Genomic DNA, 144,179 nt, shown 5'->3' with positions numbered 1-144,179 from the left:
GGGTATATACCCAGTAATAGGATTGCTAGGTCAAATGATAGTTCTGTTTTTAGGTGTTTGAGAAATTGCCACACTGTTTTCCACAATGGTTGAACTAATTTACACTCCCATCAACAATGTATAAGCATTCCTTTTTCTCCTACAAAAAAATATAAAAATTGTCTGGGCATGGTGGTGCATGCCTGTAGTCCCACCTATTTGGGAGGTTGGGGTGGGAGGATAGCTTGAGCCTGGGAGGCAGAGGTTTCAATGAGCCAAAATGGAGCCACTGCACTCCAGCCTGAGAAATAAAATGAGACTCTGTGTTAAAAATATTTAAAAAACCCCACAACCTGGCCAGCATTTCTTATTTTTTGAGTTTTTAATAATAGCTATTCTGACTGGTGTGAGATGGTATCTCATTGTGGTTTTGATTTGCATTTCCCTAATTATCAGTGATGTTGAACTTTTTTTCATATGCTTGTTGACCGTGTGTGTCTTCTTTTGACAAGTGTCTGTTCATGTCCTTTGCCCACTTTTTAATGGGGTTGTTTTTTCTTGTAAATTTGTTTAAGTTCTTTATAGATGCTGGACATAAGACCTTGTCAGGTGCATAGTTTGCAAAAATTCTTTCCTGTTCAATAAGATGTCTGTTTACCCTGTTAGTTTATTTTGTTGTTCCGAAGCTCTCAACTACATCCCATTTGTCAATTTTTGCTTTTGTTGCAATCGCTCTTGGCATTTTTGCAATGAAATATTTGCCCAGGCCTGTGCCCTGAATGGTATTAACTAGGTCGTCTTCCAGGGTTTTCATAGTTTTGGGTTTTACATTTAAGTCTTTAATCCATTTTGAGTTAATTTTTGCATATGATGTAGGGAAAGGGTCAAGTTTCAATTTTACACATATGGTTAGCCACTTATCCCAGCACCATTTATAAACAGTGAATCCTTTCCCCGTTGCTTGTTTTTGTCAGGTTTGTCAAAGACCAGAGAGTTATAGGTGTGTGGTCTTATTTCTGATTTCTCTATTCGGTTCCATTGGTCTATGTGTCTGTTCTTGTATCAGTACCATGCTGTCTTGGTTACTGTACCCCTGTAGTATAGTTCAAATTTGGCTAGCATGATTCCTCCAGCTTTGTTTTTTTTTCCCCCTTAGGATTGCCTTGACTATTCAGGCTCCTTTTTGGTTCCACATGAATTTTTAAATACTTTTCTCTACTTCTGTGAAGAATGTGAATGATAGTTTAATGGGAATAGCACTGAATCTATAAATTGCTTTAGGTAGTATGACCATTTTAACAAAATTTATCCTTTCTATCCATGAGCATGGAATGCTTTTCCATTTCTTTGTGTCATCCTTGATTTATTTGAGCAGTGGTTTGTAGTTCTCCTTTTAGAGACATTTCACCTCCCATGTTAGCCTTATTCCAAGGTATTTTATTCCTTTTGTGGAAATTGTAAATGGGAGTTTGTGATTTGGCTCTCAGCTTGACTGTTGTTGGTGTGCAGGAATGCTATTGATTTTTGCACATTTATTTTGTATGCTGATAATTTGATGAAGTTGCTTATTAGCTTAAGAAGCTTTGGGGCTGAGACTATGGGGTTTTCTAGATATAAAATCATGTCATCTGCAAACAGGGATAGTTTGACTTCCTCTCTTCCTATTTGAATACGTTTTATTTCTTTATCTTGCTTGATTCTCATGGGCAGAACTTCCAATACTATGTTAAACGGGAGTGGTGAGAGAGGACATCCTCATCTTGTGCCAGTTTTCAAGGGGAATGCTTCCAGCTTTTGCCCATTCCATAGGACGTTGACTGTGGGTTTGTCATAGATGGCTCTTACTATTTTGAGGTATGTTCCTTCAATAACTAGTTTATCAAGAGTTTTTAACATGAAGGAATGTTGAATTTTATCAAAAGCCTTTTCTGCATCTACTGAGATAATCATGTGGTTTTTGTATTTAGTTCCGTTTATGTGATGAATCACATTTGTTCATTTGCATATGTTGAAACAAACTTGCATCCTGGGGATGAAACTGACTTGATCTTGATGGATAAGCTTCTTTACGTGCTGCTGGATTCTGTTTGCCAGTATTTTGTTGAGGATTTTTGCATCGATGATCATCAGGGATATTGGCCTGAAGTTTTCTGTTTTTCTTGTATCTCTGCCAGTCTTTGGTATCAGGATGATGCTGGCCTTGCGGAATGAGTTAGCAAGAGTCTCTCCTTTTCCATGTTTTAGAACAGTTTCAGTAGGAATGGTACCAGCTCTTCCTTGTACATCTGGTAGAATTCAGCTGTGAATTCCTCTGTAGACCTGGTGTTTTCTTTACGGAAAAGTTTTTAAGTGAAGTTCCCCTCTTTTACACACACATACACACACACACACACACCCCAGAGCTGACTTCATGAAGCTACCTTAAGGGTGAAAGACTTGATGCTTTCTACCTAAAATCAGGAACATCATAAGGATTCCTGTTCTTACCACATTTATTAATAGTTGAAGAGGAAGCTCTGGACAGGGCAACTAGCAAGAAAGATTTTTAAAAAGGCATTCAAATGGGAAAGAAAGAAGTAAAATAAATTATCATGATTTGTCTATATCATGATGATGTATATAGAAAATCAAAAGGAATCCACAAGAAGTCTACTAATAAACAATTTCACCAATGTTGCAGGTTACAAGATGAATATATAAATATGAACTGTAGTTCTATACTCCAGTAATGAACAATTCAAAAATGAAATTAAGAATACAGTTATATTTATAATAGCATTAAAAAGAATAAAATAATTAGGGAAAATTTAACAGAATTACTACAAAATTTTCACACTGAAAGCTACAAAACACTCTTGAAAGAACTTAAAGAAAACCTAAATAAATGAAAATACATGTCATGGTCATTAATCAGAATACTTAATATTGTTAAGATGGTAATACTCCTGTGTTAGTCTGTTCTCACATTGCTATAATGTGAGAACATTACCAGAGACTTGGTAATTTATAAAGAAAAGACATTTAATTTGCTCACAGTTCTGTGGGCTATACAGGAACCATGGCTGGGGAGGCCTGAAGAAACTTATAATCATGCGAGAAGGCAAAGGGGAAGCTGGCACATCCTACATGGCTGGATCAGGAGGAAGAGAGAGTGAAGGGGGTGGTTACTACAGTTTTAAACAACCAGATCTTGTGAGAACTCTATCTTTAGACAGCACTAGGGAGACAGTACTAAACCATTAGAAACCATCCCCATGATCCAATCACCTCCCACCAGACCCCACCTCAAACACTCGGGATCACAATTCAACATGAGATTTGAGTGGAAACACAAAGCCAAACCATATTATTCTACCCCTGGCCCCTCTCAAATCTCACATCCTTCTCCCATTTAAAAACACAATCATGCCTTCTCAACAGTCCTCTAAGTCTTAACTCATTTGCATTAACTCAAAAGTCCAAGTCCAAAATCTCATCTGAGACAAGGCAAGTCCCTTCCACCTATGAGCCTGTAAAATCAGAAAGAAGTTAGTTACTTCCAAGATACAATGGGGATACAAGGATTGAGTAAATGCTCCAGTTCCAAAAGAAAAAAAAATGCCCAAAACAAAGGGGCTACAGGCCTCATGCATGTCCAAAACCCAGCAGGGCAGTCAATAACTCTTAAAGCTCTAAAATAATTTCCTTTGATGCCATGTCTTATATCCAGGCCACACTGATGCAAGGGGTGGGATCCCAAGTCTTTGGGCAGCTCTGCCCCATGACTGTTTTCACAGACTGGCATTGAGTGTCTATGGCTTTTCCAGGCACACAGTGCAAGCTGTTTGTGGATCTACCATTCTGGGGTCTGAAGGACTGTGACTCTCTTCTCACAATTTCACTAGGCAGTGCCCCAGTGGGGACTCTGTGTGGGGGCTCCAACCATATATTTCCCCTCTACACTGCCCTATTAGAGGTTCTCCATGAGGGCTCTGCCCCGGCTGCACACTTCTGCCTGAATGTCTAGGCATTTACACACATCTTCTGAAATCTAGGTGGAGGCTCCCAAACCTCAGCTTTTGCTCTCTGTGTACCTGCAGGATTAATACCAGGTGGAGGCTGCCAAGGCTCCCATCCTCTGGGGCAGTGACCTGAGATATATCTGGGGACCTTTTAGCCATGGCTTCAGTTGGAGTGACTAGAACAAATGGTGCCATGTCCCAAAGATGCACAGAACAGCTGGGCCCTGGGCGTGGCACACAAAACCACTCTTTCATTCTAGACGCTCAGGCCTGTGATGGGAGGGGCTGCGCTGAAGGTCTCTGAAACACCTTGGAGGCATTTTCCCGTTGTCTTGGCTGTTACCATTTGGCTCCTCTTTAGTTATGCAAAATTTCTGCAGCTGGCTTGAATTTCTCCAGACAAAATGGATTTTTCTTTTCTTCTACATGGCCAGGCTACAAATTTTCCAAACTTTCATGTTCTGATTCTCTTTTAAATATAAGTTTCAGTTTCAAGTCATTTCTTTATTTATGCAAATGAGTGTAGGCTTTTAGAAGCAGCCAGGCCACATCTTGAATGCTTTGCTGCTTAGACATTTTCTTCTGCCAGATAACTGAAATCTTCTCTCTCAAGTTCAAAGTTCCTCAGATCTCTACAGAATGCCTCCAGTCTCTTTGCTAAGCCATAGTAAGAGTGACCTTTAGTCCAGTTCCCAATAAATTCTTCACCTCCATCTGAGACCTCATCAGCCTGGACTTCACTATCCATATCACTACCAGGATTTTGGTCAAAACCCATTCAACAAGTCTCTAAGGAGTTCCAAACTTTCCCTCATCGTCCTATCTTCTTCTAAACCCTCCCTCACATTTCTGTCTTCTTTTGAACCCCCCAAACTGTTCCAACCTCTTCCTGTTACCCAGTTCCAAAGTCACTTCCACATTTTCAGGTATCTTTATCGCAATGCCCCACTCCCAGTACCAAATTTCTGTATTAGTCCATTCTTAGATTGCTATTAATAACTACCTGAGACTGGGTAATTTATAAAGAAGTTTAATTGGCTCACAGTTCCACAGGCCATACAGGAAGCATGGCTAGGGAGGCCTCAGAAAATTTACAATCATGATAGAAGCCTAAGAGGAAGCCAGCACATCCTACATGGCCAGAGCAGGAGAAAGAGTGTGGTGGGTGGGGGTGAGAGGTGCTACATACTTTTAAACAAGTAGATATCATCAGAATTCTACCGCAAGAGAGCACTAGGGGGATAATGCTAAACCATTAGAACCACCCCCATAATCCAATCACCTCCCACCAGGCCCCACCTCCAAAATCTGGGATCACAATTCAACACGAGATTTGGGTGGGGACACAGAGTCAGAACTCCCTAAATTGATCTTCAAATTCAATGCATTCCCTAACAAAATTTGTGGTTTTTTTTGTTTTGTTTTTTTAATTTGACAAGTTGAATCTAGAACTTGTATGGAAAAGCAAGTGTCATATTGTTTTTTCTTTCTAATTTGGTTTTGAAGTGGGCTCCAGGGGTTTCTAATTTGGTTTTGATGGGGCTCCAGGGGATCTGGTCATGGATACTTACAGTGTGCCTTTTATGTGATGCTTCTTCATCCTGGCAGATGGCCTGTGCCTAAGTGGCTGACCCATGACCAGGTGTCCCTCTCACAGGAAACTTGCTCACATTGGCAGGCACACTGTGTCTCTTGTCCGACCTGTGTTCAGTTTATTCCTACTCTTTAGGAGAACCCTTACCAGAGAAAAATCTATGTTTCAGTATGCCTGTCAGGTGAAACAAAGAGGAGGCAAAGCAACAAAACACATGAAATAACAGAAACAGATTATTACCTACCGATCATAGAGAGAAGAGAGCAGCATGCCTCACGGGGCCAATGGGAAGGGGAGAGCTATCTGGGATACACACTCAACCAGAGGATGAGGAGCAAGAAAGAGAGAGGCAGGTACCTCTGGACCATTGCCTTAATTGCAGTGCAAGGTGTTACATAGGCAGATTTCCCACAAGGATTTCTAACTGGTGGGTTTACAGCAAGCAGGCACAAGTTATGTGGAATCATACTGTGACTGAGAGGTGATCACTGCAGCATATCTATGCAGTTCATACAGGGGTGGGGGCCAGTGCAGTGAGTAAGTAAGTAGTACCTAGCTGTTTCCTCCCCTGTAAGACAGATATTTAGATTGGCCACATTGAGGAAGTGAGAGGAGGTGGAGAAGGAAAACTGTGTCAGAGATGACTATGGTCTGCTTCTGGTATGGGAGTCTAATTTATATTCAAAATGAATGCTGAGGCAAGATAAAATTATAGAAATTCAGCAAAGGACCAAGAATTGTCAAAATAATCTTTAAAAAAAAGCAAATTTAGATGACTCACACTTTCCAGTTTTAAAACTTATAAAGCTACAATAGTCAGTACAGTGTACAGTGTGGTATAGGGATAGAGGTGAACACAAAGATCAATGGAATATGATAAAGCGTCCACTAAAAAACCCTCATATTTATGGTCAATTAATTTTTTTTTTTTTGCAGGGGATGCAGAATCTAGCTCTATTCCCCAGGCTGGAGTGCAGTGGTGCCATCTCAGCTCACTGCAACCTCCACCCCCCTCCCAGGTTCAAGCAATTCTACTGCCTCAGCCTCCTGAGTAGCTGGGATTACAGGCATCTGCCACCACACCCAGAAAATTTTTGTATTTTTAGTAGAGACTGGGTTTTGCCATGTTGGCCAAGCTGGTCTCAAACTCCTGACCTCAGGTGATCCGTCTGCCTCAGCCTCCCAAAGTGCTGGGATTACAGGTGTGAAGTTGTGAGCCACCACGCCCAGCCTGGTCAATTAATTGTGGACAAGTGTGCCAAAAATGATTTAATGATCAGGAATGGTCTCAACAAATGATGCTGGGACAACTGGGTATTCATACGCAAAATAAAAACGAAGTTGGACCCCCACCTCACAACATATGTAAAACAACTCAAAATTCATAATAGACCTAAATGTAAAAGCTAAAACTATAAAATTCTTAGGAAAAAATACAGAAGTAAATCTTTGTGGCCTGGGACTAGGTAATGGCTTCTTTGATGGGAATACAAAAGAAAAATTGTCAACATGATAAAAAATAGATACATTGGACTGCATTAAAATTTAAAAAATTTATGATTCAAAGAACACCATCAAGAAAGTGAAGAGACAATCATAAAATGGGATAAAATATTTTCAAATCATATATCTGATAATAGACTTTTATTCAAGATATATAAAGAACTCTCAGGACTCAATAATTAAAAGATAATTTATTTTAAAATGAGGAAAGAATCTGAATAAACATTGTTTTCAAATAAGATATAAAAATGGCCAATAAGCATAAGTAAAGTTGTTCGATGTTTTATCCATTAGGGAATTGCAATCAAAATTGCAATATGATACCACTTCACACTTAGGGTGGCCAAAATAAAAAAAGGCAGAAAAGAACAAGTTTTGACAAGGATGTGAAGAAACTAGAACCATCATGAATTGCTAGTGGGAATTTAAAATAGTAGCTACTTTGGAAAACAGCATGAAATGTCCTCAAACTGTTAAACATAGAGTTACCATATGACCTAGCAATTCTATTCCTAAGAATATACTCCAGAAAAATAAAAAATATGTAAAAATAAGTGTCCATATCAAACCTTGTACATGAATATTTATAGCTGTATTATTCATAATAGCCAAAAAGTAGAAACAAACCAAATTTCCATCAACAAGAGCCACCTAAGACCATATTTTATAATTCCTTATAGAAAAAAGTCCAGAATAAGAAAATCTGTAGAAAAAAGAAGAGTAGATTTGCAGTTGCTTCAGTCTAGGAGTTGGGAGGGAAATGGAAAATGACTGCTAATGAGGTTGGGGTTTATTTCTGAAGTGACAAAAATGTTTTAAAATTAATTATGATTATGCAACTCTATGAATATTCTGGAAAACCTTGATTTTTATACTTAAGCAAATTACATCGAATATAAATTATATCTCAAGCTATTTAAAAATGACTTTTAAAATACAGGGCAATTCAGTTTATCTATTTTCACTTTAGTGAGCTTTGGTAGTTTGTCTCTTGCAAAAAAAAAATTGTCCATCCATTTAATCTAAACATTTAAATTAACTGGCAAAATATTGTTTCTTATATTCTTTTATTTTCCTGTAAGTACCTGTAGAATCTGTAGTGAGATAAGCACTCTTTTTCCTGATACTGACAATTTGTACCTTCTCTCTCTTTTTTCTCTTTTTATTGTGATAAATCTGACTGTTAGTTTTTTCATTGCATTGGTCTTCACAAAAGATGAGTTTTTAAGTTTCATTGATTTATTGTTGCTTGTTTACTATTTAGTTAATTTCACTCATTTTTTAATTTCCTTTGTTCTTCATTGTTTGGGATTCCTATCATCTACTTTTTCTAGTATCTTAAGGTGATAACTTTAGCCATTTAGCAGACCTATCATAAGGTCTTCTTTTCCAACATAGTATTTCAGTACTATGAAAAGTACTGTATGCCCTTTTTGAACCATTTCACAAAATTTTATACTCTATGTTTTCACTTTCATTTGGTTCAAAACAGATTTTTAAGTATCCTTTTGATTTCTTTTCTGATCCATTGATTATTTATGTTAATGATTTACTTTCAAAATATTTAGGAATTTTCTAGAGGTCTTTGTTGTTGATTTCTAATTTAATTCTATTACATGGTCAGAGAATATATTCTGTTTAAAAATAATTATTTAAAAGTTGTCCAAACTTATTTTGTGACCCAGAATATAGTTCATCTGGTAAATATTTCCTGTTCCTTTGTATATACTGTATATTCTGCTGTTATTATATAACATAGTCTATAAATGCTAATAGGTCAAATTTGTTTATAGTGTTTTTATGTTTCCGCTAATTTCTCTTCAATTCTCATATCCATTTTTAGAGAGGGCTATTAAAATACTCAATTATAGTTGTGGATTTTTCTATTTCTGTTGGCAGTTCTATCAATTTTTAGCCTTATGGGTTTGCACTGTATGCATACAAAGATTCATATTCAGTCAAAGACTAATAGGGACCCTACACAGATTTCTCAGATGCCTTTCTTCTTCTCTCAGCTGGTCTCCTCATATGTTCTACCTGTCTTAGCCTCTTCCAACTCCTCATTCTGTCTCCTGTACTCCAGACATCACTGGGCACTCTGGGATGCCCTTCTCAGGGCTGCAGTCTGAAAATTGCTTCCAGGCAGAAAGCTTGGCAAATTTTAAATTCCTCCCTTATTTGATGTTCTCCTCAGGGGTCATAGTTCTACACTGGCTGTAGACTGATGCCTGAAAATAGTTTTTTTATTCCTATACTTCATGCAGTTTTCTCATTTTCTTGCTTGTCATAGCAGGAGTTTAGCTACAAGTGGTTGTTACTCTCAATGATCTGAAAATATTGGTCTTTACTGTTCTGTGTAATGCCCATCTCTCTCTCTCTCTCTCTGTCTCTCTCTCTCTCTCTTTATTTGAGATTGAGTCTGGCTGTGTCACCCAGGCTGAAGTGCAGTGGCACAATCTAAGCTCACTGCAACCTCCACCTCCCAAGTTCAAGTGATTCTCCTGTCTCAGTCTCCTGAGTAGCTGGGATTACAGGCATGTGCCACCACGCTTCGCTAATTTTTTATAATTTTAGTAGAGACAGGATTTCACCATGTTGGCCAGGCTGGTCTCGCACTCTTGACCTCAGGTGATGCGCCCACCTCAGCCTCCCAAAATGTATCTCTCTCTTTCAACAATGGTGGCTACTTTGAGGTCACCTTAAGGTTGGGACAACCTTCTTAGTATGATCTATGCTAGTGCACTGGTTCCCATTGTTTGGCAAGGAGGCCTCAATATGATGCCCTTGAGAAGAGCCCAGAGCTCAGGGCCAAAATCTTACCTATTGTAAGGAGGCCTTATTACAAAAAGTCAACACCCTGAGCTAATTTCTCGCAGGGACCTTTGCTAAAAATTTTAAGTAGCCACTTATATCTACCAACATACTTTGATTTTCCAACCAGTTACATGAAATTGAAAGGTATTCTCAACACATTTCGTCTCCCCTTCAAGGCGCAATTCTCACCAAATATTTTGCCACAGTAACGTGTTTTCTCTGCCTGTACCCAACCATTGAGTTAATCGGTTAGCTGTTAAGGCAATATTCCTCTTCCGTTACCAAATGTTGATCAAGTTACTATGACAAAGTCCAAGGTAATAAAAGCTTCAAAAACACAGACACTCCTCCCTCATATAAAGACCAGGATTGATATTGCAGTTCCACACTATTGGCATTATAGGCTCTACCTTGTTGCTCTGGTTTCTGCGATTTAGGATTTCGTCTTGTAGTATAAAATTGCTGCTCCACTTGTGACAACTGTGTCCGCATCCTCGCAATTGAGTACAAGATATGGAAGAAAAGAAGAGCACATTCCCTTACATTTAAAAACACATGCTAAAAGTTCTACATATTATAGTAACTCACATCCCATTCACCAGAATCTATTACATAGTACACCTAGCTGAAATAATATCTGGGAATTTTCATTTTTAGTTGAGCAACTCTGTAACCAGATAAAATTTCTACAAATGAAGACATCAGAAATAACAGATTCTTGGTGTGGGAGAAAGAGTAGTCAGCTAGCTGTCTCGGCCATCATATCTTACTTTCTTGTTTTGTTCTCTCTAATCGTTGAAGGTATGATAAAAACACCTCAAAGATGGTGTCTAGGGCATGGTGTCTTTTGGAGTGGAGACTTTGATAATTGATTCAATGTTTTAATCGTTATTGATTTTGTAAGGCTTTGTATTTCTTAAGTTAATGTTAGTAAAAATGGTTTTCTGGGAAAATTTTCCACTTTCATTCTTTAATTATTATTGCTAAAAGAGTGCTTATATTTTTTTCTTCAAAGCACAGATTTTTGCTGCTTTTCTTTATTGCTTTTAACTATGGTTTGTAAAATTTTTATTACCTGTGTCTTTTAATCTCTCCTTCACCTTGATCATCATTATTGTTTTGCCTTCTCCAGATTTACTCTATTCTCTTTATATTCTTGAGTTCAAAATTTAACTCATTATGTTCATCCTGATATGTAAAATCAATTAACTTCAAGTTACAACTTTTCTTCTAAAGAGCACTTGATACCTTTCCTTCCTTTGGCTTACAGCCTGCAGATTGATCTGAACAAACGACTTCAAACAACCCTTTGCTTTAAGGATTCCAGTTGAGCTGGCCAATGTCAGGCTTTGGAAGAGACCAGAGGCAGGGCAGGAAGGAGAGTAAGTTCAGGGGATTTACACCACTGGTTTCTTTCTTGCAAGATCCCGTTAGGCTAGTGTGTCTCCCCGCTGAACGTATGGACTTCCCAAGGCAGGCTTTTCAATGATTTCTTCTCAACAGAATCTGGAAATTGCTCTCTCTCCTGCTCCCTTCTGTTCTAGGCATGGTGACAAGTTTACTGATCTTAGCTTGGGGTATGTCCAAGGATTCCTGAAGATTTCACCTAAACCCACCCCTTTCTAAATAGTGCCTTTGTAAATTACCATCCTCAAATCATCCAATTGTATTGACATTTGTTTTCTGTGAGAACTCGAAGCTGTATCCCACAATTTTTAAAATTTTTTGTTCAAACTAAACATATAGAAATAGTCATTGTGATTTCTCCATTAAGCATTAGTTACACATATTAGTTTTCTGATAGACATGCAATGTGTAGATCTGTCAGTTTCTCCTTGTAATACTGCCAACTTTGTGTACTAGATGCTTTCTACCAGAATGTAAGATCCACAAGGGCAGGGAGTTGTCTCTCTTTTGATTATTTCTATATTCCCAGCCCGGCACATAGCAGCATATAAATATTTGTTAAACAAGTAATTTTTATAACTTATCAGTGATTTGGGCTTTTCTATAATTAGATATTTTACCTTCCCTTTATTTTCAATCTTCCTGGGTAGTTTTTTTTTCTTTATTGTAAGACTGTCTCTTGTAAACAGCATATACCTGTATTTTATTTTCTCCAATCGCATAATCTAAATCATTTTACTCATATTGGTGTTTTTGATATAATTTATACTTTCTTTGTCAGTTTATAGTCGTCTTCTTCTATTTTTCTCCTTTACTGCTTTTATATTCCATTATAATTTCTTATCAGATTATGAATTTTGCCCTTTAAAAAATCACAGTAAATAACATATCTTATAGAAAATAGTCAACTATAATCTCTTGTTTACCACAGGTTTCATTTGGACCTTCTTCCTCCTGAACTAATCCTTCATATCTTAAAATAGAAAAGTTTTTCTCACTGTCAAATGAGTTGTTTTATTCCTTCTAATTTGCAGTTTAGCCTCTGTACTTTTCAATTTGATTTTTACTGAATCATCTGTTATTTACCTGATTATTTTTTCTTTATAAATAACGTTTATTTTCTGATAACTATTAAGATTTTTCCAAGAACGTCAATATTCTAGGAGTTCACTGTGATGTAACTATGTATTGTGGTATCTTCATCCATTCTACTTGTGAATTGGGATGGGCTTTTGATCTGAGCATTCTTTCTTTCCTCATTTCTGCAAAATACTGAGTTGTTAATCCATTGAATTTTAAATATTTTTCAGTCTTCATTCACACTTTTTCATCACGTTGCTTATAGGGATTTTTCTGCGACGTTAACAATGTCTTCTTCATCATCACTATTATCATGATCACCTTGGATTCAGAATCATTTCAGCTATTTCACCATTAGTTCATGAGTCAACATACAGAATTTCTATTTGGTTATAAAATAATGTTTTAATCCATTCCCTTTGTCTACTATTGTTTCTTAAATAAAATATGCTTGTGTTGTTTTACTGTGCTGATTTCGAGTGCAATACTTCACAATCCCTTTCAGTTCATTAACTCTGTTTCCTAAGTATAGATTGAGTATCCCTATCCAAAAAGCTTGGGACCAGAAATGTCTCAGATTTTACATTTGTTTGGATTTTGGAATATTTGCATATACATAGTGAGATATCTTGACGATAGGACTCAAGTCTAAACATACAATTATTTATGTGCTGTATACATCTTTTCCATATAGCCTGAAGGAAATGTTGTCTGACATTTTTAATAATTTGGTTTATGAAATAAAGTTGGTACATACTGAACCATCAGAAAGCAAAGATGCCACTATCATACCCAACCATGTGGACAATCTGTGGTTGTTTGGCATCACCATCATTCCTGACTCTGAATGTATATACTACTGATAAGCAGTCATTTTCTTACATTTATTCATATGTAAGTACTCAACAGTAAAAAATACAACATACTATTAACTGAGTGAAAATATAAGGTGTTCAGAATAACTCAACAGCACAGTGGCATCATCAGAATGCCTGTATCAGCTGTTTAACGGCAGCAACAACACACAACAGCAGACTTTTAGTCTCCACCTGCCATGCTGTGTTTTGACAAAAAGATTACTATACACTACATTTTATTTTTTTTAGGTGAAAAGAAACATCAGAAGCAGTTTAGAGGCTAGGAAGTAGATCTTCTAGGGATGAAGAGACATTCTGCTGGATGACTTTTTTTTTTCTTTTATTATTATACTTTAACTTTTAGGGTACATGTGCACATTGTGCAGGTTAGTTACATATGTATACATGTGCCATGCTGGTGCGCTGCACCCACTAACTCGTCATCTAGCATTAGGTATATCTCCCAGTGCTATCCCTCCCCCCTCCCCCCACCCCACAACAGTCCCCAGAGTGTGATGTTCCCCTTCCTGTGTCCATGTGATCTCATTGTTCAACTCCCACCTATGAGTGAGAATATGCGTTTGGTTTTTTGTTCTTGGCGATAGTTTACTGAGAATGATTTCCAATTTCATCCATGCCCATCATCACTGGCCATCAGAGAAATGAAAATCAAAACCACAATGAGATACCATCTCACACCAGTTAGAATGGCAATCACTAAAAAGTCAGGAAACAACAGGTGCTGGAGAGGATGTGGAGAAATAGGAACAGTTTTACACTGTTGGTGGGACTGTAAACTAGTTCAACCATTGTGGAAGTCAGTGTGGCGATTCCTCAGGGATCTAGAACTAGAAATACCATTTGACCCAGCCATCCCATTACTGGGTATATACCCAAAGGACTATAAATCATGCTGGATGACTTTTTAAAAATGTTTTCTCCAGAGTCATCTGTCTTATTAACAATGGTTTTTTGCATTCAACTCCCTTTGGTTTTTAAACTGACATGATTTCTTATTCTGTTATGAATAAATGCTGCTCTAGTCTTCCAATAAGCCCATCACACTTTTTCATCACATGGCTTATAGGGATTTTTCTGCGGCGTTAACCATGTCTTCTTCATCATCACTATTATCATGATCACCTTGGATTCAGAATCATTTCAGCTATTTCACCATTAATTCATGAGTGAACAACTGGAGCCTCATTATTGATGTTAAAAACTGCTTTGATATCCACTTATTCCAGCTTACTCATGAACTCTGAAAGTATATTTTTTGCATATGTAAGGTTGGGCATCATGTTTTTCTCATTTGACATATGAATTCCTTGAAGATCACTGCTTTATTCATTATCACCACTGAACATAGTCACAGGCCAGAGGTTGTGCCAGATGTGCACAGCTGTATCTTTAGTCACTATATTCCAGACATTGGCAACAGCACATATCATGCTAAACTCCTTTCGTAAACTTTGAACACCCATGCTTCTGTTCACTGCTGACAGCATGCTGTTCAAGAAAGTGTTTTTATATTCAGTCTGCATTGACTAATTATAGGTCAAATGACTGAATTAATACACTGACATTTGAGAGAAAGTTCATGGCATAAAGATGATTTTTGATGAACACTTCAGGATGAGCAGAATTGTTGTCAAAAAATAACAAAATCTTGCAGTCTTCATCCAGTCCAGTTTCTCTGCAGAAAGTGTGAGCCACTGGTACAAAATGTTTGCAAAAACAATCAGAAAACATGTCCCTGGTGATCCATGCCTTTTTGTTAGCATAATAATGAACTGGTCATAAATTCACTCCTTGAAAGTAGCAAGAACAAAAGCTTTTGCCTATCATAGCAGAAATAGTCATTGTTAATTTGCCTGGTGCATTAGCACAAACCAACACAGTTATCATATCCTGGCATTCTTAATTTTTGTACAGGCAGTCTCATCAGCTATAGCCAGTGTCTTTCTAGTACAACAATGTCAAAATGGTCATGTGCCATCAGTATTATAGACTTCTTCTGGCCTCAGATTTTTATCAGTGATGACCCTGGCAAAATCGACAATGAATTTCTCCACTGCTTCATGATCAGCAGATGCTTTATCACTACAAATCTTTAAAAATTTAATGTTGAACCTCTTCTTAAATTTCTGCAACCAGCCTGTTAAATATTCATGGTTCTCTTCAATTTTCAACTCACACTGACATATCTTTACTTGTTTCATGATTAGCATACCATTAATTGGCATGTGTTCACTGCCACTCTGATGGATGCACTCTTTAAATACATAATTAATATCTTCATTTTTAGCTTTTGGGAGTATTTTTCATAAATTTCTATTCATAACTTTTATCATAGAGTTTCAACAGTTTACTTTTATATTTCTTCAGGTCATATATGGTGGTCATTCCAACATCATACTTTTCTGTTAGACATTGCACACGTAATACCACTGTCTAATTTCTCCTACAGTTTAAGTTTCTGTGCTATAGATAAACATAAATACTTTATATTTTTATTATCACCATTGACAATATCGGCATCTGCAGGCCTTTTGATATTTTTAATAATATCTTTATACTCCAGAGTAGAGAATAAGCTAAAAAAAAAAAAGAAAGAATAAGTCATGCATGCAGGTCTTGACCCCACGTGGGGCATCCTGGGGAACCTGCCATTGCTGTTACCAGCCTACAAATGTGCCATCATATTACCTTTGTGAAGTGGTTGTGTCGGGAAACCTGGGAATGCATTAAAATGCTGCAGCTGACCCACTGAGAGGGTCTTTTTTCTCATAGGGATGCTGAATAAGCTTGTGTTGTGTGCCTGCATTTTGACTGTGACACATCACATCAGGTCATGTGTGGAATTTTCTACTTGTGGCACTCAAAATAATATGTTGGCACCAAAAAGTTTCATATTTTGGAGCACTTTGAATTTTGGATTTTCAAATTAGGGGTGCTCAGCCTGTACATAAAAATATTTTTATTTAAATCTTAAATTTTCCATTTCTAAGGTTTATGATCAGCTTTTTCTCTTAACCAGTTTTTCATGTTTGCCTATATATTTTTGGTCTATTGTTCATCTTGCTGGCATGTCTTCATGTCTTCATTTTTAACATTCCTAAATGTGTCGAATGTAAAGTCTTTATCAGACTCTTCTATAAAATTAATTTCATCTGACATAAATTCCCATTGCAGTTGTTGAGTTTGTTGTATGACTGGTTTTGCATTACATCTATTGATGTATTCTGGAATTTGAATTTATAGGCTCATTTAGGTAGAAAGTTATTTTTATTTAGTTGCTTTGCTTCATCCTCCTGCCCCCACTCCCGTAGACCCCTACTACCATTTTATCAGTTCTGCTGTTTTATTTTGGCTTTAACCTGGCCCTCCAGAAGGAGTTCTGACCATGTTTATCTTGATCTATAATGACACGAGGTATTATTACCAGTTCAGCCTTGGAAGTAGCTGATGGTTTGTCTCAGTTCCTGGCTTAAGGCTAAATCATTATTCGTCTCCACAGCGATAGCTCCATATAAAGTGATAGCCCCAGAGGGCAAACTGATCCCAACCCCTGGCCTAAAGGAGTAAGCCTGGCTTCCCTCCTCTGCCTCTCATTGAGCACTACTGACTCCAGCAGCCCAGCCGTCACAGCCTACCTGACTGCTTCAGGCTTTGGAAGGAGGCAGGCCATGGCTGAGTTCTCACTCATCACTTTGCATTTCAATTGTTCCCTCCCCCTACACCACACAGCCCATGAAGATCATTTTCATGGAATGTGGCTCTATCTTAATAATCATTTTACTTTCATATGTTATATTTTGGCTCTATCTTATTTATACATGTTTTGAAATGGAAAAGACGTTTTGAAAGTCTATACATTTATTATACATTTAAAAAATCAATTGCTTTAGGTGAACCTTTATTTGATTTTCAGAAATCAATGTAAAATGGAGTAACTACAGACTGCCTCTTTGGTAGGACCCTGCATGACTCTGTCTACTTAATATCTCATATCCACACTTCTTGACTTTTGCCAATACGCTTTTGGGTTATAGACACAGATGATCATTTCTATTTTTTGCATTATATATTCCTTCAGAGATGTTGATATATAGATATAGATAAAGATATAGATATACACAAACACATTTATTTTTCTTGTTGGTTTGTACTTCTCCTGTTCTTTCAAGGTCCAACTCAAACCTCACCTTCTCCAGATGTTTTCTTTGACCCTCTAGACTGATAAAAATATTCTTGTCATACTTCCTTAAACATAATAACCACACTATGTACTATAAATTTTAATCTATGTAGACCCAAACTAGACAAAATTTCTTAAAGTCAAGACTTACTCATCTTCATGTTTTTTAGTGCCATACATAGTCTTGAGAATATAATCAAAATAAAATAACATATTTAAATAAATTAATATTATAAATAAAGCTAATTATTTGAGAAAGTGCAACCTCAGATATAGAGGTAAGATTCTCGATTTGCTTATTATTTACTTTATGACCTCATGCAAATAAATCTCCTGGAGACTGCGTTTGGTTTTGTTTGCTTTTAAATCTGTAAAAATGAGAAAGGCATACTCCATACTGCAGTAATGTCTCTGCCAGATCTAAAACCACATAGAAGTTGGACAGACTACTTTTAGTATCATTTCATTATATACAAATCTAAAAATATTTCAAATCACCACTGATAGCATATGAATACCTATCATTGGTTGTAAATGATATTGCCACAATATAGCTTTTAAAAGTTAAAAACATGATTCTTATGTAAATATAAAGTAAGTACTTGTCAAAAAAATATTTAACTCTCTAATAAAGGAATCGTCACAATGCTAAATCTGGTTCAATGGAGAATTAGAAACAATCTGTGTATCTGGAATAATATTGCAAAATTAGATATAAAACTGGTGAGTGTACTATAGGGCAACAGGATTATAGCATTTAACTTTATATTTCTTTTGACTAGATGGAAATTACTTACATCTTTATTTTTGAAATTTACAAGGTAACAACATGTAACTTCACAGAGTCTAGGGTCTAACCAGTAGCTAATAGTAATTCAAAGATGCATTCTCCTAGAGACTTAATTATTGGGTAGGCATGTTAAACAACGCTCCAGGACATGCTCTCAATCTTTTATCTTAAATTCAAGTTTTTTGTATTTTTAACTGTATTTTCCTTAGTTCTTTAAAAGGAAAACTCCATCTGAATCCCAGAATGTGTGCATGTATCAATTTCCTAGGAATTGAATCAAAAATCATAGATAAAACAATTGCCTTGATCCTTAGAAGTAATATATTTCCAAGATTTTTAAATGACATCAAAATATTGCTGTGTAACAAACTTGTAAGTTGTTTCACATATCTAGGTTTTATTTTAACTGCTATGATGTTTCAACATGGATCACTGGTGTGTTTGGCACTGTATATTTCATATTAAACCTTGAGTTAAAACTGGACAGCTCTGAACCCTCATTTAGATATTTTGTTTAAGTGGTTAAAGTTCCATAATATTTAAATGGCTGTTCAATTAACTACAATTTAAGCACTTATTGTTGAATATTTCTCATAACCACTTTGGCTCTTATAATGAACCATATAGTGAACCAAATTCATGTAGGTCAGTATTTGAAAAATGCATTTTAAAACAAATATACTGAAATCTGTGTTATCAGTATGTCTTGGAAAGATTCTCACAGAAATAGGTTTTCAGAGGTGACATCTGATTCCCTCCGAGATTCTATATTTAGGAAGGTCAATACAGGTAATGTCTTATGCTGGAATGTCATCATATCTCTCAAAATTTGTGACACTTGTTCTGGCCAACATACTAAAAGTTGACATGTTCACAAACTGAATGTTTTTTTTTTTGAGACGGAGTCTGGCTCTGTAAACTGATTTTTTAAAAAGGGAACAATTGGCTTTATACCAATCTAGTTAAAACTTGAAGTGAATCAATAGAATCAAAAAATATAGAGGAAACTAGATAGTCACACATCTATTTTTCTGAATGTGCATCTACTTACATTGCTGCAACAAATAGAGACATTCACTGTATTTGTATATTCAGGCATAAAGATTAAGAATGAGCAGTCCATATTAATTCAAAGGCATAACAGGAAATGCAATTGTTCATGGTGCATGCAAAAATAACAATTGTCCCAGGAGAGAATGTTGGGGACACTTTAACTTAAGAGAGAATCAGAAGAAACAAATCTGAGGATGGAAATCACAAAGGAGCTAGAGGAATGGGGAGAGAATTAAGTTGAGGCTTCAGTGTCAGAAACCATGTTAGAATTTTAGAGGAATGGCTTCTCAATGTGGTTATACTTATAGCATGATATCACATCTGATAGTAGGAGAGCTAATAGAAGACCACTGGAGACCTCTGATAAGCAGTGAAAGAAACCAGGGTTGTGGTTCAGTGATAAGCAAATGTGGAGAGCGGCACCGTGAAAATATGATTTCAAGAAATATGGCAGCCAGTGGGAAGGGGGCAATGGAGGAATGGCTTAAAGAGAAACATAAACAAGAAGACCCCACTTTAAATTTTTAATTGTTTTTCAGAAATAGGAAATATAAATATGTTTATTTACCAATGAAGCAATGAAGAAGCTGATGGAGAGAGAGAAGACATTTATCCAAAAAAATCAAGAGACATTTGAGAGAAGGCCATGGAAGATAGGGAAGGAAGAATCACTCTGTTTTGTGTCTATTATTAAATAATCATGTTTAATCTCTATTTCTATCCCAGGTGGACAAACGAAGGCTCAAAGAGACCAAGGAGCCAATCGAAGAGAAAGCAACAAGTAGTGGCTCCAGAGTCCACATGCAAGACTCTTCCACTACCAATTTCATAGTGGAAGGATTTCCAACGGAAAGGAATAGCACCACAGCTTCAATTTGAGAATTAGAAAGTAAATAGTTAACTATAAATAGAGATACGCATAAAATGCAAAATGAAAGGATGAGAATTTAGAGGGTTTTCACCTTTTGTTGAAGTCTGAAAATGAAGCATTATTGGAGAGTGTGTTGAGGAAAGTGTGGGTATGACAGACAGGAACTTCAGGGGAATAATGCAATCTTGGAATGGCCTTGAGAACCACTCAAATTTATCAGCAGTTCTGGAGGAAACCTATAACAACAGTTTACCATTTCATTGATTTTAATTGTACCACAGGCAAAATAAAGTCCCCTAAATATGGGCAACTTCTAGGAAAAACTTGTCCAATCTGCACCCTAGGATGGCTTTGAATGCGGCCCAACATAAATTCATAAACTTTCTGAAAACATTGTGAGTTTCTTTGTGATCTTTTTTTTAGCCCTTTGGCTATCATTACTGTTAGTGTATTTTATGTGTGGCCCAAGACAATTTTTTTTCTTCCAGTTTGGCCCAGGGAAGCCAAAGGATTTTACACCTCTGTCCTAAAACTCATGTTCAGTGATGAATTTTAAGAGTTTCACACGTTTTAAAAATTTTATTTTTGACAGAGTTTCGCTCTTGTTGCCTAGGTTGGAGTGCAATGGCACGATCTTGGCTCACTGCAACCTCCGCCTCCCGGTTTCAAGCAATTCTCCTGCCTCAGCCTCCCAAGTAGCTGGGATTACAAGTGCTCGCCACCACACCCAGCTAATTGTTTGTATTTTTAGTAGAGATGGGGTTTCACCATGTTGGCCAGGCTGGTCTTGAACTCCTGACCTCAGGTGATCCTCCTGCCTTGGCCTCCCAAAGTGCTGGGATTACAGGCGTGAGCCACCGTGCCTGGCCGAGTTTCACATTTCTTAATGAAACAATTATGAAATAAACATGGCAGGTCTCTCAAGCCTTATATTAAGGAATCATAATAACTTGCACTATAAAATGTTCATGTACAGGAAAGAAACAATTATTTTTGAAAGTTTTAATGACATTATGAGGAACATAATTCATATCAAATTACATTTTTCTGTAACACTCACCTTTCTAGAAAAAGACATGTTGGAAGGATATTTTAAGTATTATTGATTTAATCATTCTTAAAGCAGTTGAAGGTAGAGAATTTGTCACCAATTGGCTTCCAATTTTGGTTATAAAACGCCTCAGTGAATAGCTTCAATCTGAGGAGATCATCTACTAAACACTGGATAACATAGAGGAAAAGCAAAGCTGGTCTGATCTTCAATGAAGGCATCAAAAAAAGCCATCTTTGCTCTGCATCAAGGAGTCTGAGTGAGCAGACCTGCAGATGTTACTGATTTAGAGTCCACTGGTCTAGACCTCTGCTCCTCCGTTCTCACATGCTGGAGAAGGCCTGCCTTCCGGAGAGTCAGAGCCAGTCTTGCGTTTCTGACAAGGGCCACTCACATGTGAGAATGAGGAAGCAGAAGCCCTGCTTTACACAGCCTGGTGTGAAGCCATCTGGAACACTTTTGGCAGTTCTAATCCCCACTGGATAAAAAGGATATGGGAAAATCTAAAAAATATTCAAGTAGAATTTAAAAAAATGACATACAGCTTAGAATATTAGAGCTATAAGATGGTTAATATGGAAATTAATAGCATATTGGTAGGGGAACAAATTCTAAAAAATGTTTTCAGGCTCCTGTGCCCTCAAATGGAAAGCAAATGGTGCAAGAAAAGGCAAAGTACCTCCACAACAGCTGACCTTGAAAATGTCCCCCTTTTAGCCCTGAAGCAATAGCAGATGGTAGTATCTGCTTGTTGTTGCTGGTATTGTTTTTATTGTTATCATGCGTTAATAAATTAAATGCTGACAGCACACTTGGAGCTGCTCGAACTTCAAATGCAAAGCAGCTTCAAATCCCTTGGGCTTATCACCTAAATGAAACAAAACTTTAAAATAATCAAGGAAAAGGAAAGAAATCATGTAAATCAAAGATTATTGCCTATTCTGATTGCATATTTCCTTCAAGTTTTCTTCTCATCCTCATGACCAGGTGCCCTCAGACTGGGAAGTAAGCTGTCATAGCTAGTCTACTTGCTGAAGAAAGCTGCTAGAATAAAGCAATTAGAAAGACAGAAGAAGGCTAGTTTGGAGGCTTTCAAGGAGAAAAGTAACGTCAGAGCAAAATGGAAAAATAGTCACAAAGGAAGAGTTGAAGATTGGGGCAGATAAAGACCCTGAGGCTAGACCCATCACATCAAAGCATGGTTGTAGCTGCCTAGTAAGGGGAAGTAAAGGAAGAGCCAACCAGGTGAGGAGAAGACCTCTGTGAGTGTGAGTCAAATATAAGCAGAAGAATGTTTGTATTACTGTGACTAAAATAGCCATTGGATTGAGGCATAGTATTTGCAATTCTCTGGAAAGGCAGTATGACACACAGGTTATCAGGGTAAGGCGGGGATTATGCTACCAGGGTTCTAGATCTGGAACTCATGCAAAAATTGGATCTTTGACTAGGGACAGGTGAACCATGATATAATTGTTCCCTAATCTGGCTATCAAAGTATCACTGGGGTATGAATCATCCTTATTCCATAATTCTTCATGGAGTAGCAGAACAATTAAGGCTGGTTACTTCAGTCCGACCCAAGTCTGGCTCACTCAAAAGCTGACTGACTCAGATTGAGTAATTAGACTTATTGAACTACTTACCTCTTAAGAACTTCATTTTCCTCATCAACAAATATGGTGATACTACTTTGTAAGAGTAAATATTTAATGAAGACATGTGTTAGGCAACTGTGCTATGACTATATTCTCTCATTTATTCTTTCCAAATACACAATAAGGTAGGGAACTACTAAGGTAGATTGAGGCCAAGAAAATAGAAAGTTTTGCAAGCTAGTAGACTTTAGACTTTTTTTCAAGGAACAATAAAGAGCCATTGAAAGTTACTGGTGAGTAAGTTTTTCAAGGTAAGAAAATATAGCATTATTGTGCTAGATACATTAAGAAAGAAATATTAAAGCAGAAATAAGTAGTTAGGAGATTATAATAGCCCAGGCATCAGATAATAAAAGAGATACCACTTGACACTAGGATGGCTATAATTGAGAAAACAGAATAATAAATATTTGCAAGGATGTGAAGTTGGAACCCTGTACATTGCTGGTGGGAATGTAAAATGTTGCAGATGCTATGTTGCTTTTTTGCTTGTCAAAAATACTAAGTGAAGAATGTTACATTACCCAGCAATTCCACTCCTAGGTATATATCCGAAGGAACTGAAAGTAGGGACTTGAACAGATACTGGACACCATGTTCATTGGAGCATTATTCACAATCGCCAAGAGGTGGAAACAATCCAAGTTGTCCATCAACAGATAAAGGAATAGACAAAATGTGGTATATGCACACAATGGAATACTCAGCCAAAAAAAGGAATAACATTCTGATACATTCTACAATATGACTGAACCTTGAAAACATTATGCTACATGAAATAAAGCAGACAGCAAGGACAAACATTATATGATTCCATTTATATGGGGCACCTAGAATACGTAAGATCATAGAAAGTAGATTATAGGTCACCAGTGTCTGGTGAGACTGGGGAATGGGGGAGTTACTGCTTAATAGCCACAGAGTGTCTGTTTGGGATGGTAAAAAACCTGAAAATACATGGATATGATGGTTGCATGACATAATCAATGTAGCTAATGCCACTGAATTGTACACTTAAAGTGATCAAAATGGCACACTTTATGTTATATGTATTTTGCCACAATTTTGAAAATTAATGATGTGATATACCAAAAACCATTACACTGTAACACTTTAAATGGGTGAATTGTTAGGTATGTGAAGTATATCTCAATAAAGCTGTTTAGAAAATGAGATGGAAAGATGCAGGGTATGGGCAGTGGGAAAAGAAATACTAAATACTTTCCCAGACTATGAGTTGATGACTAATAAAATTTGGAATAAAATGAATTTATAGATGTTTCCACTCCATACTTCCAGAAACAGAACAGTTAGGAGAAGACACTGGCAGGTCTGGGGAAATAAAGGTGACAGTTTAGGACCCACTGCATTAAGCAGGATGCAGACTCTAGGGAGAGAGGAATGCATGTTTATATGAGAAGACGGGGAAGACAGGTGATAGAGAGCTGAGGTCATTTAGAGAGGTCCTTGCTAAAGAGAGGAGGATGCAAGTGTGGACACAAAGGGCCCAAATGCAAACCTGTAGTGAACTCATCTTAATTGGAAAGTGGGAGAGGAAAGAGGACTCAGAGATGAAGACAAATAATTGATGTCAGAGTCAGAGAGAGGAAAAGTGAGAGAGAGCTAGGAGTACGTCAAGAAGCGAATGCTTAATCATGTGGGTGCTGTGGTGACAGCACAGAAGAACTGAAAGGACCTGCCCAACAGTTCAAGAAGGAGGCCTTTTGTGACTTTTGTGGGGATGATTTCAATTGTTCCGTAGAGCAGAAGCTAAAATCAAAGAAAAAAAAAACAGAACAGTAAACTAATCGGAGTCAATAAGAGCCAATTGCTTTGAAAATGTTGGCTGTGCATTGAAAAGGTAAAATGTGACAATACTAGGGGGAAATGTTGCACAAAAAATGACCTTTCCTAACAGCCATTTTTTGTTTGATTTTGGAATTTATTTGCAAGTTTTGTTTCACAACTTGGAAAACCTTGACAAGCTTATAGTAAAAATCATTTGAAAGGAAGAATGGAAGATTTAATAGTGGTGATGGGGAAAAGATATTTTTTTCTGAAAAAAATTAGAAAAACCAAGATCGGTTTTCAAAATGGAAGTTAGGTATGGCAAAGACAACTGGTATTTCTCCAGAGCACGGCAAAAGGAGAGGTAGGAGGTGCTGTTTTCATGGAGTAGGCTAATGAAGGAGTTCCTTCCTAGGTGTGTGCTGAAATTCGAGAAGGAACTTGAGAGCAAAATATGTTTCTTGCCATGGAAAAGCCCACAAGAACTCAGGAGAAATAGATAAAAGTATTACTGAGCAATCCAGCTGTGACTAGATATTGCAATAGGATTCCAATCACGACAGAGTGCATATCTACATTGCAGAGAGCTATGGTGGTCACAAGCAATCCCAGAGCTCTAGCCACGTTTGCTCAAAGAACAGGACTCTTAGTCCACCCAGGATAGAGCCAGGGACAAAAAAGTGACAAAACTTCACCACCCTTTAAAAACTGACTTTTCCAAACTATTTCCTGCCATTGTCCACCATGAAGGCTGTGCCATGACCAAGCCAGAGTCCTCATTTTCCTCCAAATATGATATCCCTTGCATGCTGTATTCCCCAGGGCTGGTGTGTTCTTCATTCTCTTTTATAACTAACCATATTATACTCATATGCAAGATTCAGTTTCAGGAGCTCTTTGTGACACAAACAGACCTTTACTCAAGCTATTTGCTCCTCTCCCCTAAATTCTTTCCACATGCATTGTTTTATCATTTTTCCTCTGACAAATCTCCTTGTCTCCCCAACAGTACTGTAAGTATTTTGAAAGCCACCTTCTCTTTATTGCAGATCACGTGTCAGGAGGAATAATTCTGCATGCTCAGAAGAGGACACAGATGTTCACCCCTGGAGTGGCTGTCATGGTGCTGTCCACCGTACAGATCCCCAGGACACATCCTCATATTTGAACTGAACTGCCTTATTCCACACATAACAGTTTCCATTGCCTGCAGGAGAGGTAGAATCTCTTTTAATATTTTTTAAAAGAATATTAATCAGACAGCCGAATAGGAACAGCTCCAGTCTGCAGCTCCCAGCGAGAACAATGCAGAATGCGAGTGATTTCTGCATTTCCAACTGAGGCACATGGCTCATCTCACTGGGACTGGTTAGACAGTGGATGCAGCCCACGGAGAGCAAACTGAAGCAGGGTGGGGTGTTGCCTCACCCAGGAAGTGCAAGGGGTCAGGGAACTCCCTCCTCTAGCCAAAGGAAGCTGTGAGGGACTGTGGTGTGAGGAACGGTGCATTCTGGCTGAGACACTATGCTTTCCCCACAGTCTTCACAACCCTCAGACTAGGAGATTCCCTCAGGTGCCTACACCACTGCTGCCCTGGGTTTTAAGCACAAAACTGGGCGGTCATTTGGGCAGACACTGAGCTAGCTGCAGGAGTTTTTTTTAATACCCCAGTGGCGCCTGGAATGCCAGCGAAACAGAACCGTTGACTCCCCTAGAAAGCGGGCTGAAACGAGGGAGCCAAGTGGCCTAGCTCAGCAGATCCCACCCGCACACAGTCCAGCAAGCTAAGATCCACTGGCTTGAAATTCTCGCTGCCAGCACAGCAGGCTGAAGTCGACCTGGGACACTAGAGCTTAGTGGGGGGAGGGGCATCTGCCATTACTGAGGTTTGAGTAGGTGGTTTTCCCCTCACAGTGTAAACAAAGCCGCTGGAAAGTTCTAACTGAATGGAGCCACCTCAACTCTGACAAAGCTGCTGTAGCCAGACTGCCTCTCTAGATTCCTGCTCTCTTGGCAGGGCATCTCTGAAACAAAGGCAGCAGCCCCAGTTAGGGGTTTATAGATAGAATTCCCATCTCCCTGGGACACAGCACCGGGGGAAAGGGCGGCTGTGGGTGCAGCTACAGCAGGCTTAAACATTCCTGACTGCCAGCTCTGAAGACAGCAGCAGATCTCTCAACACAGTGCTCAAGCTCTGCTAAGAAACAGACTGCCTTGTTTGGGTTCCTGACACCTGTGCCTCTTGACTGTGAGACACCTCCCAGCAGGGCTCAACAGACACGTCATACCAGAGAGCTCTGGCTGGCATCTGGTGGGTGCCCCTCTGGGACGAGGCTTCCAGAGGAAGGAACAGGCAGCAATCTTTGCTGTTCTGCAGGCTCTGCTGGTGATACCCAGGTAAACAGGGTCTGGGGTGGACCTCCAGCAAACGCCAGCAGATCTGCAGCAGAGGGGCCTGACTGTTAGAAGGAAAACTAACAAACAGAAAGGAATAGCATCAATATTAACAAAAAGGACATCCACACAAAAACCCCATCTGAAGGTCACCAACATGAAAGACCAAAGGTAGATAAATCCACGAAGATGAGGAAAAATCAGAGCAAAAAGGTTGAAAATTCCAAAAACCAGAATGCTTCTTCTCCTCCAAAGGATCACAACTCCTCACCAGCAAGGAAACAAAACTGGATGGAGAATGAATTTGACAAATTGACAGAAGTAGGCTTCAGAAGGTGGGTAAAAACAAACACTTCTGAGCTAAAGTAGCATGTTCTAACCCAAAGCAAGGAAGCTAAGAACCTTGAAAAAAGGTTACACAAATTGCTAACTAAAATAACCAGTTTAGAGGAGACATAAATGACCTGATGGAGCTGAAAAACACAGTATGAAAACTTGGTGAAGCATACACAAGTATCAGTGGGGGAATTGATCAAGCGGAAAAGGAGGATTTCAGAGATTGAAGATCAACTTAATGAAATAAAGCATGAAGACAAGATTAGAGAAAAAAGAGTGAAAAGGAATGAATAAAACCTCCAAGAAATATGGGACTATGTGAAAAGACCAAACCTACATTTGATTGGTGTACCTGAAAGTGACGGGGACAATGGAACCAAGTTGGAAAACACTCTTCAGGAAATTATGCAGGAGAAGTTCACCAACCTAACAAGACAGGCCAATATTCAAATTCAGGAAATACAGAGACCACCACAAAGATACTTCTCGAGAAGAGCAACCTCAAGTCACACAATTGTCAGATTCACCAAGGTTGAAATGAAGAAAAAAAAAATGTTAACAGCAGCCAGAGAGAAAGGTCGGGTTACCCACAAAGGGAAGCCCATCAGACTAACAGTGGATCTCTCTGCATAAAACCTACAAGCCAGAAGAGAGCAGGGGACAATATTAACATTCTTAAAGGAAAGAATTTTCAACCCAGAATTACATATCCAGCCAAACTAAGCTTCATAAGCAAAGGAGATATAAAATCCTTTATGGACAAACAAACGGTGAGAGATTTTGTGACCACCAGGCCTGCCTTAGAAGAGCTCCTGAAGGAAGCACTAAATATGGAAAGAAAAATCCAGTACCAGCCACTGCAAAAACATAACAAATTGTAAAGACCATCAACACTATGAAGAAACTGCATCAACTAACAGGCACAATACCAGCTGGCATCATAATGACAGGATCAAATTCACACATAACATATTAATGTTAAATGCAGATGGGCTAAATGCCCCAATTAAAAGACATAGACTGGCAAATTCGATAAAGAGTCAAGACCCATCGGTGTGCTGTATTCAGGAGACCCATCTCATGTGCAAAGACGCACATAAGCTCAAAATAAAGGGATGGAGGAATTTTTACCAAACAAATGGAAAGCAAAAAAAAAAAAAAAAAAAAAAAGCAGTGGTTGCATCCTAGTCTCTGATAAAACAGACTTTAAACCAACAAAGATAAAAAAAAGACAAAGAAGGGTATTACAAAATGGTAAAGGGATGAACGCAACAAGAGCTAACAATCCTAAATATATATGTCCCCAATACAGAAGCATCCAGATTCATAAAGCAAGTTCTTAAGACACCTACGAAGAGATTTAGACTCCCACATGATAATAGCGGGAGACTTTAACATCCCACTGTCAATATTAGACAGATCAACGAGACTGAAAATTAACAAGGATATTCAGGACTTGAACTCAGCTCTGGACCAAGCAGACCTAATAGACATCTACAGAACTCTCCACCACAAATCAACAGAATATACATTCTTCTCAGCACCACATCACACTTATTCTAAAATTGACCACATAATTAGAAGTAAAACACTCCTCTGGGAGAAAATTTTTGCAATCTATCCATCTGACAAATGTCTAATGTCCAGAACCTATAAGGAACTTGAACAAATTTACAAGAAAAAAACAACCCCATCAAAAACCGGGGGAAGGATATGAACAGACACTTCTCAAAAGAAGACATTTATGTGGCCAACAAACATATGAAAAAAAGCTCATCATCACTGGTCATTAGAGAAATGCAAATCAAAACCACAATGAGATACCATCTCATGCCAATTAGAGTGGCGATCATTAAAAAGTCAGGAAACAACAGATGCTGGAGAGGATGTGGAGAAATAGGAACACTTTTACAATGTTAGTGGGAGTGTAAGTTAGTTCAACCATTGTGGAAGACAGTATGGCAATTCCTCAAGGATCTAGAACCAGAAATACTATTTGACCCAGCAATCTCATTATTGGGTATATACCCAAAGGATTATAAATCATTTTACTATAAAGACACATGCACATGTATGTTTATTGCAGCTCTATTCACAGTAGCAAAGACCTAGAAACAACCCAAATGCCCATCAATGATAGGCTGGACAAAGAAAATGCGGCACATATACACCATGGAATACTATGCAGCCATAAAAAGGATGAGTTCATGTCCTTTGCAGGGACATGGATGAAGCTGGAAACCATCAATCTCAAAAAACTAACACAGGAAGAGAAAACCAAACACCGCGTGTTCTCACTCGTAAGTGGGAGTTGAACAATGAGAACACCTAGACACAGGGAGGGGACCATCACATACCAGGGCCTGTCTGCCAGTGGGGGCCTAGGGGAGGGATAGCATTAGGAGAAATACCTAACATAGATGGCGGGCTGATGAGTGCAGCAAACCACCATGGCACGTGTATACCTATGTAACAAACCTGAACATTCTGCACATGTATCCCAGAACTTAAAGTATAATTTAAAAAAGCAAATGAACTCTTTAAAAAAGAATATTGATCTATGATGGTTTAAGAACCTCTTAACTCTATGTCCTCCCAATCTCTCTCCCCAAGCGCACTTCAGAGCCATCACTAACTGACTCATGGAAAAAGGAGGAGAAACAGAACATGGAGAAAACAGAAATAATGAGGAAGACAGGAAAGGAGGGAGGGAAGAAGAGAGGGAGGAAAGCAAGGAAACAGGAGAGGAAAGAAAAAGGGAAGGAAGAGAACAGAGGAAGAGGAGGAGAGAGGGAAAGAGAGAGGGAAGGAGAGGAAGAGAAAGGAAGAGAGAGAAAAGGGAGCAAGAGAAAGAAAGAGAAAGGGAGAGAGAAAAAAAGGAGAGAGAAAAAAGAGAAAGAAGAATCACGAAAGAAAGGAAAGAGAAAAACAGAGAGAGAAAGAAAAGAAAAGAAAGAGAGAGAGAAAAAAAGAAGTAAAAATATTGACTCACTTGGATAAAACACCAGAGGTTTGATGAGCAGCATGAGGCATCCCCAGAAACATCAATTACTCATGGAACCAAGACCAAAGAGCAAGGGTGGATTGGTTACACCCACCAACCTGTAACACACATGCAGGCCTCACAAACAGATGGAAAAATGATTTGTTCACACCGCAGTGAGCTGCACTATGCCAGTGCACGGCTTGTTCCAAAGCTGATGTTTTTCTCTGGTCTTCCTGCCAAGAAAGTGGAGCAGCATAAGACAGGCCTCTCCCAGTGCCAGCTGAGGCTCAGCCCCAGCCAGAAGCAGCTGGGGACACACATGGTTCCTGTCCTGCCATGCTCTGCAGGCTGCGAGGTGTGGAGGGGGATGTGCTGAGTCTCAGGCTGCCAACTCCAGTACTGTCTCCACCAGGTGAGGGCTCAACAAAGCCAAGAGACCTACAGATTTTCCTGCCTTATCTCCAGCTGTTTCTCATGTTTCTCATACTGGCTGGAGCTGAAGCACTGGCCTCATACTAACTTTAGTGTTCAGTCTGATAATGGGTCCATAACAAACCTCCTGGGTCCCATATTTCATCTTCTCCACCCGCGACAGAATTCACTTGAGCATAGGATTCCCCTGGCAACTTCAGTTCAATTTCAGTATCAGTCCAACGAATGACAGAGGAAAGTAACTGAGAAGTCTGGACATTTTTTGAAATTTTTAAATGAAAAAGAACTTTCTTTTTCTCACCATCTTCCAGGAGACTGTCTCTCCATATTGCTGTTGGGAAAGGCATTGTTTCCTGTAGCTGTAGCTGACCTGCGATGTGACAGACTGGCAAGGCCTGAATCCTTGCTCCTTTGGCTTTCTGGGATCTCCCTAGAATTTAACATGGGATGGACTAGAGTCTTGAAATAAAGCTGGGGTCTTAGATTTCCAAGTGTTTGTTTTCTAGGGTTTTTGTAACAAACTAGAACTAATTTGGCAGCCTAAAACAACAGAATTTTATTATCTCACAGTTCTAGAGGCCAAGTCCTAAATCCAGGTGCCAGCAGGGCCACGCTCCTTCTGCAGGCTAGGGAAGAATCCTGCCTTGTCTCTTCCAGCTTCTGGTGGCCCCAGGCCTTGCTTGGCTTGTAGACACATCACTCCAATCTCTGCCTCCATCGTCACATGGCTTTCTCCTCTGTGTCTTCTCCTTTTCTGTCTCTTAGAAGGACATTCACCATTGATTTTAGGGACCACCCTAATCCAGAATGATCTCATCTTAGGATATTTACCTTAATAAAATTTGCAAAGCATCTATTCCAAATAAGGCCATATTCCGAGGCTCTTGGTAGACTTTTTTTTTTTCAGGGGAGGGGGACACCACTCAAACTATTAAAACCTTTACAGCAACGTGACCGTGGATAAATTATACAACTATAAGTGCTGAGGAGTCTTAATAAAAAATATAAGGATTTGAAATTAAATATTTCAAACATCAAGAAAATAGACACATATGTAACAATAATCCAGACTAAAGAAATGTCCGCATTTGTCATACTTATTACATTTTTTTAACTTTTTTAAAAAATAAGATATTATAGATAAAACATCTCTCCATCTCATTCTCCTCCTACCCTCTCCAAATATAGTCACTATTCCTGAAGTATGTTTGCATTCATAGCAATTTGCTTTTATTAATTATTTTAGTATTGCATACTTGATGATGCAAGTAAAACTAACTTATTTTAATTGCTACATCAGAGACTTTAGAATTGAAATTGACTTCTCTGAGCCTCAGAATCTTTCATAATATTCTTGCCCTAGCCACCCCATAACATTATGATAACCAAAGGAAATGATCGTGTGACTGATCCACATACACTACATAGTTTACATGATTATAAGGTAGGATATTTCTTCTTTCTCCTAAAATGGTCACCCTCTTTGCTGATGTGCTGCAATTCAGTATGCCTATTGCTATTGTTTCTAAATCATGAAGATTTTGTTTTAATAAATTGTCATCATACTTTCTTTACTAGCAAAGTAGATATAAATAGCCTTTATTAAAAGCTCTTACATTAATATTGGCGTCGTCTTATTTTAACTTAACATGCTACAGAAACTTAGGTAACCCATTCTATCATCATATCCAACTGGTGAAACCAAAGATGTTTCTAATCTCTGACTTTCTTTTACTGGACCGTAGATGGTGGCACAAGCAATTGGCCTTTGTCATGCTATTTCCAAACACAGGTGGCATTTTAGCAAAGCTTCTTCATCTGGTCCCATGATACAACAAAACCAACGAAAGGCAGCTAACCCCTTTAAAAATAGCGTCATTGTTCAGGATTTCAAAGGTTGCATATTCCATGGATTCTAGTTTACATACAACATTAATTTCATTTAAACCTTGGTGTATTTTATCGTAATTGTTAAGACTTCTAATACTATCTTGGACTCCTGTTGATAAAGAATAAATGTACTACGTGGCAGCACCACCGTTTATTATGTATAACCTTGCCTATGTTTAGGTCACTAAATATAAATGTGTAAAAGTAAATAAGATTATATTAATTAGGATAAAATAGAGCCAAGGAAGAGAGTGGAGGTTGACGTGGGGTATGAAAAGAGTGGAGTTGAGAGAATTTCACCAGAAACATTAAGTTTAAAAATACCACTTCCACTGAGCCCCCAAAATAATTCTAAGCTTCCTGGTAGCAAAAGCAAAGAGGGAGTACCCTATATAATTAGAGTCATCTATTAAATGATAGCCTAATAGTTCTTGACAAGAAAAACTTTTCCTTTCTTGGCACATAAATGCCCAATAAACATGTCTTGAATAAATAAGAAGCAACTTGTTATGTAGACTTAGAATCACCTGTGCTTTCAATAACACCAACAAAAAATTGTTCATCATTATTTTTTATATCGACCTTTAAGAAAAGGCAAGAATTGAATTGTAGTTCTGTAAAGGTTTCCCCATGGAAGTCTAAGGGAATAAACTCCAAGTGACTTTCTAATACTCTAATTGATATAATGATAGAGATTTTGGAATTTAAAAGAATGATGAGTTAACATGTCACATGATTTTCTCTTTGAATGTTCATTTTCTTAGCTGGATTTTTAGCAAAGAATAAGAAGCAGAAAGGTGACTGGAGTATAAGTATTTTGTGCTACTGATCAAAATAAAAGCCAAAGCTTGAAATGTCAGGGGTATAGATGTTTGTCTTGAAGTGTTTGGTTCATACTAAAGGAAGAGCACTCACCAAGTGGTACTGTGATCCTTTGATTTACAATAGCTGCTCTTCCAAGCATATTACAGTTGAATATGCTTTAGGACAGGGCTGTTGCTTCTTTATCTTTGTATCTCCACTGCCTAGCAAAGTGCCTGGAATTTATAGTATTCCATAAATATGTATTGACTCACAGGATGAAGATTTTTTGTTTAAAAAAGAAGTGGAAAATGCTAAAAGCTGATAATACAATGTCTAGACTTCTAACTAGGTTTTTCTGAGAATTTTATGTTAAACAAATCCCAATCCATGTACAAAACTGTCATGTCGATAGGCACTTGCAGAAACTATACGTGGCGTTTTAGAGAAGGAGGAGGTCTAGACTTCAGTCTAGACAAGGTTAAGTCTAGACAAGACACTAGTCGTGAGTCTAAAGTACTCTTAGCTGCCTTTCAGGACATTGTCCAGCTCACAACCAGAGTCATCTTTTAGTCAACATTTTAGGTCCATTCCTCAATGTTTAACTCTGGCCAAGTGTTTTAGCCTCTTTAAATCTCATTATTTCATTAAAAAAAAAAGAATGTGTTGAATCAGATGTTGTCTATAATTCCTTCTAACTCTAAACTTGTGTAATTCTAACTTTCGTTCTTCAATGACTCCTCTCTTTTTATAACTCTTTCAAACTGAACTTATTTATTCATATCTTCTGTAAATTGCTTGAGTAATTTATTTATTGTTTAATCCCATTAGAACAACACTACCTTTAAAATTTAGTCTACTAATAAAATGACAAAATTATGTTTTCATTTATTATTTTCACACTATTTTCATTATCTTTTATCACCATGCCATTTTGGAAAAAAAATATCTACTTCTGGTGTTTCTTACTTTTATTTCACCATGAAGATCATTGTCATATTTATGAATTATTCACTTACTCCATTTATACTATTCTCCAAAAACAGTTTTTACCACAATTGATATATAAATGAATTCCACAAGATTACATTACTAAGTGTGATTATATTGATCACAAGGGATAAGACCACTAATTATATATCTTTCAAAATAAGAGAATATACTCGGTATATGTTAAAAAAATGTAAATCTAAATTGAAATGTTAAACTAATAAATATTACATTTAAGATAAATCTGTGAAAGGCCATTTAAAAATCAAATTATAAAGTGATATTGACAGAAATGGCAAAAAATAATTTTGAAAATTCTCTCTTTCATGACATCAAGAGAACACTAGCAAAAATTATCAGAATCTACTTTTTAAAAACTCTGGAAATAATAGGCTTACAGCAATCCCTGATGTGTATTCAAGAAACATGGGTGCATCTTAGTAGGAACAGCAAAGAACTTAAACAAATATACAAGAAAAAACCAAACCCCATCAAAAAGTGGGCAAAGGATGTGAACCCCATCAAAAAGTGGGCGAAGTATAATGAACTTCTCAAAAGAAGCCAACAAACATATGAAAAAGAGCTCATCATAACTAGTCATTAGAGAAATGCAAATCAAAACCACAATGAGATACCACTTCATGCCAATTAGAATGGCGTTCATTAAAAAGTCAGGAAACAACAGATGCTGGAGAGGATGTGGAGAAATAGGAATGCTTTTACAATTTTGGTGGGCGTGTAAATGAGTTCAACCATTGTAGATTACGGTGTGGTGATTCCTCAAGGTTCTAGAGCTAGAAATACCATTTGACCCAGCAATCCCATTATGGGGTATATACCCCAAAGGATTATAAATCATTCTACTATAAAGACACATGCACACATATGTTTATTGTGGCACTGTTCACAATAGCGAAGACTTGGTACCAACCCAAATGCCCATCACTGATAGACTGGGTAAAGAAAATGTGGTACATATATACCATGGAATACTATGCAGCCATAAAGAAGGATGAGTTCATGTCCTTTGCACGGACATGGATGAATCTGGAAACCATTATTCTCAGCAAACTAACACAAGAACAGAAAACCAAACACCACATGTTCTCACTCATAAGTGGGAGTTGAACAATGAGAACACATGGACATGGGGGTGGGGGGCATCACGCACTGGGGCCTGTCAGGGGGTGGGGGGCTGGGAGAGGGATAGCACTGGGAGAAATACCTAATGTAGATGATGGGTTGATGTGTGCAGCAAACCACCATGGCATGTGTATACCTATGTAACAAACCTGCACATTCTGCACACGTACCCCAGAACTTAAAGTATAATAAAAAATAAACACCATTAACAACTGTATGCCAACAAGTTAGATAAAACAGATGATATGAAAAAATTCTTAGACACAAACTACTGAAATTGATTCAAGATAAAATAGATAATTTGAATACACAGATAGTAACTAAGATATCCAATTAGTAATTTGAAAACATCCCACAAAGAAAAGCTCAGTATGAGATTTCTTCACTGGTGAATTTTTACCAAATATTTAAGGAAAAATACACTAGGTGCATTCATTCCTCCCCTCAATAATTTTTCTTTTTAGAACCTCACAATGTGATCTTATTTGGGAAAAGAGGTGGTTCGGCTGTAATTAGTTAAGATGAGGTCATACTGGAGTAGGGTATCCCTTAATCCAATATGACTGGTGTCCTCATAAGAACAGGAGGAGAGACAACAGACATAGAGGGAAGATGGCCACAGGTAGAGATTGGCGTTATGCTGCCACAAGTCAAGGAATGCCTGGGACTATCAGAAGCTTAAACAGGCAAGGAAAGAACCTCTTCTAGAGGCTTTGGTGGAAGAATGAATCTGCCATCATGTTTATTTCAGATATCTAAACTCCAGAACTGTGAGAGTATAAATTTATGTTATTAAAGCCACCAATTTTGTGGGCTCAGCTCTTGTGGGCTCACCTTATTAGGGCAGCACTAGGAAACCAATACAAACAACTAACACCAATTCCTTATAAATTCTTATCAAAAAACAGAAGAAGAAACACTTCCCAATTTGTTCTAGAAGAACAGTGTTTCTCTGATACCCAAACCAGACCAAGACATCTCCCCCACCTCACACATACATAAAACCATAGATCAATATCCCTTATGAAAATAGGCATTAAAAAATCTTTTAGGAAAGACTAGCAAAGTGACTACAGCAACATACAAAGTGAGTGTATGCCTTAACAAAGTGATATTTATTCCAAGAACGCGAGGATGGCTCAACATTTAAAATCAATCAATATAGTAGATGGAATTAATGAAATGAAGTAGGAAAACTGCATGATCATCTCAATAGATGCACAAAAAGAATTTGACAAAATCCAATAACTTTTCATCCCAACAAACTATGGATAGAAAGGACATTTCTCAACCAGATAATGGATATCAATAAAAATCTCATGACTAACATCATGCTTAATGAGGAAAGACTGACTGCTTTACCCCAATAACAGGAACAAGATTAGCATTTCAAACTCACAGCCTCTCTTCAGAATTATACTGGAAATTCTAGTCAAAGCAATCAGGAAAGAAACAGAAATAAACGGTATCCAGATTTGAAAGGAAGAAGTAAAATTATTTTCTGATTACAAGTTCTTATATGTAGAAACTCCTAAGGAATACACATACATACACACACACACACGCTCAACCTGTAAAAGTTAATACACAATTTCAGTAAGTTTGCAGACTACAAGGTTAATATACAAAATTAAGTTGTATCCTACTGTAACAAAATTTGTTTCCTATTAGATCAGATTATAAACAATGACAAGATTTCTATCCCGGTTTTCATTTCTTATTTTAAAATTTGGGTTAAAACTAAATAACACAAAGCCAAATTACAGTCTCCTTTAAATGCACAAAAATTACAGTTGCTTTTGTGTAATCTCTTAATGTTGGAGTGATGTAGAGCTCCATCCTAAGCATTCTTCTCTTTTCTATGTAGAATTCAAGCCAAAGTGATGTCATTCAGTGTCATAGTTTATTACTCTATCTGTATCTTAACTCTTAAATGTACACCACCATCTCCAGTCTTTTGCCCAAGAATCACACTTGGATAAACAAATACATGTTTTCATCTCCAGCTGTTTTTTAATAGGAGTCTCAAATTTAACATGACTAATATACTCCCCTCACTCAAAATCTAACCTTTTTCTTTTTATCTCTGTTTATGTCAAGATCACATTGTAGCTTAACCAAAAACTGAGGAGTGTTCCCAGATCTTGGTTTTTAATATCTCTCACCTCTAATGGGAACAACACAGCAGCTGCTCTGCTGTAGCTCTGTGTAGCTCTGCCTACAAAGGACCTGTATCAGGCAATCTAACTTAAATGTAATTTCAGTCTTAGACAGAGAAAAGAAAGCTATTAGGATGGGGAAAAAAAAAGGTTTTTTTGTGACAGGGTCACACTCTGTCACCCAGGCTGGAGAGTAGTGGTACAATTATGGCTCAATGCAGCCTCTGTCTCTTGGGGTTAAGAAATCCTCCCACCTAGCCTCCCAAGGAGCAGAGACTACAGGTGCAAGCCACGACAATCAGCTAGATTTTTCCAAAAATATTTTGTAGAAAAGAGGATTCACTGTGTTGCCCAGGCCAGTCTCAAATTCCTGGACTCAAGGGATTCACCTGCCTTGGCTTCCCAAAATGCAGGGATTACACGCATGAGCCACTGCACTCAGCTGAAGAAAAAGTTTGAAGAAACAATTGCCAAAACACTTCCAAATGTGATTAAAAATATATAAACTGAGAATGATGGTTTCCAATTTCATCCATGTCCCATCATTCTCAGTAAACTATCGCAAGAACAAAAAACCAAACACTGCATATTCTCACTCGTAGGTGGGAATTGAACAATGAGATCACATGGACACAGGAAGGGGAATATCACACTCTGGGGACTGTGGTGGGGAGGGGGGAGGGGGGAGGGACAGCATTGGGAGATATACCTAATGCTAGATGACAAGTTAGTGGGTGCAGCGCACCAGCATGGCACATGTATACATATGTAACTAACCTGCACAATGTGCACATGTACCCTAAAACTTAAAGTATAATTAAAAACAAAAAAAAAAAACAAAAAAAAGAAAATGTAAAATTAATGTATTTAAATCAGGACATATCCCTATTGTTCAAGCTTAATACAAATCTTTGGAAAGCATTTTTTTCTGTCACGCACTATTCTCTTCCTATGACCATGTATTTCAACTGATAAATGGAAAACTAGTTTCAGCTAATAAAAATCTATTATTATACTTAAAAATATATATATATAAACTGATATGGTATGGCTGTGTTCCCACCCAAATCTCAACTTGAACTGTAGTTCCCATAATACCCACATGACATGGGAGGGACCCGGTGGGAGGTAACTGAATCATGGGGGCAGTTACCTCCATGCTGTTCTTGTGGGAATGAGTGAGTTCTCATGAGATCTGATGGTTTTATAAAGGGCTTTCCCCACCACCGTTTGCTCTGCCCTTCTCCCTACTGCTGCCATGTGAAAAAGGATGTGTTTGCTTCCCCTTCTGCCATGATTGTAAGTTTCCTGAGGCCTCCACAACCCTATGGAACTGTGAGTCAATTAAACCTCTTTCCTTTATAAATTACTCAGTCTTGGGTATGTCCCTATAGCAGCATGAGAATGGACTGATACTGTAAGCTGGTACCAGTAGAGTGGGCTGCTGCTGTGAAGATACCCAAAAATGTGGAAGCGACTTTGGAGCTGGGTAACAGGCAAGGGTTGGAATAGTTTGGAGGACTCAGAAGAAGATAGAAAAATGTGGGAAAGTTTGGAACTTCCTAGAGACTTGTTGAAAGGCTTTGACTAAAATGCTGATAGTAATATGGACAATAAAGTCTAGGGTAAGGTGGTCTCAGATGGAGATGAGGAACTTGGGAACTGGAGTAAAGGTCACTCTTGCTATGCAAAGACACTGGTGGCATTTTGCCCCTGACCTAGATATATGTGGAACTTTGAACTTGAGAGAGATAATTTAGGGTATCTGGCAGAAGAAATTTTAAGTGGCAGAGTGTTCGAAGGAAGTAGAGCATAAAAGTTTGAAAAATTTGCAGCTTGATGATGCAGTAGAAAAGAAAAACCCATTTTCTGGGGAGAAATTAAAGCCAGCAGCAGCAATTTGCATAAGTAACAAGGAGTCAAAAGCTAATCACCAAGACAAAGGGGGAAAATGTCTCCAGGGCATGTCAGAGACCTTCACAGCAGCCCTTCCCATCACAGGCCCAGAGGCTGAGGAGGGAAAAATGGTTTCTTGGGCTGGGTCCAGGGACCCCCTACTGTGTGCAGCCTCAGGATCTCGTGCCCTGCATCCCAGCTCCTCCAGCCATGGCTAAAAGGGGCCAAGGTACAGCTCAGGCCATGGTTTCAGAGGATTCAAGCCCCAAGCCTAGGCACTTTCCACATGGTGCACAGAAGTAAAGAATTGAGGTTTGGGAACCTCCACCTAGATTTCATAGGATGTATGGAAACCCCTGGATATCCAGGCAGAACTCTGCTGCAGGGGCAGAGCCCTCATGAGAACCTGTGCTAGGGCACTGCAGAAGGAAAATGTCAGGTTGGAACCTCCACACAGAGTCCCCACTGAGGCACTGCCTAGTGGACCTATGAGAAGAGGGCCACTGTCCTCCAGATCCCAGAATGGTAGGTCCATCAACAGCTTGCACTGTGCACATGGAAAAGCTGCGGGCACCTGACACCAGCCTATGAAAGCAGCTCAGAAGGGGGCTGTACCCTGCAAAGCCACACGGGCAGAGCTGCCCAGGGCTGTGGGAGCCTATCTCTTGCATCAGCATGATCTGGATGTAAGACACGGAATCAAAGGAGATCATTTTGGAACTTTAAGGTTTAATGACTGCCCTATCAGATTTGGACTTGGATGGGGCCTATAGCCCCTTTGTTTTGGCCAGTGTCTCCCATTTGGATTGGGTGTATTTACCCAATGTCTGTACCCCCACTGTATCTAGGAAGTAACTAACTTGCTTTTGATTTGACAGGCTTATAGGTGGAAGGGACTTGCCTTGTCTCAGATGAGACTTTGAACTTGAACTTTTGAGTTAATGCTGAAATGAATTAAGGCTTTGGGGGAGTGTTGGGAGGGCATGATTGGCTTTGAAATGTGAGGACATGAGATTTGGGAGGGGCCAAGGGTGAAATGATATGATTTGGCTGTGTCTCCACCCAAATCTCACCTTGAACGGTAGTCCCCATAATCCCCACGTGTCATGGTGGGTACCCAATGGGAGGTAATTGAATCATGACGGCGGTTACCTCCATGCTCTTCTTGTGATAGTGAGTGAGTTGTCGTAAGATCTGATGGTTTTAGAATGATTTTTTCCCCCTTCACTCTGCATTTCTCCTTGCTGCTGCCATGTGAAAAAGGACGTGTTTACCTCCCCTTCCATCATGATTGTAAGTTTCCTGAGGCCTTCCCAGCCCTGAAGAACTGTGAGTCAATTAAACCTCTTTCTTTTATAAATTACCCAGTCTTGATTGTGTCCTTATAGAAACATGAGAATTGACTAATACACTAACAGATCCAAAAATCTCAACAAGCCCCCAAAATGTATAAAAACAACTACATCAAGAAGCACCATAATAAAATCACTTAGAGAAAATTTTAAAAGCTTTTTTCTAAAATATAGACACAGTATATACAGGGGATCAAGAATAACTACTTACTTCTAATCAGAAACAATGCAAACAAGAAGACAATAGTACATATTCAATACATTAAAATAAAAAAAAACTTGTCCTAGAAGCCTATATCCAGTAAAAATATTTTCAAAACCATAAGTGATATAAAGACATTTTAGACAAACAAATCTGAGATAATTTAGGTGCAACAAATCAGCATTATATTAAATATTATAGAAAATGCAGATCTAAATAAAGGAATGCAAGAAATGATAAATGTGTATTAATAAAAAAGCTTTTTTCCTCACTTAAAAAATACTTCTTAAAATATAATTAACTGCTCAAAGCAAATATAATAATATTGTAGCAAGGGATATATACCATATGTAAGAGTAAAAAGTAGGATAACAATAGGAACACAAAGGAAGGAAGGAAAAAAGGGTATTGGGCTGGGTGCAGTAGCTCATGCCTGTAATCCCAGCACTTTGGGAGGCCAAGGTGTGTGGATCACCTGAGGGCAGGAGTTCAAGACCAGCCTGGACAACATGATTAAATCCTGTCTCTACTAAAACTACAAAAATTAGCTGGGCATGGTGGTGGGTGCCTGTAATCCCAGCTACTCAGGAGGCTGAGGTTGCAGTGAGCCGAGATCATGCCACTGCACTCCAACCTGGGTGACAGAGCAAGACTCCATCTCAAAAAAAAAAAAAAAGTAAGTGTATTGTTGTAAAATTCTCATATAACAAGTGGTTAATAGTATTTGAAGGTAGACTGTTATAACTCAAAGATGAATATTCCTAGGGAAATGACCAAAATAATTGAGGACGCTACTATAGCTAAGAAGCCAGTGAGCATAATAAAAATAGAATACTAAAAATACTCAATTCAAAAGAGAAAAAGAACAGGGAAATACATAAAACACACATGGGACAAACAGAAAACAAATAGTAGGATGATATCCTTAAAATATATAAATAATTACATTAAATGTCAATCAAGTAAATGATCCAATCAAAAGGCAAAGATTATGAGTCTGGATTAAAAAATAAATAAGACCTCACTGTATGCTGTCTGCAAAAATCACACTTTAAATATAAATACATAGGTTAAAAGTGAAGGAAAATTATATACATTAATTTTATAAAACATGGAATTGATATATTAACTTAAAACAAAGATTTCAACACTCTGTGTAATACCTGAGATAGTACAGTACATTTCTTAATGAAAAAAGGTTCAGTTCATCAATTAAAAACACAACAAAATGGCACACACCCATCCTTATTATTCTTCATTCTCTTATGTTACTTTATTCTTCTTCTTATGGGTTTATCACCATCAGAGCTATATAAACTCTGTTTATTGACAGTCTCTATTAGAATGTAAGCTATCCAAAAGTAGAAACTTGTACTACTTTGCCTATCATTGTGTCCTCACCACCTAAACAGTGCCTGGATTATAGAATAACTCAATAATTATTTGTTGAATAATTGAAAAAATATCCCATTTAACCTGAAATAGGTTAAGGTTATTAGGTGCTTGGAATCAAGCCATGGTTACATAATAGATTTTTCTAATACCAAAATAACAGATTTCAATACTTAGAAAGTCTGTAAATATAGATTGTTAGGCATGAGATAATAATTGTTTTTACTCCCGTTTGAATCAAGTTGCTTTTATTGTTTTAAATAGTGTAGATATTTACTGGAAACACAGGATTAAACAAAAGTACTAAACACTTGGCTATTGACTTCGTACAACTTGGGATGGATGGGTAAAAAGAAGACATAAGATAATGGAACTCAGCTACTGGATTTGACTCCTATATAATCTAGAGCCATTTAATTGAACTTTCTAGCATTATGGAAAATTCTATATCTGTGTTTTTCAATATGATAGCCATTATCCATATGTGTCTACTAAGCACATGAAAGTGGCTAGGGAAACTGAGGAAGTGAATGTTTAATTTCATTCCATTTGAATTAATTTAGATATAAACTTAAATAGCCACGTGTGGCTAGCAGCTCCCATTTTGGCATGGCCAGCCCAGATATTCGCATGTGCTGGATTCTCCTCACTGGACCCTTGCTTTCTTTTATGTAGACTTAGACATCCTTTTTTTGTAGCATTTGTCATGACAGAAATAATTTAACATCTCTATTTCCTACCATTGAATGGGGCCAGTGTCTGTCTCTTTCACAGCTTTTATCCATAGCATGGTTCTATGATCTGTGCCTGGTTTACAGAAATTGCCCCAAAAATATTTGTTGAATGAATGAATCAACAAAAACACATTTCACTGCCATCTCTATGGAAGGAAAGATGATCCCATAATTATGTATGTTTATCTCAATGTCATAGGTGGCTGAGTAAAAACTAAACATGGCCCAAATTTTCCCCATCTGTGCAATAAAAATGATGAGTTCAGATATAAGAGTTTCCAAATGTTGAGGAGCCTTTGGAGAACCTAATAAGAGAGGTCCTCCAAAAACAACCTTCTTCTTCAGACTTCATTTGAAAATAAGGAGAGTCAAATGGAAGCAAAGTTAGGCCACGTGTTTCTATGTATGAGACCCAAGTGGTGTGACGTTAACTAAATTCCAGATTAGACAGAATTACTCACTAATCCATTGGCAATTCTACACTGAACTAGTTCTTTCACACAGGTGGGAGGTGGGAGGCTATACCTAAGTAAGACTTAGGAGATAGACATAGAGTGGCTTGTATTCTCTGAAGATAAGTTCCTTTTCAAGTAGAACAAGATGAAAGCTAAGCAGAAAATGCCCAGCTTTTATTTCCAATTAAAGTAGCCAGTTTGTGTATAATATAATTGAGCTAAATAAGTGTTCTCTTATTCATGTGCATTTATCTGACCATAAACAATTGCTAAAATAAATTGCAAATGAGATTACCCAATAACTAGAGATCTCTCTCAGTGAGTGAGCCATCTTCCCCAGAGGTTTAACATGTCTCCATTAATATCTCCGTAATACACAAAATAAAATGCTCTGGTAATTTCATGATATCTAGAGTTGGCCATTTTGTTGAATAAAATATTTTATATTTATGGTGCTTTTGAAAACAGGAAAAAATTTAGAATCAAATAAAAATTATGGCAAAGGGGAGGGGTACGTGTCACTAGGGCCTTGAAGTGAAAGTTGAATAAGATGAGGGAGATGAAGTTGGCATTTGATAACAGGAAGTCAGAGGTTAGTCAGAGAGGGAAAAATTGAAAGAAAAGATTTGTTAAAAAAGAGAGTCTCCGCAGAACTCAGCAGTTCTCTGGAAAATGGAATGACATATAAAGCTCCCATCTACCCTCTGATGCCAGCAAGAGAACTCCTCTTTGCTTCTGCCAGCTCTCATAATGAAGACAGGGAGTGCTAGAGGATTCTTTTTAACTGCTTCTTGATTGGAGTAAACCTGTCCAGAGAAGATAGGTATAAAAACCACGAATGACGAGGGAGGAAATATATCAAGTTTACCCAGAATTCAAAGACACAAATGAATTATTCATTAGACTAGGGAACAATTGAAGTGCTTCCTCTAGGCAAGGAGTAGCTCCAGAATACAAGTGGGATCTGGCCAAGAGACAGGATGAAAAAGAGAGAAAAGAAGAATCAAAATGAAAAGAGTAAGTAGTAGTATGCCAGAGTGAGCCAACTGGGAAAATGATAGGAATGGCAGCCAATGTCTACATCAAAGAGATAGTGCCTTGAACTTGTGCAAGAAAACTACTTGAGTGTTTTTTAAATAACAATTTTAAAAAACCAAATTAGAATTTCATGTTTCCTTGACAAAATTCACTTACCATTAAAAAACAGTTGCACATTTCAGGCCGGGCGCGGTGGCTCACGCCTGTAATCCCAACACTCTAGGAGGCCAAGGCGGGCAGATCACGAGGTCAGGAGATGGAGACCATCCTGGCTAACACAGTGAAACCCCGTCTCTACTAAAAATACAAAGAAAAAAAAAAAAGTTAGCCGGGTGTGGTGGCGGGTGCCTGTAGTCCCAGCTACTTGGGAGGCTGAGGCAGGAGAATGGCGTGAACCCAGGAGGCGGAGCTTGCAGTGAGCCGAGATCGCACCACTGCACTCCAGCCTGGGCGACAGAGCGAGACTCTGCCTCAAAAAAAAAAAAAAAAAATTGCACATTTCAAAATGCATCTAAAAATAATTTTCTGTTCCTGAATTTATGTGTTTCAAATTAAAAACTGTCTAACATAAAACAGTAACAGTCCCTTCAGCCCGACTTAAAGAAACTTAGTTTTCAGATCCATTTTTCTCTCCCTTATTCTTGCCCATCTTATTTTTCTTTTCATTCCTTGTTTCAAAGCATTCTATATACAATCTCTACCAATAAATGTGTGTTGTTCAATAAATGGTAGTCGTGCATGTAAATATAACTAATGTCATGCATGTAAGTATAACTAATGTTGGGGTGTATGGTACTTACCAACTTTTTAGGATAAGCAGTTTTAAAATAAATCACATATCCTCCTCTCTACCACGGTAGTGAAAGTAACAGAAAATCTGGAGTCAAAAGGATATATTTAAAGAGGACTTTTATTTTACTAAGTTTTGTTTTCTGGTGGACAATTTATCATTGATTACATGGCCTCAAAAAAGAGAAAGATGATAAAAGTAAAAATAAATGTGAGAATCAAAGACCTCAGGGTCTGAAAGAAATTTTGATGTTGCTACTCCTTTGCCTTTGCTTAGGACTTTACTAGAATGAGCTCAGATGCATGAATATGTCTCTCCCGTGCTAGCATGGTCCTGCGAGAGGGAACTCGTGCACTTCTCATGGGCTGATCATGCCTTGTCAAGCTCTCTCAGGACACAGCAGGCTTCCCTTTGTCAGATGTACTCAAGCACATGCTGGACCACCTTCTTCCAAAAAGAGAAGATGGGAAAGAGAGAACTCATAGGTAAATTTTCAGAGCTTTGGAATCAAAGCACTATCACCATTGAATGTATTACAATTTTGAAAGCACATTCACATGAGGTGAAAGTTAGTCTAAAAATTCCTCAGGAGCAGAGGATGTTACTTTTCCATTTCAGTATCTTTAATGTCTGGCAGGAAAAATAGTTTCTCAATAAATGTTTTTTGAACTAAACAACTGAGTTGCTCTAATTTGTGGGTGCCCTAATCTTAAAACTCGTTGACTTTAATATGAATCTATGAGGTCAAAAAAAAGATGAAAAACACCTGTCTTTTCATGCACACTAAGAAAAAGGCTACACAAAATTTCCTTACAGTTAATTTGGACATTCAAAGTGGTCGAAAATTACAAATGATATGGAAGTATGGCACATAATGTTCCCGTTGCCATGGATGAGGAGAATTACTGTCCTAAAACTCTGCTTCCCTCATCTGATTCAGTGTGTCTGAGCCAACTATGAGTGCTGTGTTACCTCCAGGATGGCTCACTATGATCTATTACTACGATCTGTTACTTCTTAAGTTCACAGTGCTATCTGGCCATCTGAGAAGAGGGATTTCCAACACGCAGTGACTACCAGAAGCTCATAGCCCTTTGAGGCACCTTCTGTCTTTGAACAGTCTAGGTCACACCGATCCTCATTACAACTATCCCTTTGCTATAATCATCACTTCCACAGAATCACTGTCCTTTCATTTAATCTATGTGCAAAACCCAAATCATAGAAAAACTAGGTCTGATTTAGCTTTTCCTATACAAGGACTACTAAATCCTGCTGTTTTAACAACTACAAAGCTTGGGGGATTTGTGCTACTGATAATTCAGTCTTCAGTACTGCCCAACAGTCTCTAAGGATCAATACTCAGTTATCTCTACTAATCATTTTCAACTTACACCTTTAACTTACTGTGTCGCCATCACTTTTTCTTCTTATTCTTGGTAGATGATTTTTTTTCTGGTTCACTAATAGATCAAGATTCCTCTAGGTAAGGCTTCACTAAGTTTCCTCCTTCAGTACCTACACGCCTACATGGTTATCCTCCCATCCACCTACACACACCATTTGGATCCTATCTCTGCTGTTTCCTTGTAAACTTTGTTCCAAAAACCATCCCTTTCTTACCATGGAAGTAAATTTCCATCACTGTTTCAAAAACCAAATTTCCATCACTGTTTCAGAAATGAAGAACTCTGGAGTCAGATAGATCTGGGTTTGAATTAAGACTTTCCACATCCTAGCTATGTGTCTTCCAACAAACTACATTTATATACCCATTCAACAAATATTTTCTGCTCTTCTACTTTGTCAGCTACCAAGTCAGACATTATGACACAGTCCTTGCCCAGTAGGAGATAGAGAAAATAATCCCATCATTATGTGTGACAAGAAAAATACATTAATTTATAAACACTTATTATCCTTCTCCTCATTGTCACATCCACCCTTTTATAGTGCTGGCCTAGAATGGGAAAACTGATGGGGATTTTCATGCAAGCTGTGATATCAATGCTTGTCCAGAAAACCATAAGGGAAACATGTAGCAGGAAGCACAGAACAAATGCAGTGTGGCCAAGAGGGCTAGAGGTTAGAAAGGAAAGACGTCACACCACTGTGACTGAGAGAAGAAAGAGACTTTCTGAAAAGGGGGTTGAAGAGAGAGAAATGAAGGAGTGAACTTAAAGCTGAGGGAATTTGGGATAAAAGGAATGTGTGTAAAGATGCTATTTAGTGAGTTTGCTGAGCAACAAGCAGGTTATCCGCCTTCTCAATCTCTATGGATAACAATCTGTTAGGTCTCACTTCTTTTATAGTCAGAAATCTGCTTTGAATATTATAACCTTTAAGTCTAAGAGAGGCCAGCATCAGCCCATATGGGTTGTGAAAGTATTTAATTATAACTGTGATCAATGGTTTATAGAAAAAGTCAGAGGCACTTAAAATACAAATAACAGGAGACCAAAGTCAAAGATGTGATCCCTGCGTTTTGGGCATTTAACCTGGAAAAGAAGAGAGTTTGACTTCAGAAGCAAACTCTCTAAGCCTAACCTGTAAAATATGTGTCCTAGTCTGTTTTTTGCTGCTTTAACAGAATACCACAAACTGGGTAATTAATGAAGAAAGGAGCCTTATTTGGCTCATGGTTCTGGAGCCTTGGAAGTCCAAGATCGAGGGGCTGAATCTGGTGAGGGCTTCTTGCTGCAAAACATGGCAGAAGGCATCACATGGCGATGAAGTGCACCCTGAGAGCAAGAAAAGAAATGGGGGCCAAAGTCCTAAAATAACTAACCGATTCCAGAGATTACGGTAATCCATTCATGATGCCACTATACATCTATTAGAATGGCCAAAATCCCGAACACTGACAATACCACATGCTGGTGAGGATGAGGAGCAACAGAAACTCTATTCATCACTGGTAGGAATGTGAAATGGTACCACCTCTTTTGAAGACAATTTGGCAGTTTCTTACAAAAGTAAATATACTCTTACCATATAACTCGGCATTTCTGCTCCTTGTTACCTACCCATAATTGAAAATGTATGTCCACATAAAACCCTGCATATGGATGTTTATGGCAGCTGTATTCATAATTGTCACATTGGTTTGGAAGCAATCAAAATAGCCGATGAATGAATAAACTTAGTACAAATGAGCTTATCAAGTCATGAAGAGAAATAGAAGAAACTTCAGTACATATTACTAAGTAAAAGAAGCCAATGTGAAAAGGCTACACTATGATTCCAACTTTATGATATTCTGGAAAAGGTACATCTATGGAGAAAATAAAATTATTAGTGGCTGCCAGAGGTCGAGGAGAGGGAGAGATGGGTAGGCAGGGCACAGTGGATGTTCAGGGCAGCGAAACTATTCTGTATGATGCTGCAATGGTATAAACATGCCATTAGACATTTGTCAAAACACATAGACTCCAGCACCAAGAGTGAATGCTAATGTACACAATACACTTTGGGTGTCATTGTAGGTTCATCAGTAATGACAAATGTACCACTCTAATGGTGGATATTAAGAGAATTTGATAGTGGGGAAAGCTGTTGAGGGGAGGGAGAGAATATATGGGAACTCTGTACTTTTCACTCAATTTTTCTGTAAACCTAAAACTGATCTAAAAACTGGAAAGTTTATTAACAAAAAATTCTGTGAACAAAAATGAAGAAATGCACTTAAGTTGACAGAGAATCAGATTTTAGAGTACTATAGTATCAACACTTTAATATTCATGCTGTAGCTGAGCATTTGAAATCAGAATACCATTGCATTAAATAAAATGTAATAAATGTTGGTACAAAACATATACCATTAATTATTTGTAAGGAAGATAACAAATAAAATAATTCCATTAAAGTATGTTTTACTTAAAATCATAGATTTTAACTGATGTTGAAAATATTGAAGAAAATAGAGCATAGAAAAATCCATAGAGAGGAACAACACACGCTGGAGCCGGTCGAAGGGTGAAGGATGGGAGGAGGGAGAGGATAAGGAAGAATAACTAATGGGTACTAGGCTTAATACCTGGGTGACAAAATAATCTGTACCACAAATCCCTGTGACATAAGTTTACCTATGTAGGAAACCTGCACTTCTACCTCCAAACTTAAAAGGTAAGTTTAAAAGAAGGGGGTAATACATGAAAAGTAAAAGAAAGAAAGAAAGCAAAAAAGCAAACATTCACTTAATGCAAAAAATATAAAGGAAGAATGGAGGAACAAAGGAACAAAAGACATGGTATCTACAGAAAACAAAAAGCAAAAGGCAAGCATGAATACAATCGTGTTAACATTAAAATAAATGTGAATGGATTAAACAATCCAATCAAAAAAAAGAGAAAGGGTGTTCATTTAGTTTTCTTTTACAGAAGGAACTAAAAATCTAAAAATGTTCTGATTTATTGACTTTGACGATACAACAGTCATCAATTAAGAGTATTTTGAAATGCGGAAAGATAACTATTACTATAAATAGTACATTATGGACTTTGTACATAACTACAGAAGATACTAGCAAACAAAATATATTTTATATATATAGAAAGACAGAAATTAAAAGTAAGAAAGTTAATAAAACAGGAACTAATGGCATGCAAAAACAGTCACAATATATTTTAAATTAAAAGTGAGATACCAACTATACATACAGCATGAATGTAATTTTGTAACATATATTATATGAAATGCATAATTATATACGTAGAAAAAGGCTGGAATGGAAATTTTAAAGTTAATGCTGTTATCTCTGAGTAATGGTTGATTCTAATTTTTCACTCATTATTTATTTATGTGTTTTCTACACCTCCTTTAATGTTTTTATGTAATATACATAAACACAAAAATGTAAACATAAAAACTCCAATTCAAATATAAATTGAGTATGGGTCATAATAATTCAATATTATTTGGCCATCAATCTTAAGCCATGAGAGCAAATAAGGGGATTAATAACAACCTAAAATCACTACCTCAGCCAAACCTGTACAAAGCAGGAGACAATGAACTAATGGGAGCCAGGAATTGATAATGCCAAGATAAAATATTAAAAAGTTATTAAAAGCATTTCTGCCAAGTTGAAAGCCACAAACATAATACAATAACTGGAGCATGATTCATAGAAAGCATCAATTCTCCCTTACATAGAATGAGCCCAGGGAATTGCTTTCAAATCATCATGGCTTCACAGAATGCAGTCTCTCATGTGTACAGATCCAGGAATTTGGTGATGCACACAGCACTGTGGTATACTGCAACTAGTTTGGTAATTACATCTTTCTCCTTGGTTCCTCTAGTAGGTTTCAGCCAAGGAGATCAAATTCCTTTACTTTCACAGCAAACATGCATTGTACAGTCACCTTTTGATGAATAAGTGAAGTTGGCAGCTTCCTCATGAATAGGGTGACTTTGTTAAGCATCACTTTTTCCGGGAGGGCTTGGAGAGGACATCTGTCCCCCTCTTTTGTCCGCTAGTCACAACATAGACTAAGTTGGATAGGCAAGCCTGCTTACAACTGAATTCGCTTAAACACCCTACTCCCAACTAAACTCTCTAATGTTAAAACAGGTGAGGTGCAAGTAAATGTGCTTGAATGAAGTGTAGTACTGGTTAGTAAAACCCTAATGGTTGCTTAAATAACATTTAAATGACATACTCAGAAAAACCATTCATTTTTTTTAACCTCCTTTTAGCTTCAGAAAACATCATTTGCCCCAAATTAGGCCAAAGGACTATGGCAGCCCAGCCTTCTGATTTTCCAGTCAAAGACGGACTCAAAGGCTCATTTCTAAGACCATACTTTACCCTGCAAAATACTCAGCCTCAACCATTAATTGGAGAAAAAAATTGTCAGAACACCTCTCCAAACGTCATACAGGGGAAAAAAATTATTCTAAAATGTGACTAAGTACTTTGCCATAAGAACTAATCTAGAATATATTTTTTCTTTTTCTTTAGTCTGGACTCCATATGGCATTCCTGGCTAGTTAAGCCATCCAATACACACATTTATTTTGTTCTTAAAATAATAGTAACCAAAATAGATGCAAAAATTATGTGTAAAAAATAATGGCTAACTCAAATTTTCCCAGAACTTCAGCTACATTTAAGACGTTAGTTTCCAATGACAGTAACCCATATAAAAATGCATAATATATGAGATGTCAGTGACGATTCTATGGCTTTTAGTACATTAACAATACAATGTTGTTTAATCATATCTTTATCTAGTTTCAAAATGTTTTCTTTGCTCCAAAATAAAATGCTGTACCCATTAAGCAATTACTTCCCATTCCCCTAACTCCAAGCTCCCGGCAATGGCCAATCTGTTTTCTGTGTTTATATATTTACCTATTTTTGATATTTAATTAAAAATTGTACAATATGTAATCTTTTCGTCTGGCTTCTTTTACTTACATTAACCTTCTTCAGCTTCATCCATGCTATAGCATGCATCAGTACTTCTTTTTTTTTTTTTTTTTTTTTGAGACGTAGTCTCGCTCTGTCGCCCAGGCTGGAGTGCAGTGGCGCGATCTCCACTCACTGCAAGCTCCGCCTCCCGGGTTCATGCCATTTTCCCACCTCAGCCTCCGGAGTAGCTGGGACTACAGGCGCCCGCCACCACACCAGGCTAATTTTGTTTTTGTATTTTTGGTAGAGATGGAGTTTCACCGTGTTAACCAGGATGGTCTCGATCTCCTGACCTCGTGATCCACCCGCCTCGACCTCCCAAAGTCCTGGGATTATAGGCGTGAGCCACCCTGCCCGGCCAGTACTTCATTTTTTTATGACTGAAGAATATTCCATTGTATGGATATTCCACAATTTGCTTATTCATTCATCTGTTGATGGATGTTTGAGCTGTTTCTATCTTTCGGCTATTCTCAATAGTGCTGCTATTAATATTCATGCACGAGTATTTGTCTGAATGTCTGTTTTCAGTTCTCCGGGGATTATACCTTGGAGTGGAATTAGTGGGTCATATGGTAAATTTGTTTACCTTTTGAAGGAACCACCAAACTCTTCTTCACAGTGGCTTACCCATTTTACCTTTCCACCAGCAATGCACAAGGGTCCAGTTTCTCCACATATTAACCAACATTTGCTGTTTTCTATTTTCTTCTTTACTTCTTTTTAAACTTGTAGCCATATTCATGGGTGTAAAGCATTCTCCTTGTGGTTTTTAATGTGTATCTCTCTAATAAGAGATAATGCTGAGCATCTTTTCATTGTGCTTATTTTGAAGCCATTTGTGTATCTTCTGTGGAGAAATATCTGTTGCAGTCCTTTTCCCATTTCTTAATTAGTTTTTTTGGTTTTTTTGTTGTTGTTGTTGAGTTGTAAGACATCTTTATTTACTCTGGACATGATACTTTTCATATTAATGATTTTCAAGTTTCTCCCATTCTGAAAATTACCTTTTAACTTTCCTGAGAACGTTCTTTGATGTACAGAAATTTGGAATGTAGGGGTGTTTCAACATAAGAAAATCAATCAATGTAATAAATTATATTAAAAGCATGAAGGGGAGAAATTGCATGATTATCTCATTCGGAGAAACACACACAAAAAGTATTTCACAAAATCAAGCATTCTTTCATGATAAAGACACACAATAATAGAAGGGAACTTCCTCAACATGGTAAGAAGCACTTGTGACAAATGCACAGCTCATATCATACTCAATGTTGAAGACTGACAGCTTCCCCTCTAAAATCAGAAATAAGAAAAAGATCCCTGCTTTCAGCATTGCTATTCCGTTTTACTGGAAGTTCTAGCCAGAGCCATTTGGCAAGAAAAAAGGTATTCAAATTAAAAGGAAAGATGTAAAATTATCTTTATTCATGGATGGCATGATCCTATATATAGAAAATCTCAAAAATTCCACACAAAAACTGAAGCTAATAAACAATTTAGGAAACTTCAGGGTATGAGATCACCACATAAAACACCACTGTCTTTATAAACTGGTAATTAACAACCCAGAAAGGAAATTATGAAAACAATTCTACTTATATTTTCATTAAAAAATAGAATGCCTAGGAATACATTTAACCAAGTAGGTGAAAGATTTGTACATTGAAAACTATAAAACATTACTGAAAAAAAATTAAAGGAGCTCTAAATAAATGGTAAAAAAAATCTCATGTTTATGGATTAGAAGAGTTAATATCATTAGGACAGCAATCCCTATACTGCCCAAAACAAACTCTAGTAAAAATTTAATGCAATCCCTATCAAAATCCCAGCAGGTTTTTTTTTTTTTTTTTTTTGCAGAAATGGTAAATCAGTTTTTCAAATTCACATGGAATTATAAGGAGTCTCAAATAGCCAAAACAATCTTGAGAAAGAACAACATTGGAAGACTCATGCTTTCCAATTTAAAAACTTGCTACAAAGCTACAGTGTTACAAGAGTATAGTATTGGCTAAAGGATAGACAAACAGACCAAAGGGATGAGTTTCAAAGTCCAGAAATCAACCCATACCTCTATGACTAATTGATTTTTGATGAGGGTGCCAAGACCAGTCAATGGGGGAAAAATAGTCTCTTTAACTAGTGGTGCTGGGACAACTAAACAGCCATTTTTTATTACTCAAATGACTGTGAAAAAAATGTCATTGGTACACTTAAAGCAATATGCAGAGGAATTAGAATAATTGGCAACTACTTTCACTTCAAAATTACCTTGAGCAGACACAGTCAGTGCTCTGCCCACATTCCTGGCACAGCATTTGACTGCCATTGCGGCTGGCTGCTGGGCATCTTTCTGCCTGGCTCTGCATCTCTGTGCCAGAGGGCACTCAGTTCCTGAGCCAAGAAAGGCCACTCTGGTCACAGAAAGGCAGGCTGGAAATGATAGAATGAACACCCCTGGGAGCAGCCTTTAATTCATTTTCAGAAGTCGTTGTTTAAATAGAGCAGCGCCATTGTTTCTTGGGTGGGAAAATTCTGAGACATGTGTTCTGCAATATGCCCCAGAGTTTCTCTGTGTGATTACGCTCCCACATTACACTACCGCGGAAGTAGACTGAATAGTGCACATTCTATTGGCTTCCTTCTCTTCTTTTATATCACTTCCTCACTCCTCTTATAATGACCCTGAACCCTCCAAAAAAGCATTTAAATCTTTGTCTTAGGATCTAATTCTGTGGGAACCTAAGTCCCAGACTAAACAGCAGCAACAACTTTTCATTGAGTCTCATCTAATACAAGGTTTCATTCTAAATATTAGGAATTCAGTAATGAACGAGATACTGATATCATTTGGCTGTGTCCCCACCCAAATCTCACCTTGAATTGAAATAATCCCCATGTACCAAGGGCAGGGCCAGGTGGAGATAACTGAATCACGGGGGCAGTTTCCCCCATACTGTTCTCATGATAGTGAATAAGTCTCATGAGATCTGACGGTTTTATACACGAGAGCTCCCCTGCACAACCTCTCTTGCCTGCCGCTATGTAAGACATGCCTTTGCTCTTCCTTCACTTTTCACCATGATTGTGAGGCCTCCCCAGCCATGTGGAACTGTGAGTCCATTAAGCCTCTTTCCTTCATAAATTACCCAGTCTCAGGTATGTCTTTATTAGCCACATGAGAACAGACTAATACAGATACTCATTGATCTTGAGCTCACAGTGTAATTTAGTATTATTGTAGTCCTTGATGTTATTAAAACAGTAAAATTTTAGACATGAATGGATCATATAACATTCCTGTAAGAGTGTTACATGCTGACCTCAAGCATCTAAACTTATAGATGTTAGGTAACCAATAGTGTCACATAAAAACCTAGTGTTCAGAAAATGATGTGAATCTAGCAACTGCTTTCTTGTTCTAGATTTGCTGGAGAAACACCAGCCTGAAACAAACCAATTTAAGATGCATGAATGAGAAACAAGGTTTTATGTAATGGAAGAGTGAGCGCAACAGCTGTGTGGCTTAGAGAAAAGTGAGTGTGCACTTTATGTTTTCTTTGTCATGGCACATTGAATTCTATCACATGCCCAGAAACACAGCAGCAAGATGACAGCATAGGCCAATAACCGGAGTTGTAGGCGTGTAAGGAGAGGTAGTCATTTGACAGAGTTAAGTCCTCAACACAGTGCCTGAGCTTGTAGATCCAGCACTCTAGCTGCATTTTCAAGGGTCCGAGGTCAAACATAGGTGCATGGTTCCACACCACAGCCTGTCATGCCTGCTCAAAAACAATTCTCAAAACCTCCAACTGCTTCCCTTTTTTCAACAGGCCAAAGATGCAGAAGAAGGGGAGTGGGGGAATCATAAAACACTATGGAAAATTCCAGGAGCCTCCATTCCTGACCAGTCTGGAAAACCAGGTTCCTGCCCCGGCCCCTTGCCTTCACCATTTGACAATCCCTTTCTCCTGTGAAGAATTCAGGAAGCAAAGACACTTGTGCTTGTTTAAGGCAAGAATTGAGCAACAAAGAAAACTATGAAATATGAACAGAAGTCTAACCAAAATCTCAATTACTCCGATTTAATCAGTACACATTGTATGCACGTATCAAAGTATCACCTGCGCCCCATGAATATGTACAGTTTTAGGTATCAATTTTTAAAAACAAGAAGAAAAGTTAAATTTTAGCAAAAAAAAAAAAAAAAAGAGGTGAAAAACTCTCCAAGGCTGGGGAGGAATTCAGACGATTCTTTCAAAACTGTCATCCTTATTTCCTTTATTCACAGAACCAGTTTCACAAGAAACAAGCTCTTTACCATCTCCCTTTACTCAACAAAACCTGTATTTTTCTTTCCCTTATAAAAGTTTGATCAGTTACACAGACAGAATCACCATAAAAAGACAATAAAGTGTTTAAATATTTCTTTGGTTTCAAACTCTGACAAAAAGAAGTAGTCCCAGAAAGTGTATATAATCGTCTTCATATGAATTCTCAGGGTATAAGAAAGCTCTGGGCCGGGGCCAAAATAAGAAGTGTTGAGCTACCCAAAAATGACTTGGCTAGTCAGGAGGGTAAGAAAGTCTGGGATTAAAGCAGTTTTCATAAAGTGTTCATTGGCTCGGTTAGAATAGTTGCCTTCCTGTTGGCAAAGAAATCATAAGGGAAACAACATGCGAAGACCCTGCTGTTTCTCCCACCCATGACTGTTTTTCTTTTGATTCGTTTATTATGTAAGAACAGCAGAACTCTCCAGATGGGAATGAGGGACAGAGTCTAGACATCATTTATTGGCCACTGAATAGTGGAAACAAGTCTGCAACATCGACTATTTTTCTCTTTTGGACTCCTCCCCCCACCCCAATTTACCACTTTACACTGCACACTCTGAAAAGTTAAATGATCCTGACACTTAGAATTACTCAAAAGCTAGAAAGATATTCCCAACGGTGTCAGAAACGGCTGCTCCCTTTTCCTGAGACAGCTACTCGGGCCAGTTGCTCCATCAGAAAGGCCTGTGATTGCTATCATGTCTGTGGTGTGTTTTCCTGCTACTCCTAGAAGGTTGCTTGCGAATTGAGTAGTAAATGAAGCAGCAGTTGATCACAGTATACCCAAGAGCAGCTTTTTCCCCCACTGGCAATGTTACTGAAAGACTCCTCCAGTCTTCAACTTGTTTTACTTCCTCTATTTCATAAAACTTTACCAAATGTTCACTCGGCACCAGGTGACAAGGTAAGCCAGAGAAATACAGTCAACAATACAAAGCCACTTAAATGAATCTACATTCAGGTTAGTAGGACAGATAAATAAGTTAGCAGTTTCAGGTCGCTTCTGTGTGACCTGGCCACTGCTTACTGCTCTGTCCTCGTAGCTCAGCACCTGTTTCTCGCAGTCTGCCCCACCACACTGGGCTCCCCCAGTCCCTCCAATGCCCATGCTGCTTCACGCTGCCAGTTTGGGATGCAGGCTGCTCTCCATGTCTGTGGTGGTCTTCCTTGGCTCTTCGTTTGGCAAATGTCTATGAATCCTTCAGGTCTTGGCTTAGAGGACACCTCACCAGGAAGCCTTCCCAGAGCCCGAGACTGGGCTCAGTGCTGCTCCAACATGCTCTCCCATAGAGTGTGGTGTTTCTCACACCATATCATAGATGCTGAGGCTCAGAGATACAGGGATTGTACCAATCACTATATCTCTGAGACATGATGTCATGTCTGGTACAGGGCAGATGTCCAAGACATGCTTATTGAATGAGTGAATGAATGAATGACCAGACTAGAGCTATGAAGGCATTATTTTTCAATGTCTGTTTACCCTAAATCCTTACCTAAGTAGTTTTATGGAATTGTGTAGAGTTCCTCTGGTGTTAGAAATTATTTTAAGGCTTTGTGTGACTATTTCCAAAATGGTAGTTGGTAATAGGGTAATAAAACAAGAAGCTTCTGTGGTTAAATACATTTGTCAAACTCTGGCGTAAACAAAATGAAACAGATTTATCGCAGAAAAGTCTCAGAAGCTTCAAAATACTCAGATGAAATGTAAGTCTACAAAAGGGGGCTGTGTGAAGCATTGCCTAAGCTTTCTTGGGCCAAAGAACCCTTTCATAACATACACACCGTGCCAACACTTCTCACGGGCTGCATGTCCTGCCGTGGGCACTGCTCATGGCCCTAAGGAGAAACAGTAAGTGAATGGAATCCCTGTCATCAAAAAAATGGCTGTCCAGTCAGGACAAACAGACAATAAACAGCCCAACAAACACATAATCAAATGATCAAATACAAAGAGGAGTTTAAAAATCCTTTCATCAGTGCTGCTAAGAGTTTATGATAAAATAATTAGTGAAATCACGATTGGAAGGGGTGGAAGAGTGATTAGGGAAGAGTGATTAGGGAAGTTTCATACAACAGGTACATAAAGGTGAGAAGAAGCTGGTCTCAGCACCTCACACCTGTAATCCCAACACTCTGAGAGGCTGAGGTGGAAGGATCACTTGAGGCCAGGAGTGCCAGACCAGCTTGTGTGGCATATAGCTAAATTCCATCTCTATACAATTTTTTTAAATTATCTGGGCACGGTGGCATACACCTGTAGTCCCAGTTACTTGGGAGGCTGAGACAGGAAGACTGCTTGAGCCTAGGAGTTCAATGTTGTGGGGAACCATGATCACATCACTGCACTTCAGCCTGGTTGACAGGCTGATACATTACGTGGAATGAGAGAGACCCTGTCTCTAAACAAGGAAAGAAAAAAAAATGATGAGACAGAGTCCTCAATGCAAACATCTTAACAAAAAGTATCCCAGGAATAGGGAGCAGCAGGTGTGAGGGCCTTGAGGTAGAGCAAGCTCAGTGTATCCCAGAACAGAAAGGAAGTTCAGAGGGGGTGAAGCCTGAGGAACAAAAGGAAGTTATGGTGCGAGGTAAGGGCTGAGAGTCAACGTAGGCCAGGTAGTACAGGGCCATGTGGTTCCAATTCAATATTGATTAAAACAGGAAGCCATTAAAGAATCTTGAGCCAGGGCCGGGGAGCGGTGGGGAACGTGGGTGATCTTTTTTAAAGATCATTCTGTTACCTCTTTTTGTCATCTTAAAATTTATAGTTAAAGGATGAAGAGAAATTTCAATTAATGAAATACAAACAAAAGTGGCAATGAAATCAACACATATTATTCTGACATCAAGAAGCAAATTGTAGCAGTGGCAATACTAAAAATTCAGATCATACAAAAGTTGTAACTCATTTAGAGGAAGAAACAAACTGCAAAAAGAAATAATAAATAACTTTTTGGACTGTACCAATGACTAAAGAGAGTAAATTGCATGAACACATTGGGAAAAGATGTAAGTTTCTCCCTGACTTTCACAAATATAGTGAAAACTCAAAATACGCCACTTCCATGAGTGAATGGATGTTGTCAGTTCAAAGACTATGTAAGTTTAGTCATGGACCAAGAATGCTTGAAATGACTTGAACTCTTACAGCTCATCTATGAAAGAGACTCAGTAGAGGATTATCCGCATTTGACAACAATCCTAATAATCTACATGTAACCAGAGATGCGTTGTGAAGCTAAAAGTAACTTTTCCAAATTATTTTAACCAACAATGCTGGAAAAAAGGCTGAATTATTTTTTTTCGATTTTCCCTACAGAACATAGTTTTACAAAATTTTTGTTATATGTCAAGGCAAAATACAAGTAGCTCCCCGAACCCCTAAAAAAACAGGAGAAAAAATGTTATAAAGTTGTGTTAGGACATAAAGAAATCTTATTTTTCTGGATTTTATGTTTATAGCCTTTGTAAGCTTTTTAAAATGTATAACTTGTTATGTTGTTTCTGTCTCTCTAAACAAATATTTGCTTTGGTATTAATTATATATTTCTAAGTTTATACTATGTTTCTTAAAGAGGACATTGCCAACCTGGGTCTATGCTTGCATGGAGGTGTGAGACAGTCAAGGAACATGAGGAATTGGATGTGCATGGAAGATGAGTGACTAGAGATGAATAATGGACACAGGGAAACAGAAAGGGGAAACAGAAAGGATGACACAGGAAGTCCAAACTACTAAAACTGCTGGGCAGGGTGGTGCAAGCCTCTAATCCTGGCTACTTAGGAGGCTGAGGCGGGAGGATCCCAGACCAGCCTGGGCAACACAGTGAGGCTCTGTCTCAAAAAAAAATAATAAAATAAAAATAAATTGAAATATCCTTTTGCAGATTTAAAAGTTACATATAAATTAAGAAACAGGTCAGAGAAGACAACATAGCTTTGGAGGGCTGAGCAGGCTATTTGAAAATAGTCTGGAATAAAGACCAGCCATATTTCCCCATGAGGCAGAAACTTTAACTTTTCTAGGCACTGTGATATTAACTTTCCTTTATAGACTCCACATAATGTATCATGAGAATAGTACCATCTTATCAATTAAAAGAACACATACTCTAAAAGCATTTACTAAAATTTAATAGCATTTAGTAAATTTAATTTAGCGTAATAAAACCTGATAATGTAGAAAGTTATTGCCTGGGTTTTTTAAATTTTTATGTCATTTTCCCTGAAAAAATATTAAAGAGCAAAGTAATGCCTATATATGCGTAATAGAATTAAAAGTTTCTAACAGAAAAACTTAAAAGGCATCTCTGAGGATTAAAATGTAGAGACTATGATCATATTTTAAAATTTATATTTACTTATTTTTGAGTAAACAATAATATATTTACATGTTTCATAAATCAATGAGAACAAAACTTTTTACAATGACACTCTCTGTCCTCTCCTTATCTCCCAGTTGCCAGTTCTCCTCTCCAGAGGAAATAAATGTTATGATTTTTTTTTTTTACAAACCATCTCAAAGATAGTCTATTCATTCTAAAAATGTATATACATTTTATACCTGCTTTTGCACAACTGCTCAAAGTGTCCTGCACCTTGCTTGTTTTCACTGAACAACACAGAATAATTTTAGATGAGTATCTGAAAATCCAATATTTGTAATGGATGCAGACTTGTACATGACATTAATAAAACAAGCTTCCTATTCAGAGACATTTACACAGAACTAGATTTACTAAATATTAAAACATATTATAAAGCTATAATGATTAAAAGTGGTACAAGAATTGTTAAAGAGATCAATGGAACAGAATAAGAAAGTCCAGAAATAGGCCAGGAACGGTGGCTCACGCCTGTAATCCCAGCAGTTTGGGAGGCTGAGGCAGGTGGATCATGAGGTCAGGAGATCAAGACCATCCTGGCTAATACAGTGAAACCCCGTCTCTACTAAAAATACAAAAAATTAGCCGGGCGTGGTGGTGGGCACCTGTAGTCCCAGCTACTCGGGAGGCTGAGGCAGGAGAATGGCATGAACCTGGGAGGTGGAGCTTGCAGTGAGCCGAGATCGCGCCACTGCACTCTAGCCTAGGCAACACAGCGAGACTCTGTCTCAAAGAAAAAAAAAAGAAAGCCCATAAATATAACCTTGTTGTTTTTAGCACATTTTTCATTAAATTTATTTCAAGGTACTTTATCATTTGTATAGGATTGTAAATTGGGTCTTCTCTTGCTGTATAGACTCTGTATATATTCTGCATATTCATTTTGAGTGCCTCTAATTTATGGAAGAGTTTTTCAGTTAATTGTCTAGACTATTTGAAGATATGCTACTATACAATTTGCCAATAAATAAAATTGTACCCTTCCTTTTTTCAATTTTCAGTTTTTAAACTTTATTCTCCTGTCACATTGCATTGGCTTATAGCTCCAGAAAACTGCTAAAGACCAGAGACAGCAAACACCCTGGTCCTATCTCTTATTTTAATGGGAATGTTTCTAACATTTTTTTCTTGCTAGTCATAATACTATCTTTAGCATTATTATAAATATATTTTATCGTGTCAAGGAAGAATTCATCTACACTTGTTTTATAACAAATTTTCTTTTTATTAAGATTGGCTATTACTTATTCCTTTGTAATATCTGGGGAGATTAGCATATAATTTTTATGCTTAAATTCATTAATGTGGATGAGAATAGATTTATAAATATTAAATAGGCTTGCATTCCTGAAATAAACACATTAATCATGGTGTATTTTTGTAAATGTTATGGAATCCTATATGTTAACATTGTATTTGTTTTCATATTATTATTTATAAATCATATTGGACTCGCCCATTTTTAATGGATATTGGTTTTGTGGTCAGTGTGAAAAGGACTCCCTGGCAGGGCGCTTGGCCTCCCCACTGCACCCAGGTGTCCCCAGATGGAAGAAGAGAGTCCCTTCACACCTGCAGAAACAGGATCACTGCCCTGGCCCTGGCCCTAGGTGTCGGCCCTTGGCATAACTCTTGTTCAATCCTTGACAGCTGGTGCTCCAGCCCACCCAGTGTTTTCAGTAGGATTCCCATTGGATCCAAGGAGAAATGGGCCTATCTGGGCTGCCTTCTGCCAGGCCTGGGGTTCTCTTTCTTGTTAGGTTAGATGCCTGGATAAGACACAGGACACTGGCTCTGTGTTGTCCCTCACCTGTATGGATCCCTCATCAGTCCCCACCTTCCTCTTCCTTTTTTTGGTACCCTCCTTTGGTTGTCTCTTAGGTTATTTCCAGAGTTTAAAGTTGTATTTAGCAGGGAGGAGCAGGAAGAGAGGAGTTGTTCAGACCTCAAGTTCGCAGTTAACTGAGTAGATATTAGATGAAATCGCAGCATTCATAATAGCGATGTCATTAATACCAATCTCAGTGACTGCAGATTTCAGGAAAAAAAACCAAAACATGTCCTTTGCCTAACCCTTCAGTACACTTATTTTTAAAGTGGGCCTCCATTTTGTAAAGCTGGCGTCAACAGAATGATCAGAGATGTGCGCAGCTTCCACTTGTTTCTAAACATTTGTGAATTTGGCTTCTTGTCTTATTTTTTTCCCCCCTAACACCTCTGTGTCATCACAGTGAACACATATGGCTTTTTTCTTTTCTAGTAAACAACTAAAGATTTTCTACCCCCATTTCTTTCTCCCCTCTTTTCTGCTAACATGATATCCCACAATAATTTTGATAATGTGATGTCACAATGGCCTCCTCATCTCATTGAGGCTCTATAAACTCCATTAACCTTCTATTCCTACAAACACCAGATCCTTCGTAACAAGCTCTAAGATGTAGGCTTCAGCATCACACAGGTGTTTTGATACTTGACAGTACTTAGAAGAATTGCGCCACCAATTATTCTGGAAATCTGGGCATATTTTGGTACAATTTTTGAGCCACGTAGAAGGTTCACAACTGTATACTTTAGGGTGAGATGTGTGAAGACAAGTGGAGCTTCCTTGTTTCTTGGGGCTGATCCAGTTTCTCAGTTTGTCAAACTTAGTCTGATCCAATAATTCAGATATTTCCTTAAGGAAATTCTGGGTGTTCTATATCTTTTGCTCTTCTCCAAGGTAACTTCCAGGCCTTTTAGGTGAGCCTGTTGCAGTCTGGCTGTGGCATGAGTGCCAGAGAGCAGGGCCCTACAAATGCATAGCATTCTGCAATCTCCCCTGTGCTCTAGGTGAGCTGCCCCTCCCCCTGAGCCCACAGCACTGCAGTGTGCCTAACTCCACAGCCATCCAGGCATCGTGATGGCACTTCTTTCCAAAATCCTTGGTCTCAGCCACCTGCCTCATCCCTGAAGAATTTGCAAACTGCAGCCTTGGTCTCAAGCCTAGGAGTTTTGACTCCTTCATCATTTTCTGCAGGGACTTTAAAAATCTCCTGCACACCACACACAGGCTGTGGGACCAGGAGCCTGCCTCAGTCCTGTTTGTTTTGCCTCCTCTTTCGGCCAACCACACATCATGCTGGATGCCAACTGACCCCAGCTTCTCCTGGGAGAAACAGCTTTCCAGCTACAGTACTTCTCCTGGAATGCCCTTGGGGTTTTGCCCTACCTCTAGCTAAAACTCTCCCACTCCCAACCCCACACTGGGGTTCTATCCATGAAAGGAGAGATAGGATGCACACTGACTTTTCTACCTTAGCACTTTCTTTTTTATTTCTTCCATCACCTTCCCGGCCAGGAAAATGGGGCACTCTTATTTCTCTTTGCATTTCCTCAATCTCATACTCCCTCCCTTCTTCATATGGAATTCAATCTCTGGGACCCTTATTCTCTGGGACTCACTCTTGTGTCAGGAGAAGTCCCCCTATCAATAAAGGAGTACAAATCAGTGATTTTCAAAGCATTATACCTGTAATACACAAAGACACTTACTGACCTATTTTGTCCTCTCTGTTTGAAGCACATTCTTCATCACATCTTGCTCACTAGAGAATGCTATCAGCAAAAATCTTCAGCTCATGTAATATTGATTGGGGTGGATGAAGGTGTATGTGTGCATTTCAACTTTAAGACAAGTGAGAATTAATAACCAGATAAAATTAGCAACATCGAGTCTAGTAATAATACATACCACATTGTCATTTCCTGCCAGAGGAACACTGGAGGCATGTTCAAACATTTATCACTATTTAGTATCCAGTTTTCATGAAGTATTTTACTGTCATCCCTAATTAATTCTACCTTTCAACAAGAAGCTTGGGATTGGCTGCTATTGTTATTCTACTCTTATATGTCAGGGAACCGAAGCAGAGGTTAATTAAATGACTTACTCTTATACCCACAGGCTACGTTGGCAAGGCTGTGTCTTAACAGGGTTGCTGGCACAGATGGCCCAAAAGATGGAAATTTAAGTAACCCTGTTCCAGCAGGGGGCACCAGCTACATTACAAATTTGGGTACACCCTAGTATTCTGCTGGTTCAAAATCTTACAAGATGGTATACCCAAGAAAAGTATAGACTCCAGGTGTTGTGAAGAGGACACCGTTCCCTAGTATCCCTCACACCGAATACAGTTCTTGGGATATAGACAGACTAACAAATCAATAGTCACCTTCCTAGCATGTTTTAAACAGTTCAAGACAGGAGTTCTTACTCCCAAAGTTCAACCCATGATGATTTCTATAATCTTATAATCACAGTTATACTTTCATTCCTTTCGCTCTTAAGAATTTGAAGGCCTCATTTTTAAAACCCTGTAATAAAAATCTCTTGGAAAGGCAACTCCATTAATGGAAATGCTCCGGTCAGTGCTTACGGAATTGGAGAAGCGCAAAGCATAAGAAGGAAGAGTGTGTGGTTACAGGATGGGCAAGATGGTCTCCAAGAAAGTGATGCAGGGACACCACCAACCAACTGACTTCCTGCGTCACACTCTTATTTAGAGTTATGTCTTCTAGATTTAGTGAGTTCTAAACTCTTGCCTCTTTATATATCCCTTAGGTGATACAGTTTAAAGAAAAGCACTTAGGCAGAATTTAGTTCTAATTTTGGGTCCATTGTGAGCCACAGGAAGCAGTTTAAATTTTTCATTGAAAAGAAAGTGTTTTCAAACAGCCAGAAAAGTTCCCTTTATTTTTTCATATCTATTTGCCTAAATAGATACAATGAACTCATCCAGTGTCAAATCAGTAATATGAGTACAAATTATTTGAAGATCTTATTAAAATGCTGATTCTGGTTTTGTAGGCCTAGGGAGGGGTCTGAGACTCCTCATTTCTCACCAGCTCCCACTGTTGTTGGTCCCTATGGAACATATACTGAGTAGCAAGAAGCTAGATGACAAAACAGGATCCATCTTCCTCAGCTTTCAGAGATGGATTGTGCAGAAAGCAGTCTAGAATTCATTAAGATACCCTCTGCCTCTCCACATCAAAAAGGCCATTTCAAAAAAGGGTGTCACATAAGCAAAATGCTTTAAACTCCAAGTGAAAGACGATCTCCAATGAAGGAGTTACTCCTGGTTCTTCTAGATGAGGGAAGCACAAAAGTTCCTAGAGACATAGAAAGACCCTGTCTTTTAAACCTTCTATATTCTTTGCAGTAAAATCAAGATGTAAAAGTTGAGACCTCTACTTCTTTGGGGGGATTGTTTTTAACCTAGAAAACAACACAGCAGTTGTTCAGCATTTTGTTTTAAAGGTGTACTAACAGAAATAGCCTCCAAGTGCATTGCACCAAATTGATGCAAGATCTACATTGAAATTTTTATGTTGACTAATTCCTTATAAAAACAGAATTGATATATTATTGGTCTAGAGGCAGGTGAGGGGGAAGAGGGTAGAAAGTGCTCTGGATGGGGAAGAGGAAGAAAACACTTATTAAGTGATACATACAGCGTGTTAGACAATGTATTATAAACTTGGTGTTCCTAATAGTCCAATGAGTAAATAATACTAGCTTCATTTTACAAGTAAAGAAACTGAGATTTAAGAAAGTTAATCATCTAGTTCAAGTTTGCACAACTATTGGAAGCAGTAAAGCCTGCACCAGCATCGGCCTCACCCTGTTAAAACACAGATGGCTAGGCCCGCCCCTGGAGTTTCTGATTGAGTGGGTCTTGGGTGAAGCCCAAGAACCTGCCTTTCAAAGGAGCTCCCAGTGATGCAGAGGCTGCCCGTCTGGGGACCACAGTAAGAGCCGCAGCTGGTTCTAGGCCAGGTGGTTCCACAGATGAGATCAAGCTTTGTGGATCTCAGGAAACATGGATGCACTTAGAAGAACAATGTTAAAAACCTGGATCCTAAACAGAGTGGCCCAGGAAGAACCCAATTTAAGCCACCATGCATGCTATTGTGTTTGAAGACATTATTTGTAATACACTTTAATGGAAAACAAGGAAAGAAAAATCAGAAATTCTCTTTGGCATCATTTTCTGTATTTTTACTGTTGATAACAAAGAAATCAAAAAATAAATGTTATATGATACACACAAACACACACACGTCTATCTTCAGAAAAGAAACATACATATATTTGGAAGGAGTTGTAGTTTTTCATTTTCCATGTGAAAAATTGAGGATATTCTTCTCCAGCTTGATTGTTAACCATCAACTAATTTCTCGCTACCCTCATACAGTACAAAAACAACGTGGAGAATTTTTATGAGGCAAAATTTATACCAAAAACTCCCCTCCATCTCTCCTCCATATTGTGAATGAGACCCTACAGTGACGAAGACTCCTTTTCTATCTTTCTAGATTCCTGAGGCATATTTCCGAATCTGGAATCAGTCTATTTGACAAGTAGAGGCACATCTCTACCACGGGGCCCCCATCTGTGGGTGTGCATGCGTTTCAGCCATGAGAGTGACAGAGGCCAGAACACGTGGCTAGACTCTCGCCAAGTCCATCAGACCGTTGTTAAGAGGGCTGGAAGAGCCAAACCACAGCACCATCAATGCTGTGATTTATGCTTTGAAAACACTCCAAGTGGAGCAGCCACACATTTATCAATACTAATGCAGGAACTGCATCTGTGAGAAAAATAAGAAAAACAGACAAACAAAAGGGGTAGTAGTGCTTACACTCTGTAAAGGAAGGGTGTCCCGTGGTTTAATAACCTTTTCTATCTCAACTAAACCCTATCTCAGCATATCTTTTTAAAAAGTGGTGATTTCTCCTGAGCAATAAGCAATCTAGACCAAAATCTCCTTGATGATAAGAGGTCATTTCTGATATACTTTGGTTTTCCTACTTTCTGAACTGGCTCAGATGTGCTTACAGGTTGCAGAGACAGTGCAGAAGTCAAACACAACCTTGGATGCGTCATCGCTTCTGGCTCTGCAGGCCCTCTCTGGACCAGTGTTTTCTGCTGTCCTTCCTTCTGTGCCTACTTGTGTCCCTTTGCTGGGAACTGACTCATCCAGAGCCTTTGGATTTGCACTTGATGCCTGGGTCTGGACTCTGCTTTTGTTCCTAGGCATTGTCTCCAGTTCTCTCTCTTCCCTTCCAAATGCTACAGCCAGCTCTGCCCACTGGGGAGCCCTGCATGGCTCCTAGAACCCTGGTACTGATGCAATCACTGGCCAAGTGGCCCAAATGGAAAAGTGGGTGAGGGGAGACTTCACACGCTCACACAGCACCTAATAAGTAACTGCACAACGAGGGTTTCATAAGGGATGGAGGAAGAAAGGAAGGAAGGAAGGAAGGAAAGGAGGATGTGAACACAGGGTGCAATGAGAAAGGGTACTCTAGCCTGCCTGGGCAGGTCACCAGCAAATGTCTATAGAAAGCCCAGAAGCAAGTCGGGCCACAGGCCTCAGAGCTGATGTCCACACGATTCCTTTATTCTCTTTCCACCACTGATCTCGAATTACAGTTCCTGTGCAGATATTTAATAAACTTCTAGAAGTATGTTAATAAAATCTTCATACTTTCATACTCCCTAATATGCCTTTCATTCCATCCTATTTCAAGAAAGCCATTATGTTTTAGTAATTTTACTCAGATAGGTCTTCATGAAGATACATATTTTTCTTAATGGAAGATGTTTTTGAAAGCTTTTCTTCTCTTCTACCTCCATTCGCAGTCACTTTAGAACCAAAAAAAGAAAAGCTAAGCTGAGGAATCTCCCAGTTCTTCTATTTGCTTTTGAATGGCAAAAGTTCCCCAGTTCTTATCAGAATAGCTCATCCGTTCACTTATTAATCACAGGAGGACCACTGAATGTCAGATTGCTGCAGGCCACCTCCTACGACACAGAAGATCCTTCTGTGAAGAAGCATAAACGAACAATTTTGACTCATCGTCCATTCTAAAGGAAACAGCACAAACAAAAAGTGCGTGTGTCCATTGTGGAGAAATCCAAAATTTTATTCTCAGCAATCCAACTCTGTTGAATCCTGTGGAGTACATGGAAAAAAGATAGGATCATTGGAAATGCTACAAAGAGTTTTCGAAATGAAATTTTAGCTCAGGCTTTGACACTTACCACACATGTACTTTTTTAAAAAGCTGCATGACATGATGTTACAATTAAAAAGAAAACATCAAAACATGTTGTCACATGCAAATATAAAACAATGGGCCGTGTCTTAGAGCATCTGCTTCAAGTTAACTGCAGATGTGAAATGTTGATAGAAATTATTATCATTGGTGGGTGTTTTGTACTTTACATTATATCACAATTTACTTAATTGGTTCAGACATATTTTAATAAATTTGATCTTAATCCAACCAGGCAGAAGTGTTCTGAAAATTTTACGTAATTGTTATTATAATACCTGAATGCGCTCAAGTAAAGTGCTTTCAACAGTGTCTAGGTATTTAGGAATTTGGAGTTTGGTTTTCAGAGTCTATGAAAATCCCATAGACATTACAATATGAGGCTCTTTTTCCATCTGAAGAAATTTTTACTCCTTTAATGGAAAATCTCAGAGAGAATTTTGGAAAAAGACAAAAAAGGGAGACAGAAGGCCTTTGATTAACATATTTTACATCAAATCACATGTATCGTTCTCTTGGCTCTGCACCTAGGACCTGTCCCCACTGGATGGTGACAGAGGCAGATCACAGCAAGACAGCCTAGCTACTGAAGGCATGTGGCTGAGAGAATCCTGGTGTTCCAGGTGAAAGTTCCAAGATGCTGCATCTTCAGGTCACTCTGGGGTCAAAGATAGTTTCCTATGAGGCTTAGTGGCCAATTGCAGTTCAGAAATAAATAAAAACAATAGGAATAGATAAGCATCCATGTTGATGAATATTGCACTGTACCTGGCACATAATAAACACTCAATAAAATGAAATAAAGCAAAATAAGATTAAACACCAAGAGAACATCGTGAAATCTAACTGAAAAGAACAATACATTTAAACTAAAGCATGCATTATCACTTTGTTATCTAGACTGAACTGTTCAATATAGTAGCCACATGTGACTAATTCAAATTTTAACTAATTAAAATGTGACGAGATTTAAAAATTAGTTCCTCCATTGCACTAGACACATTTCAAGTGACTAACAGGCACTTAGGACTGTATGTACACTGCAGTAGACACAAAGATATAGAATATTTTCATCATCAAACAAGGTTCTGTTTAAAAGTAGCACTGCTCTAAACAATTGCCTGGAAGACACTTGAAGGAATAAAACACGGCTCTGAAATTTTTGATGGAGGAAATACACAGAAAGGACAGAGCAAACGGTACTTTACAGAAAAGCTAATTCATGTGATACCCAAATTGAGGAGAAAAAAGGCTGGGCGTGGTGGCTCACGCCTGTAATCCTAGCACTTTGGGAGGCCAAGGTGGGCTGATAACCCGAGGTCAGGAGTTCGAGACTAGCCTGGCCAACATGGTGAAACCACGTCTCTACGAACAATACAAAAATTAGCCAGGCATGGTGGCACATGCCTGTAATCCCAGCTACTTGGGCGGCTGAGGCAAGAGAATAGCTTGAATCCTGGAGGCAGAAGTTGCAGTGAGTGAGATCGTGACACTGCACACTGCACTCCAGCCTGGGCAGCAGCGTGAGACTCTATCTCAAAAAAACAAAACAAAAAAAAAGGAGAAAAATATACATTTTTATGGGGACATACAGAATATCTGGAGATTCGTTTTGAGGGTGAAATCCAAGGGGAAAAACCACTCAATCATCTAAATCCATCTGCTTATTTTTTGTGTTGTAAAATACAGAGGGAAAAATCGTTGTTTTAAATCAGGTTAATAAGACACTATTTGATGTTATTTTTAGTGTTCAATGTAGACTTACAGTCAACACATCAAAGAATGAAATGATCTGTGATACTTGGTGACAGGCAAAAGTACATGGAAATAAAACTTTATGGTATAAGGCATTATTTTCAATTTGGTTTTTCATATTTTTCTTTCAGTGGGAAGATAGCAAGTCTCATCACTTACAGCTTTTTTGTATGACTTATGATGACAATCCACCTTAGTGGTTGAATGCACCATTAAATTTTATCTTCAGTATATTCCCAACATGAAACCTAAATCTCTATTAAGCCTCAGCAATATAATGCAGTAAATTTCTCCAGAGTGGGGATAACCATTACATCTCTGTAAAAAACATCATTTTTTCCACATATGAAAATGGTTAAACTAAAAATTTAATGACTGAATCTAGAAAAGCTCCTTTAGGCCACAGAAAATGAGTTTAATCTGTGAATGTGATTTATGGCTGTCGGGGCAGCAAACTTCATCATGGAGCCATAGCACACAATAAAATATGTTGCAATACTTGCCCTTCCTAATGATGCCTGTCTTTGTCCTATGCATGTATTTAGTACCTTGGTGATTCTCTCTGAGCTATAAGAACATCTATATCCACCCTGCTAGATGAGGCAGATGTAACACCAGCTATCAAGATTACTGACCTGTGACTGAAATATTGCTCAGAAGTAATGTTTTTCTATCCTTAGAACTACAGCATTCTATTTCATCCTGGAGGTAATTTGAAATATAGAGGGGGAGGGTGAAAGTATTAAGATAATGAATTAAACAAGACAGCTACTTAAATTAAGTCACATCCACCCAATTAAGCCAATGTACTGGGAACTACAGCCACTTACCATGTAGTTGTGTATGCAAAATTATAACACAAATTTTCACTGAATGAACCAACACTGTGCGTATTCTCAAGGAATCTGGGGCATTTTTGTTACACAGGAAATGCTAATCAAGGTAAGTTCAAGGGACACTGCTTTGATCAGTTATAGCTTCCTGCCAAATAACTGAGGTTTAATTTAGCCACATATTCTCATTACTTTATAATTAATCAAAATTTATGTAATTTCTTAGCCATTTAAGTATGCATTTATAATTTTCATATAGTTCATCATACCAAGAATGAATGAACATATTGAAGAAAAATATTGTTGGTACATCGAATGCTGATAAAAGTTAAAATATGCTATTTTGATATATTTTATATGAAGAGGTATTCAAATATTATCACTAAGAATTTCCTTCATTAATATTCACACATTTCGAAGGTAAAAATTCATAAATTTTCGCATAATATTTTGCCATTGTCTTATTCCCTGTATTGTTTATTTGCTGTGTAACAAATCAGTACTCCAAAACTTATGCCCTAAAATAACACATATTTATTGTTTAATACTCCCGTGGGTCAGAAATCTGGGCATAGCTTAGCTGGGTCTTCTGCTTCAGGGTTTCTGACAAGGCTGTGATCCAGGTGACATTTAAGACCATAGTCATCTTGGGGCTCAAGTGAGCTGGAATCAGCTTCGCAGCTCTCTCGGTGGTTGCAGGCAGAATCCTGGCCCTCAAAGACTGTTGGACTGAGGGCTTCAGCTCCTTGCTGGCTTAGCGCCATACCATCTGGCCCTGTCCATTACAGCAAGCTCGGGGTAGAGTGAAGAAGAGTATACCAGCAAGATGGAAGTCACAGTCTTCTATACCCTAATCCCAGAGGTGACATCCCGCCACTTTTATTTACTCTATTTGTTAGAAGCAAGTCACCTGGTCCAGTGCACATTCAAGAGAACCTGAATATGAACACTCAAAAAGACCGATTGACTCCAACAGCCTAGGGGAGTGAGTAAAGAGTTAAAGAGCGGAGTTACCAACCTATGTAGGAAGTAAAGATGAAAGGATAGGTTTGAGGGAGGAGACGATAATGAATTCAGTTCTGTTTAGTTTGAAGTCTCTATGGGATGGTCAGGTGGAGGATGTCCCGTAGGCACTTGACACAGGGTCTGTGAGAGGCCAAGCTAACCACATAGATAAGAAAGCCATTAGCACACGAGAGGTAGGTTTGGGAGCAGGGACAGAGATAGAAAATATGAGGACAAGGACAGAACACTAAGGAGCTCCAACATGTAGGACCAGGCAAAGAAAGAGGATCCAGAAAGGGAACTTAGAAGGAATGGTCACAAAGACAGAGTTGTCATCATAATAATATCAAAGAAAAGACAAAAGCAGAAGTGAAGAAATAAGAAAATAAGAAAGAAAAGACTTCTGTTCCATTGTTAAACTGATACAAAGAGATAAAATAAGACAAGGAATTAAATACGTCCATGTGATCTGATAATTCAGAAGTCATTAGAGACCATTAACAAGTGCATTTTCATTTGCTTAATGGTGTGGAAGATAAATTGTAATAGGTTTAGAAGTGACTAAAAGGTGATGAAATGATGGCAACCCGTACAGGCTACACTTCAAGCTTAGTCAAGATATGATTTTTATTTCTCCTGTCAATTTGGTAAATTTTTGCAAAGTATGTTGGCAATGGTGTAAAAACACGGTACTACCATCCAATTCTGGTAGAAATAATTACAAACTGAAATATTCTTTCTGAAAGGCAATGAATATTGACAGCCTCTCATAACCCCCACATTTCACACTAGGAATGTATTCCAAAGAAATAAGCAGGGATGAGGTCGGGCACAGTGGCTTGGCTCATGCCTGTAATCCCAGCACTTTGGGAGGCCGAGGTGGGCGGATCACAAGGTCAGGCGATCGAGACCACCCTGGCTAACACGGTGACACCCCGTCTCTACTAAAAATACAAAAAATTAGCTGGGCGTGGTGGCGGGCGCCTGTAGTCCCAGCTACTCGGGAGGCTGAGGCAGGAGAATGGCATGAACCTGAGAAGTGGAGCTTGCAGTGAGCCGAGATCGCGCCACTGCACTCCAGCCTAGGCCAAAGAGCAAGACTCCATCTCAAAAAAAAAAAAAAAGAGTTCGAGACCAGCCTGACCAACATGGCGAAATCCCGTCTCTACTAACAATACAAAAAATTAGCCAGACGTGGTGGCACAATCTTGTAATCCAAACTACTCGGGAGTCTGAGGCAGGAGAATTGCTTGAACCCAGGAGATGGAGGTTGCAGTGAGCCAAGATCGCACCACTGCACTCCAGTCTGGGTGACAGAGTGAGACTCCATCTCAAAAAAAAAAAAAAAAAAAAAGAAGAAGAAAGAAAAGAAATAAGCAGGGATGAATCCAAAACTTCATAGGTTAATATTGTTGTAACAGTAGAAACCTAAAAACATCTAAAATGCCTAACCATAGAAGACATTTCAAATAAATTAAGGAACACTTTATATGTTGGTAAAGGTAAAACTTTATATTACCGTAGCAGATAAGCCCTAAATTCTCAGTGGCTTAACAAAATATACCTTTATTTCTCCATCCAGCTGTTAAGGGATCCAGTCTGACACAAGTCCCACCCTATTAAACATGCAGAGCCCAAAGTCATCTTGAATATATCTAGTCAAAAGATGGAGGAAGAGAGAAAGGAGAAGGCATATGCACTTCTTAACCAGGTGGAAGTAAAATACATTCCTTCTATCCCGCCCAGATGCAAGGGGAAGTAAAAAATGCAGTCCTTAAATAGGCAGTTACTCCCAGCAATCATTTTCTAGTACGGAAGGGGAACAGGATCTCTGTGCATAGCTAGCCTTCTCTGCCACAGTCGCCTTCTCTGCCACAGTCCTCTTCTCTGGTCAAAATGTATCCATGTGCATCCTCATTCCTACATACAGGATCTACTCCCCACACCCTAGTAGACTTGGAAGCCCCAAGTTCAATGTGTTAAGATTCCCTGGTCAGTCTGGCTCCCCACGAGACCGAATGCAGCAGCATTCTGCTTTTCCAACAAACTCCAAACATGTATTATTTCTATTCCTTCTCAATTTTTGCCTACAAACAGAAAAATTTTGCCTGAGGCCATGTAATTTTCCAATGTCCATTTTGTGGGCTGAATTGTGGAATTCAACTTGAATTCCACAATTGAATTGAATTTGGAAAAGCTGTATTGAAGACCTAATCCTTGATACCTGTGAGTGTGACCTTACTTGGAATTAGGATCTTTGCAGATATAATCAAGTTAAGATAAGGTCATACTGGATCAGGGTGGGCCCTACCTCCAAGGATTGGTATCTTTGTAAGGAGAGAGAGATTTCAACACACACACACACACACACACACACTGCGATAGACATGTGAAGATAGGTGAAGATACAGGCAGAAATTAAAATGATGCAGCTACAAGCCAAGGAGTGTGAAGACGTGTCAACCGCCACCACCAGCAGCTAAGAGGCACAGAGGGATTATTTCCCAGAGGTTTTAAGGAGAATGGCCCTGCCAACCACTTGATTTTGGACTTCTAGGCTTCAGAACCATGAGGGAATGAATTTCTGTTGTTTCAAGGGCCCAGTTTGTGGCAGCCCTAAGAAACTAATATAGCCTGCATTCAACCAACACATCCTACGAATATTCTATTTTCACTTTCTGCATTTACGGCTACAGGCAAATTGATTACCTTTAAACTTATTTTTGGAGACAGTTTAACCAAATGTTTCGTTACCCCATACCCTGGACCTCTGTCTTCCCATGCTTCAGCGCAAGGTTTTTTACTGTTCCCTGCCTGGCATCTAGAAGCAATGTCACATGTTTTAGGATATTTACTATACTAGCACTCACTTTAAGATACTAGTTTCTATATTTAAGTAACACTAATCAATATAACAGAGAAACTCCATATTTCAGTAGCTTAATCCCATGAAATTTTGTTTCTCACCCTGTAAATCTAGCGGGCAGTCAGGGGTGGGGGTGTGGAACCGTGTTCTACTCTGTGGGGTCATTCATGACCCTACATTGATAGGGGCTCTGCCCATCCTCAACACATGGCTTCCAAGGTGACCTTGGCCATTGTGACCCAGTGAACAGATGAAAGAAGTCATAGAGCTTGGAGAATACCTACTTCTTCACTATTTTGGCCCATAAGCTACACACACCACTCTTAATGAGCACTAGTCGCACGGCCCCTACTGTGATGAAGGTGTCCTGGAAGGACAGCCACACCCCAGAAACAACTTTACAGAAGGGAAAAAGAGCATTGCAATGGGCTGAATGTTTGTGTTCCCATAAAATTCATATGTGAAATCCTGATGCCCAATGTGATAGCATTAGGAGGTGGGGGCCTTTGGGAGATAATTAGAATGTAAGCATGGAGCCCTCAGGAATAGGCTGAGTGTCCTTACAGAAGGGACGGGCCTCTCTGTCATGTAAGGCAACGAGAAGTTGGGTCTGCAACCCAGGACCATTAATTAGCACAAACTTTGCATTCCAAGACTATTCAAGAGGGTGAGAAACATCTCATTAAAATACTTAAAATAATTACAATTACAAACTTAAAATAATTTATATTGTAAGGCACATTTTGTATTTTTACTCTACCTGTATCTAGAATACATCATTACCAATAGGCAGCAGTACATATGTGGTTGGTTATATATTGATATTACCAGTGTTGGGCATATGAGTAGGATTATTTATAATTTTTATTTATTTTTATACATTTCTATATTTTCCCAATTTATATTTCTAATTTAATACATATATGCTTTTTGAGACTGAAGAATAATAACTGTTGTTCTGATTATAGAATTAAAGAAGTTTAGCATTGTACCTGGCACATAATAGCTGCTCAACAAACTTTTATTGCATTAATGAATGACATTGGATGAGAAAGAAAAGAGAATGGATAGTAATTAGGAGAGCATTTCAGGGTCACAAGAGAGTTTCTGTAAGGAGAGGCTATTTGAGCATGTGCATAGGTTGAGGAAAAGAACTTAGTAAAGAAGGAATAAATCTAAGATACACTGTTGGAACATAAGAAGCTGAGATCAAGGGCCTGAGGGGAGACTGGTCTTGGGCAGAAACAGAGACTAAAGAGCAGAGGTTTGCTGAGCAGACAGGCAAATAATAAGGCAGGCAAGGAATTGTTTTATAGTTTATGTATATAACTTTATCTCTGTTCAAATTTTATGTATATAACTTTGTATACTGTTACCAGTATGGCAGAGTTGGTGTTACTCAACCTGAAAAGTCTGTACTCTGACTCCTGTAGCCTCTACACCTCTAAAATTTTCATGTAAAATAGAAAAGGTTTTCTAGGGAGACTGAAAGACTAGGAGCTACGTAGAAGGCTCCAATGGAATTTTGGGGAGGACAGCACAGTAATGAATAGTCATTGTGTTTAAACTAGGGAGCAATGGAAGATTTAATTACTAAGTGTTCTGTAATGCAGTATTTTAGAAACTTTGTCTCAAGTTATATGCTACTTTCTGTAATTATAGAAATCTAATGTTACTTTATCTAATTTTGATCTGGGTGCAGACAGTGTCAACATCTTGGCTCTAGAATCAATAACATGTGTTCAGGTTTTATGAGTGGTGATACTCCCCCTCGGAAACCCCCTTTCTCCTGCATCATTCAGGCCACTACAACAGCAGGTGAATCTTCATGATGTTTTTTGTTAGTCTCTGATGGAGGAGAGACTAGTACAGTTTTGGCACATGGACTGAAAATACGTAAGATATAGTTTGCAAAGCCGGCATGTAGAAAAGTTCTGCCTTTGTTAAAAACAAAATCTTATCTCAATAACTTCAAATAATTTCACACAATTTCTTATGCCCTGAATGAGTCTTGGTCTTAGGTATGCATATATGACTTACCTACTTTTTTCCTGCTATTATCCAAGATCTGCACCACCCCCCCACCCCCACCCCATGTCAGATACACTCAAATTTGCTAGTTTCCATACTAAGAGTTCCACCTACTCCTTTTACACTCAGGGGAAGGAACAAGTACTCGTTGTACTTTCCACTTTAAATAGAGAGCACCTGCCAATGCACTTGGCACATAAAGCTTGTGCTCAATAAATGTTAGATACTAATATATGGAACATAGTGGTCTTCGTACACTGCTAAGAATTACCAGTAGTCCAACAATACACTTCCTAGCTCGCTAATGACGTGTGAGTTTAAGAAAGGGCTCAAACCAATCAAGGGAGAAATTTCTTACATTAAAGCATTATACAAGTATACAAGGAGTGAATTCATTATTCAACAATAAATGTTCTGCTGGTTATTAATCCAGGTCCTGGGGATGGTATTTAGAGCTACCAAACCAGCTAACTTCCCTCAGTCATCTATTGCTATAACAGAGTTTGTGCAAGCACAGTTATAAAGACCGTAAGAAGGAAGAAAACCAAGTTGTGCCAAGGCTACTTGGAAGAGAATTATGATGGAAATGTTTATTAAGATTCCCAATAAATAAAATGCCATGCATGGGATGGCTTATTGGTGAATTTGAGCCGTTTCAGGCCGATTTTCTTATAATCCCACATGTGCTCACCAGCTGACCCATATCTTGATATCATCTGCTGGACGTTACTGAGATAATAAGAACATTCTCCTGGGATGGGAGTAGGGATACAAATCAGTTTTCTCAAAGTAATGTCAGTATGTGTGAAATTTACCATAACCACGGGATTGTCAAATATATATATATATAAAAGAGATAATCATTGGCTAATCTTATTTTTACAGTAAGCATGGGATGAAAGAGGTTAGTGCATTCATAACTACTATAAAAAACATTACAATTACCTAAAAATATCATTACTAATGCTTAAATGTAAAGTTAGCACAGCAGTGAACACGAACATTTTAGAGTTGTAGAGGCTCAAGAAGTCAGAGTCCAGAACTTTCAGGCTGAGCAACACCAACTCTGCCTAATTGGAAACAGTAGCGATTAAAGTAGAGGACTATTAAATCCTATCAATATCTCTTTCAACCAATCATGATGCAATTTTCACTGTCAACTTTGTAATCTGTATTAAAGAATAATATCTTTTTCTTTATTGTGTTACAAGTGATGTCCTGTAGGTCATGTCAAAATTTAAAAAAAAAAATGAGAATTAAATCAATTTTGTAGACAATTTAGTTCTTATTTATATCTACTAAGATTTTTCTCTTGTAATATTCAGATAAAGATAAGTTAGGGGACTTGAATCACACAGATAAAGCTTCGGTGTTTCACTTCATTGTGTTTGGATGAACATACACATATTAAAAGAAAAGACAGACATAATTTCCTGTCATTCATCTAAAGACAATTCAGACTTTATACATGGAAGCAACATTTTTTTAAACAATCATTTAAAAAGCTAAGTGCTCCTTGAAAAACATTATTGACCTTTTTTAATCACCAGGGCTTATATTCTCATCCTTATTTGCACTATTTGTACTGTGTACATCATCAGTCTTAGCGCATCTCCATCCTTGATGCCTGTTTATGAACAAAAACAGAGTTAAGCAATACCTAGTAAGTCCTTCACGTGTGTGGCCCTAAGCGTTCTGTCTATTAAAGGCAGCTGGATTTGAAACCCCGCAGGACCCAACTTGCAAAGATAAGGAAACTAATACAGGGTATGGCCGTAAGCATTGATCCACCTTTCTGGGTCAACAGCTGCTCATCTGTTGATATCTCTGATGAAAGCAGGGGAGCATGACGAAATAGCCATGAACGTATCATGCATCACTCCTTCCGCCATCCCCACCCACAACACCAGAGGTTGATTTTTTTTTTTTTTTGGAGATGGAGTCTTGCACTCTTGCTCAGGCTGGAGTGTGGTGGCGCCATCTCGGCTCACTGCAAGCTCTGCCTCCCAGGTTCACGCCATTCTCCTGTCTCAGCCTCCCAAGTAGCTGGGACTACAGGCGCCCACCACCACGCCCGGCTAATTTTTTTTGTATTTTTTTAGTAGAGATGGGGTTTCACCGTGTTAGCCAGGATGGTCTCGATCTCCTGACCTTGTGATCCGCCCGCCTCAGCCTCCCAGAGTGCTGGGATTATAGGCATGAGCCACCGCATCTGGCCCACAGCTTGATTTTTAAAGGAATAAACTGCTGCACCCAGAGGATTGTTTAATTTTACTGAGAAAGTCCAAAGTTATAACAGCAATAAAAGTCAGAGTTTTATGGTAAAGAATCCATTTGGATTGTTCACGAAACATCTTTTTTCAGATTCCTCCAACCTGCTAAAATAAAGGATAGGAATCCATATATTTTGTAATAATCAAGAAAAGTACCATAGTCCATAGTGTTTCCTAAGGGAAGGCTCTGATGGAATCACAATATGCCATCATCAATGAAGTAACATTTCATCACATTTATTTGACGATGTTAACCCAGCTCAGTGGGATACCCCTTCATTTGGCCAGTTGACAGCTTCTGGTGGCTTCTTAAATGTGAAAGATGTATTAAGTTCATACCTACTGAAGACATTGGCAAATCATTCCTGACACTGTGCAATTTCACTTGGTAAATCCAGAGAATGTGTCAGCAAGCTGAGTGTAGTCATCTGTGAAAAATACTCTGCTTTCAAATAGAAAAATAAAACTTGTTACACTTCTCTTTGCATCTTTAAAACTTACAGGCTTACACGTGAATATGCAATTCTGCATTTCCATACCTATAAAATACATATCCCACTAGAAAATTTATTCTTGTTAGATCCTAGAATCACTAGATTCTGGTTGCTTGGGGGAGATTTCTTAAAAAGCATTCTGGCTCAGCTTGGTATTCTCTATGGTTGTCTTTTACTGACAAGACAAGGAACTTTGTGTTATTTTAACATCTTATATCCTATATCCCATTCACTCCACTAAATATCTGCTTTCTTCACAGCCCATAGACATATCTGTAAGAAAGTCTAGCCACAGAAGGAAATTTTAATTTTTAAGCAGCTGTTGAGATGGCAATCTGTCTTGGTTGCTGCCATAATCTTCCATTTACAGCTGACATGTTTATTCTTGGGCATTTAAACTGTGGCCCAGAAAGCCATGAAGGGAGGCCAGTTATAAATGTTAGATTTGATTGGAAATGACATTCCAAAATAAACATGCCAAAGTGCAGCAGAGCATTCGCCTATGCATCTACGCTGCATCACACTCAGCACACAAACCCACAGACACACAAACACACACAGAGCATTTGCCTTTGCAACTCCACTACACTCAGGCATACAAACACACAGAGACAAGTGCATGATTTCTATCTGATTCAATAAGAGGAAAGAAAATGAAGCGAGCACTGGTCAAAACAAATGTCATTCTACTCAGCAGCAAAGCATGTAAGGAAGGCATTAAGCCTCATCTTCCAACATCATAGAAGAATATTTTTAAAGACACAGAAGGAAGTATTTCTCCTGAAAGATCAGCTGGGAGGTCACCTTTCCACATCACTCAATTCTCTAATGAGAAAATAAATGAATGAGAATAATAATTATAAAGGAAGGAATCACTTTGAGAAGATATAGATGCACAATAAGTATAAATCAGACTGGGCCTTCTGCCCAGAAAATGAAGCAAACGAAGGCAAAATCTGGAGGGAAAAAAAAAAAAGTTTTTTTTTTAAGAGAATACTTGAAAGGCATATTTAGCAAACTATGGGGGAAAAAAAGGAAGCAAGAAACACAGCATGAACAAGTGTGTTTACACAATGGGAAGGCCTGGGAAACGAAAGAACAGAAGGGAGAGGCAAGTAAAACACTGAAACACGAAGCCCACCTTTCTCCATAAGGCTCTGCCTTCAGGAGCCAGCCTATTATGTCAAATGTCCTGCAACAGGAGGAAACTGAGGTGGAAACCCTTAATTAGAAATCTTTAAACCCCTGGCCTGGTTTTTTTTTTTTTTATTACTGTGTCTGGGTGCCAGAAGGACACATAGTAATTTTCATCCCATTTCTCCAATTTGTCTTTACTTTTTGACTGGGCCAAAAAAAACAAAAAACAAAAACAAAAACAAAAAACACACCATTAGCCTGTATCTGCTAGAATTATCCCCAGTATGGTTAGAAGGAGATAATATTAGAAGATAACAAATTGCCAAATGGTCAATTTAGTCGATGTGGCTGTGGGCATGGAATGATGAACTGGTGAAATTTTGAGCTGCTAAAATTTCCAGTAATGTTACACAGGCAAAATCATAAAGTTCACGCTTCTGAAGGGTAAAGAAATTTGTTTCTGCCTGGACTCAAATGTTAACTTACTCTTCCTGCCTAAAGAAACAATGTATAAATCCCATTTATCTAAGTGTGGGCTGAGCTCCTGGAGTCCTCAGAAAGCAAGAGTGGACCTTGTACCACTGTGAAAACTGTGAAGGATCAGATATTTTACCCTACCTGCAAGCTAAAAAGTTAGCCTGCCACCATTTCATGGTTACCCCTGAAGGTACGAGACTCCTGGCTTACAGACAAAAAATTTTATTACTTCCAGCAAAAGTAGTAGTCAGTGACTGTGTAATTGCACCAATTTTCCAAGCCCCGAGTCCCACACGAGCTTAAACAGACAAAAGACATCTACACTGACCACGGGTGGCTTTACAAAAGATAAACCCTGAGTTTGGGGTATTCACTGCTTTTAGAGTTAGCAAAAGACAGACTTCTTTTTTCTGCAGGGAGATAGTATCTCGTGCCTCAAAGTTGCTCTCGCTGCAAACACAATCCTGAGCCCAGGTAAAGATCAGTCAGGGACTTGCATTTTGGGGACATCATAAGACACAAATGAGCACAAGACTCCCAGTGAGGAATGTCTCCCAACAGGCACCATGAGCCTCATGAAACCACTGTTTGGATAATCATCATTGGTGGCAGGCATTTTGAAGAAATCAAAGCCCTTTTAGAAATATAGCTAGTGGTAAAGATTACGCTTCAAGTTTGAACTTGAAGAAATTGCAAATTAAAACAGTAAGTAAGAGTTCTCTGAAATGTTCACTAAATTCTCTGAAACTCAGGAGAGCGACCACATCTGCCTTAGCTCAAAGCTCAGCTGAAAGACCTTGGTGAAATTATTTAGTCTCCCTGTGCATTAGTTCCTCATCTGCATTAAGGAAATAATGATAACTAATTATTAGATCATCATGAATATTAAATGACATTTCTATACATAACACCATATAGGTGTTAGCCACTACTATCACTGTTACTATCATCATAATAGTATACTGGATGGAATATGGAATGTACATTTAATAGGACCAGGATAATGATAAAAGATATAATACATATTAGAATTAGAACAAAGTTTTCTTAAGCATTTCACTAGGTCTTGGCAAGGTTGAATAAGACGTTAATATTAGACTTCCACTTCCAAAGAGATGAAATAGAAGTACTTTTTCTCATTCCTTCTGCTAAGTACCATTTAAAATCCTGCACATTGTGTATAAAACAAACATAAAAAGCCTCTAAAAGACAAATGAGAAAGCTCACTGCCTAGAGATGGTACGATACAAGGAACAACATCATGGTGAGTTCCTGGGGGTTTTAGTTTGGGTTTTAGCTAGAGAAGCTGACAAGACCAAATGTCAACAGGAGCAGATAAAAGTAACCCCCCAATAAAAATGCCTGCTATCCTTAACCAAAGAACCAGAAAGGAGCAGTTTAGCAAGACAGTAAACTTTCAGAGCATAACTTCTCTGCTCCAGCCAAAGAAAAGACAGTGGCCCCATCATGATGCCAGCAAAGACAGAGTGAGAAGCCTAGACTTCCACGTACTCCAGGGTGAAAGGAGACACCTCAACGCCCCTATTGGGGTGGTGTTAGAGAAGGCAGAGAAGGGAGCTGGGATGTTCATCCTTGCCACATGGTAATGAGGCTGCCTCACTACAGGGTCAGTGGAGACTTTGTGGGAAACCTGGACTTCCACCCCAACCCAATAGTAATGAGATGCCCCTCCCTCTCCTTGATATGTTGGTGTCACAGGTGGCCTAGTGCTAGATAAGTGCACTAGGTCTTTCGCCATCACTCAGTGATCATAAGATCATTCTCCATGCTGTCAGTGGGACCATGTAGGGAGCACTCATGATGTATTCCTTCCTCTCCTTTCCAGGGGAATAAACAGGGGCCCAGGGGCTGGAGGACCCAGAACTCCCATCACTTTCCAGCAGTAACAGGAAACTCTCCACTTCAGGTATCAGTGAATGCCAAGGGACTGGATTGGATTTCTTCCCCTAACTGGAGATAATGAGGCAACTCACTCCCCATTTTTCTGTCAGAGGATGTCAGAGGAAGCCAACTGATACAGGTTTAAATAAGACCCTGAGTCTCATAACATAATACCTAAAATGTCCTCATTTCAATATAAAAAATCACTCATCACAACAAGAATGAGAAAAATCTAAACGAAGGAAAAGACAATCAATGGAGGCTAACACAAGGATGACAAAGATGTTGCAATTATCTGATAAATACTTTAAAGCAGCCACAATAAAAATACTTCAGTGAGCTATTCTGAACATACATGGAACAATTGAAAAATAGAATCTCTCAGCAAATAAATAGATAGAAGACATAAAAAACCAAATGGAAATTGTAGAACTGAAACAACACAAAAACAAATTTTTTAAAAAAACTTAAGTGTATGAGTTCAACAGTAGAATTAAAGGGGCAAAAGGAAGAATTAGTGAGCTAAAACAGAACAACATAAATAACCCAATATTAAGAATGGAGGGTAAACAAACTGGAAAAAAATAATAAACAAGGCCTCTGGGAACTATGGGACTATAACAAGAGACCTAAAATTCTTACCATTGAGACCTTGGAAGGACAGGGGAAATAGAGTGAAGCTCACAAGTACTCAAAGAAATAATGGCTGAAATGTCCCAAATTTGGCAAAAGACCTAAACCTACATGTTTAAGAATTTAAGAGAAATCCAAACAGAAAAAATCTGAAGAAGTCCACCCCAAGACATAGCACAGTCAAATTTCTGAACACTGAAGACAAAGTCTTGAAAAAAGCAAGATAGAAATAAGCAATTATCTATATCGAAAAAAATAATTTAAATGACGGCATATTTTTCATTAGAAATCATGGAGGCCATAAGGAAGTAACCTACTTCTCAAGTGCTGAAAGAGAACTGTTAAGTGAAGAATCTATATCCAGTGAAAAATATCCTTCAGTAATGAACAAGAAACCAAGACATCTTCTGAGGAAGAAAAAGTAATAGAATTTGCTGCCAACAGATCTATCTTAAAAAAAAATTGTTGCTAATAAAAATTCTCTAAAAAGAAATCATAACAGAAAGAATCTTGGAACTTTGAAAAAGAGAAGAGAACAAAGGAAAGTTAAGTATAAGCAAATATGTTTTCCTTTTCCTCTTAAGTTTCTAAATTATGTTTGAGGGTTTAAAAAATATAATATTCTCTAATGTAGTTCTAAATATGTGGAGACAAAATATTTACAACAATTTTATTATGAATGGGAGAAGGTAAAGAAATGTAAAGAGAAGCAAGGATTCTATACTTCACTTTAACTGGTAAAATATCAAGACCAGTAGGCTGTAATAAATTATGTACATATAATGTAATATCTAGGAAAACTACTAAAATAGCTATACGAGATACTTAAAAACACTACAGACAAATCAAAATGTTACTCTAAAACGTGTTCAAGTGACCCACAGGAATGTATGAAAACAGAGAAGTCAAAACAAGACAGAACAAACAGAAAACAAAAATAAAATATCAGACTTAAGCCTTAACATGTCATTAATCATATTAAATGTAAATGGTCCAAACACATCAATTCAGTAACAGAGACTGGCATAGTGAATTTGAAAACATGACCAAACTATACGTTGTGTATAAGAAACTAAGGTCAAATATAATGATAGGAGTAGCCTAAAAGTAAAAAGATGGGGAAAATATATTATGCAACCATTAATCTAAAGAAATTAAGAGTAGCTATATTAACATCAAGTAAAGTAGACTGTGGAGAAAAGAAAATTACCAGAGACATACAAGAATATTACATAATGATAAAAGGATAAATCCACCAAAACATACGAATTCTAAATGTGTATAAATGAAACAACACAGCTGCAAAATATGTGAGGCAAAAACAGAACTAAAAGGAGAAATAGACAAACTCACAATTAAAGTTGAAAACTTCAACATCCCTCTCTCAACAATGATAAAACAACTGGAGAGAAAAGGAGCCAGGATCTATAAGAACTCAAAACACATCACCCAACAGAGTCTAACCAACATTTATAGAATACTCCAATCAGAAACATTTTTTACACTTACAGAACCTTAACCCATGAGAGACCATCTTCTGGGCCATTAAACAAACCTCAACAAATTTAAAAGAATTGAAATCATACAGATTGTGTTCTATGGCCCCTGTGGAATCAAACTAGAAATCAATAATGGAAAGATAACAGAAAAACCTCCAGACATTTGGAAATATATATATCTAATAATCATGGGTCACAAAGGAAGCCTCAAGCAAAATTAAATATATATATATATTTATTTACATACTTGAATAAAAATAAAAACACAACATGTCAAAATTTATAAGACACACCTAAAACAGTGCTGAGAGAAAACCTTAGGAAATTAAATGTTTATAACAGTAAAGAGGAAAAATTCAAATACATAATCTAACCTCCTACTTCAAGGACCTAGAAAAAGAAGAACAAGAGAAACCTGAGGCAAGCAGAAGGAGAAAAATAATAAAGTTAAGAGCAGAAATCAAAGAAATTTAAAACAGAAAACAAATCAGGACGAAATGTTAGGTGACCTAGCTCCTAAAAATAATGTGGATTCAGTGGCCATAAATAGCAGTATCCAATTATCATCTTTCTTCTACTTTGTAATATGAAAGATAAACAGAAGCAAAAGGAGGCCATGGTGTGCATTTCTAAATAACATTTTGATGTGAGCTAGGATCTTTAGCTCTCCATATAGACAGAAGTTTCCATCTACTACCACATGGAAAAATGACACACAGAAATGTATTTATTACTTTAGTGTATCTTTGAATTACATGCATCCTCTCTCAGAGTATCCATGCATGAGCTATCGGATGAAAATAAAAAAGAATGTCTGAAAATTAAAATACGAAGAAAAAAATTGAAAAAGGAAGTCTGAAAACATCTTCCATCATGGAAGAATATTGTGGTGGCATGCGATGAAATAGACACGTGATTGCCTTCTCCAAAGTATGTCAGAAATTGCTAGTGTTTTGATGCTTTGGGTTGGTACCATGAGATTGCATGTTCAAGTAAAAGAACAGAATTCCAAGAAAAATGAGGCATATGTAGTTGGAAAAAAAAATTTGTAAACTTTGCAGCAGGAGGAACACCCCCTTGTGGCTGCCAACCTGCCTGCTGCCCCGGCTGCCAAGTTCTCCCTTATTAATGTACTGATTTTAATGATGACAGCAAAGAGAATAACATAGAGACTTGTTTTGTTTTGATTTTGCTGTGTCAGCATTACTTAAATATTAGTTTCACTATTCAGCTATAATATCACATTCTCCAAATTGTTCCACAACTAGTAAAATTAAAGATAGCATCACTCATGCAGCTGGTAATAAAGAGAACTGTTTTATGTCTGAGTGGATCAATGTTTATACATCTAAATTGTAGCATAAAGTTTTCAAATTCTAATCTGATATCAATTAAACGGAATAATTTAGACATGCCAACTTTTAATACTACATAAAATTATGTCATTTAATTAATGCTAAACTTAGTCATATTAGAAGCACGGACAAATAAAGTTGTAATCTAAAAAGAGGAAGTCACCTTTTATTTCTAAATATCATGGTAGTTGAGGTTGGAAGTTTTTAAGATGTATATATGATATACATCATAAATATATAGATACTATTTCATATATATAAATATATATAAATATATTTTATACATATAAAATAGTACATACACAGACACACACACACAGTACAGGGTTAAAAGAACACAGGCTTTGGAGAACGCAAATGTGTGCTGAACCTGTTTTGGGCTAACCATGCCTGTGGTATTTGGAAAGTTACATGAACTCTAAATCAGAGATGTTTCAAGTGTCAAAAAAAATAATAGGCCAGTGGGCGACAGAGCGAGACTCGGTCTCAACAACAACAACAAAAAATAAAAATAAAAAATAGGCCAGGCGCTGTGGCTCACGCCTGTAATCCTAGCACTTTGAGAGGCTGAAGCGGGTGGATTACTTGAGGTCAGGAGTTCAAGACCAGCCTGGCCAACATGGTGAAACCTTGTCTCTACTAAAAATAAAAAAATTAGCCAGGCGTGGTGGCAGGCACCTATAATCCCAGCTACTCGGGAGGCTGAGGCAGGAGAATCGCTTGAACCCGAAGGCAGAGGTTGCAGTGAGCTGAGATCACAGCACTGCACTCCAGCCTGGGTGACAGATCAAGATTCTGTCTCAAGTAATAATAATGATGATGATGATGATGATGATGATGATGATAATAATAATAACACACCTTGTTAATGTTAATTCACTGTGTTAAATCAATTAACTCATTTTCTCATAATTACCCTTGAATAAGTAAGTTATTGACATTCTCTCCATGGAAAAAAAAACCCTTGGAGAAAGGTAACTTGAATATGGCCAAATGGGCAATTTGGATAGAACTGGGATTTGAACCTAGGACATCTGATTCCACATCCTTTTCATGAGCCACAATGCTCTACATGTGGTTTTATTTCTTGGATCACATGTAACACATCCATAAAAGTGCCTGGCCCATAATAGCTTCCCACAATTAATAATTTTATTCTTATTACTATTGGTATTAATGTATCAGTATATCATATCCCAAAGGCTTTCTGAAATGAGCCAACATCCACATTTATTATCAAATGATAATAGTGTCTATAGCCCTTATCTAATATAATTTACGCTGTCATCACATGCACATAACTTATAACTTGATATAATTTGTTCTCATCATTTTAATTTTAGTCCTAACCGTTGTTCCCACTTTCCCTTTTTTCTACCTCTTCTGTAGTACTCACTATGCTCCAGTTAAGCAATGTTTTTCTCTCCCAGTAGACATCAAAATACTTAAAGGCAGAAGTGACACTTTTTTATCCTTATTTCCCCAAAGCTGAGAACATCACTGTCCAGAGTTAACACACAATGAAGATGTGAGCAATGAATGAATGGCTGTTTCCTTTCTCTTAAGTATCATTTTTCAATTTTGATGTGGTAAAAAGTCTAATAAAATTGTCAGTGTTTGGAGAAATCAGGAATTTCCACCACATTTGATTTTTTTTTTTTTTTGCAATATGAAGAAGATAGATTTTGAAAAATATTTAAAGTTAAGAAAGCAGCTTTGTGCATAGGACTCTATATACCTATTCATGTCCTTGGCACAGTGGAGAAGGCTGAACATCTACCCTAAGAAAGAAAAGACAGTGGTCTGCAAGCACTTAGCTGTTTCTACACACGGAGTGGTAAAAAGATCAAAAAACCTTCCCATGTATTATATCATGTTTAGATAAAAGTGATGAGAACTAAACCATCTCCACGATTTTATGATTAGAGAAGTTCAAGTGTCTGAAACCTTAGCCACAATACATTATGTCAAAAGACCAAGGTCAACAAGCTTGATGGAAAATGAAGAGTAGAACAGCCCATGGATTCATTCTGTGGCTGCCTGTGTCTCTAAGTGCTTTCAAGAACCTGAAGCCCATTCTAATTGTCCTATATTATACAGCTATGTATGCATATTATTAAACAAGCCTAAGGCTATTGATACAATTCAAAAGCTAGAAACAAATATAAGAAATAAAATCTTAAGTGCCATTCATGAGAATGTTTGCTCTATGTGAGTGGAACTTATATTTTAACTTTTTACTAAGTTCTTAATTCAGAAGTTAGTGATATAAAAGATATTTTGTAATTATAGGTTCTCATACGACATAATAAAAAAAATGAAATTCCTAGACCATAAAGGCCTCTGGTTACATTTCTTGGCATATACTATAGAGGGTATTGTAAAGATTAGGGATAGAGATTAAGAATCCTGCACATAGGACATATGCCACAAAGAATAAAGTTTGACCTCCATTTCAACATCCTAAGATTAAAAAATTACCCAAATAATGTAAGCAGCTACACAGACAGAAACCAATGTACTATAGCTGCAAAACTCAAATAGGTTCAGCTCCAACTCAGGCTATCAGTGAATCAAAACGAAATACACATGGTGTCACAAAATCAGTTGTGCATGAATGATTTCATAATTCTAATTATCCCACTGATCCGTTTTGCCACATTTATTGTGAACTGACTACACAGTCATGTCTCTCAATCTTTAAAACACCACTCTGCTGTTTTCTTTATTCCTCACACTTCCATTCCTGTTGTCTCAGACTTGGAGTATTATGATGGATTCCCCACCCACACCCTACTTCAAGTGCTGCCTCACCTCCACCATGATATTCTGATTGCTTACATTTCCTAAATTGCAACCTCATCATTTTACCCTCTACCTGAAATACTCCAGTTGTTCCTCACCCTTTTCAGGATAGACTCCATAATCCTTATATAACATATTAGGCCAGGTGCAGTGGCTCATGGCTGTAATTGTAACACTTTGGGAGGCTCAGGTGGGTGATCACTCAAGGTCAGGAGTTCGAGACCAGCCTGGCCAACAAGGTGAAACCCCGTCTCTACTAAAAATACAAAAAATAGCTGGGCATGGTGGTGCATGCCCATAATCCCAGCTACTGGCTATTCAGGGAGGCTGAGGCAGGAGAACCACTTGAACCCAGGAGGCAGAGTTTGCATTGAGCCAAAATGGCGCCACTGCACTCCAGCCTGGGCAACAGTGTGGGACAAACAAACAAAAAACCCATATCAATTCCCATATAATCTGACCTCTGCCTTTCCATGTTTCTTTCCTCATCCCACTCCCCACCCTTGCCTACGCACCAATGGTGCAGCGACCTTGAGCTACCTAGTTATGACATTCTTGCTTTTTCACAAACTATTCCTCTGCTTCCTGGGCCTGGGAGGATGATTAAAGCTGCACTAGGGAAGGGCCAGCCCCACCAACTCTGAAGGGGCGGGGCTCCCACTTGTACCCTGGCAGTCGCTGGCTCTCTACAGAGCATGCAGCCCTGGGGGCGCCTTTGAGACTGGAGCAGGCACCAACAGCAACAGCAGGGAAAAGCCAGGCAACGGCAGCAGGCACTTCTGAGCCTGCGGGGGTTTGTGGTGGGGAGGAGTCTTCCTGGCCCCTCAAGAGCACAGAGATGACGGTGTCTGGAGCCATGGCAGGGCGGCTGCTGTGTCACCCGGGGCGGGAGGCGCAGCCCAGAGGGGCAGGGCCACTGCTTGCACCATGGAGCATTATAGCCCCAGGCATGCATCCCCCCTGCAGCCCGTGTCTTGGCAGCCATGGCTCTAGATGGGCAGCTGCTGCCATCATTAGGATTTAAAAAGCAAAAAGCAGCAAAATAATAGTAATAAAACGAAGAAAACAGGCTGGGTGTGGTGGCTAACGCCTGTAATCCCAGCACTTTGGGAGGCCGAGGCGGGCAGATGATGAGGTCAGGAGATTGAGACCATCCTGGCTAACACGGTGAAACCCCGTCTCTACTGAAAATACAAAAAATTAGCCGGGCGTGGTGGCGGGTGCCTGTAGTCCCAGCTACTGGAGAGGCTGAAGCAGGAGAATGGCATGAACCCAGGAGGTGGAGCTTGCGGTGAGCCACGATTGTGCCACTACACTCCAGCCTGGGAGACAGAGCGAGACTGTCTCAAAAAAAACAAAAACAGAAACAAAAAAACATGTTCATATATCAAAGTAAGTTAGTAAGTTACTATGGTTAGTAAAGATAATAATAATAATAATGACTATTAAGTGGGGTTGGAGGATGCTCAGTAAATTATATGCACCTCTTGCACCTAACTATTGAACTTGTTAACAAATAAGACAAAAGCATTAGCAATTGAATATCAAATATTGCCTTCCTTGCTTAACAAGCTGATATTTGAGAAAGTAAGATAGTGGCAACAGTGGGCTTCTTCATACCGAACCGCAGAATTGTACTCATTCACGGCGGCAAGCACTGCTTCCCATGTAAATAAACGTGGAGGAGCAGCCAGCTCCCAATGAGAAAGAAGAAGGGAAGAAACTGCTTTCTGTGCTCACTTCCTCTCCAGAGCTCATCCGTGAGGAAAGTGTTGCCTCCGCACCTGGGATGGACGGATAAAGGGGTGAAGACAGGCCAAAGCTGTGACACGTCTATGTTCCTGCCCTCAAAGAAAACATTAGGAATGCACATTATGTATTTTACCCTGCAAATGACTAAGTTAAAGGCATTTCTTAAAAGAATAAGAATACTAGACAGCAATATTAAGATGTGAAGTCTTTAAGTTGCATTACATTTAAAATTCAAAGGTAACTACTGAAAGAATACAAAGGGAAAGTCTATACCAATACAGATAAAAAGAGGAATGATGTAAATCCAATTATCCAATAAAGAATGTTAAATAATAAAACAAAAATCAAAGAAAAGGTTTGGTATATAAAAATAGATACACAGAAGTCTTGATCTATTAGTAATCATAACAAATGGTATTGCAGACAAAAAGCTGAATATAATCATAAGGAAATTCAAGAGAATTCCAATTTAGAGACTTCTGATGAAATGAGTGACCTACGTGCTTAAAAAAAATGCAAACATAATAAAAGACAACAAATAACCGAGGAATATTCCAGATAAAGAGATATGATTATTAAATTTGGTGCATAATCTTGGGCTACACTGAGTCTTAGCAAAAGCTGTTATAAGAGACATTGTTGGGACAAATGTTGGTATAGAAACAGTAGATTAGAAAAAATATATCAATACTAAATTTTCTAAATTTGATAAGACACTTATTCTTGTACATTACAAAATAAACAGTAAGGTCAAGGGACATAATGTATATACTCTCAAAAGCTTCAAAAAATTGCATATGGGGGGATGAATATGTGTGTATGAGAGTATATGAAAGGAAATGATAAATTCATGTGGCAAAATATTAAAAATCAGTGAGTCTAGATTAAGTATATAAGAGAATTATACTATTCATGTAACTTTTCTTTAAATTTTAAAGTATTAACAAATAAAATGTTTAAAACTGTTAAAAGAGAGTTGACAATAGAGTTTGTGATCATTTTAAAAACAAAAATAGCACTGTTGTACTGTGTGTGGACACATTGGTACATAGGATGAGTATAAGTTCATGAGTGAGAAGGATTCCACTAACTTCAGAATGCAGTTGTCCCCCCTTCCTTATCAGTGGGGGATATGTTCCAAGACCCCCAGTGGATGCCTAAAATCGTGGATAGTACTGAAGTAGGAAATTTCCCTGACCCCTTCACAGGCAGGATCTGGAGTGCACAGGCACCGGCAGGGGCAAACTCCACTAACTCGCTGCTTCACCTCTCACAGGAGGGGGAGCGCAGGTGAGCAAGTGCAAGAGCTGGGGCGAGCACTTTCGGATGCCAGCAAGAATGAACTCCATGCCAGCCCTGCAACAGCATCTAGGGGAGGGTGCCCACAACCCTTGAAGCCCCAGAAAAAGTGTTACACTGCCCTTGTAGCTTTGCCATCTGCAGATGGTTTATGTATTAACAGCTCAGTGGAGGGTCAGTGTGACAGCCTTTTGCATTTGGCACCAGCACCTGAGTTCTTGTCGTGCATCCAGGAGGAATGAAGTTGCACCAACAACTTGAAGACAGTAAATGTGGGGGTTTCTATTGTGATGAAAGTGGCTCTCAGTGGGAAGGGGAGCTGAAAAGGGGATGGAGCGAGAAAGTAATCTTCCCTGAAGTCGGGCCATCTGCAGCCAGACTTCCCTTTAAACATATGCTGTCAAGCCATCCCTCTGAAGTTAAGCCACTTTTCTCCAATGTCTAACCATAGTCTCCGACATCCAGCTGCATCTCCTCTCTCTGCCAGTACAGCCTGGGGTTTTTATGGGCACAGGAAAGGGGGTGGGGCGGGCCATGGGTGGTTCTTGAAAAGGCAACATTTGAACAGGAAAACAAGGATGTATGTTCTCACTTTGGGCCACAGTTCCAGGCTTGAGGGTGGGGCTCTCGCTGGGGACCTACCCTCTTCTGCCCAGAATTCTGTCCCTATCGCTACCGAACCCTATACACACTATGTGTTTTTCTGTGCATACATACCTGTGTTAAACTTTGATTTATAAATTAGGCACAGTAAGAGATCAACAATAACTTATAATAAAATAGAACAATCATGATGATATGCCAGCATCACTACTCTTGAGCTTGGGGCCATTGAACATAAGCCCTGGGATACTGAAACAGTTGATATGATGACCAAGACAGCTACTAAGTGAGTCTACTGGGCAAAGGAATGATTTACGTCTGGGTGGCACAAGATTACACCACACTACTCAGAAATGTGAGTGAATTAATACTTATGAATTATTTATTTCTAGAATTTTTATTTAATATTTTCAGGCTGAGGCTTACTGCAGGAAACTGAAACTGCAGAAAGCAAAACTATGGATAAGGGGAACTACTGCAGTGAATATTTCTGGAGAGGGAGGAAGAAGGGAGAAAAGGAAGCAAGGAGTGGGATGGGGAAGGGTACAAAGAGCATGGCAAATGTCTTTTCCTTTATTCAAAAAGAAAGAGACGTGAATCAAAAGGGTCAAAATGTTTCTACTTATAATCTGGATGAAAGTTTCTTATCTTATTCTCAGCCCTTTCTGTATGCTGAAATTCTTTATTATTAAAGATAGATTTTCAAAAACTATATATAAAATATCACATTTCAAACAAAGAGATTAATAAATAAAAAGACTAATAATTCCATAATGATATGGACAGCTTTCAGATACATACGTATATTGTTAAATGAAAATGGGTGCAGATAAGCAAGTGTATGTAGTATAATTCCATTTGAATCAATATTTTTTAAAGATGCATATCATAACGTCTAATGTCGGATGCACCATATTTGTCAGTACTGTGCCCAAATGCCACTTACACCAGTGAAAATCTAGTGAGCAATCTTAACATAAAAAGCTTTCTTCTAAGTACTATGGAGAACACGAAGATGCGTTTACAATCTCTCCATTCATGGAGTTTACACTCTAGTAAAAGACTTTGATGAAGTACTAACAAGAATTGATCTAAATCTTTGGAGACCTTGGTAGCAAGCAAATGTGCAGAAATCATAGCAGTGGAGAATGTTCTAAAACCCCCACTTCAAACGTTTTAAAGGTTTTAAAGTGTGAGTAACTGTGGAGTAAGGAGGACTAATTTGGTCATAAAGCTGGCTCAGGGGGCAATAGACAATGGCCAGGATACCCAAAGGGAAATTATGATAGGAGATCTGATTTTGGTGAGATCAACATCCAGGATGTCAGGGGTAAGAAGAAGCAAAAGGAAACAGCAGATTGTATCAGTCGTGACTCCAGAACGAAACAGACAGCCCCACTCTCAAAGGGGAGACTGAGGAGCTTTAGAAATGTCCTATTTGTAGTTGTAAAAGAAGCAGCAAGGGATGGTGAGGGATCTAGGGACAATGTCAGTAGAAAACCACTGCCACCTGGGACTGTCAGGGAAGGGGAGAAGGCAATGTTTCAAGTCGTGCAAGGGCTGTAGCCCTGGAAAGGGGCTGCCCTGTAGGAACTGTGATGACAGCTTGAGAAGGCACATCACTACCAAAACGACAGCCTGGTGAAAGTGCAGCAGAAGTGAATACCCCAAACTCTCTCATCTGTTCCCCATTCACCTGCCAGTGTTTCTGTTTGACTAAACCCAGCCAGAAGCCAAACACCAGAGGAGCACAGGGGATGCAGTCTGACAGGCCAGCCTCCTGGTCATGAAAGACAAGGCCTAAGAATAAATCAGGAGGGACAAAGGGAAGGTGACTCTGAAAGTATGACTCAACACAGAGGTTACAGGTGATCAGTTAATTGGCCATTCTTGGACATTAGCGTGGGGCAGGGAGATAAGGGTGAACTGTGAGTGCTGTCATGGGCTAGGTGCCTTTGTTAGAAAATAGATGTTCCAAAATCTATGGTCTCTACTCCATAAGGGTGACAGATGCCAAAAAACAGTGCTATTATTGATGTCAGTACAGACTGTGCAACGAACAACCACCAGAGGTACTGTTTGCAATTGATGTCTACATGATGGTGCTCCCTGGATTAGTGCAACCATGACCTGTGTGGACGTACATGGGAGCCTTGCTAACTCATTTAAACTGCGAGAGCTTATAAGGCATAAAGAAAAGGTGACGAGTATTTCATTATTTGGAGAGGTTTGCTGATTTGTAATCCTCACCTGTAATTTTAAGAAACAAGTAGTCTTAAAGATTGCCCTCTCCATCACTAATGATCCTAGAAGGAAGTATCACAGAATAGTCTCAGAATCTCAGTGTAAGAATTCTAGTAAAACTAGAATCCTGCTGTAATATACCACATAAGAGATTATTATTCCATGAAAAAAGGACTTCAGAAATATTCTCTTTATGCAGAAATCTCTCTAATTCACTGTGCTTGCCATCTAAGTGGATCAAGACTCAGCTTTTTCTCCTAAACCAAGACTGTCTAGAAGGCAAGAATGATTTCCTACCCACACCACACACACCAGCAGTAAAGCATGCCTCCTTCTTTTATGAAAGTATAACATGACATTGTGAACCCTAGGGATTGAAGAGTAAACTAAGAAAAGACTTCTGGAGTACTTTGTTCATCTACCTAGACAAGAACAGGAAGCCATTTCGAATGGCCTTAGTCCCTACAAAATAAGTTATGTACCATCCAGGACTTGGACTCTAGATCTCATTGATTCAGCTTAATATGGCTTTCACTGGTGAAATCTCCCACTCATCTTGGCTCGAGGGCTGATTGAGGAATACCTCAGAGTTATCTATGCCTTCTACTTAACCAACAATTCCATGAATAATACTCGTGAGTTGAGTTTTCATTATACGGCATTTTAGATGAAACAGGGATCCCTGGTATTATGGATTGAATATTTGTTTTCCCCCCAAATTCATGTGTTGAAATCCTAACCCCCAATACATGATATTAAGAGGTGGATCCCATTCATGATGGAAGCAGGCTTGGGAGAGCTCTCGCACTCTCTTTTGGCCACGTGGGGACAGAATGTGAAGATGGCAGCCTGCAATCTGGAAGAGAGTCCTCACGGGAGATCAGCCATGTTGGCACCCAGATCTCAGATTTCTCGCCTCCAGGACTAGGACAAATAAATGTTTGCTGTGTAAGCCACTTGGTCTATTGTCCTTTCTGATGGCAGCCTGAGCTGACTCAGACACCTAGGAGTTGAGGTCTGTAAGCAGAGAAGGGGTACATTCTGGTACATTTCGACTCCCTCATATAAATCCTGGTACATTTAGACTCCCTTCAATAAACACATTCTTTCACTAATTCTCATTGAACATGTACTAATTGCTAGGCCCCCTACTAGGAGCTGGGGATATAACCTACCTTTAAGGACTCTGCTGGAGAATTGACAGGTAGGGATAGCAGAGACTCCAGTCAACACTGCCTGTGCTCTGCCAGGGTGTGCAGAGCAGGGTGGCAGCAGGGAGCTGGTGGGAGGAGAGGGAAGGCTGCTCTGCCTGAACTGGGGCAGGGATCCTGCATCTCTCACAATGATAGGGACCACTAAAAGAGTCCAGTGACAAAGTGAGAATGCCTCACTCACATGCTGTCCCCACATCAATCATTGTTCCCTCTCATCCAATAAATAGGTCTTGCCAAAGTTACTACTACACCGCGAAATATAATGTACTAGCAGCAACAGAGCCTACAGATCTGCCTCATACACTCACAGATTCTAAGAGGGCATCCTGAGGCCCTGAGGCTGACTTTTTAACAATGCTGTTATTATTTGCTCAACAGCTATTTGTAAAGAGGGAGATAGATAGATAGATACATACATACATACGTAGATACATATGTAGATACATGCATACACAGATACCTATGTAGATACGTACATACACGGATACACAGATACCTACATAGATAGATAGATATATAGATAGATACATAGATAGATAGATATATAGATAGATACATAGATAGAGGTTCATGATAGATGATAGACAGACAGACAGACAGACAGTGTATGTGTACACTGTTCCCTGAGTCTATGTTTATATTTCAAAAGGCAGAATTCGAAATACCAAGTAACAAAAATCATAAATGAATTCTCATCTTAAGTGTGTCCAAACTTTTACAGGGTGAAGCGATTTTCTCTTTTAGTTTCCCAAAGCAATGTGGTCTCGGAATTTAGTGCTGGCTTCTAAGAGATTTTGGGGCCTCACTCCGTATGTCTTGAATTGATGTCTATGGAATGTGGTCCCTACATTCATATTTTAATGTAAGAATACTAAACTTTGAGAATCTGCTCTTAAGCCTGAAAAGCCTTTGACAAGGGCTGGGAGATGGGCTCAAGTCCCCTGAGGCCTGAAATACAGAGGCAACCACTGACCACACCCCGTGCTCCCACTCCTCCAAGGACACCAGAGAACTGCAGCCACAGGCCTGGCTTTGACTGTGAACTGGCAGAAAGGTCTACAGATAGCCTTTCTGATTTCCTCAGACTCTAAGGCACTCGATTTTTTCGGTTTGTTTTAAAATATTTTAAAACCCTCACTCACAGTTGCAATTGGAGGTAATCGAGAACCATGTAAGTATTAATATAAGGAAACTGAACTGATAGATGTATCAAACCAGAAGCAATAACACACACACACACCTTTAAGAAAAGCAGTGAAAAGGGTATTGGGAGATATTTTAAGGCCTTAGAGTGAAGAGCAACACCAAGGTAAGTGTCAAAAGACAAAATGACAACAGATTTAGTTTAATGAGCTCATTGGCTTTGATTTGTGATTGTGGAATCCAGCAACACCTCATTCTATAAAACAGAATGGGTGTTCCAATGAACGAAGCAGAGGCGTTCAGCTTCATAAGCAGAAAAGAGCGGAGGAGAGCAGACATAGAGAACAAAAAGCAACTGGTCATTTATTTCAAAGTTAACCTCCTTAGGGCTAAAGGTTGACTGGAATCTTCTGGTTTGGGGGAAAACTGGCCCATTTCAAAGTTCCCTTTGATGAGCGCCACTTAGCACCAGCAACTCCATTCTGGTTTGGTTTGATCTGCTGGATCCCAGGTCCAGCAGCTCAGTCCCATAAACTTTGTTCAACACAAGTAAAATGAAAAGCGGAGTATTCTACTGCTCAAAACCACCTCAACCCAGAAAAAGGAGCTTCTGTGAGAATCACAAGGCTTGGAAATTCAGGTTGGAGGGTGGGATTTGCGGGTGAGGGATGAAGTGGAACAGAAACAAGAAGCCGGAGACAAGAATGAAAACGGTGAGATGGCCTCCCCTGTGTGGCTTCTCACAGCTGGGTCTGGCTAGGCCCGCGGTCCCCCAGCTGAATCCCTTCCACCCTACGAAGGGCTGACAAGGGAGAGGAAATGGGCGAAAAAGACGGGAGGAAGGGTAAATGGAGCAGCACTGAGTTCAGAGGGGACCAACTACTGGGGACCCTGAGAGTTGGAAGCCCACCCAGCCATTCTCAGATCCCCTCTTTAAACCTGTTCACAACCTCAGCAGCCACATCCCCTCAGGGGAAAGCTGTGTTAAAACTGGAGGTGTAAGATGAAGACAGCAGCCTAATTAAGCAGATCACAATCTGTTCCTGCCTGGGGTCACCAGTAGGCCACTTCTAACCTTTCTGTTCAATGAGTCTGGGGCTCTGGGGAGGAGGGGCAGGAAGGCAGGAACTAAAAACTTCAGATAACCCATGGCCACTCTAGTTCTCCACTCACATGTTAATTAGGAAACCACTGGAATTATAGCTTTGCCGGCTCTTAAATCAGTTTCCACGCTTAAAAGTTCCTGAAATTCTGACACCAGCGCCCTAAGATGGAAGGCCTCTTAGCCAGGCTGGCCCAGGGGTGTTCAAATGGGCACCCGTCAAGCAGCTGAGATTTATATAAATGAGGGCATTGTGTGTTCAAAAGGAGATTGGTATGTTTGATCTTGGCTGTTACTGATTTACCTTTTCCACATGATAACATTCATTAAGTCAGATAAGTAAATGTTGATGTGTTCCCTTTCAATTGTCCACAGCTAAAACATAGAGCAACCATCACACCGGGTGTAACTTCCATCCATTATCAGTGGGCTGAGACCAAAACTGTTTTCCTACCTCACCATTACCTGAGATGACTTATGACTCCCGAAACAAGAAACTGCTCTTATTTTTCTTGACTTTCTGTGTGCATGGGTTTGCACTGCAGTTCAAAGGAACAAAAGCAATAGAGAAAGGAAGCTACACCACGACAGTTTCTCAAGGTGTTTAACGCTGGACTCTACCAGCTAATTAAAATCTACACTGACCTACAGGGAGGTTTCTTTTCAGTGAGCCCTTATTTATTTAAAACCCTAAAACTGCGAACCCTCAATAATTTGGAAAACCAGTAACTTTTTATAACAACCCCATGCCTAAAGTAACTTCATTGTAACTGAATAGTGTTGATGATTCAGTCAGTTGAATTTCTATCTAGTAATTTTTTAAAAATCAGGCTGAGATGTTTTAATGATGTTTAATGTCACTGCTGTTTTTTTCCATTAAGTACACAAGTACTAATGGCTGATTAAATTAGGGCATCCATTTTTTGACACAACTACAAGGTAGCATCAGGTGGGACCTGGCATGCAGGGCTATCTGGTCTACCATCTGACTGCAGGCTCTGGCAGGAGGCTGGAGATGACTTGGCTCGCCCATGAACTCTATTGCTTTTGTAGAACCTTATACAAATGGGTAGACGCTTTCATTATTCACAAACACTATTTATTTTAGAAATGAGAAAACTGTTAATCAGATAAATTAGAGATTACCCAAATCAGTCTCTTTTAAAGAACCCTCCCTCAATATCTGTGCTGTGTTCTCTATTGGACTCCTACAGCTTTGGAATTTTCCTCTGCATTACACTTACCACCATTACATTGATAATATCTTTTCTTCATCAGTCCCCCCAGAGAATGTCCATTCCTGGAGATAAGCTGCCTTGTATTATTCATGTTTGTATCTCCAGCGCCTAAATTAGTACCTGTTACCAATATATGCTGAAGTGAACTGGGGGCTAGAACAAAAACAACAAAAAGAAAACAGGTCTTCTGATGATATGGGACCTAAAAAGAAGGGTTCCTCTAGTGGAAAACAATAAAATTTTCCCCGATTCCATCTCCAGTGAGATACATGCAGATCACAAATTAGTATGACAATGTAAAGCAAGCCCGTGATGCCCATCTTTCCAGCAGAGACCAAAATTAGCAGAGGGGAAAAGGGCTTCAGGCAAAGGGTCTCAGAGTAAGTGGAGAAGAGCAGGTAGCTTGCTCAACTAACTCTCTTTATTCTACTTCATCTCCACAAATTGCAACTTGCAATCTAGAAATATACATGTACTTCTTCGTAGGCCCTGTCTTTTGTGAGGTAAGCTAAAGAATAAAGAGAATAAAACTGAATTGCAAGATTTAGGTTCTATATTAGGTTCTGCCACAAATATGCTCTGTGACTTCTGGAAAGTCACTTCATTCCTTAAGGCCTCAATGTCCTTAAGTGTACAAGGAAGACTTTTGATCATGCCCTTCGATGCACACCTACTGGGCTCCTCCATCCTCCAGGCCCCGTTGAGATCCTAGATACAGAAGTGACCAAAACAAACAAAGCCCCTGCCTTCAGGGAGCTCACCTTCTAGGGAAAACACAATATGAAGTAAATAACTAAGATTTTGAAATGTGATAAGTACCATAAGGATAAATAAAGGAAAGCATTTGCAAAATCAAAAATAAACTTCCTCGGCTAATCCATGAATCAAGTGATTCTGTGAAAAGAAATATTATATGTAGAATCACAAAAAGTTAAAAATGGAAAGTACCTTATTATCTGTTCCACACAATTTTATAATTGAGGACTATGAGGTAGGTAGGTAAGTAGATGAGTGGATGGGTGGGTGGATGGATGGATGGATGGATGGGGGATGAATGAATAAATGATGGATGGAATGGATGGATGGGGGATGAATGAATAAATGATGGATGGAATGGATGGATGATGGATGGAATGGATGGATGATGGATGGATGGAGGATACATGCATAAATAATGGATGGATGATGGATAGATGGTGAGTAGATAATTAGATAGATAGATAGAATGGGTTGAAGTCATGCTACGTATACAGGCTTATATCCAAATTTTCCCTCTCCACAATGGCACATGACCATTTCCTATCACTCTCACATGGTCAGCAGTGGAGTCCTGAGCTTGTACCTGTGCATTGCAGCTGATCTTTAGTCCTTCTTCCCAGCTTCACAATCAGTGGACTAGTGACTTCATGCTGGTTACTTAAAATCAGCCATCGTAGGGTATTTACACCATAAAAATTTCCAAATGCTACACACCAGGCCTTTTTCCTTTCTTTCATTTTTTTTGGAGATTCAGTTGTTTAATATTTAACAGCATTCCACTGATGGTAAGGTCACTTCTAACTCTATACCGCTGGGATTGGGCAGCATTTGATCTATAAAGAGAGTTAGTATCTCTTCCAAGAACTATCATAATTGTAGTGACTGAGGGGCAACTAAGAAAAAAAAAAAAAAGGAAAGAAAGAAAAACTCTCATCCCTAAACGGATGCTGAAAAAGGCTGCTTGTTTTAGTCTTGAGCTAAAGTGAGCATTTGTCCACTTCAACAAAAGCTTCCTTCAGTCTCTAGAACTTGTCTAGTAGTTAGTGTGAGAATCCTTTTTTTAGTTTCATTTAATTGCCTCCAGCTGTAGGAATCCCTTTTGCCTCTGATCTATTGAAACCAGCCTTTTGGTTAACCTCCCTGTTTATTTAAACTCCAAACCCACAGACTGTTTTCCTTCTTTTGTTTTATCTTCTGTTTCAGAAACCAGGAAGGTGGGATGGAGGAGGTAGCCCAGGGGCTGTGGGGGCAGCCCTGGGAGCTCAGAGGGCCCACTGGGCAAGTGCCAGGGCTCATTTTGCTGCGGGGGGTGGGGTGTGAAAAATTTTTAGGTTCAACTGTTAGGTGAGATGACTGCTCCAGCCCCTCCAGCGAGACAGGGAAGCCCAGAAACGGAAGGCCATGGTGCTATTGGCATTTTGATGCTACATGACTTTGAATAACTCACCTGCCCCATTATTAAGCTGGGATTTCTCTTATTGATACAGAAGTGCTGGGAAGGGAAGAGTGGTCCCTTCAAATGATTCAGAAGTGAGGAAGGGGAGTGCTGGGTAGAGGAGGGCATGGTCCCTGGCTAGGGCTCCAACCCCATGGACCTAGGTGAGGACAGGCATTTCCTGCTCAAATGTTGCATTTCCCAAGACCACCCTGGGCTGCCACACCCCCATCCAGCCTATAAAACCCCCCAAGACCCTGGCAGGCAGACACACAGGTGGCTGGATGTCTAGAAGAGCACATCAGCAGAGGAACACACAGGCGGCTGGACGTCAAGAGGAACACACTGACTGACAGGCAGCAGCACCCTGGCAGCCCACTGACCGAAGCAGAACTAGCAGCGTTTGGCTGGGGCAGTCAGAAGAGAGGCCAGGCAGCTGAGTGGCCCGACTCCAGGGGAAAACCTTCCCACTCTACCCACTTCTGACTTCCCCCGAGCTACCTCCACTCAATAAAGCCTTGCACTCATCCTCCAAGCCCAGGTGGAATCTGATTCTTCTGGTTCACCAAGGCAAGAACCCAGGATACAGAAAGCCCTCTATCCTTGTGACAAGGTAGAGGGTCTAACTGAGCTGGTTAACACAAGCTGCCTACGGACAGCTAAACTACAAGAGCACCCTGTAACACACACCCACTGGGGTTCAGGAGCTGTAAACGTTCACCCCTAGTTCACCTCTAGACACTGCCATGGGGTCGGAGCCCCACAGCCTGCCCTTCTGTATGCTCCCCTAGAGGTTTGAGCAGCAGGGTGCTGAAGAAGTGAGCCACTCCCCTGTCGCACACACTGCTAGGGGGAAAAGGGAACTTTTCCTGTTACAACTGGGGACCTTGCCTGTGATCCTGGGAGGTGAATGTGAACGAATGCAAAACTGTCGGGCCTGCTTCTCTTCCAAAACCCTGCCACTTCTCTTTCCTGCAGGTAAGAGGCTCTATTTCCCTTCACGGAGTTTTAAAAACTCCACCCTAACTGGGCTGGTCAAGACCCCCCGATTTTGGGGGACAAGGGAACTTTTCCCATTTCATTATGAGAATAATGGGGATGGAATTAGATAAAATTGGCTCATTTGGCTCTAAAGTTCTATGCTTCTCAAGAGGGCAACACAACTTTCCTAATTCAAGGCTCCGCTTATGCAGTGTGGGATGGCCACCAATCCCACCACAGTCCTGTGAGCCCCAGGAAGCACTGCATTCACACAATCATGTTACCATTACAGGAAAGTCACTGCTGTAGATAGACCAGAACCTAAAAGAGAACCCAAATATAAGTGGATGGTGTTTCTTAATAAAAGAAACAGAGACAGCAGAACCAAGTCCGTAATGATGTGCAGTCTCTCCAGCCCTCTTTCCAAGCGCATATCCTTCATATTACCTCCAAATGCCAATGCAGTTACATGTGTTCTCATATCTCACAGATGGAAACAGAACATTAGAAGGACTCTAGGTTGCTACAGTCAGGCATAATAAGACATGCAGATATAAAAAGAGACAGAGTTTGACCATGTGAACAGAGGGAAAAAGATGAAAGTAAAAAACTGGCGCATAAAGCCAAATCCTGGGGCCATTTAGTTTAGGGAACAAGAGTCCTCTGAAGCTGACTGCGTCATAGTGCAATCGATTTTAATAATGAGTAGTTCAGAAATAGCTTAAAATGACCCACATACATTTAATAAATAGGAAATTTTGTTTTTTAAAAATTATAGCTATATTTCAATATGATAAAAATTTTAATATTTAAATGTACAGTTTTATCTAAACGGTTAAAAAATGAAAACTCTTACGTGGAAAATCTTCTCCAATAGGGCTCTTTTCCAACCCAGCCCCTGCGTCCTCACTCTTTGACCACCTGCCACCCCTTCCCTCCACCATCATGAGACTTTAGGTCTCCTTAGCTAACTTGTCTCTGGCACTCACTGTGTTAGACCAAGGACTTTACATATTAACTCATTTAATTCAGAAAATGACTCTATGAATCAGTTACTGTCGTTATCCCCATTTTGTAGATGAGGAAACTGAGGCACAAAGACATTAAGGAACTTACTCAAGATCACACAGCAAGTAAGTGGCAGCATTCAGATGAATGCCATACTATGCCACCAGGTGAAGGGAGGCAGGTTTACTCCAGAAAGCAGTCTCCACAGTAGCACTATGACCGACCCCCAACCACACACTCACACACACTCACACACTCTCACACTCACAGTCTCTCTCACACACACACACATGCACTGACACACAGAAACTCATTTTCACACACACACTCACACACTCACACAGTCATACACATGCTCACACACTAACACTCATATACACAGTCTCACACACACTGACACACACATGCATACTCATACACACATACACACATTAAATACACACAGTTGTCCTTTTTCCCAGCACCATAATGGCTCGACATTGTTTACTCCTTCAGTTGCTTGTTAGTTGCCTTTCTTTCCTCCTGGAATGTAAACTCCATGAAGACAGCGCCCAGGAAGGCTTGTTCAGGATCCTGTCCTGTGCATTGATCAGGTACAGCTGAGGGGCATGCCCTGTCCCTGAGCAGCTGCCATGAAGCCTAGGTCAACTACCTCATTTCCCTGCCTGTAGAGAGCACCTACTTGTGGAAGATAAACTTTTCTACTTTTTAAAGGGATCTAATTTTTCTGAGAAAAAACAAAAGCCAGACTAAAAGATAAGACCAAAAGATAATCTATCTCCACAGGTGTATGAAGACTGACAAATACACTTCATGAGGGAAGGTTCCATAGATGTGGTTTGCATCTGAGAGGAGTAAGTGAGATGCTGCAAGTCTGACTTAGCTTCCTGAATTGTAGACGTAGCTCCGTTTATCGACGTAACCAGGCAATAAACAGGGTGACTTGCTACCCAGTTAGGTTGCCATGATTCCATATGGTGCTAAATTGATCTCAACTCTGAGTTTGTGGATTGAGGAAAAGAGAGTGGAACAATGTACTTACTGCTCTTCCAGATATTACCTAGAAAAGCCCATGCTTTTCTAAAGGGTAGCCAACAGGTAGATGAAAAATATACACATAATATTTTAGGCATTAATTCTCAGCCTGGTGGCACAGTATGGCAAGAGGCACACCAGCCTGGGAAACCTGCAAGCCTGTATTTGAATCCTGGCTTCAGCACTTGCCAGCTCTGAAATTCATTCCCATCATCTGTATCATGGGACTGAGGATACTGACTTGACAGTGTTGTTGGGATGATTAAATTAAGTAAAATACTGCTTGTGACATTCTTGGGACACCCAAGAATAGGGTTTTGGTAAATGTGGGTCTACCTTCTTCCAGCCACAGTAAATTTTGTAGCTAAGGATAAATCTTTCCAAAAAAACCCCACTTGCTAGTAGATACACTTTTTGATCCATAAATAAGTTTTAAAGTTTAGAATATTTTACAAGTTACTTTAAATCTAAATGCCCATGAATCTTACTCCTGGAGAAGACAGGAGTCCTGCATTTGTACACATGGGTGACTTCTGTTTGGAGAGCTGCCGGGTGCCCTCAAGGCCTGGGGCATGCTGGCTATCTGAGAGACCCTTCCAGGGACAGGGTCCTGTGTGCAAGCCAGGGGTACACTACTGGAGGGAGCCCCAGCTGCTTCAGCAACTCTGGAGAGAATGCATCAGTTCCATTACACTTGGCTCAGGGTATTTGAGGGCCCCAGGGAAAGCACACTTCCCCACCTGAGTGGTGGACAGGGACCTCACACACCAGCCATCAGCCCGGAAATTCTTCCTGGGCTCTGCTCCCTAATATCCAAGGCCAGCCCTTGATGAAGCCAGTAAGTAAGTGGCATATTTCTTCCAGATCTCTCTATTTATTTAACTCTTACATCATTTACTGCAGCTTGTAGCCCCTTTTGTGCTCAGAATCTTACACCAGGCTCGCACCTCTCTGCTTTCAAAATTATACTTATTTTTTTCTCCATTAAGCTGACATTTTTAGCTTGATGTTATAAAGTTTTTCATTAGGCTAATTGATTCTAAGATACCTGTGGCTTCTAGCCATTTAAAAGCAAAGTCTGCCTGTTAAAAGAGAATCTTGTTATCTGTAAAATTATATCATTAACGATAGAAATTCTGGCAGCAAAAAGTGAAATTAAGAATTTTCGCACAATCTGGAATGGATTGTTTTGCAAGGAGACGTGTTGGAACCTCTTAACACTCTCCACATGGGGGACCACCTACTCCTCTGCTGTCCATGGTTTTGGCACTGCATTTCCTCTGGGCTCCCCACTTTCGCCCCCCACCCCTCACTAACAGCATACACAGAGAATCACCTGCACACATGCATACACACACACACACACACACACACACACACACGCCATCTGTGGTGTCATATGGTCAGCAGGTAACCCCAGCAAATGGGTTTACCTATTACCTATTATGTGGTGAGAGACGATGCACAGTATCACTCTGCTCTTCTTTGGATTTTGCTTCTGAAGCAAAATATTTCATCTCCTTACACAAACTGACCTTCAAAAGAAAGCATGAGTTCAGTTTCCTGGCTCTGTGTAGGAGAGGCTCTACTCCTGCAGACAGAGAGGCTTAGCTGAATCCCCCTCCCCAGGGGTGCTGGAATTTTTGCCTGGCCTCCTACCACATATCTTCTTTGTATTCTCTCAAGATCAAAACAAGAGAATCCTTACTGAAAACACTTTGGTGTTTTAGCTATTTTGGCCCATTTTCCCTCTTCTGCACCTCTCTCAGCCAGGCCTGTGGTTTGAGACGAGGGAAGGGGGTGAGAGCTGTTCATCCCTGTGTCACTGGCAGGGTCCTGTCTACCCATGAGGAGCTCGATGGCATCAGTGATGAGGAACCCCATGTCCTCTGCATAACCTGGCCTGGTGTGAATCACACTGCAGTGACATCCTGCCTACAGAACTCCCTGCAAACTGCTTCCCAGCCACCCACTCTCAGCCCCACAGAGTCAGCCCTTACAAGGGCCTAGAGTGTCAGGGCCTCTCTGGGGAAAGGAAGCCCCCAGCCTTTGGAGAAGCTTGGGTTTAGGAAGCTATCACCCAATTCAGTAAAAAAAATGAAAGCATCTGTTGTTGGTGGTTTTCTTTCTTTCTTTCTTTCTTTTTTTTAAAGTAAGGGGAAGAGGAGAAAGAGCTCAGTAATGTGATCCTTTCCTAAACCCCACCCTGCTCTGGTGCAATCAGGTAATATCCATTACACAAAGAATTTCAAAGGTTCCTTTTCTGAGACTCTCAGCCACAATGCTGCCCATTGTTTACACTTTAATTAACTTCTGTTTTACTGATTTATTTTTTAAAAAAAGATGAATTAGCCTTATGCTTGGAGTTGAATTATTGCAATTTGAAACTCCTCATACCTTTCCTAAGAACTTCAAAGAACAGCAAAGGTTGTTTATGTGCAGGAAATCAAATTAGCAAAACTATTACAGTGGCTTAATGGCTTAGGGTGGTCAGGTTGATGAGAAACAGTAATTGGAAAGCCCTCTTCCACACCCCCTAGTCTCAATCCGTCTGTTTTAAAGCATCATCAACTGTAAGTAGGTCTGTTGGCTTCTGACTGATTGCTCTTCTGTTTGCCCATGTAAAATTTCATCTATTTCACATGGAAATATTCAAACAAGAGAGAAGAAATGAATTTGGGAGAATGAAAAAAAAAGTGTCATGAATGAAGACAGTCAGCTGAAAACAAGAAACATATTTAAATGTGTAACGAAAAATAAATTGCATAATTCAACAAAAACAAACGCTGGTCCATTCAGAAATAAAACACCACAGCCTGTGGAATAGGCACTGGAAATCTAAAGAAGGCTGGCTGACCACATTTTAGGCAGCCCGGGAGAGGAATAATTATATTCTAGTGTCAGCACATCCTCTTTCCACAATGGCCATACACATAGAAAATAAATAGTTATTTTGGGCTGTTTTACAGCTGTGGGAAAACTTAAGCACTGAAGACTTAGAAATGTCCCAGTGGAAATCATATCACTGATGAACAGCCTTTTTCAAGTCTGTGTGAATAAGAATTTAACAAGAGGATATATTTATCTGAGCCATAATGATACCTGGTAAGGATTCTAAAGTTATCTAATAGAATAATTAGATATTCAAAAGCCTTTTGCTCTTTATGACCAGAAAATAACTGCATGAACTCTGATGTGAATGATGTACTCGCTCCAGTCAATGGCAATGTCTGTACAGTAGTAGGTGCCAAACCAAACCTTCAAAAGCATCCACACAGCTCTCCCAATCACTCAGGTGGCTAGCTGTAAAAGGGAGTACACCAGAACAGAAAATAAACCTTCTAAGCACCAAAGCATAAATTACCACGCTCTAATCCTTAGTTGTTAAAATGAACAGATCCTCCGGAACAAACCTTTTCCTGTAACACTAAAATACGTAATTCAGTGTCTTAGACTTCTATAAAGAGTGGCCAAAATTCAAGCCTTAATAGAGGCGGTCAGACAGCAGTATTCCAGAATCTGATACAGACCTTAAAAAGATTAAGCTATAATAATATTATAGGTTGGTCTCTGTATAATTTAGACTAACATGTGCCTAGAAATCAGACCGAACCTGAAGAAGTCTATGTAACGGGCTATAGAAAAATTTCATAAGCTGTTTCTCTTTGTGGCTATAGTAAAAGGACTGTTAGAATTGAATGTAGGTATTTGAGTTCTAGTCCTGGCTTCCCTCCACTTAGCTGTGTGACCTTGAAAAATTTTATACAAACCTCACTATCTTCATCTATAAAGTAGGTACAAAAAACACATCTGCCTTCTTCTTAGGGCAGTTGTGAAGACCAAGTGAAAGGACATTGTAAATTAAGCATTGTACACATGTCAGGGTTTTGTGTTTATAAGGAATCTGGGTTGGTAAAGATATTTTTAAATTGTTCTGCTATTCAAGTTGCATTTTGAAGATTAATTGTATAGGGGATTAAGAAAAATATATTTTTTTGGAACAGAAAATCTTTTGGCAGGCCAAATATTTGGGGGCTTATCTTACAGTTATTTTAAAGACTAAATTTTTTAATATTGATATTTACATAATGTGCAGGCATCAGAAGTGTATGGAAGAAAGTGGCAGCTGGTATCAAGGAGGTTTAATGATTCACTGTTGCTTTTTCTGTATGTTTGAACCTGAATAAGGTCAGACTTTTTCAGAAAATTTTAGGAAGAGCAAATTTAGAGACTCGGATAGTGTTTTATAATTGACCTTTTAGTTGCGAAAAAAATTTAAACTCATGCAAAATAAAATAGCAAGTATAGGTTTTAAAATAAAGTATTAACCTAGAAAACACACTTAGTAAAATAGACAACTACTTTTAAAAGTTAGCATGCAGTTTATGGCTAATTCTAGACAAAAATTTAATTACGTGCTTTAACAAATAATAAAATTAAGAGTGGATTCACATTGTTAAAGAGGATCGAAGTGTTTTCCAGTCCAAGAGCACCTTATTAAAAAGTAGAAAGTGGTGTCATCTTCATTTACCAAATGAATAACACAGGTCTGGCAGATTTCAGAAATTTGCCCTGAGTTACATGGTTAGCATAACTTTGAGTCCAAAGTTGTTTCTTGTTTTGTTTTTAACTTCTGCTGCCTTTTCAGCTATCAATTTTCAAATGGAAGGAAATGAGGCCATTTGATGCACTCAAGTATTATTATATATTTTTTACTTCCTCATATAGTTCAGTGAGAGAGCATTTTGAAAACTATCTCAAACCAAAATGAAACTACCATATGTAGAACACCTGGAATTAGGGTCCAGGTCTCATTATAGGGAGCTAAGGTGAACACGTACCCCTCCGTTAAAGACTACATGAGAGTTTAATTCATATCATGAGAGAGGGAGAGAAAGACAGAGAGAGGAGTCTCACTCTGTCACCCAGGCTGAGTCGAAGTGCAGTGGCGTGATCTTGGCTCACTGCAACCTCTGCTTCCTGGGCTCAAGCAATCCCCACACCTCAGCCTCCCGAGTAGCTAGGACCACAGGTCTGCACCACCACACACCGCTAATTTTTGTATTTTTCATAGAGATGGAGTTTCATTATGTTGTCCAGGCTGGTCTCAAATTCCTGGTCTCAAGTGATCCACCCACCTCTGCCTCCCAAAGTGCTGGGATTACAGGCGTGAGCTACTGCCACATCTCTTTTAAAACTGAGAAGATTTGGGTCCACAGGGGAAAATGTCTAGACAATAGAGAGACAACTGAAAATAATTTTCAGCTGGGAGGCAAGTAGTGTGGACCAGTAACTATGGAAGGATGGCAATAGGCACAGGCTGGCCTGAGCCCAGAAACCAGCTGAGCTAGATGAAGCACACTTCCTGCAGCAAAGTGAAGGACCTAGGCCAAAAACAGGTCGCTAGTACTTAGGAGGTTGCACGTTTAGCAGGACTAAGAGAGCTTTGCAAGATAGCTCTTAAGTGAACTAATTTGCTGTTACACTGAGTAAGAGAATAGAGTCAGAAACAATGACCATTCCAACTCCCATTATCGTTAAGGCTATTTGACAATGTTGCACAGGAGGTGCCCTAGTATCAATGTTTGCATCCAACAGAGGGTCCTTCTTCAATTTAGACCTTATTCAGGAACGGACCCATCTGATCAGAAAGCAGATGGGAAAAGGGAAAAATACAATCCTTCTCATGCTTCTCAGAATGGCAAAGACATCAGAAGCAAAATGCTGTTGGGCCAAGCTTGCATACACCAGACACAAAACACTGAAAGGGCAGCCGGCTGAGACCCCACTACAGGGAGGAACATAAACAGCCTCAGGTGTTGACCAGCACATGCTACAGGGAAAAGCCATTTCCAAATGTGCATATCATCAAGATTTGAAATTCAAGTGAACTCAGAGAAATAAAAGACCATCCACAAAGCATGATGAGGGCTTTGAAACTAGAAAGTAACATCCCAGTGGGAGAAAAACAATTTGAGCAGAAATTAGGTCACCCACAAAGCATAGCCTTGACCAAATCAAAAGGAAATCTCTCTCTTAACCAAACGTGGCTAAAGGTTTTCACAATTTGTTTGGTGAGACTAAACAAATCAGTATTTGTTTATCCCTAACTACACCTAGGTTACCAGTATAGTTATTGCTATGGTGTTTTCTTGGCTTATCCTTCGTTTATCTGGACAGATCATACAGTACCTAGTTAAAAGACCCATCCGGCTTTTGTTGTAGATAGATATTGATACTATGTCACTCAAGGTCTGGCAAAACCAGATCAGCAATACCTGAGGCTACACAAAACCCAACTCTTTTCTATTCTATGAACTTCTTCATACAGATGGATGGATGGACGGACGGACAGATGGACGGATGGATGGATGAATAGATGAATGGGTAAGTGGATGAATGGGTAAGTGGATGAATGGGTGGGTGGGTGGGTGGGTGGATGGATGGATGGATGGATGGGTTGATGGGTGGGTGACTGGATGGGTGAGTGAGTGGATGGATGGATGACTGAGTGGGTGGATGGATGGATGAATGAGCATATAGATGGATGTATGGCTGGGTGAAGGGATAGAGAGAAGGGCAGTTAGATGAATAGTAGAATTAGGAACTCGTACAAAACCACATGTAGGGAACAGATTTGTTTTAAATTTGGGGATTGATGGGATGATACATCTAATACCAATTAAGTCACTGAGAGACAATTTGACACTAGGTTTTATCACAAAGGGCAGAGATGTAGTAGAATTAGATGACAGAATGGGAGAGAAGATGGACAGGGAAGATAACCATCATTTTTGTCTGCACTTCAACTGTTGACTTATTTTCCAGTTTTTATTTAGCCCATGTTCACATATTTAATGTGTCTGTGATTGATTCTGTTTCCTTCACATCACTTTCAAACTATAAACTCACAGGTGGCAGGGCCAGGTCTCTATGCATTGTCTCCATAAAGGAACTAGTACAAAACCACATGTAGGGAACATATTTGTTTTAAATTTGGGGATTGATGGGATGATACATCTAATACCAATGAAGTCACTGAGAGACAATTTGACACTAGGTTTTATCACAAAGGGCAGAGATGTAGATTCTAAAGTAAAATTGCAATGTAAAATTACTACCAGAAGGCAAGTTTATGGAAGCAAGAAATATCAATAAGAACTAGAGACATAAATAATCCTAAAAAACTCAACCAGAATATGGTGACAAGAGCTTACCTCCATATTCCCTCAAATAGCCCCTCTTGAAATGAAACCATATAAAATAAGAAATTCAGCACAACCAAAATAATAACAGATGTACTTTAAGTGTTCCCAGACCTAAGCACCTTGGAAAGCTGAGGTCACATTGTTTAAAAACGATTCCTCTCTTAAACAACTTTGACACACCATCTTGGCTTTAGTAGTGAGCAAAGGAGGTCTTTGAAGAAATCTATAACAGGCCAGCTCAGCTCTATCATACATGGTTTTTCTGACCTTTTATTTTTATATCACTGTTCCAATTTTGTCAAGATCATGGAGGTTTTCAAGTGATGGTTCATTGTAATGACATTTTAAAGCAAAGCAGGTCTGTGTGGGAGCCTGTACTTTAGAAAGGCAACATTGTGGGTTTCAGTCAGCCCCACTGCTTACCGGGAATTCCTCTTGGGGTGGTGCGTGGTTTAGAATGCTAGCACGTGGATTCTCAGTAGAAACCCTCTGTCCAACCCCAATAGCAGTTTACTTCATTAACATCAGAAATTGCAGTTTACTTCATTAACATCAGAAGGTCAATTCTACCTGTTATCACGTCCAGAGATGGTGAGTGCTCCATACACATTATTTACTGATTTTTATGCACCTGACGGCTTAGGAAATGTCTTGAAATCCACTTTAGAATGTTGCTGAAATGATTTCAGTGCTGGGGGAGGAGCAATGGGGAGACGTGTGGGTAATCAAAGGCCTGGGATCGAAAGCCTCACCTGGGCAGTGTGGTCCCAAGGTGACAAGGGATTCTAGCCAAGGAGGAACGGGTTTGTGCAGAGGGCTGCCTTTGTCTAGGAATTCTGTCTTAGGCTTCTTATTAACACTCTTGCTGTCCATCATCATGTGACCTGACAGAGATGGAATCTCCCACATCTGGGGACAGCATCCCCCAACATCAGTTCACGGGAAGCCTGTCCCGCAAAGCACACAGTGCACACCTGCCTGAAAATACTGACTGCCAATATTTTGGCAAGGAATGGAATTCTTGTGTTTTTGTTTGTTTGCTTGGTTGGCTTTTTTTCTCCTAGAAGTCCGTGTAGGAATAATTAAACCAAAAGTTATTTAATCAATCAAGCATTTAACTAATCAAACGTATCATATGTATTTTTTTCTAATAGACTGGATAGTCATGTGTTGTATTGCAAGTGCTCAACAGCCTTTTAAGTTGCTAGGCTCTTCAGGCACAGACACTATTCTTCCAGAAGCCGGCCCTGTCCTAGGACTGTGGGTCGCACCTGCACATGTGCGTATTGTGTGCATAATCACTGAGCTCAACCAACAGCCATGGAGCTTTGTAACAGTTGACCTGGGGCACATATGTGTGTGTGTGTTTGTGTGTCCACACTCCCAAAAGAGTAATGGCAGCACATCCAGGAGACAATCAGAAGGTACATCATCCATTAGTTTAAGTTCCACTGAGAAATCAGCACCCTCAAAAGGCCACACTGCAGGCAGTTACCATGAGTGTCAGTACCAAAGTCCTTAGCTTGCATCACCAAGTTGCTCAATAAATCCTTACAAGTGTTGAGGTTTTGCTCTGATATAGGAGCTCAAACGAGAGGATGAGCACAGTGGTTCATGCCTGTAATCCCAACACTTTCAGAGGCCGAGGCTGGGGGATTAATTGAGGCCAGGGGATTAATTGAGGCCAGGAGTTTAAGACCAGCCTGCACAACATAGCGAAAACATTTTTTTAAAAAATTAGCCAGGCACGGTGGCATGCACCTGTAGTCCTCACTACTCGGGAGGCAGAGGCAGGAGGATTGCTTGAGTTCAGGAGTTCAAGGCTGCAATGAGCTATGATTGCACCACTGCACTTCAGCCTGGGCAACAGAGGGATACCTCATCTCTATTAAAACCAAAAAAAAAAAAAAAAAAGAAAAAGAACTCAGACAGAGGCTGTGTCTTCTTCATGCTTCAATCTGCTTCAGTGTCAGGCTGGCCGGAGGTCCAGCAGCATCAGTGTCACCTGCAGAATTGCTAGAAACGCAAAGTCAGGGCTCCACCTCAGGACTCCTGGAACAGGGTCCATATTCTCACAAGATACTCAGGGGTATGTGGGGATGTTGAAATTTGAGCCTCACTGCTCTAAAGTAGACAAATAGGACTCAGGATTTGGGAGCCACCTGGCAAATCCCAGAGACACGACTCCACCTGTCATCCCTGGAGCCGAGAACCAGCAGAAGTGTTATGGAGTGCTTACGGCAGCTTCCTCACCCACTCCTTTGCTAGTCCCAGTTTTCACAGGGCAGAGAGATGCTCCCTGGGTTGCCAGCATACTCCAGGGCTCAGACTGGAGAGAAAGTAGAATGAGAGGTGGCTCTCAAAGGTTTGCGAAGTCTTCTCAGGCTGAGCAATGAAGTGTGCCTTCTTCCTGTATCTTCCACAAACCCACATACAGTTAAGAAGTTGAAGAAAAAAAGAGGAACAAGGGACAGTTGAAGCAAGCCTACTGAAGTGTCCAATGAGATATATTTTTAGGTTTCTGGACAAAGGCTCAGGTCAAAAGGAGTCTGATGAACCTGAACATCATTGATTAAATCATTCACTCATTCACTTGATATTAATCAAGTAGCTACCCTATGGGACGCCATGTTTCAGGTGCTGTTGTGCCAGCACCATCCCTGATACAAGGCTGGACATCCCCAACATGAAAACAGGGTCCCCAGAGCCACCTCCTGCTACACAGAGTTTCCCTCCAAGTTGGAATCCTCTCAGGAAAGACTGGGCCAGGTACAATAGGCTATTTCTCCCAGCAAGGTCAAGGAGTCATCGGGGTGACTGGTTTTCAAAGCAGAGCCTGATCCACCCCTGGGGAAATGCCCTTGCTGTCTACTGCTATCTGTTTAAAAGGTGGCTCCTTAAAGGGTTAACATCATCCTCAGTGCTACTCTCAGATCCTACGCACAAAGAATATTTAAAGCACATCTCCTCCACTGCTATTTATCCACACGCATTCCCCACCCCAGCCTAATCACATCCCTACTTCAGTCTATTCATAAAAATGTTGGCGTAACAAATGGCTATTTAAAGTCCTCCTTCGGGAGCAGATGCCTCTTTGCCCTACGGACTCCTTGAAAGTAGGCACCTGTCTGAGCCCCCCGGTCGGCCTGCCAGTTTGTCTTGTTCATTATTTCTTAGTTCAGGGAATTACCTTATTTCATGAGGCAAGAAAAATTCCTGGCACTCTCTCTCATTATTAAGAATGATTTCTTTTTATCCTTAATCCCAATGCCCACTCAGTTGCCCATGGCAGGAGCTAATGTGTGTGCATACCTGAGATAAGGGCCAGTCCTCTTGGCCTTTTTATTAGGACATTATGTTAGATGGCTCTTCTCCCTTCAGTGCTTCGATGTAATTTCATTCCATGTGAATGGGGGTGGTTCTCCAGAAACCCCAGCCCTAGTGAGACACACGTTCAGATTTTATGAGGTAGGTGCTGAATTCGGCTCATTCCCACTGGGACAAGGATTCAAGGGCAGCCTTTCAGAGCACATGGCTTTCTCTTTATGTCACATAGGTTACAATGCAGACTGCATGGACCACAGTCTTCAGAGTAGGATTTTCCTCCTATCTGAATAGGCATATTTGCAATCATTTCCAAATGACACTGTAGAAATTACATATTTATCAAATAATCCCGCTTGGTTGGTTGTACCAATTTGTACATCCTGAAATAATTTCTATAACAACATGGAAAAGGGAAGGCTCCTCTTTGGACTATGAGAACTAGGAATTCATTTCTAGTCTATTAAGACTTTCCAAACCACATTTTTTTTCTTTCCCATATCAAATAAAGTGATTTTTGTGATCATTTTCATGTAAACAATTTGCATAACAAGAGCCAACATTTAAACACTGTGTCTGTGCAGTTGTCTCCTGGCATAGACCGAGAATGTATGAACTCAAGATGTTTGCCCCTCTGTCATTCTATGATGTGAGTGGACAAGGTTGGGATGGAGACTGGAAGTAGAATTTTCCAGAAGGTGTTGCATATAAATGTGGAAGTATATATATATCCTCATTATAATGGGTGAATTTTATAGCTATGTCTACATGTGCAAATTAGTCTATTTTAAAGTGCTATACTATTACCAACATAAGGCAGCCGGAGTGGAGATGAGTCCCAAGATTAATTAAAAGGAACTGGCTATTTAAGAAAGTAAAATAACTGTATCTAAGTTGGAGAAAGATGAGTTTGGAAGCAGACAAACGAGTGAACCAAGGGAGAAATGGCTGCTGGCTCTCTGCCTGCAAGTCTTTAGAGGATGTGAGTGCCACTGAGGAAAAAGGGGACTGTTGTTTCTCATGGCACCAGGAGGCTGTGACTCGGAGAAAAGAATGAGATTAAAACTTTAAAAGCAAAGACAAACCTTCAGCTCCAGAAGAACGTTTCCTAGAGATTGCTCTAAGCTAAAGAAAATTATCCCAAGGAAGTATACTCATAGGATTGTAAAGGGAAAGTCTTAGAAAACCTGAACTCATATGTCTCAAGCAAAGGACTTGATGTCCCAGTAGGATGTGTGTTGCCCTGAATTTCCACTTTCTGCCTAATGTGAGGCTCCTGGACATGGGAGAGAATCACGTGCTGCCATGCCTCTACCCCAGTGTGCTGTAACATGGCCCAAATGCTGCTCAGCTTCCCGCATCTATGCAGCTCAGAGCTGCAGTGGGTCTGTGTGTGAGCGCTGGCACTAACCCAGCAGGCTCCAGCCTTGAGGGATGTTTCCCAGGATGTGCAGCCACCAAAGAGGCCCCATGAGAGGATGATCCCCTATACCTCTGAGTACCTTCACCCTAGAGAGCCCTGTTGTCCCATCCGTCTGTGGGGAAATGAGTGTTCCCTACCTCAGTACCTTGCCTGGGGAGCTACCTGTGATAGGCTCTGTGACAGACAGCAGAAACACGGTTCTGATCATCAGACAGCCTCCTTGGTGGTTCTTGAGCTGAGAACACAGCCACTGCTTGGTAAGGACTGAAGGTACCACAAGCAATGCAGACTTCACTGCCGCATTAGCTGCCTCTGACCAGTTTTCTCAAGGTAACTGTACCAAGAACACAGGAGGACCCTATTCACCCTAAATCCATGCATTTTTGCAACTGCTTCTCCTACCTGGAACTGCAAAAGAAGCAAAGGTCCAGCGAGAAGCACCCAATGCATAATCCTTCTCTAGTGACCCATAAGGAAGTGGAAGCCATGGGGCTTACGGACTCACCATACCAGGCCAAGAATTGGCGCGGCTTGCAGAGCTCAAATCAGATCCACATCCATTCCTGGCCCGTCACACCTACATGCATGCTACCTGAATCCTGCACTACATCCCTCAGAAGCTTTAAAGCTCATGGTGAGCTTTAAAACCAACTCCCAGACCCCATTCCTAGAGACACTGGATTGAATCAGTACCCCAAACTAGACTGTGCAGACACTCAGAGCCACTAGGGCAGCTTATGGCCATCAGATGCTTATATGCCAGAAGGTCTAGAGATGACAGCCAAATCTTGACTAGTCCGTATGTCAAGGGATCCCAGGTACTAATTTTCATAGAGAAACTGCCACAGAGGATGCCACATACTCTGCCTACTTGATTTCTATTTGGAGGGCAGCACTTTGTAATGAAAATCATGTTGGGCCTGAATCCCCAGGTGTCGCTTTAGTCACCGGAAGTTCCTAAGCCTGCTTCTTTACCTGTGAAATGGACTAATACTTATGCAAAAGGTTCACTCCAAGAGTTAAATAATAGCATATACAAATGCTTGGTAGCCAATAGGTTAGCTGGATGTTGGTCAATTGAAAGCATATTAAGTAAAAGAGAGGTGTCAGATACTTAGAAGGTTCAGTTTTTACACTTTGGTTTTGTTTGGTTCATTTATTGCCCATGTGTGAGGTCAAGGTCAAGCTGATAGGTTCCTGATTCCATTGCCCCTGGCTGGAATGTCAGCATCACCAGGGCAACAGTTGTGTCTGTTTTTTTCATGTGCCTAGAACAATGCCTAGAACATTACAGACACTCGATAAATATTTTCTGAATAAATTAATATGAAGGTAGACAAGTGACTTTGCCTCCCTGCATCTGGTCACTGTCCAGAGGAATCTGAGCAGTGTCTTGGCATCGTGCCTTGAGGACACTGACCATGGGGATGCCTGTGATGCTCAGACACAGCCCCGCATGCAGAAGATCCTACAGAGGCGGCCCAGAAGCACCTCTCAAGTGCCAGGCAGTGCTTTAAGGCTTCTGGAAACATCCGATGTCATTATTTAGGGGGAGATTATGAAACAAAGCAATCTTAGTTTTCTTCTATTGCTCTTTTTTGGGGCTTAGAGCAAAGTTAGTTCAAATATTTTTAAGCGGCTCTCATCACATAGGACTAAATGCCTTCAGATCCTTCTATGATTCTGCAGGGAAGTTGTTTCCGGCTCTGTCATTTTCTGAGAAAAATTACTTGCCAAGGTGTCTCTTGCAGTGTGTGGCCTGGTATTCCAGGTGGGATCTGGTCTGAGCAGAGCAGTAACATCTACCCTTAGACGGTGCCAGGCCCACTTGAAAACGCCTTATACAAAATCCCTCAATGAATCATCTGAGCAACCTACGGGGGGGGGTACTGCCATTATCTACTCGTGCTCTCACTTTAGAGAAGTAAGAACTGAGGCACAGCGGGTTGTTTGTTGTTTTTCATTCTTTTGGTCGAGGCCACACAGCTCCTAGGTGGCAGAGCTGCAATAGGACTGTTAAAAGAAAAACCTTAGCCAAATTAAATTTAACAGAGTTTAATTGAGCAAAGAACGATTCACGAATTGGGCAGCCTCTTGAACCAGAACAGGCTCAGAGAGACTCCAGCACAGCTGCATGGTGGAAGGAGATTTACAGACAGAAAAAGGGGAGTGATGTGCAGAAAAAAGAACGGAAGCACACAAACAGCTGGATTGGTTACAGCTCAGCGTTTGCCTTATTGGAAAACGGTTTGAACAACTGGATGCCTCTGATTGGCCAGAATTCAGTGATTGGCACAAGCGTAGGTTACAGTTTGTTTAAACCTCCATTTAGGTTATAATTCACTATATACAGAGAAATCTTTAGACTGAACTTTAAATATGTAAGGAGGTAGCTTTAGGCTAAACTTGCTTTAAGAGAACCCAGGCCATCTGGTGCCATGATCATGCACTTATTACTGAAATCCGCCTTCTCCCCACAGAACAGGACTGCTACCTCCCCTACTCTGGGTACTGCATGCCTATCCGTGAGGCTACATCACATCTTGGAAAGACAGAATGGCTTGGTTTAAAACACAAGACAGAGACTTTAAGAAACATCACATTGCCTCTCATTTGCTGTCTGTAGTACCTTGGCCAAGGGACTGGACTTCTCTGAGCCTCAGTTACCTCATCTGTAAAATGAAGATGGCACCCACCCTGCAAGGTGGGCCTACACAGTGAACAGGAGAAAATGCTCATGCTGTGCATGGTGCTCAGCGATGGGACAGTGTTGCTGTGGGCAGAAACAAGGAAACACGAGTAGAGCGCCCAGCTCAGCTGCTGGGCCCTGACAGTAGCTGCTTAATTCAGGTTCAACCTCTCCCCTTCTCCTCTTTCACTCTTGACTCATTTACCCAACAGGTTTTGTTTTGTTTTGTTTTTGAGACGGAGTCTTGCTCTGTTGCTCAGGCTGGAGTGCAATGGCACGATCTCAGTTTACTGCAACCTCTGCCTCCCGGGTTCGAGCAATTCTCCTGCCTCATCCTCCTAAGTAGCTGGGATTAAAGGCACCTGCCACCACACCTGGCTAATTTTTGTATTTCTAGTAGAGATGGGGTTTCACCCATGTTGGCCAGACTGGTCTCAAACTCCTAACCACAGGTGATCCACCCACCTTGGCCTCCCAAAGTGCTGGGATTACAGGCGTGAGCCACCGCATCCAGCCCCAACAGGCTTTGCTAAGTAGTCTGCTGAAAAATATTCGCCCCATTAGGCAATTAAGCATTTATATTTTAAGACCTAAGTCTGGTTCTTTATTTTTGTTTTCATTAAATTTTGCTCTGTGAGAATCAGCATTCCAACTTGTCATACTCTTCTTAGGTTCTTATTCATGGATCCAGCATAAAACTATACCTGAAACTTCATGCCATCTGCAGATTTGAGAATTCTACTGCTCATAGCTTTATTTATTCTACAAATTGTTTTAAAACCTTGAAAAATACATTGCTCACTGCTATATCAAACAGTATACAGCATTTTCTCCATTTCCAATGAATATATAGTTGGCCATTATAAATTATTGGTTATGTTTTAGGGGTCAAGTGTCTGGTTCCCCAATCAGATTATACACTTGCTGGAGCCACAGAAAAGTCTGTATGCATTCTCTGGTTTCACAGAGTACGTAATCAATACAATTTTACAGAACCAAGTATACACTGCTAACCGATTTGCCATTGAGATATCATCATTTGCTAACGACACTGGCCCTTACTTTAATCCGATGACTTTGCCTCTCATGCCTGCATTTCTGTAAGAATACTGTTTTCAACTTTACCCTGAACTCCCAGATCCCACAAAACATGGAAACAGTGCTTGGTACCAGCCAGGAATGTCAGTCTTATCTGCCAGGATATTTGTCTTATGTACCTATCAGCTAATATGCAATCACTCTACCTAGTCTTTCCAGGAACAATCTACCATAGACATCCTTGGAAAAGCAAGCTGTTATTTTCACAAAATGTTGACCAAATCTAAACTTTGCAACACTTGCTTTCCAGGATAGTTTCAAAATCTAGTTCTTTTTCGTAGGAAGACGTCAGAAGATTGGGAATTCATAAGCAAACAATTATTTCAATAATTGTCACTTCTGCCACGACCGTTGGTGGTAAAACTATTTTGGATAAGCTTGCAATATTAATCACTCAGTTCCTCACCTATAAAACAAATGTGTTCCATGGTTCTTGCATCATGGCTTAGAGAAAAAATAGATGATGTGAAAAGTACTTGGTTCCTGAGATGCTGAGGAAAATGCAGGTAGGTTCCGTTAGTACCTACACCTTGCTAATAGACAGTATGTTCTGTTCCACTTCCTAGAATTTAAAAATCCTTTGTATTTTCTGTTCTGATAGGGCCCAGTTTCAACGTAATTTGGATGTTTTTCAGTGAGTCATTACCTGTTGAAACTCGAGGGTGAAAAATGGAAACCTTCACACAATCTCAATTTTGTCAACTCAGATGACATTGCTCTAATTTTTGACATAAAACTTCTTTGGATGCAGTGGTGACAAGAGTGTTTCTTCACAAGCTGGGTCCCAACAATTACTGTTGATGCCAGATGAACCCAGAGAGGGAGCGCAAGAGGTTCTGAAGGCACACCTTTTCATACATCTTTTTATTTGAAGTGGCTGCACGATCTCCCAGCTCACTTAGTAGTCCCCTACCAGTTCTCCTTTTAATTAATAGACTTGTGAATAACCACAACTGCCTTGTGGGACATGCCAAACACTAAACAGATGACTAAGTTGCAGTGGGCAATCTGCTGAACACAGGGTGCCTTAATTTAAACCATACGTGGTGAAAAACGAAGGCACGGCAAACATGCAGCTCAGTGTATATAGCTTTTGGTCTGTTTCAAGTTAAGTAAGTCCCTAGTGTCCAGAAAGTAACATCCATAAAAGCGAAAGCAATGGCTCTGATTTATTACCACCTGTTAGCATGACTCTGACCTGCTTGAATGGGGCAGGCATTACAGTCCAGAAGGAGAACAGGGCTCAGGTCTGGGCAGGAGCCAAGGCCGGTGAGGGTGCAGTAAAGTCCGCTGGGCAGGAGCCCCAGCGAAGACTTCCTGCTGCGTGCCAATGAGCAGGTAACTGCAGATGCCTGTCGCAGAGTGGGCAGCACTCAATGTGCCTCCACTGTCATCTGGCCCAGTTTATGGACAAAATCCATCTCTTGGGGGCTGCAGGGAGGGGCTGGGGTGGCGGGTCGTTCATTAGAACCTGGCCGGAGGGCAGCTCCGATCTGTAAAGGACAGCTGTCTAATTGGATTTGCTTGTGTGTACTGTCTTAGCTTTTACAATGGGAATAGGCTACCCGGCCTTTCTAATTAGATTGTTAAACATAATAGCTGAATGGCACAGCAGTGAAGAATTTGCCCTTCTCTTTGTAAGCACAAAATAGGGCTCAGAAAAGATTCAGGGTTTTTCCAGCCCATTTCCCCCATCATTGTATCTGATGGTAATGAGATGAAGTTTATTTCTTTTTAAAAGCTCCCAAAGGAGCACAGGCCAGGTTGAAGTTCAAACTAAATGTCAAAACACACACAGGCAATACAGTAGCAAACTTCTGTTTTCCTTGGGCCTCTTGTTTCCCCTAATTGGTGCCTTGTTGGTAGTCTCTACCGAGAGACGGAGAATGAAATGGGATTGGAAATTGAATTACCCTGTCATCCCTCAAGGTGGTCTTCAGACCTGGGTTGAGAAAAATGAGTAGAAGAGGGTGGGAAAGACTCACTTGCTGAGGCTCTGGATCCAGTCTCCTGAGTCTCCTAGGAAGCAGCCGGAAGTGGAAAGAAAACCAGGGAACAAAAGAGAGGAGCGAGGAGAAAGACAAGAAGGCAAGGGGAAAGACAGTGGCGCTGGAATGATGTCATCACCCAACCCTGTGGGTCCTGTGGCTTGAAAGCCATTTTCATCCTCATCTTCCCATTGGAAATGACATTTTCTCTTTAAGGTCTGTGGTTCTCCAAGATTCCATCCTGCACCTCGTTTCCCAGTTGTCATCCTACAATTGTCATCCTTCCCTGACGCTCATCATCTAGGGAACACTGATCAGACACACAATTCAGGTTTGATATCAAGAGGACCTGCACATAAGTTTTTATTTTTTTTTACTGTAAAAGGAAATGTATTTCTCTGTGTCTGCTATGCTCTTTAGAATGTAAAGTGCCAGCATGATGCAACATTATCTTCTGTAGGGTTCATAGAAGTCAACCATCTGATGTCTGAAAAGCCCTCACAGCTTCAGCCACTCACTGAAGTTGTCCTTCTCTTTAGAAAGTGCAGAATAAGAAGGTTTTCCTTCTTCTGAGGCAGCCACATCAACACTGTGTCCCCAGAGTCCCACCACCCAACAGACACAAAGTCTCTGCAGCAAGAAAATAATTTTCTTCTTAAATGCATTCAGGAAAGCAAGGAATGACCCCAGCAGGGCAAAGGACAGATTACAACGCAGAGATCACGTTTGCCATTTTTATTCTGTTTTGACATCATCCCAGAGAGATGACTACCTGGTTTTTAGGAATATGAATAATGAAAGCAGGCAATATATTACTCAAAACCAGCAACAATTTAAAAAAGAAAGAATAAATGAGTGGATAAATGAGCAATTGTCCACCTTCCTGAAGCATTTGAGCTGTTATTTTCCTTCTCCTCCTCTTGCTCGTTGGATGCCTTCCCTCTCTGATTGTGATCTTGAGATCTCTTTGCCAAGATTCAGCAGTGACTCCAGAACTCGGCTCTATTTATAGCCCTTTGTTCGCTACACAGAGTTCAAACATTCTGTCTGTGCATTTGGGTGGTTCGACTGTGGGGACACACCCTGCACCCAACGAACACTTGGTTCATGGGTTACAAATCATAGCCTACAGGTGCATTTTTGTCTGGCCTGCACATTTATTATTTAAAAATTGGATCCAAATCCCTGGAGCCATGACAAATGTTCTCTGGATTGCCAAGCCTCACCGCCACCTCTGTATTAAGTCTGGCTACTTCCCATGGTCAGTTTATCTGCCCAGGTCCTGAAAACCTTGAAGGTTAGGACTCCTTTTTGTCTCAGTCACTTTGTCCCACTGTCTGCCCAAACCTTACGACAAATGTATCTGCAGATTCACATGAGTATACCCTCAAAACTTGGTAAATCCTCCTGTGTAGTGATTCCCAGAAAACGTTTATTCTGTCAATCTTTGTAGTTGTTTTATAACTTTCCTTAAAACTCACTTCTTTGAGACGTTGCTAGGCTTTTATTTCCCATACACTCTATATTGAGAAGGATGATCAATGGAGAAATGTGAATGAAAATTCACTAAAACAGAGACAAACACAACTCCATCCCAGCAGGGTGAGCCATACTATGTCTCTCTATATGTTGCTGTGTTTTATTCAGATGATGGGTGCATGGATTGGGTGGGACTGGACCCACTTACCCAGTTCTATGTGACACCCACCTAGAACAAATGATTACTATGAAGCACATTTTTCTAAAGTGATGAGAATAAATAGCATTGTATGGAAATTGTTTAAAGAAATTAGAATCATCTCTTCCTTATATCATACAAGTTTTAAAAAATTGATCCATAAAATCAGCACAGACCCTGACCCCTGCTCTAAACCTTTAAATAAAAGAACGATGTGCCTGCAACGAAGACACTTGTGCAGAAGTACAGTTGTGCAGTCATGGCAAACCCAAATACTGGTTTTGTTTTGAAATGAGAGATCCCTCTGCATTCTGCTGCTGTGTGATGTTTCTCATTCCATTCTTCATTGTGCACACATGGGTGACTTTAAATCAGTATTCATGGAAACAGTTCTAAAAGGTCCTGAAACTGAGAAGTGGATTATGTCAAGGACTAAAATTACTTGAGAACTGTTTGATCATGCAGATTTTGGAGTATGATCAATTTGACACATGTGTCCATGACATGAGTGTGTGTGCATTCTGTATTCCTGCAGCAAACATGAGATGTGAGCAGAAGTTGCTCCACACGCTCTATATAATGTTTTATTTAGTTTGGAACAGGTGTTGCAAATAGTGTCTCAAATATTACTAGAAATGTTCCATCACACTCACATTCCTAGCAATCCTTTCCTTTCCTTCTAAAAGCTTATTGACAGCTGATTTTGCTCCTTGAATTTCTAAGAAAATAACTTTCCATCTATATGTGAATGCATCGTTCTCATTTTTCAGGCGTAAGTATCAGATAATGTGGCTGTGTGTGACAAATGGGAGTTGGAACAGAGGACTTAGCAAAAAATTGGAAAAAAAAAATGCAGGTAAATCTTTCCTTAGACTTACTCTATTTTTTTGTCCAATTCTGGAATGAGTTCTGGAAAAATATTCCTGAAATTAAAACATCATGGGATGAAGTTGGTCTCAGATGACTCAATGTTGTATTTTCCCTATATCTCCTTTCATTTCGAAAGTAATTTTATAAAAAGAAAAAAAAGAATTAGAGGCTAAAATCCCAAGGATTGGTTTCTTATCAATTCTTGCAGGCATGAAGTCCAGACTTTTACCTAAGTAATGATAAAGGCATTGGAATATGTGATGGCTTCATTAACTCATTTAGAGCGAAAAAAAATGCTATTATGAGACGGGCAAAAAGAACCTCTTTTACCCTTTCCCTTTATGTTATTAGTACAAATAGGACAGCTGAGACCCCACACAAAGACTAGAGAAGACCTGTAACCCCCGTAAGTGTGCAGGCGAACACTGTGACATTAAAGTCCAAGGAAGCTCTTGGCTGGCACTGCCTGATCCTTTTCCTCTCAGTCACTCCCATGGAGCTGCCCAGTGGCGTAGATGCCAAAGCATACTTTTTTCCAATCCCAAAGCATCTCTTCTCTGTAGCCAAACTGACAGGGACAACAGTCATGATATAATCTTATACAGAAAACAGGATGCTGGCAGAAATATGCCTTCTGCGGAGACGACTCTGGGACTTTGAAGTTCCAGCTCCCAGCCTGTTAAAGGTCACACGGTCTCAGAGGGCAACACAACCAAAGGTAGAATACTAAAGTTAAGAACGGCCTTAAGAACCACCAACAGGGCTAGGCACGGTGGCTCACGCCTATAATCCCAGCACTTTGGGAGGCCGAGGCGGGCAGATCACAAGGTCAGGAGTTCGAGACCAGCCTGGCCAATATAGTGAAAACTCATCTCTACTAAAAATACAAAAATTAGCCGTGGTGTGCCCCTGTAGTCCCAGATACTCTGGAGGCTGAGGCAGGAGAATAGCTTGAACCCGAGAGGTGGAGGTTGCAGTGAGCCAAGATTGCACCACTGCACTCCAGCCTGGACGACAGAGAGAGAGACTCTGTCTCAAAAAACAAAAACAAACAAGAACCACCGACAGGGCCAGGTGCAGTGGCTCATGCCTGTAATCCCAGCACTTTGGGAGGCCGAGGCGGGCGGATCACGATGTCAGGAGTTCGAGACCAGCCTGGCCAGCATGGTGAAACCCCTTCTCTACTAAAAATACAAAAATCAGCAGGGCATGGTGGCATATGCCTGTAATCCCAACTACACAGGTGGCTGAGGGAGGAGAATCGCTTGAACCTGGGAGCTGAAGGTTGCAGTGAGCCAAGATCGCACCACTGCACTCCAGCCTGGGCAACAGAGTGAGACTCTGTCTCAAAAAAACCCCAAAAAAACAAACAAAAAAACCCACCAACAACTTGTTGGAAGCCAATGGAAAGGAAGTTTATGGTGAACAACAGTACTGTCCTTCACAACAATGCTGTCCTTTCATGCAAAAGGCTTCCTCAGTAGGGGTGCTGTCTTCATCCTGCTCCATCTCACTGCAGTCTTCTCATGGGTCCCCCAAAGTACAATAAGTAGGTGTTGTCCCCGCCTTGCAGGGGCAGCCAACTACAGTCCATGAGGTAAGAATGGTTTTTACATTTTTAAATGATCAGCGGAGGGAAACAAAAGTTGAATAATATTTCATGACATGGAAAATTACAAGAAATTCGAATTTCAGATTTACTAGAACACACCATGGCCATTTTGCATCGTCTAGGTCTGTTTTTCCGCTACAACCGCAAAGTTGAGCCACTGTGACAGAGACCCACAAGGCCGCAAGCCTGACATGTTATTACCTTGACCCTTGCAGAAAAGTTTGCAACCTGCGATGTATTCCATTTCCAAGCCACTGGTGAGAATTCCAGCACAGCCTCGATTCCCTAACTCTAACCCTCACCCCCACCCTCACCCTAACCCTCTACCCAACAAATATTAAACAAAATACATAGGCAGCCTGTTACCCTGGCAAACAATTCTGCGAGGAAATAGCAATAGGTCAGGAGCTGAGATAAATCCTTCTAGCATATGTGGTGGATATTGGTGCCCCAGGCAAAAAAGTTTGGTGTGCCTCTGTCAGTTACAGAACACTGGGCTGTACTGTTCAGACCCAGGAGAAAAATCTTTATGTGGTATATTCTTTTTGCCATAATTAAGAAGAGATGCAGAGAGCGAGCAGAGCAAGATGCCCCAATAAAGAACAACGCAGATTTTCCTGAGATTTTCACAGAGATGCCTCAGTAGGTATACATATGGCATTAGCGAAGTCCCCAAAGACAAACGTCATTTACTATTCACTCATTGATTCATGAAACTAATGTACCCATTTGCTCATTCATTCATTCACACAGCAATTTTATTTTATTTTATTTTATTTTTATTTATTTTTTTTGAGATGGAGTCTCACTCTCTCGCCCAGGCTCTGGAGTGCAGTGGCGCAATCTCGGCTCACTACAAGCTTCCCCTCCCGGGTTCACGCCATTCTCCTGCCTCAGCCTCCTGAGCAGCTAGGACTACAGGCACCCGCCACCACACCTGGCTAATTTTTTGTATTTTTTTTTTAGTAGAGACGGGGTTTCACCATGTTAGCCAGGATAATCTTGATCTTCTGACCTCGTGATCAGCCCGCCGCAGCCTCCCAAAGTGCTGGGATTACAGGGGTGAGCCACCGCGCCCGGCCACACACAGCAATTATTTTTTAAGCACAGATGATTCATAGATGACATAGTAAGGCCCCTACCAACAAGCAGCTTAGAATCCATTGAAAAAAACAGACACATGAACTAAATAAAATGAAACATAAATATTCCTAAATAGAAGAGCACAAGTGTAACACACCAGAATCAATTCCCTGTTTCTTTGTCTAACAATGAGTTCCTGCTCCCTGCCTTCCCCAGGCTAGAAAAAAATTGTCAGACAATACCAGCCTAAAAACAGTGCATTTGAGAATTCAACAACTCAGGGGTAATTCAGAACAAACAAGAAATGTATCAGCAGAAGTCTAGAGTGGGAGAGGCTGGAGGGATGTTCATACACACACACCACCCCCATCCCCTAGTTCCCCTTCAACAGATGACAGGAAATAAACTTTTTTTTTTCCTTAGCTGCTATGCACATAAAGAATATGCACGCAGAACTAGGCCTCAGGAGAAAAGTCGTGCTGGATCTTTATTCATGGTATGTGGTTAAACATGTTTTCATGTTGTCAAAGATTAAATAATTAGGAGAACATGGTCAAGATCAAAAGGCAGCACCATGTCACAAGCAATTAGGAGGCTCCTACAGCTGTGACAACTAGGGATCCCCGCTGGTATGGTACCTGCTTTAGCAAACCATGTGGGCGCAATATGAAGTCTAGATTGGGCACTTCAGGACTTTTCATTTAAATCTCATTAAGAGGGTTGCAATCCAATAAATACAAAAATAACAGCTAAAATGGGTTTTAAGTTCAGCGCAATAGAAGAGGGGAGAAAAAGAAAACGCAAGTCAATTGACTGTAAATTAAACATCTTTTCTGGAAAAATTCTAAATAGAAATGTATCACATGTCTTATAACGGATCTCCAACCCAAGATACATGCAAAATCCTTTTTTCAGTGTACGTTCTCATGAAGAAAGACACATGTTGATGATTCAAGTGAGTTTACAAAGGGGCGTGTAAGTCATCATAGCAACATTAAGTGGGTTTTTTGTAGTGATCCTATCTGTTGCTTAATTTTATGGATTAGAATGTCAAAGCGTGAACCAGAGAATCTCACCTGAGAATCCCTCTACAGTAAAATCCTTATGAAAGTGAAATTTGGCAATAGGGAAACAGCACGAGTAAGTCTAAAATGAAACATTAAAATGGTCTGATTTTCAAACCTTAAAGTTAAAATCAAGGTTTAAACATCTCTGTGGTCTGACCTGGGCACCAAACAGTTTTTATCCCCAAGTCTTCCAGAGTGTGTGGGGAAGTCTTCCATTGTCTAGGCTGGGGCTCCCATGCAGGAGAGCCACACACGCTGAGAGGAACTGAAGAGAACTGCTAATAGCCCCAGATGTGGCCTAGTGCACACAATCCAAACACGCGGGTCTGCCCTGGACCCAGCTCGGTTCAGGAAGTCACAGAATTAAATGGCGATTTTACTCTGTGAATTCTCACCATAAAGCTTCTATTAAAACAATGTTCACACGGTTAGTTTAAAACATTTCTGTGGATAAGAAAAGCCTTGTAGCCCCCAGGCCAGATTATTTGTGGATACCACTAAGGTCCCATCAACAGCCCAAATGGCTCTTATCTGCCCTTGGCCGGACCTCATTTGGCCCCATTCTGAGGTCCTCTCATTCCTCCAGCATCCTCCCGGAAGTCACAGAGAAGCTTCTCATCTGCCTTGATATCCTGCACTTGGGTGGGGCTTTGTTCGAGGCATGAACTGCTCTCCTTTTAGACTATCATCTCTAAGAAAATAGCCAGGCAAGGAAGGACTGCCCTCATCCCAGGCCACATGGACTGTGGCCCTCGAATCACAACACAGCTGCTGCTGCCCACTTACATGTGACTGAGTGGCCACTCAGTCCCTGCACTAAACTCAAGGCTGTCGCCTGCTCTGTGTCTCTTCACTGCTCCAGAATTCTCTCCAAGTCCACTGTGCCTCTTTAGACAGCGGCCATGTCCCCAACGCTACCCACTCCCTGACACCTGCCTCTGTCCTCCCCTCCACTTGGCTTGCCTGGCACACCACTGCCTGGGGCCCCCGGTCGCTGTGCTCTGCGTAACCTGCCTTTCCACAACGAGGATACTTCAGCCCCTCATGGCATAGCTTTTAGAGTTTTGTTGTTTTTTGTGAGACAGAGTCTTGCTCTATCGCCCAGGCTGGAGTGAAGTGGTGTGATCTCGTGTCACTGCAGCCTCCACCTCCTGGGTTCAAGTGATTCTCCCGCCTCAGCCTGAGTAGCTGGGACTACAGGCGTGTGCCAGCATGCCTCACTAATTTTTGTATTTTTAGTAGAGACAGGGTTTTGCCATGTCGCCCAGGCTGGTCTCCAACTCCTGACCTCAGGTGATCTACCCGCCTCGGTCTCCCAAAGTGCTGGGATTATAGGCATGAGGCACTGCACCCAGCCGAAGCTTTTAGTTTTTGCACAACTCTGTCATCCCTACAGTGTGCACTCACCTAAAGGGGCACTGGCTCTGAAACGACTCTCACAGCAGGTGCGGCTCCGTCATCCCGCAGGCCCCGCTGTCAGAGAGCCGCTCCTCCCTGCTGGCTCCTCTCCTAGGGTCCCACATGGTGACTGCATTAATGTCCCCTGACACCTCCACACAGACACAATGGAAACGTCTCCCCTGACCCTGATTCTGACTCACTCAATGAGTCTGAGATATTGGAGCAGAGATGACCACAAAGTTAATGTAAGCTGACAGTGTGATATAACCACTGAAAACGCGAATGCTGCCCTAAGCTGAAAACCCTCGTGTATGGCACCCGGATGGAGAGAAGGAAAAGTCCCATGCAGTGCACCGCCCGTGCCCATGCCCACTGCAGGGCGCCACGCTGGGCTCCGGGAAATACACTTTTCAAGGACAATTTGACTATGATTAGTTTAGAAGGAGGTAACTCGAGTGGTGAGGAGCTAAAAGCAAGCCTGTTTAATGAGGGATTGAAGGAACTTGGGGTGTTGACAATGTGGAAATGAAGAGGAAGCATGATTCGGCTCTCAAAGAGGAGAGGGTGCCAAGTCTGTGAAAGATCGCCTGGTTCTGAGTGGCTCAAATGGGAAACCCAGCCAAACATCTATCAAATTCAACGTATTAGCAATGTTTTCTATTCCTTCTCCATCCTTCTCATCTTTACCTAACCCCACTGTTTTTCATTCTTTTTGTTTCTAACAATAAAGCTGCCCATGAAGGGACTCTGTGGGCTGGAAGGTGGTGACCTCCCTCTAACTGGGACTGTTCAGGCACGGGTGGACAGCATCGTGGAAGGGCATTCAGGAAAATACCAGCTTAAATGAGGCAGGAGCCTGGACTGGAAAACTTCTAACATTTGCTCAAGAGCCCAGATCCCAGGACCTGAAGTGTGACTCAGAGCAGCGTCCCCAGGCTGGTGTGCAATGACACATTTCAGCATGTGTCCTTTCCATGGTCTATAAGTGTGTTCCTCACAGAAAAATTGGAGACATAGAAAAGAAAATGAACCACTATTAAATGTATTAGGAATGAACACAGTTAGCGGGAGACATGAAGTGTATATGTATTTTTTTCTCTTCATTTTTCATTTACTGTAAATTTTATTAATACAGTCTTCTGACCACCCCACCACCCAGGAGTTTCCTTTTGAATTTGTATCTACGGAAATGCATTGTGTTGAGTATTTTCTTCCAATGCAAGTATTCCTAGGACATTTCAAAGCAGAGTACTCCACGGGCAGGAAGGCAGCAAGCGGAAATTCCAAATAAAAATTAGTGAGAAAGGCTTCCTCCCACCAGAAGGTCGTGCATAGGAGACCAAGCAGGGGAGGGAGCCGCAGACACCAGCAGTATGATTTTGCCCATGACCTGGTACTTGTGACACACCTTTAGTAGGTGACAGTGAATGAAATAGCTATTTTTCCATAAATCCAAAATCTTAATCTGAAGATGGTGCAGGTTGGGGGTGCGGATCCACACAGACAGGAAAGAAAGGCGAGTTAGCTCTGAAGAGGTCACACGGCCTCACAGGCTGGGCAGGCTGGATGTTGAGGTGCCCTTCCAGGCACATGGGTACTCCTTGGGGATAGAATAGGAAGCCCTGCTGGTGTCTGCTCCCATCTGCAGGGCATGGGGGTGTGAGCAGAGAGAAAGAAAGGTGCACAAAGCTCTATGTTGGGGGATGCCAAAGAGAGACAGAGCCCCACACTTCAACCCTCCCCCATGCCTGCTCCCTCCACAGGAACTCAGAAGGCCAGCATCCTAAGGCCACATTACCAGGGGCCCCGTCAACCACCGGGGTTCCACAGGAAAAAGGATATGCAGAAACTCACCCTGAGGCCTTTGCTAAATCTTCAGACACAAAGAAAGCTAAATGAGAGACAAAGTTTGGCGGGAGGATCAGAGAAGCCCGGGCTCCGTGGCAGGTTTTCTCTTTCAGGCCATAGGCAGGCCCTGGGCCGGCCCGCCCAGCCCCTGTGGAATGTTCTGGGGGCTCTCTCTGGCCCTGGCTTTCAACTCTGCTTCTGAAGTTAGTCTGAACAATGGAAACAATTCCTTTCCATGATTAAAATCTTCCACCCTCTAAAATTAGTCCCAGGAAATTAGAACACCAGTAATTGTAGGAGGCTACACAATCCCAGCAATTTAAAGTGGAGTCATTTACGGAAATCACCCAAGTCCTTAGAAGATACTTCCTCAGTAGTTTTTGTCCTATAACTTGAGGCCACTAAAGGGTCATCAAAGCTCAATGGCTCTCAGTCTCCCAGTTATTAAATCCATTCCAGTTAAGAGATAACATGGAATTGTTAGCAAAGGGAAATTGTGACATAGTGGTCTTTCCTCATACAAAAGGAGATGTATTAATGTGTACCTTGTGTCTATGTGTGTGTGATTAGAGACTTAAGAATTCAAGATTTTGCCGTTTAAGTTTTCTTTGTCATTATTTTTTATTACAAATAGAAAAATTGGGATCAGATTTTCTCCTTTTCACACTGTCCTTGTTTAAAACCTAATCACAGGAGCGCTTCATATAGCAACACACAAGCATAGGATCAATTCTCCTAGAAGACTCACAATGCAGCCTTGCAAAGGAGCCATGGGTTCACCAGCTCAGTAAACAATGGATCTGCATTTAGCTTGTATGTGTTTTTCCTGAATGTGCTGCATTTTCTTATGTGTATCTTTTCTGACTTACAAAAAAAAAAAAAGAGGGCCTGTGAAAAATTGCTGACAAGCGGCAGATGAATGAACCCTGAAACTACATTTCCCATCACTAGAACCGGGAGTGCTTTCACACTGTTTGTGGAGTTGAGGCCAGAAAATGGTGACAGATATTTGTAAGGGGTTCAACCTCGACTCCTTCCATAGAGTTGCAGAAACACACTTCAGAACACCCTTCCCTCTCTCCAATGCCCTGCCATCTCTTCCTCATTCCCCTATTTCCACCCTCACCAATGGTCTCACCTTCTCTTTATAAGATGGTTGTTTCCAAAATGGCGGCTGCAGGACTGAAACCTGAGCACGGTTACCTCACCCAGCCCCAGCCTACCTTTCCAGGGCATTTCCTTGCATGCCCCGGTGGGGACCATATTGTTCAGTGACTCTAAAACACCCTCTGTGTCCTAAATGTATGCGTTCATCTATCCAACAAATATTACTGAATTTTTTCTTTTTTTTTTTTTCTTTTGAGACAGAGTCTCGCCCTGTTGCCCAGGCTGGAGTGCAATGGCATGATCTCAGCTCACTGCAACCACCACCTCCCGGATTCAAGCGATTCTCCTGCCTCAGCCTCCAGAGTAGCTGAGATTACAGGCATGCGCCACCATGCCCAGCTAATTGTGTGTGTGTGTGTGTGTGTGTGTGTGTGTGTGTATCTTTAGTAGAGAGAGGGTTTCACCATGTTGGCCAGGCTGGTCTCAAACTCCTGACCTCGTGATCTGCCCACACCGGCCTCCCAAAGTGCTGGGATTACAGGCGCGAGCCAAGTCTTTGCCCTCCGAGAGCTAATGACCTAGAGGAAGGGACATGACCAGCCATCATATTACACAAGCAAGTATAAAATTACAAATTGTTCCTGGTACCAAAAGCAGAGTGACAAAGTGCTGTGAAAATCCACATAATTGAGTGCTTTTACTCAGTTTGACTGGGCAGGGACCTTCTTGGGAACACAACAAGCAGCTAAGGTATCAGAGAGGTGTGGACAGCTAAGAAAGGCAGGCAAGCCAACAGTATCCCAGGCAGAGACGATGGCTGCGCAGCCTCCTAGGACGTCCTTCCCAGGCATCCCCGCATGGAGAGCCCTGCTTCACCTTCATGCACCATTTGAATGACACCCTTTAGGAAGCCTTCCTGGATCCTTTCAACCCCCACCCTTCTTTCCTCCAGCCAATCACTGAATAAGTGCATACTAAGCACCTACTGTGTGCCAAGCACTGTGAGGACACCCGGTGCCATGGGAAGAAGACAAAGCCCTTGCCTGTTTGACAATGGGGGTTGCATTCTTATTCAGGTATGATGAGGCCAACTGCTCAGGAGACAACACCATTGGAGAGGGTGTTACTCAGTTCCCAAGAGGAGGGGGCACTCCAAACCACACAGGGCCACATGGGAACCACCGGCGTCAGGAGCAAGAGGACATGGTGGGGAGGAGGCATTACTGTGGTTTCCACGGGAAGGAACAGGCAGAGCAGGGTGGGCAGGCTTAGGACTGGCTGGTTTGAATAATTTCAGCAGGCCCTGGTATAGGGCTGTTCCTAGTTGTCTGGTCCCTAACCTTGGGGTGATCAGGGGAATAGTGGCCCAGAGGATGGGAGCCTGACGGAGGAGATGTGGGGTGTGGGCTCTGGATTGGTTGGTTTGCAAAAGAGGGTGTGTTTGCAGGCAAGTGTTTTAACACTACAGACACTGGCTCACCCTGGGAGGGGCAGCCTCTCAGGGTCCACAGGACCCAGATGTCAAAGCATCAGAATAAAAAGACACAGTTAATGCATTGCCGTTGAGGTTTAGCTGTTTACCTGGGGAGATGAGCAAGAGATGACCATGCAACACAGCTAAACACACAGCCGGGGCCCCTGGCCAGCCTCCGGAGGGATGGGCTTCTCTGTGGAAGCTTCTCTCCAGCCCTGAGGGGTGGACAGGAGTCAGTCAGGCAAACAGGACATCTAGACAGAGGAAGCACAAAAAACAGAGACAGAGGAGGAGGGAAACAATTCAGAAAATGAAAGAAGCTCAAAACTGCTGGAAAGCCCAAGCTTGTGGGAAAAAGCACCAGTAAGAGAGAAGGCTGTCAGGACCAGATCGTGGAGGGTGGGGTTTAACCCAGAAGCTGGCTTTATCCTGAAGGCAAGAAGAGCCACAGAAGGGTTTGATGGAGGTAAGGGATGTGCCTGGCTTTACATTTTGGATCATTTGGAAGGGAATGAGAATGCCATAAACACGTGTAACTCGCAAGGCCACTGCAACCATCCAGGGGAGAGATAGTAGTGGTGGTAGAGATAGGGAATGAACAGATGTAAGGGATATGAGCAAAGAAAAATAATGGGATTTGCGAGCTCAGGTGAAGGGGCAGGGATGACCCCACCTCTCTGCAGTACCAGCTGGCAGAGCGTTCACTACCACAAGGGATGCCAAGGCAGCCTGGCCCAGCAGACAGCAGGCAGACTTTTTACTCAGATCCCAGAATGAGGGACTCATCCCTTATGGATTGAATTATTTTAGAAAATTTACATTATACCATGAGTGTCCATGGCACTGGGATACTGTTTACCTCAAAACATCATTATAAGGACTGATTGAGATAATGGCTCTGAAATTGCCGGCTCTGGAAAACACTGCTCATGTGTTTTCTTAATTTCTTGCTACCATTATTATTCTTGTGCAGCCCAGGCCTCTCTATGCCCAGAGCCAGAGTGACCAGCCACAGTATGCATATGGTACACAAAGGAACCAGCGGTCCTCGTGGCCACACACATCTCTTCTCCCTCTCTTCCTTAGGAGCATTGCACAGCATTCAACAGAATTTATTCTGGACAGTATTTCACCCCACTAAAAGATCATACTCTTCAGGATCCCAGGAATCTAGGTGTAAATTCTGGCCAGTGAGATTTAAGTGCAAATGGATGCAACTTGCGGAAATGTTCCTTGAAAGGAGAAGGTATGACATTTTTCACTACTTTATTCACACTTTTGATCAGAACTCAAATGAGATGGCTGGACTTCTTGCAGCCACTTTGGACTATGAGGAGGAGGTTTTTTACCAAGGCATCAGTCTGCATTCCACATGGCTACAGAGCCACTTCCAAGTCCTGGACTCCTCTGCTCTGAGCAGACTTACCTGAGGAATAAACGTTTTCCTATCCTGTTTAACCTACTGTTTTTCAGGCCTTTGTAACTCACAGATAAATCTAATGTGAAGTGATACATCTGATATCCTAATAAGCCATCAGTATTTTTACCCTAATACAAAGAGTGTGAAGGAGTAAAATAGGTTATGTATTCATGAAGAATGTGATCATAATATCTATACGTTTAAATGAGGGGAAAAATACCTGTTAAACCTTTAAACAATGCATTTCATTTACTTAGACTCTTCTAAGATGAAATTGAACATTTTCTCAGAAAAATAATACAAAAACGATCTCACTTTTGGTGTAAAAAAAATCAATATCCACTTTTTTAAAACTATCTTTACTACAAGACTAGTTGTAAAAAAAAAAAAAAACTTTAATTCAGCTCCTATTAAAAGCATTTTAGAGCAAAGCTGCTCCAGAGAATTCTCAAAGAAACAGGAAAAACAATATCATTTCTCTGGATCTACTTGAAAGAGAATTGGGTGACTTTTACTTGCCCTTTCTTCTCAAAACAAATTTTTGGACTAAGACAAAGTACGGAAAATTTCTATGAAGTATTTGATACTTCAGTGAATGAGAAAGCAAGCAAGCTGTAAATGCAGTGCAAAGTGTACATTCAGACTTCAGGGATACAAGAAGTAATAAAAGTTTTGTGTTGTTTTTTGTTTTTAAAGGCAAGCACTCACTTGGAACATTTAAATAAAACTTTAAAGATAGCGAGTAAGACACTGCCATTTTCTAACAGGAAACATTCATCTTCTTGTTAGATGAGGGAACTAAATTGTGTCCCTCAAAATTCAAATGTTTCTGAAGCCTTAACACCCAGTATATCAGAATAGACCTGTGTCAGGAGACAGGGCCTTTAAAGAGGCGATTAAGGTTAAATGTGGTCATTAGGACGGGCCCTAATCTAATATGACTGCTGTCCTTATAAGATATTAGGGCACAGACACATATAGGATGACCATGCGAGGACACGGGGAGAAGACGGCCATCTATAAGCCAAGGAGAGAGGATACAGAAGAAACCAGCCCTACAGACACCTTGATCTCAGACTTCCAGCCTCCAGAACCTAGAGAAATACATATTTTTTTGCTTCAGCCTTCCAATCGGTGGTACTTTGTTAGACAGCTCCAGCAAACTAAGACACTACCTCATGCTGTTTCCCATCCTAGCTACAGTTGCAAAGCAACAATTTTTAACCATGCAGACAAGATTCTGGAGCAGAGATGAGAACAGCCGCTGTCTTCAGCAGATGTTCTGCCACGACACCTGCCTAGTCAGTAAGCCCACTGACCACTCTGATTGGATGGTTCAGTTCTTCTCGCCTCTCCTCCAGCGATAGTCACCTGAGTCCTAATTTACATAAAAAACTTGGAGTCATCAAATGGGAATTCCCACTGTCTCCAGACACCATGCTGACAATTCCATTTAATCTGTCCCCCTTTCCAAGGCCTGTGCCTTGGAGTTTGGAACTTTTTCTATTCATTGACTCTTCTGTGTCTTCAGTGCTCACCCCATGGCTATCAAATGGCTCCTGGTTCCTCCCTGCTCTTTCATAACCAAGCTTCTTTAAAGATCTTGGGAGCTGCCATTTTTGTTTCTTAGCTCCCTCTCACTTCTCAGCCTGCTCCAGCTTGGTCCCTGCCTTCATTGCATAAGTTCACAACTCTTGCAGAGCTTACAAATAAGCTCCCCGTCGCTGAACCCAGGAGACTTGTCAGTCCATTCCCAGCAGCATCCAATGTGCTTCACGTCCAATGCTTTCTCTCCTTATTTTCCAGTTTCCCCATTCTCCCTGGCCTTTCCTTCTCTGAGTCATTTGCAAAGTCATCATCTTCCACTTGGACATTTAATTCTGAAGTTCCTCAAAGGTTAACTCTATATCTGGGCCCAAAATTCTATCTATGCTAAGTATCAAATTGAGACCTGCAGTTCAGCCCTTCCTCCGTCATTCATCAGGGAACCACACAGTAACCTCACAGACCGAACCCCTGATTCCTCCTCCAGTCTCCGGCAACAACCCGGGTCCCCTCCCAAGCTTATCCGTTGTCTGAGGTGGTGCCATCTGCAGTGTTTTTGTTATTCGGACAGAAAGCCAGGAGTCAGCCTTAGAACCTTCTTCTCCCTCAGTCTCACCTCCGAACTATGACTAAGTCAGTTTTTCCTCCTACCATTCAGTTTCTTTCAATGCCACGGGGGTCCTTCTCCTGGAACTCCCGGCTTCTCTAGCACAGGCTATTATTCCAGCCCCCTCATCCTGCTCTCTCCCCAAGAAAGAAATGTTTGAACTGCAGCTGCAATGTCACCTTCTCTTCCATCCATCCCCAACACCCTCCCTTCACAATCTGCTCTCTACACCAGGAGTGAAGTCAAAATGCCTGGACTCACCCCTACAGGGTGCCACACCAATAGCCCCAGCTCACCCCCTGACTCTTCCCATGGATGCTGGCAATTTGGGCCCAAAACATGGGAACTTTATTTTACTCTCACAACTCTAGTTATATTGTATCGATTTTAAAGAGCTCTTTATGTAGCAACAGTATTAATTTTCTGTTACAGATTTTGCAAATATTTCCCCGGATTTGGGCTTTTAGGACTGAAATCGCCATATTCTCTATGCTCTTGCAGAAGATGGCAAATAATACGTCAGCAGTTACTTCTGATGTTGCGGCCTCCTCAGCAAATGGAAGCACCTGGCCTGCCTCACCTGGTGAATCCACCCGGGATGGACCGTGCCTTGGAGAAAAGGAGAGAAGCTGCAGAACAACCCTCAAAGCCAGCAGCCTGATAAACTACATTTCAGAAACAACCACCTTTTAGAGACAGGGAATAGCAGACATTCTTTGTGATGAACGCACTGAAATTTCAGGCAAGCAGCACTACAGGGTTTCTTAATTGAACTTTTGTGAATTTTATTCAAAGCAGACTATAACAATATGGTTCTTGATTGCCGTTATTTCTCTACCTCGTGAAGAATGTGGGCCTGGTGGAACTGGCTATTGTTCTGCATATCACATGCTTCCCCATTATTTCTCTTTCCATGTCCACACTGAAATTTGGTCGCAGCAAGTGGGCAGGTAAAGGGACCCAATTTTCAAAGAAAATTAATGAAGAGAGAATGGATGGGCGAGCAGCTGCCCTTTCATCCCTGATGGCAGAGTAGGCTCAGGTACAGGTGGGTGGGCTGCTAGGCGTTGCATTGAAATTCCTTTATCATCTCAGCCTTTTCTCCGAAGGCCTTCAAAGAGCTGAGCCCAGCTGCTCCCATCCCCTCGCCTCTGACTCCTCTGCTGATGACAGGACACAGAAAGCATCCCAAAACCTGAAGCCACACAGGCAGACTGCGGTGGGTGCTGATGTCCTTGTAGAAAGTGAAATATTGTCCTTATATTCAAAGACAGCCATCTTCACACCGGGTGCCTGGGAGGACAGTCACACCAGACATTGCAGCTATCTTACGTCATTCCATCTTTTCTGCTCAGCCAATGTACTCATCGCTCATTGTTCAAGACACTCCCAAGTCAAACCAGCAAGCCGAATTTCACTGCTCTGAGTTTAAAATGTATTAACTGCTGTCATGATCTAATAATAAGTATTATATCTGCTTTAAGATCTCCCAGCAGGGGACAAGGGAAGCATACATGGAGCTGGAAATTCACTGATTCTGCTCTTCAAGAAACATCAGGCCTGAAGAAGGGCAGTGGAGCTCTTGGGGTGGCTCCTGCAGTTAATGAGCCTGACACTCTTTGCCTTCCATGACAGGACACAGGTTCCCTTCACAGTAAGGCCAGGCAGTGTTGTCTCATAGCCAAGCAGCAGCCTGAAAATCAACCAGAACTTAGAAGTGAACACACACTCTGCCTCTTAATACAGCAGTGACACTTTGCTACTCTGAGCCTCCTTTTCCTCTCTGTAAAATGAGAATAATTCTCACTTTTCCTGAGATTGTATAGAAACTAGAAGAAGCAAAGCATGAAAAAGCAACGGGCAACCTGCAGACCAAACAGTAAGTTAAATTATGCTGTCAGGGAAATTGAAGATAAAATTCTGAACTTACATAACTTAAAGATATTATTTCACCAGAGTGAAATTTACTTCAGGGTTCCTAGAAACATTCATTCTTTCATTTCCAAGTATTTTTGGGGCACTAACTATATGCCAAGCACTGTTCTGGTACCTGGGGTATCCTAAGTGGAGTGCTAGTACATGTGCAACAACCAAATGACACTCTGAGAGGAGGCAATGAGGAAGCCCTGATTTGCAGCATTTGCCAGTTACTGTGGTGTAAATTCTTCCACCACAGGCAATTTCCAGCGACCTGTGAGATGCAGAATTAGGAAGAGAATGTGCACCATCAGCTCTGGCTCCAGCCCAGCTCCCAGATGGCTTATTTATGAATCAATAAATAAACCACCCTCAATCCCATCCACCCTCACAGACCTCCCTTTCTGACATTACCCCCTGAAGGTGAAATATGATCCAATACCTCTCCTTCTCCAATTTCTTATAAGTAGGTTTTCAGAGATGTAGTGAACATAAAAGAACTGATATAGACTTTAAACTATTCCTATTATCATCATGACATTGTTTTTTTTTTCTTCCCAAAGCAAAATAAAACATGGGCTCCTGCCCAAACTTTACTTACATACAAGGGACTAAAGCTTATTTAAAAACAAAAACCCAGCCAAAAAAAAAATTGCACTTCTCCAAAACTATAAATGACTTACTCTCTTTGCTTTGGTCTTACCCAAAGCAAAGGGGATCCCGCACAGAATGAGGGAGAATCCACCATGGTTTCCTCCTCTTGGGGACCACTGAACTGTGGAATAAGCTGTCCCCACTCAGTGGAGGCAGAGGCCAAGAGAGAATGTGAGCTTTGCAGGTGCTTTGCTTTTCTTGAGCCTTTGCAGATACATAACACAATGCATAGGCCTTCCGGCATAATCTTCCCATTGTTACGGTGTGTGGGGATGACAGAGAGTAAAAGGCCAAGGATAGTAAATTTGAGAATTCCCAGGGTATAGCTCTACAACTGTACTAAATATTTCCTGGACTTTCTTTTTTAATACAAAGCAGTAAAACTGGGGGAGAAAATGAATAGGACGAACTTTTTGCCAATTTGGGAATTTGCAGCTTTCTGTATTTGCCACTCTCCGCTTTACAAAACTAGGCCTGGTCCCCTGTGGCTAAAGATTGAAGGCAGTACCTGGGCCATGCCAGGCCTCCTGCGTGTAGGAACAAGCAGGCCTACAACCTCTTGTAAGACCTTTCTGGGCAAACACAGGGTGGGTCCCAAAGCAACCATTTTTGACTCGTATTTTGCCATAATCCTCCTGTTTTACTTGGGCTTATATATATATATATATTTTAATCTAACTTGATTATTCCATTATACTCAACCTGCAAAGAACTCCTTTCGTCACACGGTGGCTTGTGGCGTCAGTCTGTGAATGTGCCAATCACAGTGAGATGAAACACGCTATGCCAGGTGCAGATTTGATGAGTAAACAAAGGAAAACCAGAAAACACAATGCACCTATGTCTACTGCCAAAGACCTGGGATAATCTAGTAGAGCCTCAATCACCCCTTTTCCTCCCATGATATCTTATGCTAATTGAAGACCAGCATAGATAGCAGTAGCCTCTCAGCTGCGCTAGCAGGCACCCATTGACCACATCCATTCTCAGGGAGTTTTGCATGGTCAGCAAGAGCCTGAGGTGGTGGAGTTGGACAGGCTGGATTCAAATTCTGACCCCTTATTGACTTGCTTTGTAAACTTGGGCCAGTTGCTGGGGAAGATTCAATAAATTATTGTGTAAAGCATATCATCCAGAACAGTGTCTGGCACTGAATATGTACTATGGATATGTTAACTACTCTGGGGAAGATTGTGGAAGATTTTGAAATAGGCCTAAAGGATTTTTGGATAGCCCTCCATGGAATGCTACTATTACAAGGATTATTCGATTCTATAGGGTGTGCACATTTGCTTGGTTGCTTTTCTTTGACTAGGCTACTTTACAACTCTGTTAAACGCAAGTTGATTTGTAGGAAACTCTTAGTTATACAAACAATTCCTGCCTGTAGACATACATACTGTGTCTCATCTCCTGGTAGTCAATTCTGTGTCACCCTGTGGACATGGACCAATTTTGCCAGGTTACATCCATTTGTAAATTCATTTCAGCAATCCCTGTCTGACTATAAGGAATATAGTTCTTTGAGTTGTCTTATGAACCAATTGTAATATTATCATATTGGTTTCTTCATTAATTTACACATTAAATGCAGTTTTTGACTTGTGCTGATTGTATATTTGCCTGAGAATCATGATCTTATCCTCTTTTAAAGTTTCTCCTTTAACACCATCATCACCGTCACCATTTTTATTTATTCATCATTCACTCAACAGGTATTGTTGAGTCACCACCAAGTACTGGACACCATAAGCTCCTTCAATTCCTACAACACTTCAGAAGCTGTGCAGAAGTTGGAATTTGACATTTAAAAGCCTCTATTTATCTCATAATATTTTAGGCATAAATGTTTCTTTAAAGGTTTGGTACTAACCACATTGTTCAGATACAGGCATAGCCGCTGAGTATTCCTCTAACAATCAGAGAGGGCTGTCCCTTTTTTTTCAAAAATGTACACAGAGTACAGAAATACACAATCTGTTTCACCATCACTTCACTTTTTCTACCCTCAGCATTTTTTTAACCAAGTGCCCATTTTTACAGCCCACACTGACCAGTAGGGAAGATAACTCTCTACTGTGCAGAAATCTTCTAAAAGGACCTAGCACCTAAAAGAGCATATTGAGAATATTAAATTGCTTTTACATAACAGAGTCCTACCAGGGGGTCACTAGGCCATTTGATCTCACAGATTTCAAGCATGTGAGTTAAAAGAAAACGCACACCCCAGGAGACGCAGTGCCAGTGGACTCCGTGATAGCTTTGATTCCCTTGTCAACTCGGATTTCACAGGTGAGCTAAAGTTAATCCAAACTTGCCTTTGCCACCCAAGTTCATCATAATGGGAAAACTGGGGCGGTGGAGGGGGGCTGGGGAGAGGAACTGGCCTGAGGGCGGGC

At 40.2% G+C, this 144,179-nt stretch overlaps 1 long non-coding RNA gene across 1 annotated transcript; it reads right to left on the bottom strand.

The window, feature by feature from the left end:
* Positions 1–66,804: 66,804 nt before the first annotated feature.
* On the bottom strand, positions 66,805–133,238 carry LOC130540754 (uncharacterized). Its single transcript, XR_008954744.2, has 2 exons — positions 133,063–133,238; positions 66,805–68,786 (listed from the first exon to the last, which is right to left on the bottom strand). It is a non-coding gene; the product is annotated as an uncharacterized LOC130540754 (long non-coding RNA).
* Positions 133,239–144,179: the final 10,941 nt, after the last annotated feature.

Source organism: Pan paniscus, chromosome 14 (genome assembly GCF_029289425.2).
Source record: "Pan paniscus chromosome 14, NHGRI_mPanPan1-v2.0_pri, whole genome shotgun sequence".
NCBI lineage: Eukaryota > Metazoa > Chordata > Mammalia > Primates > Hominidae > Pan > Pan paniscus.
This window is presented reverse-complemented; position numbering and strand designations above follow the sequence as displayed.